Source organism: Coregonus clupeaformis, chromosome 28 (assembly GCF_020615455.1).
Source record: "Coregonus clupeaformis isolate EN_2021a chromosome 28, ASM2061545v1, whole genome shotgun sequence".
Classification (NCBI taxonomy): Eukaryota; Metazoa; Chordata; class Actinopteri; order Salmoniformes; family Salmonidae; genus Coregonus; species Coregonus clupeaformis.
The window spans coordinates 5,412,589-5,556,767 of NC_059219.1; the positions used below are offsets into that span (position 1 = coordinate 5,412,589).

At 44.4% G+C, this 144,179-nt stretch overlaps 3 protein-coding genes and 1 long non-coding RNA gene across 12 annotated transcripts in view; 2 read left to right on the forward strand and 2 right to left on the reverse strand.

The window, feature by feature from the left end:
• Window positions 1-6,710, forward strand: part of LOC121542324 (cholecystokinin-like) — a 7,926-nt gene extending 1,216 nt beyond the window's left edge. Inside the window, exons 2-3 of the mRNA XM_041851723.2 lie at window positions 1-229; window positions 6,417-6,710. The exon at window positions 1-229 is cut by the window's left edge and continues 32 nt beyond it. Coding sequence (XP_041707657.1) covers window positions 1-229; window positions 6,417-6,556 — 369 coding nt within the window. The 3' untranslated portion in view covers window positions 6,557-6,710. The remainder of the gene's footprint in view (window positions 230-6,416) is intronic.
• Window positions 6,711-10,905: 4,195 nt separating this feature from the next.
• On the reverse strand, window positions 10,906-63,555 carry LOC121542632 (trafficking kinesin-binding protein 1-like). 6 transcript variants are annotated; one of them, XM_041852081.2, is made up of 17 exons: window positions 52,867-54,257; window positions 51,294-51,488; window positions 35,182-35,258; window positions 34,825-34,941; window positions 34,384-34,484; window positions 32,722-32,830; window positions 32,101-32,179; window positions 31,624-31,754; window positions 31,270-31,344; window positions 30,625-30,762; window positions 28,037-28,113; window positions 27,670-27,903; window positions 24,488-24,795; window positions 18,477-18,929; window positions 16,566-16,668; window positions 16,003-16,093; window positions 13,333-13,420 (listed from the first exon to the last, which is right to left on the reverse strand). In XM_041852081.2, exons 1-16 carry the CDS (start codon window positions 52,880-52,882, stop codon window positions 16,042-16,044), a joined length of 2,265 nt encoding a protein of 754 aa, XP_041708015.2. In that variant the 5' UTR covers window positions 52,883-54,257; the 3' UTR covers window positions 13,333-13,420; window positions 16,003-16,041. The 6 variants fall into 6 exon arrangements, with proteins under 6 accessions (XP_041708014.2, XP_041708011.2, XP_041708010.2 ...); XM_041852080.2 differs by lacking the exons at window positions 16,003-16,093; window positions 52,867-54,257 and adding an exon at window positions 63,369-63,555 and having other exon boundaries at window positions 10,906-13,420; XM_041852077.2 differs by lacking the exons at window positions 16,003-16,093; window positions 52,867-54,257 and adding an exon at window positions 54,536-54,626 and having other exon boundaries at window positions 10,906-13,420.
• Window positions 63,556-78,928: 15,373 nt separating this feature from the next.
• LOC121542633 lies at window positions 78,929-81,830 on the reverse strand. Its single transcript, XR_005995954.2, has 3 exons — window positions 81,207-81,830; window positions 79,675-79,786; window positions 78,929-79,196 (listed from the first exon to the last, which is right to left on the reverse strand). It is a non-coding gene; the product is annotated as an uncharacterized LOC121542633 (long non-coding RNA).
• Window positions 81,831-84,176: 2,346 nt separating this feature from the next.
• Window positions 84,177-144,179, forward strand: part of LOC121542634 (serine/threonine-protein kinase ULK4) — a 153,997-nt gene continuing 93,994 nt past the window's right edge. Inside the window, exons 1-31 of one of the 4 annotated variants that reach the window (XM_041852085.2) lie at window positions 84,177-84,260; window positions 84,620-84,757; window positions 84,842-84,941; window positions 85,086-85,225; window positions 85,883-86,048; window positions 87,106-87,207; window positions 87,429-87,512; window positions 87,608-87,683; window positions 88,344-88,445; window positions 89,510-89,679; window positions 89,861-89,930; window positions 90,123-90,189; window positions 90,673-90,777; window positions 91,405-91,465; window positions 91,656-91,840; window positions 94,585-94,631; window positions 95,147-95,225; window positions 101,993-102,100; window positions 104,299-104,382; window positions 113,013-113,174; window positions 113,567-113,755; window positions 116,498-116,625; window positions 124,568-124,701; window positions 125,706-125,827; window positions 131,067-131,123; window positions 131,205-131,256; window positions 131,377-131,471; window positions 134,819-134,870; window positions 136,735-136,921; window positions 138,052-138,144; window positions 138,456-139,099. In XM_041852085.2, coding sequence (XP_041708019.1) covers window positions 84,620-84,757; window positions 84,842-84,941; window positions 85,086-85,225; window positions 85,883-86,048; window positions 87,106-87,207; window positions 87,429-87,512; window positions 87,608-87,683; window positions 88,344-88,445; window positions 89,510-89,679; window positions 89,861-89,930; window positions 90,123-90,189; window positions 90,673-90,777; window positions 91,405-91,465; window positions 91,656-91,840; window positions 94,585-94,631; window positions 95,147-95,225; window positions 101,993-102,100; window positions 104,299-104,382; window positions 113,013-113,174; window positions 113,567-113,755; window positions 116,498-116,625; window positions 124,568-124,701; window positions 125,706-125,827; window positions 131,067-131,123; window positions 131,205-131,256; window positions 131,377-131,471; window positions 134,819-134,870; window positions 136,735-136,921; window positions 138,052-138,144; window positions 138,456-138,507 — 3,207 coding nt within the window. In that variant the 5' untranslated portion in view covers window positions 84,177-84,260 and the 3' untranslated portion in view covers window positions 138,508-139,099. Of the gene's footprint in view, window positions 84,261-84,619; window positions 84,758-84,841; window positions 84,942-85,085; window positions 85,226-85,882; window positions 86,049-87,105; window positions 87,208-87,428; window positions 87,513-87,607; window positions 87,684-88,343; window positions 88,446-89,509; window positions 89,680-89,860; window positions 89,931-90,122; window positions 90,190-90,672; window positions 90,778-91,404; window positions 91,466-91,655; window positions 91,841-94,584; window positions 94,632-95,146; window positions 95,226-101,992; window positions 102,101-104,298; window positions 104,383-113,012; window positions 113,175-113,566; window positions 113,756-116,497; window positions 116,626-124,567; window positions 124,702-125,705; window positions 125,828-131,066; window positions 131,124-131,204; window positions 131,257-131,376; window positions 131,472-134,818; window positions 134,871-136,734; window positions 136,922-138,051; window positions 138,145-138,455; window positions 139,100-144,179 lie in introns of those variants that run through there. The other 3 variants (XM_041852086.2, XM_041852083.2, XM_041852084.2) reach the window with 3 other exon arrangements.

A 144,179-nucleotide genomic window follows, 5' to 3' on the forward strand; every position in this document is an offset into this window, starting at 1 on the left:
CTGTCTGCGCTCTCTGGCAGCAGTTTGGGGCGCCTGTCGCACTCGCAGGATGAGGGCAAGCCTGAGCCCCCCCAGCTCGACAGCGTTATGTCTCCCCAACACACACGCCACACCCGCTCAGTGCCCCCCAGTGGCCAGCTCACCCCCTTCTCCAAACCGGCAGAGGACGAGGCAGAGGACAGCCGCACCAATCTGCGTGAACTACTGGCAAGATTGGTATCCAGGAAAGGTAAGACGTAAGATCTGTTAAACGTTTCTTAATTAAAGTAAAATAGAACATTGTTAAAGGTGAATACATTTCATATTCTAGGGTTGTATGTTATCACAATCCCAGTATCCCTCACTCATGAACTAAGTCACCAATTATATTAAGTCATCTATTTAGGCACCTTATTCTCTATGTAGTGCACTATTTTGAACAGGGCACATAGGGCTCTGAACAAAAGTAGTGCACAGGACAGTGACATTGTATGGGTTTTGGATTGGCATCATCTCCACTCTGATAGCTTTCCCATCTCTATAGTTAAAGCACCTTTCCTCTGAGAGGGAAGAGAAGTCCCACAGTAGGAGACAGACAGCCAGGGAGGAGGTAGTTGATAGAGGGAATTATCCAGACTGAGAGGAGACCTCCAGTGGTTTTCATCATGTAACAGAGATGAAAAAACATGACATCCTTAGAGAAAGAAAGCCTCCCCCCATCCTTCCTCTCTCTCTGTGCTTCCTCCTCTGTCATCATCCATCTCTCTGGCTGTTGTCACAATCTACTGATGGTTTTGTCACGCTGCTGTTGTCCTGCCCTGCTCAAACTGGAGTTTTTGAGTTTTATAAAGAATCAAATGAATTGCTATATTTTGTCATTTTTAATGGACCTCCACAAAAGTTGAGTGTGGGTTAATGCGGTTTGTAGATGATATCATTAACTCGTCTGAAGAGTGCCAGAACATTTACACACATATAAGAATAAACATTTACACACAGAGAAGTAAATGCCAAAGCATGGAACAGTCAGTATCTCCAGTGGATTGCTAATGACTGACCGCCATCAGTCCCTGGGATGATGCTGAGCGGATGTTGCTGAATGGTTCCATTAGATAAGCTAGCTGATGCTGATTTAGTCAATTAACAAGTGTTAATTTGTTTAAATCCAATAGGTCTTCCCTGAACCCTGAAACAAAAAATGGTTAAGAAACACTGTCTTAGTCAGCCATACGTAACATTATATTATATTATTATGTACCATCAATACACTTTCCATGTTATGTTCTGATCCAACATATCAAGACGTTGTGTTATCATGATCCTGATCAGTCATAAGGACGGGATGCATTCCAGGAATAATTATATTATATTCTTTCATCTAATGATACATAATGATAATCATTTTAAACCAACAGAAAGACTCCAGTGCCCGATATAGTACAGATGATATGTGATGTCTGTCTCTGTTCCAGACATAGAGATATACATTATACCCGTATACAGTGGGGAAAAAAAGTATTTAGTCAGCCACCAATTGTGCAAGTTCTCCCACTTAAAAAGATGAGAGAGGCCTGTAATTTTCATCATAAGTACACGTCAACTATGACAGACAAAATGAGATTTTTTTTCTCCAGAAAATCACATTGTAGGATTTTTAATGAATTTATTTGCAAATGATGGTGGAAAATAAGTATTTGGTCAATAACAAAAGTTTCTCAATACTTTGTTATATACCCTTTGTTGGCAATGACACAGGTCAAAAGTTTTCTGTAAGTCTTCACAAGGTTTTCACACACTGTTGCTGGTATTTTGGCCCATTCCTCCATGCAGATCTCCTCTAGAGCAGTGATGTTTTGGGGCTGTCGCTGGGCAACACGGACTTTCAACTCCCTCCAAAGATTTTCTATGGGGTTGAGATCTGGAGACTGGCTAGGCCACTCCAGCACCTTGAAATGCTTCTTACGAAGCCACTCCTTCGTTGCCCGGGCGGTGTTTTTGGGATCATTGTCATGCTGAAAGACCCAGCCACGTTTCATCTTCAATGCCCTTGCTGATGGAAGGAGGTTTTCACTCAAAATCTCACGATACATTCATTCTTTCCTTTACACGGATCAGTCGTCCTGGTCCCTTTGCAGAAAAACAGCCCCAAAGCATGATGTTTCCACCCCCATGCTTCACAGTAGGTATGGTGTTCTTTGGATGCAACTCAGCATTCTTTGTCCTCCAAACACGACAAGTTTTTACCAAAAAGTTCTATTTTGGTTTCATCTGACCATATGACATTCTCCCAATCCTCTTCTGGATCATCCAAATGCACTCTAGCAAACTTCAGACGGGCCTGGACATGTACTGGCTTAAGCAGGGGGACATGTCTGGCACTGCAGGATTTGAGTCCCTGGCGGCGTAGTGTGTTACTGATGGTAGGCTTTGTTACTTTGGTCCCAGCTCTCTGCAGGTCATTCACTAGGTCCCCCCGTGTGGTTCTGGGATTTTTGCTCACCGTTCCCTTGTGATCATTTTGACCCCACGGGGTGAGATCTTGCGTGGAGCCCCAGATCGAGGGAGATTATCAGTGGTCTTCCATTTCCTAATAATTGCTCCCACAGTTGATTTCTTCAAACCAAGCTGCTTACCTATTGCAGATTCAGTCTTCCCAGCCTGGTGCAGGTCTACAATTTTGTTTCTGGTGTCCTTTGACAGCTCTTTGGTCTTGGCCATAGTGGAGTTTGGAGTGTGACTGTTTGAGGTTGTGGACAGGTGTCTTTATACTGATAACAAGTTCAAACAGGTGCCATTAATACAGGTAACGAGTGGAGGACAGAGGAGCCTCTTAAAGAAGAAGTTACAGGTCTGTGAGAGCCAGAAATCTTGCTTGTTTGTAGGTGACCAAATACTTATTTTCCACCATAATTTGCAAATAAATTCATAAAAAATCCTACAATGTGATTTTCTGGAGAAAAAATTCTCAATTTGTCTGTCATAGTTGACGTGTACCTATGATGAAAATTACAGGCCTCTCTCATCTTTTTAAGTGGGAGAACTTGCACAATTGGTGGCTGACTAAATACTTTTTTCCCCCACTGTACATAAGAATATATATACATTAGAATATATATACAGTTGAAGTCGGAGGTTTACATACACTTAGGTTGGATTCATTAAAACTCGTTTTTCAACCACTCCACAAATTTCTTGTTAACAAACTATAGTTTTGGCAAGTCGGTTAGGACATCTACTTTGTGCATGACACAAGTCATTTTTCCAACAATTGTTTACAGACAGATTATTTCACTTATAATTCACGGTATCACAATTCCAGTGGGTCAGAAGTTTACATACACTAAGTTGACTGTGCCTTTAAACAGCTTGGAAAATTCCAGAAAATGATGTCATGGCTTTAGAAGCTTCTGATAGCCTAGTTGACATCATTTGAGTCAACTGGAGACCTCCACAAGTCTGGTTCATCCTTGGGAGCAATTTCCAAATGCCTGAAGATACCACGTTCATCTGTACAAACAATAGTACGCAAGTATAAACACCATGGGACCACGCAGCCGTCATACCGCTCAGGAAGGAGACGCGTTCTGTGTCCTAGAGATGAACGTACTTTGGTGCGAAAAGTGCAAATAAATCCCAGAACAACAGCAAAGGACCTTGTGAAGATGCTGGAGGAAACAGGTACAAAAGTATCAATATCCACAGTAAAACGAGTCCTATATCGACATAACCTGAAAGGCCGCTCAGCAAGGAAGAAGCCACTGCTCCAAAACCGCCATAATAAAGCCAGACTACGGTTTGCAACTGCACATAGGGACAAATATCGTACTTTTTGGAGAAATGTCCTCTGGTCTGATGAAACAAAAATAGAACTGTTTGGCCATAATGACCATTGTTATGTTTGGAGGAAAAAGGGGGTCCTTGCAAGCCGAAGGACACCATCCCAACCGTGAAGCACGGGGGTGGCAGCATCATGCTGTTGGGGTGCTTTGCTGCAGGAGGGACTGGTCGTATGGTCGCAAATGGGTCTTCCAAATGGACAATGACGCCAAGCATGCTTCCATAGTTGTTGCAAAATGGCTTAAGGACAACAAAATCAAGGTATTGAAGTGGCCATCACAAAGCCCTGACCTCAATCCTATAGAAAATGTGTGGGCAGAACTGAACAAGTGTGTGTGAGCAAGGAGGCCTACAAACCTGATTCAGTTACACCAGCTCTGTCAGGAGGAATGGGCCAAAATTCAGCCAACTTATTGTGGGAAGCTTGTGGATGACTACCCGCAACGTTTGACCCAAGTTAAACAATTTAAAGGCAATGCTACCAACTACTAATTGAGTGTATGTAAACTTCTGACCCACTGGGAATGTGATGAAAGAAATAAAAGCTGAAATAAATCATTCTCACTACTATTATTCTGACATTTCACATTCTTAAAATAAAGTGGTGATCCTAACTGACCTAAGACAGGGATATTTTACTAGGATTAAATGTCAGGAATTGTGAAAAACTGACTTTTTAAATGTACAGTGGGGAAAAAAAGTATTTAGTCAGCCACCAATTGTGCAAGTTCTCCCACTTAAAATGATGAGAGAGGCCTGTAATTTTCATCATAGGTACACGTCAACTATGACAGACAATTTTTTTTTTTTTAAATCCAGAAAATCACATTGTAGGATTTTTTATGAATTTATTTGCAAATTATGGTGGAAAATAAGTATTTGGTCAATAACAAAAGTTTCTCAATACTTTGTTATATACCCTTTGTTGGCAATGACACAGGTCAAACGTTTTCTGTAAGTCTTCACAAGGTTTTCACACACTGTTGCTGGTATTTTGGCCCATTCCTCCATGCAGATCTCCTCTAGAGCAGTGATGTTTTGGGGCTGTCACTGGGTAACACGGACTTTCAACTCCCTCCAAAGATTTTCTATGGGGTTGAGATCTGGAGACTGGCTAGGTCACTCCAGGATCTTGAAATGCTTCTTACGAAGCCACTCCTTCGTTGCCCGGGCGGTGTGTTTGGGATCATTGTCATGCTGAAAGACCCAGCCACGTTTCATCTTCAATGCCCTTGCTGATGGAAGGAGGTTTTCACTCAAAATCTCACGATACATGGCCCCATTCATTCTTTCCTTTACACGGATCAGTCGTCCTGGTCCCTTTGCAGAAAAACAGCCCCAAAGCATGATGTTTCCACCCCATGCTTCACAGTAGGTATGGTGTTCTTTGGATGCAACTCAGCATTCTTTGTCCTCCAAACATGACGAGTTGAGTTTTTTACCAAAAAGTTCTATTTTGGTTTCATCTGACCATATGACATTCTCCCAATCCTCTTCTGGATCATCCAAATGCACTCTAGCAAACTTCAGACGGGCCTGGACATGTACTGGCTTAAGCAGGGGACACGTCTTGCACTGCAGGATTTGAGTCCCTGGCGGCGTAGTGTATTACTGATGGTAGGCTTTGTTACTTTGGTCCCAGCTCTCTGCAGGTCATTCACTAGGTCCCCCCGTGTGGTTCTGGGATTTTTGCTCACCGTTCTTGTGATCATTTTGACCCCACGGGGGTGAGATCTTGCGTGGAGCCCCAGATCGAGGGAGATTATCAGCGGTCTTGTATGTCTTCCATTTCCTAATAATTGCTCCCACAGTTGATTTCTTCAAACCAAGCTGCTTACCTATTGCAGATTCAGTCTTCCCAGCCTGGTGCAGGTCTACAATTTTGTTTCTGGTGTCCTTTGACAGCTCTTTGGTCTTGGCCATAGTGGAGTTTGGAGTGTGACTGTTTGAGGTTGTGGACAGGTGTCTTTTATACTGATAACAAGTTCAAACAGGTGCCATTAATACAGGTAACGAGTGGAGGACAGAGGAGCCTCTTAAAGAAGAAGTTACAGGTCTGTGAGAGCCAGAAATCTTGCTTGTTTGTAGGTGACCAAATACTTATTTTTCACCATAATTTGCAAATAAATTCATTAAAAATCCTACAATGTGATTTTCTGGAGAAAAAAAATCTAAATTTGTCTGTCATAGTTGACGTGTACCTATGATGAAAATTACAGGCCTCTCTCATCTTTTTAAGTGGGAGAACTTGCACAATTGGTGGCTGACTAAATACTTTTTTTCCCCACTGTATTTGGCTAAGGTGTATGTAAACTTCTGACTTCAACTGTACATTATAAATATATATATATATATATATATATATATATATACATACATACATATATACATATACACACACACACATAGAATAAAAAAATATATTATACCCATATACATTAGAATATATATATTATACACATATAAATTACATTAGAATATAATGTTCTGTATTTAAAGGGGCAATCTGGGATTCAAACAACGCAAAACCGCCACTTCTTTGGTAAACAGCTGAGGGATTGGGCTGGAGAAATGTAACCCCTCAAATTCTCTGGTTCCAGGATCATTCCAGAGGAGCTCGTCCCTGAGCAGCAGAGCCAGCGGTCCGGGTCCCAGCCACAAGATAAAGGACAGAGACTACCTGGGCTGGATGGACTTCGGACGCCGCAGTGCAGAGGAGTACGAGGAATACTCCTCATAGAAACAGACGCACCACTACTAAATTCATCTCAATTATCACAATGTCATCATTGGAAAACAAAAAATCATTGTCCCCAAAAGCTATATTTATTATGACGTATTTGATGTAAATGTGTTTGTAAAACTGATATGAAGCAATATATATATACACAGTACGTATACAGATTTTTGAAGAAAACAAACAAAAGTTTCATGCTTTTCTTACATGTACCCTACACAAAGACCGATGTCCTTAAAAACAGAGAGAGATCTAATCAGACAGATTTTGTAGTAGAATAAACCAAGCCTGAATAATACACACACATCCTTTTCCATAGTGTTTCCAAACACTATGGCCTTGGGTTCATTTTAGTCCTAAGTGCCATGCAGTCTAGTGCATTCAGTGGGCTCACGGCTTGCTCTATTTGTCACTTACAAATAATGTTACATAACATCTCATCTGACTCATATTTGCTCTCCTATTATGCTGGATCACAGTTGCCACACATTGTTTGCAGCTCTAGTCATCACTGAGCCACAGAGATGCAGCAACATACAGCAAGATCTTCCTCTTAATGCAGAAGGTACAGAGAGGTTAGACAGTGAGAGACTACAGTGGGTGTATTAGCAGCACTTAATGAAATGTAGGTCTGAAAGTTATACCTCCCTGAGCATCTTGTCTTCTTATAGACCCACTGTACCTACAGCAGCCGAGCACATCACTCTGACAGCATTAAAGAGCAAGAGCATTTTTCTTAACGAGCCGTCCTCCAAAATCTACTTTTTCAGACACACGGCCTTAGGGGGTGATTGTAGCGGCAATAACAGAGGCAATATCACATCTCAGTCACTAAATAGAAAAACCAGAACACAGAGGAGACAAATAAAGCTTGGGTTTTTACATCAGACAACGCACGCAGCTTAACAAATATTGGATGGAGTACCACTTGGGTGTACTGGAGAGACAATGGCATGGCTTGGATTGCACTGTTGTGAGCATAAAGCTTGGCTAGAGCTGCACTAATGCTAGCACAGGTGTCCCTCAATGAGCTGATTTAATTATCTGAGACAGGTGTTTGTTGTGGGATGGGAGGCAGGAGGGGAGGAGAAGGGGAGGCGGAGGATGAGGGGAGGAGAGGATGAGGGGATGAGGGGAGGAGGAGAGAAGGAGGATGAGGGGAGAAGGAGGGGATGAGGAGAGGATGACGGGATGAGGGGAGAAGGAGAGGAGGAGGATGAGGGGAGGAGGGGATGAGGAGAGGATGAGGGGATGAGGGAAGAAGGAGAGGAGGAGGATGAGGGGAGAAGGAGGGGATGAGGTGAGGATGAGGGGATGTGGAGGATGAGGGGAGAAGGAGGAGAGGAGGATAGGAGGAGAGGATGAGGGGAGGAGGGGAGGAGGAGGATGAGGGTAGAAGGAGGGGATGAGGAGAGGAGGAGAGGATGAGGATGAGGTGGGAGTAGGGAGGGATCTGTTGCACAATAAAGCATTGCAATAAAATACAGAAAAACATGAAATGTCTGCTGCTGCTGGGGCAATGACATGTATTGTTGCCCATTTACAACAGACCGTGGCTGACTGCTGGGTCCACATTAGGCTCAATGAGATGTTAGAAGGTTGAGCTGGTGATGGGGTGAGACCCCACAGGGAGACAGTGATTTGACAGATCTAGAGAGAGATGGCAGGTACGGGGGATTTAGGCTACTAAAGATTATGTAGGACCATTAAACATTTTTGAAAACTTGTGTAGAGCCCAAAAAGGATGAATAATTTCAGTAGGTATGTCAATCAAAAATGTTTTGGCATCAACATTGTCTTTTGAAAACTATGATAAATGTACAGTAACAGTCAAAAGATTGGACACACCTACTCATTCAATGGTTTTTCTTTATTTTTTACTATTTTCTACATTGTAGAATAATAGTGAAGACATCAAAACTACGAAATAACACATATGGAATCATGTAGTAACCAAAAAAGTGTTAAACAAATCAAAATATATTTTATATTTGAGATTCTTCAAATAGCCACACTTTGCCTTGATGACAGCTTTGCACACTCTTGGCATTCTCTCAACCAGCTTCACCTGGAATTCTTTTCCAACAGTCTTAAAGGAGTTCCCACATATGCTGAGCACTTGTTGGCTGCTTTTCCTTCACTCTGCCGTCCGACTCATCCCAAAACATCTCAATTGGATTGAGGTCAGGGGATTGTGGAGGCCAGGTCATCTGACCAATTTGTAAGTCGCTCTGGATAAGAGCGTCTGCTAAATGACTTAAATGTAAATGTAAATGATGCAGCACTCCATCACTCTCCTTCTTGGTAAAATAGCCCTTACATAGCCTGGAGGTGTGTTGGGTCATTGTCCTGTTGAAAAACAAATGATAGTTCCACTAAGCTCACACCAGATGGGATGGTGTATCGCTGCAGAATGCTGTGGTAGCTATGCTGGTTAAGTGTGCCTTGAATTCTAAATAAATCACATACAATGTCACGAGCAAAGCACCCCCACACCATAACACCTCCTCCTCCATGCTTTACAGTGGGAAATACACATGCAGAGATTATCCGTTCACCCACACCACGTCTCACAAAGACACTGCGGATGGAACCAAAAATCTCCAATTTGGACTCCAGACCAAAGGACAAATTTCCACCGGTCTAATGTCCATTGCTCATGTTTCTTGGCCCAAGCAGGTCTCTTCTTCTTATTGGTGTCCTTTAGTAGTGGTTTCTTTGCAGCAAATCAACCATGAAGGCCTGATTCACTGTCCCCTCTGAACAGTTGATGTTGAGATCTGTCTGTTACTTGAACTCTGTGAAGCATTTATTTGGGCTGCAATTTCTGAGGCTGGTAACTCTATTGAACTTATCCTCTGCAGCAGAGGTAACTCTGGGTCTTCCATTCTTGTGGCAGTCCTCATGAGAGCCAGTTTCATCATAGCGCTTGATGGTTTTTGCGAATGCATCATCTTAAAGTAATGATGGACTGTCGTTTCTCTTTGCTTATTTGAGCTGTTCTTGCCATAATATGGACTTGGTCTTTTACCAAATAGGGCTATCTTCTGTATACACCCCCCCACCCCCCCCACCTTGTCACAACACAACTAATTGGCTCAAATGCATTAAGAAGGAAAGAAATTCCACAAATTAACTTTTAAGAAGGCACACCTGTTAATTGAAATGCATTCCAGGTGACTACCTCATGAAGCTGGTTGAGAGAGTGCCAAGAGTGTGCAAAGCTGTCAAGACAAAAGGGTGGCTACTTTGAAGAATCTCAAATATAAAATATATTTGGATGTGTTTAACACTTTTTTGGTTACTACATGATTCCATATGTGTTATTTCATAGTTTTGATGTCTTCACTATTATTCTACAATGTAGAAAATAGTAAAAAATAATGAGTAGGTGTGTCCAAACTTTTGACTGGTACTGTAAGTCAAAGGTCAATTTGATCATCAGTCGGTTTGTAAGACACCAAAAATATAACAAAGAAAATGTGAACAGGTTGAACAGAATGACAGCTCCAGCATATTTAATTGAACGACCTTATAATAATGCAAATTTACATAAATAATTAATTAATTTGGGGGGGTGCTTGTATTTGTCCTTTTACACACAAGTGGGTAATGGAGATGTTTTTTTTGTTGCATATCCCAACTCCCCCTAAGACACCTGCAGGGAGTGGGATCCTGGCCAGGGTTGCCATTGTACAGCGCCCCTAGAGCAATTAGGGGTAAGTGCCTTGTTGAAGGGCACAGCGGCAGATAATTTCTCTCACCTTGTCGGCTCCGGTATTCGAACCAACAACATTTCGGTTACTGGCCCAACGCTTTAACCTCGAGGCTACCTGTTACGTTCTCTCATTTATGAATATCAAGTGGATTGTTTTTCCCCGTGGTGTGATCATGCCATATGTGCCCACTCATTACGAACAAAAGAGAGGACTTCCTTGAACATGGAGAAAAGGGCACTGAAAGAGCACTTAGGGGAACATTGCCAGCTGAATGAGTAGTGGGTTTATTTCTGCTGCTCGTCTGCCGTAATAGACCCTCAACACAATGCACTTTGTTCCAACAATGCTGAAATGCTCAAATAGTCATCTAATTGCATTAAACGGAGACCAAGATCTTTCACATGTGAACACGTGCTGTAGCTAGGTCCATATTGTCCTCATATGGCTGTGTGGGCACCAGTATGGTGAAACAGCATGTACGCTACTGTTGTCAAGTACATTTCTTAAAAAACGGTTCATTATCCTGACTTTTAATGATTAGTGCTCCAAGCATTATGTGTCATTACTTTGTCTTTAGTGAACTCCAACCAACAATAAATAGATGGATAAATAAAAGACATGAAGGCAAGCAGGTCATATCAATTGTTTTATTGATACGCCTTTTCTGCAAATAGGTGCTCTTGAAAATCCGGAACACAAAAACCCAGCTTGTTTTTAGACCAGTGTTCTGACCACTTCATTGCCTGAACAACATTTTTGTCCCTTATATATATATATATTCTAGTTTATTAAAAAATAGTTAACATGGCTAAATTCATTGCATACATACCATTTACAATGTACACGTACTATAATAATAGTTCCCTTTGTGGTTGAAATGCAGTAAAACCCATCATTTAAATCAACATAGACATATGGACATAATATTTTCTGCTGTTAATCAATACATTCAAAGGATATTCAGGTTACACACAATGTCAGCGCGGACAAATCTCTACTTTTGTCAGAAGTAAATGATAAATAACAGGTGTGTCTTCTTCATTTCAACACATACACTGCAGCTCTCTCAAAATACAGATATCCAAGATCTAACGATATCTCATCTTCTCTGCAGTTCAAGTTAAAATCCCTACGAGGAGGATATCCTCAAAACACATTTGTAGTTAAACTGCTCATAGCAGGGTGGAATCTATTAGAGGAAGGCAGACCACACAATGGACAGACAGGTCAGTCAGTCAAACAACAATGAAACTATGTAAAGGATGAGGCACTAGGACGTATCCCTCCGTCTCTGCGTTTCACAACTTCATTTACAGTACAGTGGCTTTAGTTTAAAGCTAACAGTTCAGTCACCAAAGCTTTTTATCACAGAGAAAAACAATTGAAACTTGTATAATTTTTCTCTCATACAAGTCAATGGCGTCCCTCCCAGAGAACTCTCGTACACTGGTTTTGTATTGGGAGACAGCAGTTAGTGGGCTCTGGTTGAAATGTCCTGTATATCTGATTATCACTTTAACCAAATGACTCAAGTCTTTCTTAGACTATCTAGGCCTATAGGTCAATCTTTCAACAACTTTATACACACAAGTTCACATACTCACACTGCACACAAATGTCTAGAAATAATGTTGGTCTGTTACAATAAAGTGATTTTGTTTTCAAGTTCAAACCATAGCCTATTCATTCACGGCAAACATCCATGCATTCCTCTTAGCTTCAAGTGTGGCTCCTTCCCAGTCTTTATTTGGATAAAACGTTGAGGTGAATAACATGATGTGTTGTTGCCCAGTATTGTGCTAGCTAGTAGTTTGCATACCGTACCTCCAACATTTCATGGATGCCACTGAAAACCCTTAAATACCACTTAAGGTGCGTTCGTTGGTACTGTTTGCCACTCATTGGCTAATTAACAGGAAGATAATGTTTTTTTGTCTACATGTATACATTTAGACCTGGGAATAAAAAAAATAGATTTTTTAAATGAGTTTACCTGGGCTTGGAACCGCTCCTTTTTCTAAACAGATAACAGGTGCTACAGTACATGTTCTTCAGCCTACCGATCTGCCTGGCCAATCAGAAACAGAAAGAATAATACATCATGGTACTATTTACTGAGAGTTGTAAGGAGAGAGACAAAGAGAGAGAAAGAGAAGCAGAAGAGAGAGAGAAAGAAAAAGAGAGAGATAACGGAAGACAAAATAATTATCATTGATACAAAATGCACTGTACAAAGAAAGGGCATCTCTTTCAGGCACAGAGTTGATTTGTCACGGAAACGGGGGCCTCATACAGCAGCTATATATACATTCAACTCAAGGAAACCTTCATTCACTCATCATTGAGACTAGTCTGTCTGGGGAGCTTGGAGGAAGAAGCAAGGAGCATGTCTGTGGGGCTGTGGGGCCCCGGGCCCTTCATTGCCATGCCGGCCCCTACCATGGCTGGGTAGCTGCGGTTGCGGCGGATGCCTGCGTTCAGAGCGGGGCCGAGGCCCCCTATTGGACTGGCCACCACAGAGGGGCCGAAGTGGGAAGGGCAGTGGAGGCCGCTGAGGGGCCCCAGCATGGTGGGCCCCGTGGCCCCTGATAAAGAGGGGCTGGCCCCAGCCACGCTGAAGCGCTTCAGCTTGTCCACCAGCTTCAGGTTGTGGACGCTGACGTCAATCTGACACTCGCTGTCCGCTGACTCACTGCTCTGGGCCTCCGCCCTCACCTCCTTCAGGATGGAGCTGGCCGGCTTCGACGCCAGGAAGTTGTCATAGGGCAGGGCACTGGGGCTGAGGTCGAAGGGGCCGCTGGGTTTGGAGCGGAGGGAGTGGTGGGTTGGGGAGTTGGGCGGCGTGGAGGGTAGAGTGTCGGGGGGCCGAGGCGGTAGGAGCAACGGTGCCCCCCCAGTGGGGATGGAGGTGCTACAGTCTGCCCGGTCCCAGCTCTGAGGGTTGTAGACTGCTGCAGAGATGCCTCGCTCCTGGAGGAGCCGCACAAGACCTCCACTAGTGCTCATGGTCTTGGTGGAGTCTCTCAGGTTGGTGAAGGACTCGGCCGCCAGGCTGAGGCGGCGCGGGGTGCAGGGGGTGGAGCAGGGGGTGGATCTGACGCTGCTGCTGCTGGTCACGACGCAGGAGGCAGAAGGGCCCGACATAAGGCTGAAAGAGGGAGATGGAGAAGCACACACAGACAGTCACACACACATACTGCTATACAGTCAGCTATACAGTCAGCTATACAGTTAGCTATACTGCTATACAGTTAGCCTCACAGTCAGCTATACTTCTATACAGTCAGCTATCTTGCTATACAGTCAGCTATACTGCTATACAGTAAGCTATACAGTCATCTATACAGCCAGCTATACTGCTACACAGTCAACTATACTGCTCTACAGTCGGCTATAAAGTCAGCTATACAGTCAGCTATACTGCTATACAGTCAGCAACACAGTCAGCTATACTTCTATACAGTCAGCTATACTGCTATACTGTGAGCTATACAGTCATCTATTCAGTCAGCTATACAGTCAGCTATACTGCTATACAGTCAGATATACAGTCAGCTATACTGCTATACAGTCAGCCATACAGTCAGCTATACTGCAACACAGTCAGCTATACTGCCAGCTATACAGTCAGATATACAGTCAGCTATGCTGCTCCAGTCAGCTATACTGCTACACAGTCAGCTATACAGTCAGCTATACAGTCAGCTATACAGTCAGCTATACAGTCAGCTATACAGTCAGCTATACAGCTACACAGTCAGATATACAGTCAGCTATACTGCTATACAGTCAGATATACAGTCAGCTATACTGCTATATGGTCATCTATACAGTCAGATATAAGGTCAGCTATACTGCTATACAGTCAGCTATACAGTCAGCTATACTGCTATATGGTCATCTATACAGCCAGATATAAGGTCAGCTATACTGCTATACAGTCAGCTATACTGTTATACAGTCAGATATACAGTCAGCTATACTGCTATACAGTCAGCTATACAGTCAGCTATACAGTCAGCTACACTGCTATACAGTCAGCTATACTGCTATACTGTGAGCTATACAGTCATCTATTCAGTCAGCTATACAGTCAGCTATACTGCTATACAGTCAGATATACAGTCAGCTATGCTGCTCCAGTCAGCTATACTGCTACACAGTCAGCTATACAGTCAGCTATACAGTCAGCTATACAGTCAGCTATACAGTCAGCTATACAGTCAGCTATACAGTCAGCTATACAGCTACACAGTCAGATATACAGTCAGCTATACTGCTATACAGTCAGATATACAGTCAGCTATACTGCTATATGGTCATCTATACAGTCAGATATACAGTCAGCTATACTGCTATACAGTCAGCTATACAGTCAGCTATACTGCTATATGGTCATCTATACAGCCAGATATAAGGTCAGCTATACTGCTATACAGTCAGCTATACTGTTATACAGTCAGATATACAGTCAGCTATACTGCTATACAGTCAGCTATACAGTCAGCTATACAGTCAGCTACACTGCTATACAGTCAGTTATACTGCTATACAGTCAGCTATACAGTTATACAGTCAGCTATACAGTCAGCTATACAGTCAGTTATACAGTCAGCTATACTGCTATACAGTTAACTATACAGTCAGCCATACTGCTATACAGTCAGCCATAAAGTCTGCCATACAGCAATACAGTCAGCTATACTGTCAGCTATACAATCAACTATACAGCTATACATTCAGCTACACTGCTATACAGTCAGCTATGCAACTATACAGTCAGCTGTACTGCTATACAGTCAGATATTACAGTCAGCTATACAGTCAGCTATACTCCTCAGCTATGACAGACACAGCCAGTCAAGCTATACTGATGATTCAAGCTTTAATATTACTTGCTATTGATAACATCCACATGACAATATTTTATAAGAGTCAACACAGATGGAGTTAAAAGACCCCTCATTAGCTCCTTCTAGAGCCTTGACCACACAATAGCTATACAATAGGTTGATTTTAGTATGATCATTACTGATCATCAATGTTAGTTTCATTTTTTAGTACACACACTGATGCAGACTAGTACAATAGAGAGGGACTTCCTGCTACAATGTACATGAACTAATCAATCACTGTCTATATCAATATCAGATCAAATACAAAATCTAATTTTATAATATTAATATTGAAATCTCACTGACCATTAAATTAATAAACAGACAAATCAATGAGACACTGACAAGGTTTTCTGAATGTTAACCCAAACACATGCAATTTCAACCCCAGATACCATTTCCTGGAAAACCACCAAAGGAAATTTGCTAATCAATTAGTATCAGAGACGCAGTGCTAACACACGTATACAAACCAGTGTCATGAACACTGTTCCAAACAAAGTTAAGTAAGCAATGAACACCCACAAGCTTAGCATCAATCATCAGACCACAATCAAGTTGTATTGTATGAATCAATGCCAGGGTCAGGACCAATCATTATATTATGCAAGACATTTTGATCTGATTGTCATTGATTAGAGTGTCTCAGCCCTTTGGTGAGGAGCTGTTCTAGATGTGTTTGACTGACAGTTGACAGGAGGGGGTTAGAGGGCTTAGAGATTGAAGGAAGCGGGATAGTTAGGAGACAGCGAGGCAGGAACACCCCCAAACTACTGAGTCAGACCCTGGACCCCCTACAACGAGGCCATGCTCCTAGTCATGTGACAGGTCTCACCCACGGGGCGGGAGGGGGCGTGGCTCAGTCAGCCCTAAGTCAGCCCTCAGAACAACATGATAGAGCGGCTTCCTCTTCCTCATCACATGACCTGGAGGGGAGGGGGGCAAGTCAACACAATTCAATCAACTTTAGTTATCCAAGAGGGGCAATAATAGCTGTCAGACAGCGGGTATGTGCTGAACACAGTATGGCTCAGCCAGGGCAAAGGAAAACGTACTTGTGAATGAAATCATGACTAACTTACTTTTTACATCAATATTAATTCATTTTTTAAATCGGAGTCAGTATTTCCTTCAGCAATATGGGCTGATTATTATCCTCTCTGTATTATCACCCTCAGCCTAACGCTGAAAGCCAAGGTTTCCATTGTCTGCAGTGATAGTGGTTCAGACAGACACTGCCACCTAGTGGCTACAGGGGTGCACTACAGTGTCAGGATGCATCCCAAATGGTACCCTATTCCCTATATACACTGTAGTGCACTTCTTTTGACCAGGGCCCATAGTGGATAGGGAAGCCATTTGGGACTCCACCAGTGTGGGGTAGAAGGGTTGTCTAACCTGGGGGTGACTCTGGTCAGCTCGTCTGATGGGTGCATGATCCGACAGGTGGTGAAGGTATAGGTGGAGCTGGTGTTGGACATACATTTACCAGGGTAGTGGGCTGTAGACAGGGAGAGAAGGGGAGAGAGGGAGAGAAGGGGAGAGAGGGAGAGAAGGGGAGAGAGGGAGAGAAGGGGAGAGAGGGAGAGAAGGGGAGAGAGGGAGAGAAGGGGAGAGAGGGAGAGAAGGGGAGAGAGGGAGAGAAGGGGAGAGAGGGAGAGAAGGGGAGAGAGGGAGAGAAGGGGAAAGAGGGAGAGGAGAAGGGGAGAGAGGGAGGGTTATTACTGGGAACAGAGGTACACATTTTTTTTAAACATAAAACTTCAAATCCAACACTCAAAGACACAGAGTGGATGGTTTAAAGCTGCTTCAATTGCAAAGATGAAACCGCTGTATTTTAGCCTGAAGATGCCGTTTTAAACCACTGAAAACATTTGATAGGCAGATAAAGGAATGACATATGACAGTTAATGAACAATGATTTCAGCAGATTCCTAACATCCCAGGCATGAATTAGTGTTCCACTCTACCATAGGGATTCTCCATAGGGAACACAATGCAGGGTTAAACTAAAAACACTGCAGATAAGTGGTGTGTTGACTGTTTGGAGCTGTGTGTGGACTCTGCAGTGTTGACTCAGAAGTGGTGTGTTGACTGGTTGTTTGGAGCTTTGTGTTGACTCTGCAGTGTTGACTGTTTGGAGATGTGTGGTGTGTGGACAGTGATGACTGTTTGGAGCTGTATGTGGACTCTGCAGTGTTGACTGTTTGGAGCTGTATGTGGACTCTGCAGTGTTGACTGTTTGGAGCTGTATGTGGACTCTGCAGTGTTGACTGTTTGGAGCTGTATGTGGACTCTGCAGTGTTGACTGTTTGGAGCTGTATGTGGACTCTGCAGCTCAATGTCAAAGGCAGGAGCTGAGGTGACATTCACACCACTTCACCCCATAATGATTCCTAGGAAACAGGGTCATGGACAGAACATTTGTCCCAAATGGCACCCTATTTGCTACGTAGTATACTACTTTTGACCAGAGCACTATGGGCCAAGGTCAAAAGTAGTGCACTATATAGGGAATAGGGTGCCATTTGGGACGCAATCCCAGAGCCCCTATCTTTGACGGCAGTAGTGTCATGTGAGTTTCTGGGCAGCTGTGAGCATGGTGTTGTTAATAGATCACGGTCATCTGATACCACCACACCCAAACCACAGTGACCTGGACACTGGCCATAGGTTGTACATACTCAATCTGGAGTGTGTGACATTCGTATATGTAGGTTTATACTACGTCACTACATTACTATGTAGGTTTACACTAACACAGGACATCTCTAATAATTGGCTTTTTGAGTGAACTTCATGCCTTTGAGATTAAGAATGCTGTGATGGAAGATATTAACAAAATCACGACTTTCTCAGGAGTGACAATGATGATGATTTGACACCAGATTGGACACAAATTACTTGAGTGGACGGAAGGGGTGATCAGAACTGGATTATTTAAATTAATCTGAATTCGTAAGGAAGGAAGGATCTTGAGATTTTAGGAAAAGTGTGAATGTGTGAGGTGGAGATTAAAGATGACACTGAAATAAATACAACTCAATATACTCAAAAGGGGCATGACAGTAGGACACCTCAGGATGAGGTGGGTGTGTCTGGACACGTCTGGATGAGGTGGGTGTGTCTGGACACGTCTGGATGAGGTGGGTGTGCCTGGAGATGTGTGCATGAGCATGGAGGGATCGGGGACCGACGGACAGGCAGGGAGGGGATGGCAATGGCCAATGAATGCCCCAACATCCTGTGGTAGAAGGGTGGGTTAGGGACGTCTGGTGCCTGTGTGACCCATTTAGAAGGCTCCCTCACCGGACAACCCATCAGCGGCTGCAGCCTGATCCTGGTTCTCCTGGTTCTCGCTGTCTGGAGGTGCGGGCGACAACAGTGGTGTGCTGCCTGGGCCCAATGTCTCGCCCTCTTCCCTGGCTTCTCCATCACCTCCAACCCCACCCTCTGGAAGGCTGTTGTTGATGGCTCTGCCGCTGCAGGTGGAGGAGCAGGAGGAGGAGCGGGTACGGAGGCCCTGCCGGCTGAGGATGGCGATGCCACTACAGCCTGAGGTAGAGAGGCTGTGGACAGACAGGTCGTCTGACTCCTCCACTACCTCAAAGTCCTCCTCCTCAAAGTCAGTGAACTGGTAGATGTGCTCCAGGTCTAGTTCCAGAGGACGGAAGCCCTTGGTGACCACACCAGGCCGCGTGTCCAGGATCCCACCCAGGTTGGGCTGGGCCAGCTGCTGCCACTGGTGCAGGGTGGCTGAGCCTGGGAGGGAGGGAGGGAAAATATCAAACGTTAAACACACATCTGCATTTGTTTTTGCTGCATTTCTATATAGGCTTCTATGTTAAATGGGTTTCTATGGTAATGGGTTTCTATGGTAATGCATCATAATATAGGCTTCTATGTTAAATGGGTTTCTATGGTAATGCGTCATAATATAGGCTTCTATGGTAATGGGTTTCTATGGTAATGCATCATAATATAGGCTTATATGGTAATGCATCATAATATAGGCTTCTATGTTAAATGGGTTTCTATGGTAATGCATCATAATATAGGTTTCTATGTTAAATGGGTTTCTATGGTAATGCATCATAATATAGGCTTCTATGTTAAATGGGTTTCTATGGTAATGCGTCATAATATAGGCTTCTATGTTAAATGGGTTTCTATGGTAATGCATCATAATATAGGCTTATATGGTAATGCATCATAATATAGGCTTCTATGTTAAATGGGTTTCTATGGTAATGCATCATAATATAGGCTTATATGGTAATGCATCATAATATAGGCTTCTATGTTAAATGGGTTTCTATGGTAATGCATCATAATATAGGCTTCTATGTTAAATGGGTTTCTATGGTAATGCGTCATAATATAGGTTTCTATGTTAAATGGGTTTCTATGGTAATGCATCATAATATAGGCTTCTATGTTAAATGGGTTTCTATGGTAATGCATCATAATATAGGCTTCTATGTTAAATGGGTTTCTATGGTAATGCATCATAATATAGGCTTATATGGTAATGCATCATAATATAGGCTTCTATGTTAAATGGGTTTCTATGGTAATGCATCATAATATAGGCTTATATGGTAATGCATCATAATATAGGCTTCTATGTTAAATGGGTTTCTATGGTAATGCATCATAATATAGGCTTCTATGTTAAATGGGTTTCTATGGTAATGCATCATAATATAGGTTTCTATGTTAAATGGGTTTCTATGGTAATGCATCATAATATAGGCTTCTATGTTAAATGGGTTTCTATGGTAATGCGTCATAATATAGGTTTCTATGTTAAATGGGTTTCTATGGTAATGCATCATAATATAGGCTTCTATGTTAAATGGGTTTCTATGGTAATGCGTCATAATATAGGCTTCTATGTTAAATGGGTTTCTATGGTAATGCATCATAATATAGGCTTATATGGTAATGCATCATAATATAGTCTTCTATGTTAAATGGGTTTCTATGGTAATGTATCATAATATAGGCTTCTATGTTAAATGGGTTTCTATGATAATGCATCATAATATAGGCTTCTATGTTAAATGGGTTTCTATGCTAATGCATCATAATATAGTATTCTATGTTAAATGGGTTTCTATGGTAATGCATCATAATATAGGCTTCTATGTTAAATGGGTTTCTATGGTAATGCGTCATAATATAGGTTTCTATGTTAAATGGGTTTCTATGGTAATGCATCATAATATAGGCTTCTATGTTAAATGGGTTTCTATGGTAATGCATCATAATATAGGCTTCTATGTTAAATGGGTTTCTATGATAATGCATCATAATATAGGCTTCTATGTTAAATGGGTTTCTATGCTAATGCATCATAATATAGTCTTCTATGTTAAATGGGTTTCTATGGTAATGCGTCATAATATAGGCTTGTATGTTAAATGGGTTTCTATGGTAATGCGTATAATATATCAGCTGCTATCATACATCATAAGATGGCTGGAGAAACGTAACAGAAATGGCCTTCCCTCTCTAGACCACTGATATAAATCTGGATGTGAACAGATACGGTAGAACATGAAGGGTGTTTAAGGGCATCTAAATATAGCCCCTTTACATTGCTCTCTACACATCCACATGCATACTCTATGAATCCAGGGAGGTCAGGGGTATCCATGTCCAACAACATGACTCTACTTTAGTAGTAGCGTTCCCTCCTTTCTAACAGACAGAGCTGCCTTTGTATGGCAGTTCATCCTGTAGGTCGTAAACCAAGTGACATCACCATTCAACTATTCCACATTGGGTTGAATTGAGCTAAATCTCAATGGGAAAGCCTGAGAAGAACAGTTAAGGGAAAGGTAGTGTAACTACACAGTAGGTCTGGTCTATGTGTGGAGAGGGGTGACGATTTGGACTTCAACATGCATTGATGGGAGTTGTGGAAGAGGTTGCCTTCACCCAGCTTTCACCCAATTCTAGGGTGTTTACACGAAGTTATATTATCTCACTTGCAAGTAAGATATCAGTGTGTATCGCCACTTCTAGCAGTGGTTTCTGAAATGTACCTTTATTTCAAGTCAAATCTGTGGTTCTCCCTGTCCCTTATCAATCAGATAGAGGAGTAAAGTCTTTCAAAAGGTTAGGTACAGGCAAATATGAACATAAAGAGAGAAAATTAGTAGATTTAATTGTAAGAGCTAATAATGTAATAAGATGCACTGTACCTACCGTCTCAAGTCCAAACAGACTGATAATGCCATGCAAATGAGTGACTGGCGTCAAAATAAAATTGGTCGATTTTATTGGAAGAGCTACAGTTGAAGTCGGAAGTTTACATACGCTTAGGTTAGAGTCATTAAAACTCGTTTTTTCAACCACTCCACAAATGTCTTGTTAACAAACTATAGTTTTGGCAAGTCAGTTAGGACATCTACTTTGTGCATGACACAAGTAATTTTTCCAACAATTGTCTACAGACAGATTATTTCATTGTATCACAATTCCAGTGGTTCAGAAGTTTACATACACTAAGTTGACTGTGCCTTTAAACAGCTTGGAAAATTCCAGAAAATGATGTCATGGCTTTAGAAGCTTCTGATAGGCTAATTGACATCATTTGAGTCAATTGGAGGTGTACCTGTGGATGTATTTCAAGGCCTATCTTCAAACTCAGTGCCTCTTTGCTTGACATCATGGGAAAATCAACAGAAATCAGCCAAGACCTCAGAAGAAAAAAAAATTGTAGACCTCCACAAGTCTGGTTCATCCTTGGGAGCAATTTCCAAACGCCTGAAGGTACCACGTTCATCTGTACAAACAATAGTACGCAAGTATAAACACCATGGGACCACGCAGTCGTCATACCGCTCAGGAAGGAGACATGTTCTGTCTCCTAGAGATTAACATACTTTGGTGCGAAAAGTGCAAATAAATCCCAGAACAACAGCAAAGGACCTTGTGAAGATGCTGGAGGAAACAGATACAAAAGTATCTATATCCACAGTAAAACGAGTCCTATATCAACATAACCTGAAAGGCCGCTCAGCAAGGAAGAAGCCACTGCTCCAAAACGGTCATAAAAAAGACAGACTACGGTTTGCAACTGCACATGGGGACAACGATCGTACTTTTTGGAGAAATGTCCTCTGGTCTGATGAAACAAAAATAGAACTGTTTGGCCATAATGACCATCGTTATGTTTGGAGGAAAAAGGGGGTACTTGCAAGCCGAAGAACCCCATCCCAACCGTGAGGCACGGGGGTGGCAGCATCATGCTGTGGGGGTGCTTTGCTGCAGGAGGGACTGGTGCACTTCACAAAAAAGATGGCATCATGAGGAAGGAAAATTATGTGGATATATTGAAGCAACATCTCAAGACATCAGTCAGGAAGTTAAAGCTTGGTCGCAAATTAGTCTTCCAAATGGACAATGACCCCAAGCATACTTCCAAAGTTGTGGCAAAATGGCTTAAGGACAACAAAGTCAAGGTATTGGAGTGGCCATCACAAAGCCCTGACCTCAATCCTATAGAAAATGTATGGGCAGAACTGAAAAAACGTGTGCGAGCAAGGAGGCCTACAAACCTGACTCAGTTACACCAGCTCTATCAGGACGAATGGGCCAAAATTCACCCAACCTATTGTGGGAAGCTTGTGGAAGGCTACCCGAAACGTTTGAGCCAAGTTAAACAATTTAAAGGCAATGCAACTACTATTATTCTGACATTTCACATTCTTAAAATAAAGTGGTGATCCTAACTGACCTAAGACAGGGAATTTTTACTAGGATTAAATGTCAGGAATTGTGAAAAACTGAGTTGAAATGTATTTGGCTAAGGTGTACGTAAACTTCCGACTTCAACTGTATATAAAACAAGCTGATAGAAGGTCAACAGAAACTGAAATTAATGAACACAGAATATACAAGACACCAACTGAAAGAGACATGCGTAAGAAAGAAAAGGGTTGAAATTAGATGCACTGTACCTAACGTCTCAAGTCCAAACAGATTGATAATGTAATAAGATGCACTGTACCTAACGTCTCAAGTCCAAACAGACTGATAATGTAATAAGATGCTCTGTACCTAACGTCTCAAGTCCAAACAGATTGATAATGTAATAAGATGCACTGTACCTAACGTCTCAAGTCCAAACAGATTGATAATGTAATAAGATGCACTGTACCTAACGTCTCAAGTCCAGATTGATAATGTAATAAGATGCACTGTACCTAACGTCTCAATTCCAAACAGACTGATAATGCCATGCAAATGACTGACTGGCGTCAAAAGATGCATAAAACATGTAGCAAAAAGAAGCAATAATTAGATTTGAACTAAATCTTAGTGTATATTATTATAGTGTAATGATAATGTAATAACAGTGTAATAATGTAATGAACAGGCAAGGTAAAGTGTTGATTCATTGTGCATGTTAATGGTGTTGTCACCAGGTGGCACTAGAGACCCAGATTAGATACTGTACTACTGTATAACCTGACCGTGGCCACGTCCCAAATGGCACCCTACATCCCTATATGGTGCACTACTTTTGACCAGGGCCCCTTGATCTCTGGTGATATTTCAATCAACCATTAAATCTGACTAAAAACATGTCAAAAACAACATTAGGAAAATAAATATATTTAGTATTTTAGCATAGGAAAATACTCTATGTAAGAAACATTTTGGTTAAACGTGTGCTTCATACCTGTAATATAACTGCGTCTATCAATTCAAACTAACACAGTTTCCAACTTGTATTTCAAACAGTTTCTTTCAGGTTCTTTCAGGAGATAACACAAATATGCAGCGAATCTCTTTTTAACTGCTTTTTGCGGATGCCTGATATGTTTGGAGATCATTTCACATGGACATTAGAGTAATGTGATCCCTCCTTGATAAAACATAGGATGAGTAGCACAGGGCCTCAATGTTGTTGTGGAAAAGACCAGCGACAGGTCTGGATTTGCTTTGCATGATGATAACATTGTAGGCTAAACTAATGTGTCAGGCAGGGCTAGTGGCAGTGGGCTGTTCTGACTCTAAGTCTGACTCTAAGGGCTCAGGCACACCAATACAGTTTGCTGGAACATGGCTCCTCTGAACGTAATTTGCGAACCGAGTGCGTACCGATTTTACATGTAGAATCACTTAAAGATTTTAGTCAGTCAGACGTCTACAGCGGGTGGTCCCTAAAACACAGCACGCTGAACGACCGGCATACGAAAGCTAGATCCACATTAGGTACGATGTATGTGAGCCTCAACTCTAACTGTAGATCTGGAACCAGCAGCAGGGTGAGAGGTCGCGGGGGTGGTGGGGGGAGTCACCTTCCAGTGGCTTGACGATCTGCAGCTTCTCCGGCAGGTAGGAGCGGGAGCTGAAGGAGTACCCAGACCAGACGGAAGAGGGGTGTGTTCCTCCCAGGGACATGATGCTCTCTGTGGGGGTCATACTGCCGCTGTACACCTCTCCCTTCTCCACCAGCCCCTGGAGCTTCCGATCCCTCTCCTCCTCGAAGAAGCGGCGCTCGCTCAGGCAGTTGTCCCGCCGCAGGGAGAGACGTCGGAGGGCTGCTTCCAGATCCTGAGAGCCCGGCGTTCCAGGGGTCCCTGGTTTCTTGTTGGAGTCATCCACACTGGTGGAGGGGGGTACATAGTATTTATTTATTAAATCTAGTCCTATTCAATGCTACAAGTCTAACAAAAGGTCCTATAACTGGTCTGCTGTATGACAGGCTCTGGTCATTTACATAACAAAGTGCATAGCAACAAGACATGCTGATGACATCAACAAAACAAAAAAACGAGTCAACCGTTGTTATATGCGGTTGGCATTCCTAATAACCAATGGTCACTTGACATCAACACAAGAAGTTTTCACTTTCCAAGCATTTTTTATGAAGTGCCACAACATAATCAGTTCAACTGCAGTTACATGAGAAAGTACTGTTTGGCTTTATTGTACCGTGGTTGCTTTTGGGAACTAGTAAAGGCACACTTCCTCCTCTCCCTCTTGGTTTACCTAGCAAAGCCATGGACATTGCTGGCAGTGTTGTTGTATAGCCTGCAAAGTGCTTAGTAACCCTAACCCTGATCTATTCAAATTCCAACGATAGCAGACATGCATTCAGGAAACCATGTGCGCCATCTTGGTTTACACTGTTTACGCTCTGATAGACTTTACTGGACAACTACATGGATGGGACGACCTCTGAGCTGTTGTTACAGCCAGAACCTTACTAGATCAAGAAGAGAGAGAATGCGGGATAGAGAGAAATAAAGAGAAAGAGACAGGAAGAGGAGAGAGAGAAGTACAGAGGGCAGGGAGAGAGAGACAGACAGGTAGGGAGAGAGAGAAGTACAGAGGGCAGGGAGAGAGAGACAGACAGGTAGGGAGAGAGAGAAGTACAGAGGGCAGGGAGAGAGAGACAGACAGGTAGGGAGAGAGAGAAGTACAGAGGGCAGGGAGAGAGAGAGACAGACAGGTAGGAGAGAGAGAGAAGTAGAGAGGGCAGGGAGAGAGAGAGACAGGTAGGGAGAGAGAGAAGTACAGAGGGCAGGGAGAGAGAGACAGACAGGTAGGGAGAGAGAGAAGTACAGAGGGCAGGGAGAGAGAGAGAGACAGGTAGGGAGAGAGAGAAGTACAGAGGGCAGGGAGAGAGAGACAGACGGGTAGGGAGAGAGAGAAGTACAGAGGGCAGGGAGAGAGAGAGAGACAGGTAGGGAGAGAGAGAAGTACAGAGGGCAGGGAGGAGAGAGACAGACAGGTAGGGAGAGAGAGAAGTACAGAGGGCAGGGAGAGAGAGACAGACGGGTAGGGAGAGAGAGAAGTACAGAGGGCAGGGAGAGAGAGACAGACAGGTAGGGAGAGAGAGAAGTACAGAGGGCAGGGAGAGAGAGACAGACAGGTAGGGAGAGAGAGAAGTACAGAGGGCAGGGAGAGAGAGACAGACAGGTAGGGAGAGAGAGAAGTACAGAGGGCAGGGAGAGAGAGAGACAGGTAGGGAGAGAGAGAAGTACAGAGGGCAGGGAGAGAGAGACAGACAGGTAGGGAGAGAGAGAAGTACAGAGGGCAGGGAGAGAGAGAGACAGGTAGGGAGAGAGAGAAGTACAGAGGGCAGGGAGAGAGAGACAGACGGGTAGGGGAGAGAGAGAAGTACAGAGGGCAGGGAGAGAGAGAGACAGGTAGGGAGAGAGAGAAGTACAGAGGGCAGGGAGAGAGAGACAGACAGGTAGGGAGAGAGAGAAGTACAGAGGGCAGGGAGAGAGAGACAGACGGGTAGGGAGAGAGAGAAGTACAGAGGGCAGGGAGAGAGAGACAGACAGGTAGGGAGAGAGAGAAGTACAGAGGGCAGGGAGAGAGAGACAGACAGGTGGGAGAGAGAGAAGTACAGAGGGCAGGGAGAGAGAGACAGACAGGTAGGGAGAGAGAGAAGTACAGAGGGCAGGGAGAGAGAGACAGACGGGTAGGGAGAGAGAGAAGTACAGAGGGCAGGGAGAGAGAGACAGACGGGTAGGGAGAGAGAGAAGTACAGAGGGCAGGGAGAGAGAGACAGACGGGTAGGGAGAGAGAGAAGTACAGAGGGCAGGGAGAGAGAGACAGACAGGTAGGGAGAGAGAGAAGTACAGAGGGCAGGGAGAGAGAGACAGACGGGTAGGGAGAGAGAGAAGTACAGAGGGCAGGGAGAGAGAGACAGACGGGTAGGGAGAGAGAGAAGTACAGAGGGCAGGGAGAGAGACAGACGGGTAGGGAGAGAGAGAAGTACAGAGGGCAGGGAGAGAGAGACAGACGGGTAGGGAGAGAGAGAAGTACAGAGGGCAGGGAGAGAGAGACAGACGGGGTAGGGAGAGAGAGAAGTACAGAGGGCAGGGAGAGAGAGACAGACGGGTAGGGAGAGAGAGAAGTACAGAGGGCAGGGAGAGAGAGACAGACAGGTAGGGAGAGAGAGAAGTACAGAGGGCAGGGAGAGAGAGACAGACAGGTAGGGAGAGAGAGAAGTACAGAGGGCAGGGAGAGAGAGACAGACGGGTAGGGAGAGAGAGAAGTACAGAGGGCAGGGAGAGAGAGACAGACGGGTAGGGAGAGAGAGAAGTACAGAGGGCAGGGAGAGAGAGACAGACAGGTAGGGAGAGAGAGAAGTACAGAGGGCAGGGAGAGAGAGACAGGCAGGGAGAGAGAGACAGGTAGGGAGAGAGAGAAGTACAGAGGGCAGGGAGAGAGAGAGAGACAGGAAGAGGAGAGAGAAATACTTCATGTTCAGCGAGAAAGAGAGAGTTCACATTCAGCGACAGTTCTCATTTAGAGAGTTCACATTCAGAGAGCTCACATTTAGAGAGAGAGAGTGAGTTAGTTCACATTCAACAAGAGAGTTCACATTCAACAAGAGAGTTCACATTCAACAAGAGAGTTCACATTCAACAAGAGAGTTCACATTCAACAAGAGAGAAAGAGAGATTTCAAAGTGAAAGAGAGCCAGACAGCCAGTAGAGTCATGGCTCAGTCCCAGCACCTGTGGTCAGGCGTCTCCAGTATGAAGCTGTTGGTGCGGTTGTCTATGAGGATGCTCCCCATATCTCCTCCGTACAGGCTGGAGCGGGGCGTGGACAGGCAGCTGGAGCGGCCCGAGTTCAGACAGGACGACCGGTTGGAGCCGGGGATGTTCATGGGAGACGGGGCCAGAGAGGAGCGCTGACGCATCAGGTTAACGTTTTTCACGGTCTCAAACACACGCTTGGGGTGCAACCTACACACACACACATACCATGGACACACACACGGACACAATATCAGCGTAGCTCTAAAATGGGGTTAGGGTTAGATGTACTACAGTAGATATCGGTATTGAATAGAGATATTAGTATTGGATGAGGGTCTACTTCTGCTCTTCCACTTCCGGGTCATCCATAGCCAGCTCCTTCCTCATGGTGCCCTCAATCTCAGCAGCTAGAGAGTCCTGGGAGGACAGACAGACAGACAGACAATAGTAATGAGTACTATGTGACTAGTCTCTGAAGCCCCAGACCTAGGGCAGCAACAGCACGAGGTTAGGTCTGCGATTAATGACGGATTCTCTTGGTAACTTCGAAAAGGGGGGAGTCCTCTTCAGACAGACCACTCTCCCAACAAATCACGAGGCAGACATGCCAGAATGTAACGATTGGAAACCAAAGTTTGCAGGCAAAACCTTTGCAGTGGTTTAAGTGAAGGTAGTTGATGCAAACTAACCACTTGCATATATTTTTTTTATTTAACCTTTATTTAACCAGGTAAGCCAGTTGAGAACAAGTTCTCATTTACAACTGCGACCTGGCCAAGATAAAGCAAAGCAGTGCGATAAAAACAACAACACAGAGTTACATATGCGGTAAAACAAAACATAAAGTCAAAAATACAACAGAAAATATATATACAGTGTGTGCAAATGTAGCAAGTTATGGAGGTAAGGCAATAAATAGACTATAGTGCAAAATAATTACAATTAGTATTAACACTGGAATGATAGATGTGCAAGAGATGATGTGCAAATAGAGGTACTGGGGTGCAAATTAGCAAAATAAATAACAATATAGGGATGAGGTAGTTGGGCGGGCTAATTTCAGATGGGCTGTGTACAGGTGCAGTGATCGGTAAGGTGCTCTGACAACTGATGCTTAAAGTTATTGAGGGAGATAAGAGTCTCCAGCTTCAGAGATTTTTGCAATTTGTTCCAGTCATTGGCAGCAGAGAACTGGAAGGAATGGCGGCCAAAGGAGGTGTTGGCTTTGGGGATGACCAGTGAGATATACCTGCTGGAGCGCATACTACGGGTGGGCGTAAATGCACTCATTAAAAATCACCATCTTTCTAGCTACTTATTTGTGTCCGGGGGATGTTTACGCTAGGACAACAAGCGGATGAGGCAGTGACGTAAGAAAGCTGGATGTCCCAACTCTGCCCTTCTCTCTATACCAAACTGACGTTGTATATGTCCAGCCGTGTTAAGCTGGAACATTGGTGCATTCTAGAGCAGGGCACTCCAACCCCATTCCTGGAGAGCTACCGCCCTGTAGGTTTTCACTCCAACCCTGTTCTTGGAGAGCTACCGTCCTGTAGGTTCTCTCCAACCCCGTTCCTGGAGAGCTACCGCCCTGTAGGTTTTCACTCCAACCCTGTTCCTGGAGAGCTACTGTCTTGTAGGTTTTCACTCCAACCCCGTTCCTGGAGAGCTACCGCCCTGTAGGTTTTCACTCCAACCCCGTTCCTGGAGAGCTACCGCCCTGTAGGTTTTCACTCCAACCCTAATCTATCACACCTGATTCTAATAATTATCTGGTTGATAAGCAGAACCAGGTTAGTTACAACTGGGGTTGGAGTGAAAACCTACAGGAGGGTATCTCTCCAGGAACAGGGTTGGAGTGAAAACCTACAGGAGGGTATCTCTCCAGGAACAGGGTAGGAGTGAAAACCTACAGGAGGGTATCTCTCCAGGAACAGGGTTTGTGTGAAAACCTACAGGAGGGTTTCTCTCCAGGAACAGGATTGGAGACCCATGTTCTAGAGAGACTATGTGACTGAATTGAATCTAGACACACATGGGTTAATTTGTTAGAGAATCTTCTGGGTCCCAAAACACAGCCGATTGATTCGGGACAAACAAAACAAGACAGGATCCATCACACAGACATAACAGGTTTACTATGGGAACCAACCCCAACCTGTTAATCCTACTGTAAACACCTCAAAACATGACTTCTCTCTACAGGGTCAATACCAGCCATCTCCTTCTCCCGACAGACCACGTTCACTACAGCTAGACGCTAACACAGATAAGGTGTCTACCGCTCTCTGTGACTGTCTTTATGTTACAGTTACGTCACAGTTCTGGGGCAGGGCACGGCAGTTACGACGTGGCAAAGGCTGGGCCTGAGGCCAGGACATTAGGGTTACCTCCCTGCTCCTCACTGGTGGTGAGTGGCAACACATCATGCAGTCAGAGATGCAATAGACAGGTTCTCCACTCACCCCGTCGGCATAAACCATGCTGTTAACATCTGAGGAACGGGGTTGAAAACAAAACCTGATGAAAGGAAATCTCTCTGTATGTATACTGTTCATTGTCTGAAGAAGTTTTGCACCTGTGAATTCAGTTCTCCTTGACCTTGTACCCAGAGCCCATCCTCTTAGCTTTAGTGTTTTCAACAAACAGAATCTCTCTCTCTCTCCTCACCATAGGGAACAGGAAGTGTTGAAGTGTACTGAGGGGCAGCGTTTTATTACTCTGACTCCCTGTGTGTGTGTGTCTCACCATAGGGAACAGGCCCAGGGAGTGGAAGCGTCGGGGTGTACTGAGGGGCAGCGTTTTATTACTCTGACTCCCTGTGTGTGTGTGTCTCACCATAGGGAACAGGCCCAGGGAGTGGAAGCGTCGGGGTGTACTGAGGGGCAGCGTTTTATTACTCTGACTCCCTGTGTGTGTGTGTCTCACCATAGGGAACAGGCCCAGGGAGTGGAAGCGTCGGGGTGTACTGAGAGGCAGTGATTTATTCCGGAGGTTCTTCAGCTCTTCCTGGGCCTCATGGAGCATCTCCATACACTCTGCATATTTATCCTCCAACTCCCTCAGCTAGAGGAGGGGAGAGAGGAGAGAGGAGAGAGAGCGAGAGAAGAGGAGCGAGAGAGATGAGGAAATGCTCAGAAAACGATATGGACTATATCACCATTCTACCATTCTAGATAATGTTAGTGACAGTGGTAATCATATGCTGTTGAAACAACCGGGGGACATCAAACACTATTCTATTTCAATTTGGTTAGCGATTGTATTGTATTGAATTATATAACCCAACTTCCACCAGCTGACGCAATAATGCACGTGTCAAACTCATTCCACGGAGGGCCGAATGTCTGCAGGTTTTCACTCCTCCCTTAAGGTCACTGATTAGTTAGGAACTCCCCTCACCTGGTTGTCTAGATTTAATGGAAAGGGAAAACAAATAGCAGCAGACACTAGCATGCATGGAATGACTTGACACCCCTGAAATAATGGAAAACATCACTAGCGTGGTAATTGGGTCTCGTTAGGCAGTGCTTATTGTCCTCTGGGTAATTGATTAATGAGGCCTTACTGTACCTCAGCAGTGAGCTGGCGCTGGGCATCTTTGGCAGCCCCTAGATGCTGGGTGAGCTCCTCATTTTCCACTGCATACTGCGGAACATAAATTACTTAGTCTCTTAGGGTTATAGGCTCACACACGTCATCATAGACACACAGATAACAGCTATAAGACTAGTTGTGTTCCAGGTCGTCTTCTTTGCAGCTGTGCATCTCTGAAGATGGCTATATTATGAATATGGTTCTACTTCTCCAGGCGTTGTGATATCAGAAGAATCTGCAGAGCTGGACAGTAAGAAAGGCGACCTGGAACATGTCCATTGGCTTGGACCGTAGCAGGCAGTCTGGGTTATTACTGGCCTGGCCACTCACAGACTTGGACTTCTTCTGCAGGTCTACGATCTGGGACAGGAGGTGTGTGATCTCCTCCTGCTGGCGAGATGCGTCATCCGTCTTCCTCGCCAGCTCCTCCGCCAGGGTGGACATCTGGTGGTTGGCATCTCCTAGTGGGCACACGGGGCGAAATAAATGACATGAGCATCCACCATGAATCAATGTTGTTGACCTCTCCTAGGCCTCCTCCGTGGCAACACTTAGCGGCTAAATTTAGCTCCACTGAGATACATGAGGTTAACTGCCTAGGTAGGTGTAAGTAATATCTCCACCTAGTTCCCTCCATATTGCTTTCACATATCCAGTCCTATCAGATGTGTGAAGGGGAGTGAACGAGGGCAGAGGGGAGGGAACATCCTTATTGGAATGAAACACAGCCCTGTTTTGCTTTCTCGCAGGGAGCCCAGGGGACGTGAGATGTGAACCGTGTGTGTGTGAACCGTGTGTGTTACTCACTCAGCTCTTTGACGACGTCGTTGACCAGCTGCTGTTCCTTCTCCTCGTACTCCTCTGTCTCAGTCTCCAGGTGACTGGCCTGGTGGGGGATGACAGGATGCAGCCACGCGTCATCATCAACATCATCATCATCATCACACAGCAGGAGAGCTTGGTGTAAAGTATTGGCAACAGTACTTATTCCAGTCCTATTACCACTGGTACCTCTGGTTTACTCTGAAAATACTCTACTGAATCTTTCTGGTAATGTCTGAAGTTATTCAATCAAATTCGCTAATTCTTGCTAACATCATGGTGTTTGTTATAATGAACTCCCATGTGACCAAGTCATAAGTATTTCATTATGCTGTTATGTAGTTTCTTTATTAGGTGACTATAAAATAAAGTGTTACCAAGTTTCCATCTCTTCACTGTCTTTAAGGTTTAGTCAATGTTTAGCAAGGTACAGTGTTGAGTGAATGGTATAAAATAAATCCCCCAGACTCTGTGATCTTAACCCCAGGGTTCAGAGCCATGATCGGTCCCCATAGCAGTGACATTAATATCTGATGAGCTCTCCTTCACAGTATGGTCAGTAGGACACAGAATGACACAGAGGGTTAGTTAGCTACATGACTTTACCTCTGATCTAAGAGAGATGTTCTCTGCCTCCAGGTCTTTGAGTTTCTTCTGCAGTGAGTCCAGGGGGAAGTAACTTGGCACCAACAGTGTGGAGTCATTGTGGCGGATGCTGTGTGGACGAGACACGGCGGCCGGTCGGTCAGTGACAAGAGACATAGTCTACGTCCCAAATGGTATCCTACTCCTTACGAATTGAACTACTTTTGACCACCAGGGCCCGTAGTTCAACATGTAGTGCACTACGTTTGACCAGAGCACTATTGGCCCTGGTCAAAAGTAGTGGATTACATAGGGAATAGGGTGCCATTTGGGACAAAGCCATCCATTTGTAAGAACAGGGCATCATATCGCCCAAGGAGAAATTACTGGGCAGAGCTGGCAGAGAGGTTTAACATGATATACAGACCAGACTGGGAACATCTGCATAATTTAGACAACAAGGATAGATGGAACAGTCAATCAATGTTTTACCACCAGCGTAAAAGGATGCCTGGTAGTGTCTGCCATTATGACACTAGTGGGAACGCCACTGTCTTGGTTTTCACCCGACTGCTCTGTATTTGAGGGGTAAGTGAAACAGGTCAGTTTGTGTATTTTCCTCCTGAGAGAACACAACAAACCAACCCCAGCCTACTGCCTCAGTCTGTCACACAGGGTCACAGTACCTCTGAAAAAATAGGGTTTTTTTCTGGACAAACGAATCAAAGGCTTTTATTCATCTTAAAGAAAACAGGCTTGAAGCCGTCCTTAAGCAGGAGACACAAAACATATCAAGTAGCTACCCTTTGGATGGACTTGTAGGACCAGTGAAATAAGAGCTTAAAGGCCCAGTGCAGTCAAAAACATGATCTTCTTGTGTTTTATATATATTTCCACACTAGGTTGGAATAATACTGTGAAATTGTGAAAATTATGATAATGCCCTTTTAGTGTAAGAGCTGTTTGAAAAGACCGCCTGAAATTTCAGCCTATTTTGGTGGGATGAAGTTTTACATTTGTTATTAGACCAATAAGAGAGTTCCAAACCTCTCTGCCCATAACAGATCGTTTTCAGTTTCTCCCTCCCCACTCAGACCACTCCCAGACAGTCCTAGCTAAATTCTTGCCTGAGAAATTTCTCTTTGCTAAGTAGCCATTTTTGTTTCTTTTGACCATTTTAATTGAAAACAAATCACAGTAAGGTACTTAACTGTTACCCAGAAATGATTTGATATCGAGATAGAAAACGGCTGCATTGGACCTTTAACTTGAATTGTTATACCAGTGTAAAAGGGGTGTAGCTACAATTGGGAGAAATAAGGGAAGCGAGACCTTACAGTCCTGTAGGGACTAACCCCACCAGGACCACATACAGCAGTCACCTCCTCTAGCTAAATGCTTTCTCCTGAGTAACCTGAGCAATAGAGCATAGTGGGGGTATACTGACAACGGCAAAATGAAGGAGTTTTGCTTTAAGAGGAAAAAGTGGATGAGATGAGTGGAGGGGAACAGGGCCAGTTCTAGCCTTTAGCATAACAACGACCATAGGAGTTGGCTATAAACCACAAACAGCTCTCGGAACCAGGCTAATCTCACAGGCTATACAGTCCAAACAGATCTGGGACCAGGCTATGACTGAAGTGGGAGAGGAAGAGTGTAGGCCGGGATGACAGATAGACTCACGGGGTAGAGGTGGACGAATCTCCTTCACTCTCCTCTGCTGCACTAGTGTAGAACTGGAGAAGCTCATCTTTCATTGACAGATCATGGCGCAGCTGAGAAACCTGCAGAGGGAGAGAGGGTGACAAGGGAGAGAGATGAGAGAGGGAGAGAGATGAGAGAGAGAGATGAGCGAGAGAGAGGGAGAGAGATGAGAGAGGGAAAGAGATGAGAGAGGGAGAGAAGGGGACAGAGGGAGAGAGATGAGAGAGGGAGAGAGATGAGAGAGGGAGAGAGATGGGAGATGGAGAGAGGGGGACAGAGAGGGAGAGAAATTAGAGATAGTGAGAGAGAGGAGAGAGATAAAACATATTCTCCTGGTCCTGAGAGAGAAAAGCACATGTGCACATACACAAGATACACACACACACACACACACACACACACACACACACACACACACACCTCCTCTCGAATGTGCTCCACTTGCTCCTCCAGGAATCCATTTCTCTCACTGAGGGTTTTGTTCTTCTTCAGCAGTGACTGGCCGATGCGGGCGGCGAGCTCCAAATCCCGTTCTTTCTGCAGGGGAGGCAGAGTAGGCTGGTTAGAGGGTCTGAGTATCATACATCATGATCTAGGAATCAGGTAAAAGGGAAACAGTTGCTACTGTATGACAATGTTTGACTTGTTCTATGACGTGGTTAACTTGGCATGGCAGAGAGATAGTCAAATCTGCTCTGACAATATTCAGACCTATCATCCAAACAGAGAGAGCATTGTAAATGAAAGTGCTCTAAGTGATAAGCCATGTTTTCTTACCTCTTCAAGCAGACGTGTAACAGCATCTATGTCATTGTACGTCTTAGTCATCTGGCCCACTCTTTCAGCACATAGAACTGTAGAGACAACAGAGAGGACAGAGAGAGTTAACAGCTGCAGAGAAAGAACAGAGAGGAGAGAGAGAGAGAGGAGAAACAGTTAGCTGTAGAGAGAACTGAGAGCTTTGGCAATGTTAACATACGTTTCCCATGCCAATAAAGCACTTAAATTGAATTGAAACTTAATTGAATTGAGAGGAGAAACACAGTAAACAGCTGGGCTTTATCTGAGTTCAGCCATGTACTGAACACTCTAAAAATTAGGGGTTCAACAAGGGTTCTTCTAAGATCCTCAAAGTTCTTTGAAGAACCTTAGGGTTCTTGGCACTGAAAATGTATCCCAAAAGGTTCTTCCAAGAACCCCATAGGAGGTGGGGTTCATCGAGGAACCTCATTAGTTGGTGGGGGTTCTTGCAGGAACCTAACTGCCCAGCTGAAACATTTGGATTTGAATTTGAAAGGACAGCAGGTGCAGGCACTTAAATGAAAAATGTAAAGATTGCCACAATTTAAGGTAAGGTTTGTCCCTTGTATGATCTAAATTGATATTGTTTTATGATGATACCATTTATCTTTTCATATTTGTGCAAATCTTTCTAAAACAGAAAATGGATACAATTCAATCGATATCAATCAACAAAGAGGTAAGAATATCTATGCTATAAGAATATGTTGACGGCTAGCTGTATTGGATGCAGATGACTGAACTGCTCACTTTTGTGTCTGTGTCAACAGGTTTACAGACGAGGAGGCATACAAAGGTATGTCAATTGGTATTGGTATGTTATGCAGATCACATGTACCATCCTCCTCCCTTACCTCTTCAAGGAAAATCCCATAGGTCTCTACATTATGGACAAGGTATGTGTATGAAAACCATTATCAAAATAGTTTTATTCATCCACATTTACCACAAAAGCCAAGGTATGAATACTGTCCTGTGCATGTTTTGTTAATCATCTGTATAATTACTATTTTGGGGATTCACAGACCCTCCCTACACCGCTGATGAATATAACAGGAAACCTGTTCGATCACCATGCACTGCAAAATCATTCTGGCTATGGATACGGAGAACATCAACACTAACCAGTATAAACATAAACCCTCTTAAAACTAACATCAACATGCCAGAGGATATACCCATTGGACTTGGGGCTCTGCTTGGGAGTTTACCTTATATTTGGATTTTTTTATTCTGCTTTGCCACTAAAATCCTAATAAACACTGACAACTAAAATATTGTGTTATTGTTGTTATTGTTAAGCGTATTACTACTACTACTACTACTACTACTACTACTACTACTTCTAATAATAATAATAATAAGAGGAGGGGGGAATAGTTAAAAAATTAACCCCAAAAGGTTCTTCAAAAGGTTATTTGAGGATCCATTGAAAGGGATTATTTGAAGAACCCTTTTAAAGAATTTTTCGAATAAGTTATAGGGGTTCCCCCACAGTTTCCAATTGAAGAACCCATAAAGGATCCTCCAGAAACCTTTACTTTTTAAGAGTATGTATGCCTGCCTGCTAAACAGCTGGGGCAGGGCAGACAGACGGATATTAGAAATAGCTGAGTTATCAGAGGGCCACCTACTGTACACATCACACAGCCCTGCCTGATGACATCAGACCTTTAGCAAGTTGTTCTTATTAGGAAGACTGACACACTGGCTCTGTCTCAATAGTGTTTCCTTGATTCCTCGTTTCCTTGTGTCCTCTCAACCCTTCCTCTCCTCGTCTCTTTCTCAAAACACCAGATGAAAGCCAGGAAAGGATTCAAGGAGAGGAAACGTGTTTGTAAGGTTCCTCAAAACCCTCTCCTCGTTTCCCTCTGAGGTTTTGAGAAATCGGAGAGACGACAGGAGAGGAGATGAGGAATCCAGGAAAGATGATTAAGACAGAGGAAGTGACAAGTGAGATGGTTCGGACTCTGACCTCACCTGAACCCCACCCCACCACAGCTGAGCTGATAACAGCACGTTGCCAGGGGGCAGTGTCATTCTCTGTTAATACAATGCTATGCTATTCCCAGCTGATCCACTGCAAAAACATGACTTAAAGTGTTTTCTGTATCCATATATAGCACTCAACCCTGAGCCTATTTCTAAGCAAACTGCTTATACAGTGGGGAAAAAAAGTATTTAGTCAGCCACCAATTGTGCAAGTTCTCCCACTTAAAAAGATGAGAGAGGCCTGTAATTTTCATCATAGGTACACGTCAACTATGACAGACAAAATGAGAAGAAAGAAATCCAGAAAATCACATTGTAGGATTTTTAATGAATTTATTTGCAAATTATGGTGGAAAATAAGTATTTGGTCAATAACAAAAGTTTCTCAATACTTTGTTATATACCCTTTGTTGGCAATGACACAGGTCAAACGTTTTCTGTAAGTCTTCACAAGGTTTTCACACACTGTTGCTGGTATTTTGGCCCATTCCTCCATGCAGATCTCCTCTAGAGCAGTGATGTTTTGGGGCTGTCGCTGGGCAACACAGACTTTCAACTCCCTCCAAAGATTTTCTATGGGGTTGAGATCTGGAGACTGGCTAGGCCACTCCAGGACCTTGAAATGCTTCTTACGAAGCCACTCCTTCGTTGCCCGGGTGGTGTGTTTGGGATCATTGTCATGCTGAAAGACCTAGCCACGTTTCATCTTCAATGCCCTTGCTGATGGAAGGAGGTTTTCACTCAAAATCTCACGATACATGGCCCCATTCATTCTTTCCTTTACACGGATCAGTCGTCCTGGTCCCTTTGCAGAAAAACAGCCCCAAAGCATGATGTTTCCACCCCCATGCTTCACAGTAGGTATGGTGTTCTTTGGATGCAACTCAGCATTCTTTGTCCTCCAAACACAACGAGTTGAGTTTTTACCAAAAAGTTATATTTTGGTTTCATCTGACCATATGACATTCTCCCAATCCTCTTCTGGATCATCCAAATGCACTCTAGCAAACTTCAGACGGGCCTGGACATGTACTGGCTTAAGCAGGGGGACACGTCTGGCACTGCAGGATTTGAGTCCCTGGCGGTGTAGTGTGTTACTGATGGTAGGCTTTGTTACTTTGGTCCCAGCTCTCTGCAGGTCATTCACTAGGTCCCCCCGTGTGGTTCTGGGATTTTTGCTCACCGTTCTTGACCCCACGGGGTGAGATCTTGCGTGGAGCCCCAGATCGAGGGAGATTATCAGTGGTCTTGTATGTCTTCCATTTCCTAATAATTGCTCCCACAGTTGATTTCTTCAAACCAAGCTGCTTACCTATTGCAGATTCAGTCTTCCCAGCCTGGTGCAGGTCTACAATTTTGTTTCTGGTGTCCTTTGACAGCTCTTTGGTCTTGGCCATAGTGGAGTTTGGAGTGTGACTGTTTGAGGTTGTGGACAGGTGTCTTTTATACTGATAACAAGTTCAAACAGGTGCCATTAATACAGGTAACGAGTGGAGGACAGAGGAGCCTCTTAAAGAAGAAGTTACAGGTCTGTGAGAGCCAGAAATATTGCTTGTTTGTAGGTGACCAAATACTTATTTTCCACCATAATTTGCAAATAAATTCATTAAAAATCCTACAATGTGATTTTCTGGGAAAAAAATTCTCAATTTGTCTGTCATAGTTGACGTGTACCTATGATGAAAATTACAGGCCTCTCTCATCTTTTTAAGTGGGAGAACTTGCACAATTGGTGGCTGACTAGATACTTTTTTTCCCCACTGTATTTCTACATATACAGTACCAGTCCAAAGTTTGGACACACCTACTCATTCAAGGGTTTTTCTTTATTTTTTACTATTTTCTACATTGTAGAATAATAGTGAAGACATCAAAACTATGAAATAACACATATGGAATCATGTAGTAACCAAAAAAGTGTTAAACAAATCCAAATATATTTTATATTTGAGATTCTTCAAATAGCCACCCTTTGCCTTGATGACAGCTTTGCACACTCTATAAAATATATTTGGATTTGTTTAACACTTTTTTGTTTACTACATGATTCCATATGTGTTATTTCATAGTTTTGATGTCTTCACTATTATTCTACAATGTAGAAAATAGTAAAAATAAAGAAAAACCCTTGAATGAGTAGGTGTGTCCAAACTTTGGACTGGTACTGTATGTACAGTGAGGGAAAAAAGTATTTGATCCCCTGCTGATTTGGTACGTTTGCCCACTGACAAAGAAATGATCAGTCTATAATTTTAAATGGTAGGTTTATTTGAACAGTGAGAGACAGAATAACAACAACAAAATCCAGAAAAACGCATGTCAAAAATGTTATAAATTGATTTGCATTTTAATGAGGGAAATAAGTATTTGACCCCCTCTCAATCAGAAAGATTTCTGGCTCCCTGGTGTTTTTTATACAGGTAACGAGCTGAGATTAGGAGCACACTCTTAAAGGGAGTGCTCCTAATCTCAGCTTGTTACCTATATAAAAGACACCTGTCCACAGAAGCAATCAATCAGATTCCAAACTCTCCACCATGGCCAAGACCAAAGAGCTCTCCAAGGATGTCAGGGACAAGATTGTAGACCTACACAAGGCTGGAATGGGCTACAAGACCATCGCCAAGCAGCTTGGTGAGAAGGTGACAACAGTTGGTGTGATTATTCGCAAATGGAACAAAAGACCTGTCAATCTCCCTCTGCCTGGGGCTCCATGCAAGATCTCACCTTGTGGAGTTGCAATGATCATGAGAACAGTGCGGAATCAGCCCAGAACTACACGGGAGGATCTTGTCAATGATCTCAAGGCAGCTGGGATCATAGTCACCAAGAAAACAATTGGTAACACACTACGTCGTGAAGGACGGCAGGTAGCTTAGTGGGTAAGAGCGTTGTGCCAGTAACCGAAAGGTCGCTGGTTCTAATCCCCGAGCCGACTAGGTGAAAAATCTGTCGATGTGCCCTTGAGCAAGGCACTTAACCCTAATTGCTCCTGTAAGTCGCTCTGGATAAGAGCGTCTGCTAAATGACCAAAAAAAAAAAAAAAAAAAAAGGACTGAAATCCTGCAGCGCCCGCAAGGTCCCCCTGCTCAAGAAAGCACATATACATGCCCGTCTGAAGTTTGCCAATTAACATCTGAATGATTCAGAGGAGAACTGGGTGAAAGTGTTGTGTTCAGATGAGACCAAAATTGAGCTCTTTGGCATCAACTCAACTCACCGTGTTTGGAGGAGGAGGAATGCTGCCTATGACCCCAAGAACACCATCCCCACCATCGAACATGGAGGTGGAAACATTATGCTTTGGGGGTGTTTTTCTGCTAAGGGGACAGGACAACGTCACCGCATCAAAGGGACGATGGACGGGGCCATGTACCGTCAAATCTTGGGAGAGAACCTCCTTCCCTCAGCCAGGGCATTGAAAATGGGTTGTGGATGGGTATTCCAGCATGACAATGACCCAAAACACACGGCCAAGGCAACAAAGGAGTGGCTCAAGAAGAAGCACATTAAGGTCCTGGAGTGGCCTAGCCAGTCTCCAGACCTTAATCCCATAGAAAAAATGTGGAGGGAGCTGAAGGTTCGAGTTGCCAAACGTCAGCCTCGAAACCTTAATGACTTGGAAAAGATATGCAAAGAGGAGTGGGACAAAATCCCTCCTGAGATGTGTGCAAACCTGGTGGCCAACTACAAGAAATGTCTGACCTCTGATTGCCAACAACGGTTTTGCCACCAAGTACTAAGTCATGTTTTGCAGAGGGGTCAAATACTTATTTCCCTCATTAAAATGCAAATCAATTTATAAAAATTTTGACATGCGTTTTTCTGGATTTTTTTGTTGTTATTCTGTCTCTAACTGTTCAAATAAACCTACCATTAAAATTATAGACTGATCATTTCTTTGTCAGTGGGCAAAGGTACAAAATCAGCAAGGGATCAAATACTTTTTTCCCTCACTGTATGTATGCATGCCATGAGGTCGAAGGAATTGTCTGTAGAGCTCCGAGACAGGATTGTGTCGAGGCACAGATCTGGGGAAGTGTACCAAAAAATTATCTGCAGCACTGAAGGTCCCCAATAACACACTGGCCTCCATAATTCTTAAATGGAAGAAGTTTGGAACCACCAAGCCTTCCTAGAGCTGGCCGCCCGGCCAAACTGAGCAATCGGGGGAGAAGGGCCTTGGTCAGGAAGGTGACCAAGAACCCGATGGTCACTCTGACAGAGCTCTAGAGTTCCTCTGTGGAGATGGGAGAACCTTCCAGAAGGACAACCATCTCTGCAGCACTCCACCAATCAGGCCTTTATGGTAGTGGCCAGACGGAAGCCACTCTTCAGTTAAAGGCACCTAAAGGACTCTCAGACCATGAGAAACAAGATTCTCTGGTCTGATGAAACCAAGATTGAACTCTTTGACCTGAATGCCAAGCTTCACGTCTGGAGGAAACCAGGCACCGCTCTTCACCTGGCCAATACCAACCCTACGGTGAAGCATGGTGGTGGCAGCATCATGCTGTGGGGATGTTTTTCAGCGGCAGGGACTGGGAGACTAGTCAGGATCGAGGGAAAGACAAATGGAGCAAAGTACAGAGAGATCCTTGATGAACATCTGCTTCAGAGCGCTCCAGACCTCAGACTGGGGCGAAGGTTCACCTTCCAACAGGACAACGACCCTAAGCACACAGCCAAGACAATGCAGCAGTGGCTTTGGGACAAGTCTCTGAATGTCCTTGAGTGCCTCAGCCAGAGGCCGGACTTGAACCCGATCTAACATCTCTGGAGAGACTTGAAAATAGCTATGCAGCGACGCTCCCCATCCAACCTGACAGAGCTTGAGAGGATCTGCAGAGAAGAATGGGAGAAACTCCCCAAATACAGGTGTGCCAAGCTTGTAGCGTCATACCCAAGAAGACTCAAGGCTGTAATCGCTGCCAAAGGTGCTTTAACAAAGTACTGAGTAAAGGGTCTGAATGCTTATGTGATTTCAGTTTTTTTATTTTGTATACATTTGCAAAAAATCTAAAAACCTGTTTTTGCTTTGTCATTATGGGGTATTGTGTGTAGATTGATCAGGGGAAAAAAACTATTTAATCCATTTTAGAACAAGGCTGTAACGTAACAAAAACAATTATAAAACAAAGAAGAACTACACTGTATATTCAAATGATTGTTGAACTTCAACTGTAATCTAAAGGCATATTCTAAGAAGAAGCCTTGAACTCACTCCTGCCCTTTTCACTTCTCACTCAATCTTTCCAGCCACAGTTTGTTATCTACTAATGAGCAAGTCATCTCAGGTTCCCAAGACGTCAACAGAGGCAACACAGAGCTAGGAACAACAGAGTCCAACTTTAATCTGTGGTTACTCCTAACTAACCTTGTGGATGTTGACAAAAGGAAGACTTGTTTCTTCAGACAACTCCTATGTGTTCTTTCTTTGGGGTTAAAGGGATACTTTGGGATTTTGGCAATGAGGCCCTTTATCTACTTTCCCAGAGTCAGATGAACTAGTGGATACCATTTTTATGTGTCTGCGTGCCGTTTGAAGGAAGACGCTAACTAGTTAGCAACTCCCTTTAAGGGAGAGTTGTTCTAATCTCAGATAGGTTTCTGTAGGGCAGCAAACACAGGTTTTGAACTCCAATGGTGGAAACTAATGTAAATGAGGAGTTAGATGCAGAGTACATATTTACATACATGTGCAGCCTGCAGCATCACAGTGTGAGGCATGATAGCGAATGGCCACTACAGTATAAAAGGGATATTGGCTGATAAAAAAACTTAATGTAGAGTAATTTAATCTGTGAACGGGGGTATTTAAACTGAAAGGTAGACATGTATACAAAGTCATGTTACATTACAAAACACATTCCATCCCCACCAATGAAAATTCAATATTCTAATGAGCATAACAAAAGAACAACAAATAACCAGGGTGTGGTGTCCACATTTTGAGGTGGACTGCAACCACGGAAACCAACCGACCAACCAGAGACTAATCAACAGCACACACATAGCATAGATCGGGATGTGATAGAATAGATATAGATCCAGTGGCGCGCCACACATCAGAGCTAACCCCGGCCCCATGTTACTGGGTAGGGTATAGGCAGACAGCTTCTCTCTGCTCCCACAGTGATACTGCTCATGTTAAATAACAGCAATTAACAGCAGTAGTAAACATCAGAAGCCTGATCTGACCTGCTGGCTGCCTTTCTGTTCTGTTGATGCTATCAGAAGCCTGATGACCTGCCGGCTGCCTGTTCTGTTGATGGTATCAGATGGGAGCATTCCATGTTTACTCTGAATACAAACAACGTACTAAATGTCCTCGCTGGTTCTCCTGGTATAATACAAATTTACATGACCTCCAGCCCTGAAAACCTTTCACATAAAGATCTAAAACCAATCAATGTCGTACAGACAGGGAGCAGGAGCAGCAGACAGCAGTCTAACAATGTGGTTCAAAACCACTACGTGAATGACAGGAGTAGCAAAGCTCCCATAATTCCAGTTAGTATACCTTCTTGCAGAGTACGCTGCTCTTCATCCTCCTCCTCCTCCTCCTCCTCCTCCTCCTCCTCTCCATCACAGTGGTCAGGTGAACAGACATACTCCAAGCTGTCCTCTGGGGTGCTGTGATAGGGCAGTGACATGCTAACACCAACACTAGGCTAGTGGCTAGTGGGGCCCAGCAGAGCCCAGCTGTCTCAAGTCCAAAGCCATGTCTCAGTGTGTGTGTGTGTGTGTGTCAGTCTCAGTCAGCGAGAGTGTGTGTGTCTCTAAATCAGTGTGTGTGTGTTTGTGTGAGGACAGCAAGGTGCGTCTGTCACCCAGTTACAGACAGCTCACCCAGTCAGACACTCCCTCCTCCTGCTCTCTGGCCCATGACTAGAGGACAGCTCACTGTGGAACCGGAGCAGGGGAGTGGCACTGAACTATTCTCAGACTGACAGGACTTTGAATGTTTAGATTAGAGCATGGCGTCAATTCAAAATGTCAGATATGTGACGAGGACTAATATAACCATATAGTAAGTTGAAGTTTTATCCCTATAATGCTGAAGTCTAAATGCGTCCATTTGCTCACCCCCCTTTTCAGGAGTTTAAATGGTATCTTCCACCGGACTTCCATGGAAGCAGTGCAAGGTGGAGCGCACCACAATATACATACACCTGTTGTAAGGGTGGGGCCCCAGCCTGCCTCACCACAGTCAACTCAATTTGCACACGCATACTTATTCAAAGCAGAAGCGACGTACTGAGAGTCAACTAATAGAATAGGACCCATCAGGAAATACAGAGCTTGATGAAATAGCGTATAGGAAGAACTGTATGTAGTAAAATGAGTACACTAACTAATGCTAGTTTAGCATATGAAAATAGAGGAGCAATCTAGTTTATGAACCAGTATGGGTTATTCCATCCTATAGAAAATAACATTTGACACTCAATGTTACACATTAGACCCCAAACAATACAGACCACAATTCTAATCAATCGACATGCACTGGCTTTAGCAAACTAGTCACATTGAGAGCAATGCAACAGTAAACAAATCATCAACATTCCAGTGACAAATGTTAACGGCTAGACAAACTATTATGGATGTGCAAGCCGGTTAGTCAGTTAACTGGTGACAAAAAAAAAGAATTGTTATGCCCATAACGGCTGATAAAAACAGTTGACAAAAAACAACTGTGATGCCCATACATAGAAACTAGAACAGTTACAGCAAATATTTCACATAACTCTCCAATTAAACATGTTTCCTTCAATTATCCCATGTCCAAATCATTTTCATTCATCTCATTTCACTTCTGGTAATATCCTGGGCAGTACTGTATGCTAGTGTGGGCATACTGAATGCACCCACACATTCCTATTGAAACAATACAGCATCCACAATAGCTTGTGAATAACCCCCCACCTCACAGCCTCAGAGGCCCTTTTTGTGTGCACTGGTAAAGTTCCCAGCTTGGGGAGACTGGAGGAGGACAGCCCCTCTCACCTCCCTCCAACCCCCCCTCCCAGGCCAACAGAACTGTAAGCCCTGGGCTTTGTGAGGAGGGCGGAGATGGAGGGGGAGAGATGGAGGGGGAGAGATGGAGGGGGTAGCAGAGAGGAAGGATGAGAGGGGTACTGTAGGAGGAGGAGAGGGAAGGATTGGCTGGCAGCCTTCCCTCCCCGCTCCAGTGGGGAGATGTACATGGTCCATGCCCTCCCCACTGCCGAAGTGATCAATATTCTGAGCATCACCCAGGGCTGTGTCCCTGCCAGACTCCCAGCCATGTGCTCATGGAGCTAGGCCCAACCAGCAGGCTCTGAGCATGGCCAGGCTGTCCATGGCTGCCCCTGGCCTTCTGGAGCCCTCTTCTGGCTCTCTGCAGTGCCAGGTTTAGGGAGCTGTAGCCCACTGATCCACCAGTCTCCACAGCACACCCTCCCCTCCAAACCTTCCCCTGCTTACATGTACTGTCTGCTTCATTATGAGCCTCCATCTCTGGCCTCGTCCCATACGTCCGGTTAGTGCTGTAGTCAGCTCTTCTATCGGTGGTTTTCATATGGCGTGATAATGAACGATAGGAAGGTTGGCTACAGCACAAAGAGTATGGGACCAGGCTAGTGGCTAGGCCATTTCTGGCTGGCTGTCCAATCTTGATGTGGGAGGAGATCTCTAGAGACGTGTGGATAGTTGTAAAGAGACATCCACACTACAGCACTGCAGCATGTTTATCAATGATCTGAATATAAAACCATCTCATTTAGACTTGTTGGAACTGTTAGAATAGACCGGCAGTAGGTGAGGTGTATATTAAATGTCAAGAGGCCCTCGCAATACAATCTACTGTAGTAACTGAGTCATCGAACATCATCTATAACAGCATTACATAACACCATTACCAAAGAGATCTTATCCAACAGAACAGGCCTCGTCTCATAATATATATGGTCATCTTATATGACCATCATCAATCAAAACATATCTTCAGCCAAGGGCATAGGCCTAGTCGGGGGTTACATATATAGAGCCACTGATCATCTTTGATGGCTATAGGAATGTTGTTCTGACTGTACAGGACTCAGATCTATAGGAATGTTGTTCTGACTGTACAGGACTCAGATCTATAGGAATGTTGTTCTGACTGTACAGGAATCAGATCTATAGGACTGTTACTCTGACTGTACAGGACTCAGATCTATAGGAATGTTGTTCTGACTGTACAGGACTCAGATCTATAGGACTGTTGTTCTGACTGTACAGGACTCAGATCTATAGGACTGTTATTGACTGTACAGGACTCAGATCTATAGGACTGTTACTCTGACTGTACAGGACTCAGATCTATAGGACTGTTATTCTGACTGTACAGGACTCAGATCTATAGGACTGTTATTGACTGTACAGGACTCAGATCTATAGGACTGTTACTCTGACTGTACAGGACTCAGATCTATAGGACTGTTATTGACTGTACAGGACTCAGATCTATAGGACTGTTATTCTGACTGTACAGGACTCAGATCTATAGGACTGTTACTCTGACTGTACAGGACTCAGATCTATAGGACTGTTACTCTGACTGTACAGGACTCAGATCTATAGGACTGTTACTCTGACTGTACAGGACTCAGATCTATAGGACTGTTACTGACTGTACAGGACTCAGATCTATAGGACTGTTACTGACTGTACAGGACTCAGATCTATAGGACTGTTATTGACTGTACAGGACTCAGATCTATAGGACTGTTACTCTGACTGTACAGGACTCAGATCTATAGGACTGTTATTCTGACTGTACAGGACTCAGATCTATAGGACTGTTACTGACTGTACAGGACTCAGATCTATAGGACTGTTACTGACTGTACAGGACTCAGATCTATAGGACTGTTACTGACTGTACAGGACTCAGATCTATAGGACTGTTACTCTGACTGTACAGGACTCAGATCTATAGGACTGTTATTGACTGTACAGGACTCAGATCTATAGGACTGTTATTGACTGTACAGGACTCAGATCTATAGGACTGTTACTCTGACTGTACAGGACTCAGATCTATAGGACTGTTATTGACTGTACAGGACTCAGATCTATAGGACTGTTACTCTGACTGTACAGGACTCAGATCTATAGGACTGTTACTGACTGTACAGGACTCAGATCTATAGGACTGTTACTCTGACTGTACAGGACTCAAATCTATAGGACTGTTATTCTGACTGTACAGGACTCAGATCTATAGGACTGTTACTCTGACTGTACAGGACTCAGATCTATAGGACTGTTATTCTGACTGTACAGGACTCAGATCTATAGGACTGTTATTGACTGTACAGGACTCAGATCTATAGGACTGTTATTGACTGTACAGGACTCAGATCTATAGGACTGTTATTGACTGTACAGGACTCAGATCTATAGGACTGTTACTCTGACTGTACAGGACTCAGATCTATAGGACTGTTACTGACTGTACAGGACTCAGATCTATAGGACTGTTACTCTGACTGTACAGGACTCAGATCTATAGGACTGTTGTTCTGACTGTACAGGACTCAGATCTATAGGACTGTTAATCTGACTGTACAGGACTCAGATCTATAGGACTGTTAATCTGACTGTACAGGACTCAGATCTATAGGACTGTTATTCTGACTGTACAGGACTCAGATCTATAGGACTGTTAATCTGACTGTACAGGACTCAGATCTATAGGACTGTTATTGACTGTACAGGACTCAGATCTATAGGACTGTTACTGACTGTACAGGACTCAGATCTATAGGACTGTTAATCTGACTGTACAGGACTCAGATCTATAGGACTGTTACTGACTGTACAGGACTCAGATCTATAGGACTGTTAATCTGACTGTACAGGACTCAGATCTATAGGACTGTTGTTCTGACTGTACAGGACTCAGATCTATAGGACTGTTACTGACTGCTATACATCCCTCTACTCCCATTCTCTCTTCACATACACACACAATGGCAGGTCTATTCTAAAGCTCCATGGGTAGTCAGTCCGCTCTATGAAAAACCACCTTGTCATTCCCCTTCATTGCTACATTTACATAGCAGCCTTGTTTTGTGGTGCCACGGTTTCTGTTGTTCCTAATTCACCCTGGTTACAATCAACAGAAGCTGATATCACATCCAACAGAACAAACTGATGGTAAGAGAAGAAACTATAGCCTCATCCTACAGCCATGGCCTCCTTGGCTGAGGTAAACTTTGTTAGATGCACCTGTTATCAGACAGACCAGAGCAGAGCAGAGTGAAGCAACACAGCAGCCCCTGGCTCAGTGGTTCCACCATCATGTGACTGACGCAATAGATACTGGAGCGAAGAGCGAGACCGGCAGATTTAGACAGTCAATGGCATATAACCACCCTACCAGCAAAATCATCCCCTCTTCCTCCCTCCCTGTCCCTCTCTCTCCCTCCCTCTCCCTCCCTGTCCCTCCCTGTCCCTCTCCCTCCCCCTCCCTGTCCCTCTCCCTCCCTGTCCCTCTCCCTCCCTGTCCCTCTCCCTGTCCCTCTCCCTCCCTCCCGGTCCCTCCCTCCCATTCCCCTGCCCACATACAGCCCCATTAACAGCAGAGTTAGATAACAGCTAGATAGATAACCATCCCCATCAGGCTTACCATCTGTGCATTCCTCATAGTACCAGTCTAGCTCATAGTAATCCGCCTCCACAAATTTCTGCATACTCAGTCCCCTTCAGTTGAGAGGAGCATCATCATCTTCTCCCATCCTGCTGTGGAGGTCACGAGAACACCTGCCCATCCTTTCATTACATACTCTGAGTTCTCTAGGAGTCTACCATGATAAGGAGACGACGTGGAACAGCACATTTTATCACTGGTACCAGAGCGGAAGGATGGGTGGGAGAGGAGTAGAGGAGAGGAGAGGAGGAGAGGAGAGAGAGAGAGAGAGATTTCCCAAAAAACAACGCAGCCCAAAACACAGTTATGCAGTAGGGATGTGTTGCTGTCTGGTGGTGAGTCAAGGTTGTATCACAGATGAGGGAGGGGCCTGGGGAGGGCCACGAGCGAATGAGGAAGGGCTATGTCAGAGGCATCCTCCTGGCTCTGAGCTGTTTCGTCAATAGCAACCTGCTTTCGCCCCTCCTCTCTCTCCTCGGCTCACCCTCCCTTTCTCCCAACAGTACGTCCTTCTGTGAGGTTGCCATGGAGACTGGCTCCCTACTCCAGCACTGAGTAGCATCTGAATGCAGGCTAGTGTTGCTACTGCTGCTGCCTCTGTATGCGACCAGCTCTCTGTTCATGTCTGCCTCGTCTGGTACGACACCTCTACTACAGGGCAGGGAGTTCACCTTGCTGAATGATATTAAGAAATCATTCAATAGGTTTATAGTGGGGAATATAGTTCTCTCCCCCACACTGATTTACAGCAGGATAATAACAGAGATGCTTCTACTTCTTTAACATCATATCCCCTTGACAAAATGCACAATGACTAATTCTAACACCACAAAAAAAGGACAGATGTCATTTTAGAGACTGCCATTAATTAAACAATGAGGATTATTATTCCAGCGATTATAGAAAAACACTTCATCAACCTGGCTACTGACTGATTCAACAGTGTATAACTCCATCAGTATTGCATCATATGGAGAGTAATGTGTGTGGTAGAAGATGCATCATCAGAGTAGGAGTGGCATATCAGGGATCAGCTGACTAGCCAGATGACCAATGAACCACCCTGCTGCCTATCCTCCTGGTGACATCACAATCACAGATGCAATCCTGGGTGACAAGACCGGAAATGACAAAACAAGATTGGTCATATAAATCACTATAGCCTAGTTCTGAATTTAAGCAAGGAGTAGAGTACAATATCTAAAACCCTCTATCATAAGAATATCAGTGTGAGAATAAAGTGGTCTTGTCTTGTGAGAACACTGTTGTCTATCCTTTGAGTCAGTATCAGTATGTATTTTGAACCAATGCGGCAGGACTGTGTCATTGCAGTCTACATCTGCCACAACGTAGTCAGAGAATTAAACAGCCACAGCATCTGTTATAACGGCATCCTACTGTGCCGTCTTACAGACAACAGTACAGATACTGTAACAATGCAACACAGAACAAATATCTGCTGATTGATGATGTCAACGTTCCTGAGCTCTACAGTATGACCTACATTCACAATAGACGGCTGCTGACAACCAGTTGACATAAAGGTCATACACAAGGACAGATTAGTATGTGATTAGATCAGACCAGGCTATGACGGGAGCCAGAGTCATCAAACACACACAGCCTCGCGTCTACTGTCCAGCCTCGCGTCTACTGTCCAGCCTCGCGTCTACTGTCCAGCCTCGCGTCTACTGTCCAGCCTCGCGTCTACTGTCCAGCCTCGCGTCTACTGTCCAGCCTCGCGTCTACTGTCCAGCCTCGCGTCTCATGTCTGGTTGAGACACAGACAGACGTTAGAACAGACGTCCACCACTGAGCTGATAGGACCAGCAGCAGAGCAGACTGGCAGAGGGCAGAGCGTGGCGCTTCAGCCTGCCTGGCACCCACGGCCCAGCGGGTACGTTTGCTGTGGCAACCAGGCCCAGCTGTCTGTCGTTGACCCATATGGGCGCAGGGCCATTTTAAAAGGCCTTGCTCTCTGTTGGTCTATCTTTCATTCTCCTTCGCCCTTTCTTTCTTTCTCTTAATCTCTTTCTGTCTCTCTGTGTTTGTATCACTGTCTTCCTCACACACTATCTCAGACACACTTCCTCAGTCTCTCTCCGTCTCACTACTACACCAAAATCTCAGCTGTTTGTCTTCCACCCCCATCACCCTCATTTTCTAAATAGTTGATCTCGGCTCTAACCTGCACCATTTCCTAAAAGGCACTGCAATATGAGCTCAATACAATTACTACTAATGTCAAGGTGAAAGAGATGAACCAGTTGAATATCTCATCTGTCCCAGCGTACAACAGACCACATAAAAGGCTGAACAGAAAGCAGAGTAGTGAACAGCAGAGGGAGGGTGGGAGCCCTCGCCCCCCTGCCTGCATCATCTTAACAAAACAACCAAATACAAACGCTGCGCTTACGGAAATACTTCAGAGTCTCCTCAATCTGCTCGACGGTGAGGTCCAGGTTGGTATCGGGGGAGAGGAGAGGGGTGTGGAGCCAGTCGTCGTGGTCATACCCGTAGATGGTGTCTGCTCTCAGCTTGTAGTGAGGTAGCTGCTCCTGCAGTAGACTGATGATCTCCACCTCTGGAAGATCAGTACTGTTACACACATCTGGAGAGGAGAGGGGAGAGGAGGAGGAGAGGGGAGGAAGAGGAGATGGGAAGGGAGAGAAGAGGAGGAGAGGGAGAGGGAGAGGGAGAGGAGGAGAGGGAGAGGAGAGGAGGAGAGGGGAGGAAGAGGAGATGGGAAGGGAGAGAGGAGGAGGAGAGGAGGAGAGGAAGAGGAGATGGGAAGGGAGAGAAGAGGAGGAGAGGGAGAGGAGGAGGAGAGGGGAGGAAGAGGAGATGGGAAGGGAGAGAAGAGGAGGAGAGGGAGAGGAGGAGGAGAGGAGGAGAGGAGGAGAGGAAGAGGAGATGGGAAGGGAGAGAAGAGGAGGAGAGGGAGAGGAGATGGGAAGGGAGAGAAGAGGAGGAGAGGGAGAGGAGATGGGAAGGGAGAGAAGAGGAGGAGAGGGAGAGGAGATGGGAAGGGAAGGGAGAGAAGAGGAGGAGAGGGAGAGGAGATGGGAAGGGAGAGAAGAGGAGGAGAGGGAGAGGAGGTTCGTTTTATCCCCGTACAGCAGCAGGAGGTTTTGTAACAGGTGCGTGGTTGAAAAACACCAGAACAATGGCTGTTTATGTTTAAACTTCATCATCTAGAGCAGGGTTCCTCAACTGGCGGCCCGCGGGCAACTCAATATTGGGAAGGTGTTCTTAATGTTTTGTACACAGTGTATGTGATCGAATACAAATGTAAGCAAGGTTTGAAATGATTATGTTTTAGTGAAATGTTATATCTGTTTTGTCTTCTTATGGTCAATTTGCAGTCTACAAATTATTTGTAATTATGTTCCGGCCCCCTGACCCAAGAAATTGTCCCTCGGCTGAATCTAGTTAATGATCCCTGATCTAGAGTGAGAACAACAACAACAGTCTTGCTCATCAAGATGTACACATACCTCTAGAAAAAGCATTTTTAGCTCCTCAGTAGGCTTTCCCTCTGAACAATCTGCTTTTCTAAACCATAAATCAAACAACAACCTCGGAACTATGGTCATAAGTGATGATATGTCATTGTAACTTGTTTACACATCAGAATCATCGTAGCAGTCTGTTTACATAAAGGGAGTGCAGCAAGAGCTACTGAAAGCAGTGTAGGAGGACCTCTTCTGGCAGATTGAGGAATTACAATCCTGCTGATGTCTATGTATCACAACAGTGCTACAGAACAACAAGATATGACAGTGATTTACAGAATAACTGATCCTGGAGCTGCTTTATGACAATGAAGAGAGGGCATACAGTACACTATATAAACAAGGGGAATCTGCATAACAAACCACAGACAGCGGAACATATTGGCATGGGAACTGGGAAGAAGTTCTCCATCGAGGAACTAGTTTGCGACAGTCAACTCTGTGCTTCACTGGAACATAGTGAAGTCATCTTACCAGCACTTCCTGCCATGGGATTTACTCCTTCCCTCAGCTGATCCAGATGTCCACCAAACTCCCATCCAAAGACTTATCACTGTAAAGCTCCTAAGAAAATCTCCAATAAAATGTCCAACAGTCACGACGATAACTTCACCAGAATCACACACACTAAGAAGTGACTGAGTTGTGAAAATGGAATGGAACATCTCAGTTTATGTGAGCAGGCGTGTTTCCAATCCATTTGTTCAACAGCTGCATACATAAGTCCTGCATATCTGAGGTAGTGAAGATGCTCCAGCAGACAATGGTGTCCCAGATGGCCTTAATCCAGACAGAATGGGTTGGCAGGCTGTGAAACAGGCTAAACTGACAGACACCATGGTACTGACTGTCACCAGCAAAACCTAGCAGCATTAGCAGACTACAGCAAGGAAGTCTGTCACAGACAGTCACACACAGACTACAACACGTGGGACACACACTACTGTTATGGTCCATTGCTATCAATTAAAAAGTAGTAAAAACATGCAAATTCATTGTTAACTCCTTAAATCTAATATTTTTGTTAAATAGAGCAGATTATAGACCTATTCTTCATATTCAGCTCAGATCTCCAAAGAGTAACTGGGACGACCAACTATACTCTGAGCTATAAAAAGCTCCTGAACAACACTCAACACCCAGGCCAATGCAAACCAAAATAACAACAATGTCTGGAAGTGTCAGATGAAGCGGATAAGGGCAGCCAGACATACTGTATCATCACAGGCATTAAACAGTCTCTACTATCCATCACAACAACATGAACTGATACAGTATGACAAAACCAACGTGTCATGCCTTCCTTATCACCATGCAACAGCTGGAACTAAGGGATGTTGTATGAAGATTGCATAAATGTTGTATGAAGGTTGCAGAGAGCCTCTGAGTGCTGATAGCTACTAGACCATTTGCTGTTGATTATTCCTGGACTGTATTATATTTATCTGTAAGGCCCTGGCGCTCTGCTCTGCGCCCGCTGGCCCACTGTCCTTCCTGTCCCCTCTACCTCTCTGGCATTCACTTCTAATCCCCAGGCCACAGTACCCTAATGTAGCTCAGAGTCAATACTGGCTGAACCTACATACAACTACACAGAAAGCTAGAACCCATGGTGACAAACAGACAGACAGACAGACAGACAGACAGACAGACAGAGACAGAGAGAGCGAGCGAGAGAGAGCGAGAGACAGACCGACATGGGGGCAGGACAACTACAAACTGTGTCTAACTCTAGTCTGGTTCACGTTCTAGTCTTCATATCCAACCCTATCATGTTTACTAAGAGATTACTAAAATAATGTGTGTACTTGAATAGGATCTATTTGGATAATCTATACCACTAAGATAATGTAAATCAGTTGGTGACCTCCTATTGTCCTAGTACTCCTCATTAAAAACAAGGCTACATAACCATCCCCTTCATAAAAACATGCTTAACAACAATTAAATAATTTCCATAGGAACAATTATTCTTACTATTCCATAAAATGTTAAGAAATCAGACATTAAGTACGAAACTAAATCATAAAAATAACTTTGCTGCCATGAACAAACAAAAAATAAAGTCCAATAAAGTGAGGAATCCCAGTAGTTTTAAACAACCCCATAGATCCAACCCAAAGTCACGGTGTCCAGTACTCACTCATGGCGCCTCTGCCCCTTGCTCTGTGTCCTCTCACCCAGACTTACATTTTCCGCTTCTCCAGGAAAAGGGCAGGGCGAAGAGGAGTGGGAGAGAAAAAGGGAGAGAGGGGAGGGAGGGAGGAAGAGAGAGTGGGAGGGGAATCAGAAGGAGAGAGAGGGAATAAGAGAGGTAGTCGTAGGAAAGAGACCACAGCTACTCTGCTTTACCATGCCTGGCATGCCACTGACGGTGGTCACATGGGGCCCCCAGCCCCCACAACCTCCCCATACTGTAGCCAGCCCCAGCCCCCCCCACACCAGCCAGCTACCTAAACATAGACGGTAACTGGATTACTGTTGGCCCAGAGAGTGCAGTGGACTGGACCACTCATTGTCCTCCATACTACAGGCTGGTCTCTTCCCACAGCTGCTGGATCTCCATGAGACTGACCAGTGAGACTAACAACAGGCAGGATATACTGTACTGCAGCTGGAAGCCAGCAGAGGAGAACATGGCCTCCTCAGACAGGATGACATCTAGCACAGACCACAGATCATAACAACAGCAAAGATCCACTGTAGGCACTCTGGGAACTTTTCCCTCTGCAATTAGGAATGAAACAAATGATTATTATGATGTATTTATAAGTAGAAATTCAGATCGTTAGCCAGAGCCCTATATTGTTCTATATTCAGAGCCCGGGCTGTATATTCAGAGCCCTGGCTGTATATTCAGAGCCCGGGCTGTATATTCAGAGCCCGGGCTGTATATTCAGAGCCCTGGCTGTATATTCAGAGCCCTGGCTGCATATTCAGAGCCCTGGCTGTATATTCAGAGCCCTGGCTGTATATTCAGAGCCCTGGCTGTATATTCAGAGCCCGGGCTGTATATTCAGAGCCCGGGCTGTATATTCAGAGCCCTGGCTGTATATTCAGAGCCCTGGCTGTATATTCAGAGCCCTGGCTGTATATTCAGAGCCCTGGCTGCATATTCAGAGCCCTGGCTGTATATTCAGAGCCCTGGCTGTATATTCAGAGCCCTGGCTGTATATTCAGAGCCCTGGCTGTATATTCAGAGCTCTGGCTGTATATTCAGAGCCCAGGCTGTATATTCAGAGCCCAGGCTGTATATTCAGAGCCCTTTCTGTATATTCAGAGCCCTGGCTGTATATTCAGAGCCCGGGCTGTATATTCAGAGCCCGGGCTGTATATTCAGAGCTCTGGCTGTATATTCAGAGCTCTGGCTGTATATTCAGAGCCCTGGCTGTATATTCAGAGCCCGGGCTGTATATTCAGAGCCCTGGCTGTATATTCTGAGCCCGGGCTGTATATTCTGAGCCCGGGCTGTATATTCAGAGCCCTGGCTGTATATTCAGAGCCCTGGCTGTATATTCAGAGCCCGGGCTGTATATCAAAAACATTCAAAACATCTTGAGCCAAGCCACTACTAGCTGACTACGTTTCTCCAGGCTGTTGAACTTGGGAGCTAGTGTTTAAAGCAGCCGCTGGACTACCGTAGTCATAATGTCAAGGTGGACAAATGTCCCATCCTCCAGCAGGCTGACATGAAATAAGAGTTGAGAGGAGGAATGGAACTGCCTGGCCCTGGCTCTGGCCCCGCTGCAGTGACAACAGCTGAGCTATGCTAGCTAGCCTCACACATACAGTACTTTCTCCATCTCCATTAGAGGAACACTACTGTACAATGTGCTACCCCAACACATCTCCATTAGAGGAACACTACTGTACACTGTGCTACCCCAACACATCTCCATTAGAGGAACACTACTGTACACTGTGCTACCCCAACACATCTCCATTAGAGGAACACTACTGTACACTGTGCTACCCCAACACATCTCCATTAGAGGAACACTACTGTACACTGTGCTACCCCAACACATCTCCATTAGAGGAACATTACTGTGCACTGTGCTACCTCAACACATCTCCATTAGAGGAACACTACTGTACACTGTGCTACCTCAACACATCTCCATTAGAGGAACACTACTGTACACTGTGCTACCCCAACACATCTCCATTAGAGGAACACTACTGTGCACTGTGCTACCTCAACACATCTCCATTAGAGGAACACTACTGTACACTGTGCTACCTCAACACATCTCCAGCGAGATCCAGCCAACACTCGCACCCACCCCCACCCCCACCCCCACACGGGCTAAAGCCAATTAACATTTGTGAGAACCCTAGAAATCTGAATTAAACCTGAATGAATAAAGCATATTAAAGTGTAAAACTCTTCTGTAGGACGTGGGCCACAGATGTAAACATGCTATTCCACATGTCAACAGTGCTGAGGGAGGGACAGAGGCAGAGAGCAGCATGTGATTCAGTGAGCAGGGTGGGCAGGGAGGGAGTCAGAAGGCTGCAGACACAACAGAGCAGAACAGCTGCTGAAATGAAATGTGACCGATAGTTCTTTCCCTCTTTCCTCTACATCAGGACAACCACTGTTCTCCATCTATCCATCCACCGCTGTGGTAGAGTAGCAACATGTCCACATGTATGATTAAAATGACAATTTTTCCACCTTTTTTCCCCAGTCGGGTTAAGAACGTCTGCCGCTGCACTTAAGCCCCCACATTACCCTGGCTATGGTTGTAATTCATGTGCTCTTGCCAAGAGGCTGGGTCTGTCACAGATCCACCACAGACGGATCACACTGCTCAACGGCTCCTGACGCCATGGCAACGGCCTGGGGCCAGAAACTGTGCTGTAGTGTGTGTTGGTCTGTCCCAAAGAAAAACAGAAACTCAGTGTGTGTGTTGATCCGTACCAGAGGAAAACCAGAACCTGGTGAATAGTGCAGGGCCAGGCTATGAGTCAGTCTCAGTCCGTTCTATTCAGCTGGCCTGACCACTGCTCACTGGACTAATGGAAAAGTAGCTCTGGCTGATTCCAACTGTTTTGTCCACCGACAAACTGTTCCCATGGATACATCATGCTGTGGGAATATCTGTGGTTTGGCTAAAACTGCATATCTGACAGAAAGAGAAGCCAAAAGAGAAGCCCATGACATCATGGGAAGACCTTAACAATATGTCCTGTTCAGTAACACCAGTCCAGAACAGTGATGTACAGAAATCTGTGCTGACTGAAACTAAAGGAGTGATGAAAAACACACTGTATGAGGTGATATCAAAACACAGCCTGTCCTACAAAACCCCTACGAACTCAAAATACAAAAATGCTGCATGATAATTCTGAAGCATTATAGCATATTATCAAAATACACCACAAGATGAACACAGTTCCCACAGCACAGATCTAGGTTCAATCTCACCTGTGAGCAGAGTGACTGTGGGGAGCAACAATCTCAGTTAACCCAGAACTAAAGTCTTGCGTAACTGGTCAGCTGCTATGTTTACGTAGTCTCCCCACGAGAGATTATAGCAACAATGGCACGTGGACACATTGACACTGACAGACGTAATGACAAACAAACAAATCCACCGAGCTAGTCATCAACACTCACACAGCCCCCTGACATTAACTTTGGGTTCAGTTCACATGACAAAAGGTTAATATCTAAAGTTTCTAAAGTCCAAAACTGAACTACGATATAGCATCCGTTATCAACAGCTAACAGTACCGCATTTATGTGTTAATGACTTCAACTTCCTGGATATCTTCTGGGCAGTAATATAGTAGCTGTATTTACATGATATTTTTACCTCAGTGTGTGTGTGTACCTCAATAAGCCATATCTGGATCAATAAAATAGCCTTCTAATGCCACTACTGGAGAAGATTAAAAATTGTATACACATGTTGAACAAAATTCATATTTACCCATATTTTGCCAGTGGGAAAAGGATGCACACTGGTGCAGAGTATCACCATGTTCTAGACCGAGTATCCTGCTCGTAATATAGACTAAAGTTAGCATGATATTGTTGAGGTGCTTCCAGACTATTTGATTAGCTAGATGAACACTAATGTTATTTTGAGAACAGCCCAAGAAGAGCCCTAAGCATTGAAAACATCCCATGACCTTTAGTAACATCATATCATGTGAATAGCCTTTTTTTCTATGGTCTTTGAAAGATGTCTCTGAGAGAAAAGAGCATGCTTAGCCACAAGATGGAGTTACAATACATATCTTCACACTACAACCTTACTGAACCCAACCTACCATAGCCTGGGTACCTACTATAGTTACAATACATCTCTTCACTACAACCTTACTGAACCCAACCTACCATAGCCTGGGTACCTACTATAGTTACAATACATCTCCTCTGTTCACTACAACCTTACTGAAGCCAACCTACTATAGCCTGGGTACCTACTATAGTTACAATACATCTCTTCACTACAACCTTACTGAACCCAACCTACCATAGCCTGGGTACCTACTATAGTTACAATACATCTCCTCTGTTCACTACAACCTTACTGAACCCAACCTACTATAGCCTGGGTACCTACTATAGTTACAATACATCTCTTCACACTACAACCTTACTGAACCCAACCTACCATAGCCTGGGTACCTACTATAGTTACAATACATCTCCTCTGTTTATTTTTATTTATTTTATTTATTTTTGGTCATTTAGCAGACGCTCTTATCCAGAGCGACTTACAGGAGCAATTAGGGTTAAGTGCCTTGCTCAAGGGCACATCGACAGATTTTTCACCTAGTCGGCTCGGGGATTAGAACCAGCGACCTTTCGGTTACTGGCACAACGCTCTTACCCACTAAGCTACCTGCCGCCCTGTTCACTACAACCTTACTGAACCCAACCTACCATAGCCTGGGTACCTACTATAGTTACAATACATCTCTTCACACTACAACCTTACTGGACCCAACCTACCATAGCCTGGGTGTGTACTACATTGCCCATCAGCATTATTTCAGACAGCCTAGTTAGTCTCAGATACCCTGGCTTCACTCACGAGGTGAAAGCCTGAGACAGAGGCTACAAACAGCCTAATGAATGATAATGAACCCAGTGTGTGGTTTGATGTTACTTAATACTCTACGTCACCACATTCAGAAGCATTGCAAATCCACGGCTCCTATGGCAACCACTGGGACACATGGGGAGCAGGGAAACCCACTGAGGTCTTTTGTACTCATTGATCCTCTGAGTGTAGCCAATCAGCAGAGAGGCACGCCCTACACAATGACATCATGGATGAGTCACAGTACAGGAAGAGGAAGTGGCTTATGAAGGTTGTGGAGGCTTCAGAATGGACTGAGGCTGTATCCCAAATTACACCCATTTGGGACACACAATGGGAGAGAACAAAGGAGGGCTTGGTTCAGTAGCATCCACTGGTGTATGTTGCTATTACAACTGGAAGAATACAGCACTGTACCAATAAATGAAATCAGCATGGTATGAAACTAAGTAAAAGAGACAGAATTATAGGACATATGATTCTGATTGGATAAGCCTTACTACAATAAAAGGCAAAACAATCAGCTAATCCAGCCATGGAATATAATCTACCATATTGTGAATCCCTGCCTAGAAAACAAACATGAGGAAAGTATTTCATCTCCTCAGACAATCAACTGGCCTGGTGGTGAGACTGTCTGATGAGGAACAGAACAACAGAAGGGAAAATTACCCCTAGATGCTGATCTTGGGTCAGTTTAGCATTTTCCCAAATAATGGTTAAGGTTAGGATTGGGGGAGGGGAAGTTAATCCTAGATCTGTACCTAGGGGAAACTTCACCCTACACCTAACAGAACAATGCCAGGGACCTAACCCCACCAGGGGGCAGCACTGTACCACAGCAGCACAGCTCGCAGTCCTTCAATGCCATTGAGCTGCTTCCTGTACTCATAGCAAGAGTCCAACTCCAGAGACTACAGGTTGAAATCTATTCATCAGAATAGCGGTAAAGGGTACAACAAACGTTTCCGTGTGGGTAACTCTTAGAGCTGCTTCCAACAGTTTGGTTGCAGTCAGTGTCACTGCCATACACTGCAGTCAGTCTCTGTATGCATTTCAGCTTGGCTGTCTTCAGCTGAAATACGGTTTGTGTGCTCATTGAACAAGTTTGGATACAGCATAGCACCTCCCTGTTTCACTCAGTTTCAAAACGTTTCTTCTCTACTGAACAGGACCTAGCAGAATGATGAGAAATGCAGTCGCACTGCCCCCCTGGGAGTTTGCTGAGTGTCCCAAATTACACCCTATTCCCTATTTAATGCACTTCTTTTCACTAAGGCCCATACGGCTCTAGTCAAACGTAGTGCACTATATAGGGAACAGGGTGGCATTTGGGATGTGCAGCCTGAGCCAGCAGCATAGTCTGGTCCCCTGACTGGCCTCATGACAGGAAGTGACAGTCAGAGGCACAATCAAGTTTGGTTTCTCCCCCACTACGGCCCGCTAAGCCCTCCCTCCCCCCCAGCACCCTGCATTTCCTGGGTTACATCCCCAAATGACATCCTACTCTCTATATAGAGCACTACGTTTGATGCTATGGGCCCTGGTAAAAAGTAGTGCACTATAAAGGGAACAGGGTGCCATTTATGACGAGACCCTCTGTAACTCCCTCCTGAGATTTTAATGTACTCCGCAGAAGCCACAATAATGCAGACGTTAGTTAGATGAAACTGTCATCACAGTGAATTGGAATATTTATTTCCCCATGGGCTCTTTTTGTCAGGTTGCCAATCCCGGTACTTACTGTTCAACAGAAATGCTGTTGAAACACCACCCAGAGCATATGATTTAACCCACGATGATCTTATAATTCACTGGTTCTATATGTAATTCTATGATTTTAGCCTTACAAAGCTAGGCCATAAAAAAGTGAGATGGGTACAGGCAAATAATAGAGCACAGGAGCATGGTCTGGTTGTGGTGAACAAGCGGATCTCTCCAGTGACTCCGACACTCCCCTGATACCCACACAAAGGGACTGCTGGGTTTGTTCCCCTGATACCCACACAAAGGGACTGCTGGGTTTGCTCCCCTGATACCCACACAAAGGGACTGCTGGGTTTGTTCCCCTGATACCCACACAAAGGGACTGCTGGGTTTGTTCCCCTGATACCCACACAAAGGGACTGCTGGGTTTGTTCCCCTGATACCCACACAAAGGGACTGCTGGGTTTGTTCCCCTGATACCCACACAAAGGGACTGCTGGTGCTGTGGGATTATTTAAAGATACTCTTCGAAGAGGTAGGGTTTCAGATGTTTTTGGAAGATGGGCAGGGACTCTGCTGTCCTAGCTTCAGGGGGAAGCTGGTTCCACCATTGGGGTGCCAGGACAGAGAACAGCTTGGACTGGGCTGCCCTCCCGTAGGGGTGGGAGGGCCAAGAAACCTGAGGTGGCAGAAAGGACTGCTCGGGTTGGGGTGTAGGGTTTGAGCATAGCCTGAAGGTAGGGAGGGGCAGTTCCTCTTGCTGTTCCGTAGGCATGTACCATGCTGTCTGCTGGCTCTGCCCAGTGAAGTGCTGTGCTCTGTCTGCTGGGCTCTATCCCTGCCAGTCCCCTGTGACTGAAACACTGACGCCACAACTTTATTCTTACATCTTGAGAAGCCACTTTTATTTAGAACTCTAGCCCAGCTCTCTGGCCCAGCCTGGGAAAAACTTATCAAGACGGTCCAGCCGGTCCAGCCAATTCAAACACAACTAAAAACATTTGGGCAGTAATGCATGAACTTTTATCCAAACATCCATAGAATGTATTTTCACAGTTCACCATTTTATATTCACAGACGGAAGCATTGAGACGGTTTACATTAACGTGTTGTTTGCCTTGCAGCTGCATTATAACTGTCAATACCAGGCTTCAGTTTAATGGATACCGCCCTCTCTCGCTCTCTCATCCTGTAGTGTAGTTTATACAGACCATACAGAGAAGGGTTGTGTCCCAAATGGCACCCTATTCCCTATATAGTGCACTAATGTTGACCAGGGCCCTTTGCCATTAGGGAGTAGTGCACTAGAAAGGGAATAGGGTGTCATTTAGGACGCAGACAGTCATCCTGGGTGTTTGAATAATGGTTTGATTGATGCACCGCAGAGAGCCTGACCTAGAAATACTGCAACAATTCTCTACCTGAACAGTGATGAGTACACGGTCTATCTATGTTCATCTTCTAGAGAGAAACAAGGAGGGTAAGAAGAGGGGGAGCGAGAGAGAGAGAGGGAAGAGAGAGAGCGAGAGAGCGAGGGAAGAGAGAGCAAGAGAAGAGAGAGCGAGGGAAGAGAGAGAGAGCGGGAAAGAGAGTGGGAAAGAGAGAGAGCGGGAAAGAGAGTGGGAAAGAGAGAGAGCGGGAAAGAGAGTGGGAAAGAGAGAGAGCGGGAAGAGAGTGGGAAAGAGAGAGAGCGGGAAGAGAGTGGGGAAAGAGAGAGAGCGGGAAGAGAGTGGGAAAGAGAGAGAGCGGGAAGAGAGTGGGAAAGAGAGAGAGCGGGAAGAGAGAGAGAGTGAAGAGAGAGCAAAGAGAGAGAGAGGAGAGAGCGAGAGAGAAGAGAGACCATATTCACTGTGCTGCGGAGAACCATTCTGATGATGAATAATACAAATTATTGGCAGATGTTCCTCTACTATAGCTTGTTTTTAAGTGCTTCTGTTGTACATCCCATCTCAATAACATACCCACTGACCACACAAATGAAATAACCAATTTGTGGTTTGTGTTCCATCAAAATTTCAATTACAGAAGTAGCAACACTCTCAGGACATAAAGGTGTTCTGGAATAAGACTACAACTGCTCTTTGGAAGGTAGGTACAGCAAGCTATTTCACAAACTGTTAGAAACTGGATCCAGTTCAGAGGGAATAGGGAGTGCTGCTTTGCTTCAGTAAGATACATTTTCTGTCAGGGATGTATGGTACGTACCAGTGATGGTCCCGGCATCTCTGTAGACGGTGGTGACATCATCGGGGGGCGCGACCTCACTCACATACTGCTCTTCGCGGGGGGCGCTGGGGTGGTCTGGCTGCGGATTGGAGGGTTCCCTGGGGGGAGGCGAGGAGGTGGAGGCAGAGGCCGACGTGTTGTGGTGCGAAGCTGTGGTGTCCAGCTTGCTGGATGAGTTTCACAGGAGAGCAGTATGTGCCATGGGCAGGGCCAGCCGCGGGCGGAGGGAGAGAAGCAGCAGCAGCTCCACACCCTGGACCACACCACACCACCAGACCAGATCACTTCCTGTAGAGGGAACCTGGGAGAAGAGAGACAATTCAAAAGTTAGGGCCTAGGGCTTGTTTCTGGAACGGGCCCATGTAAGACAGGTAGCAGCCAGCAGAATGTACTATGGGAGGGGTGAAGGAGGGTAAGGTACTGTTTTGCACTCAGAATATGAATGTTGGGTGGGCCTCAACTTTCTCTTTCACTGCCTGGTGCTTGCAGAAGTCTGTTAGAGTATTTATAGCCCTATCAAACCACCAGACTGGTAAGACATTTCAACAACAGTAAAAGTGTTGATGTCCTTTTCACACTTCAGGAGAAGTTACAACAAGACTTATATTAAGCTGTGAGAATAAGCATTTCTATTCATCTTAGGATGCAGTGATGCAGAGAAGAGTTTGAACCTCCCTGTCCCAGTTTTTCTAGTACTGAGAAACAGAACATCAACAGTGTGAAATTAGAAAATGCTTAATAAAATGTGGGTAATTATTAGAAACTTTGTGAAGAAGGTAACACGTCTGTTGGTCTTAAGGTGTCAGCATGCTTCAGTTCGGCTGGCGACTAGCCGAAGTCGGCTAGGCGAAATGAACAAGTGTGCTCGCATACTCCCTTAAAAGAACTTCGCTTGAAAAACAATAAAAAAGTGGCAATAGTACTGTTTGGCCATTTTTAGATGCCGTAGCCAGTAGACACTTCCTCAAAATAGTCAGAATTAATCGGAGACAACTCAAGAAAAATCGGTCATTCATTTTGCCGTTTTTGACGAGGAGATCTTAGTCGCACAAGTTTGGTGCAGTATTTCTCAATTACATTTTTTGCATGAAAACTAGTCGTCTATCGTTGAATGACAAAAAATACTTTATTGAAGAATCCCTACAATTGACCAATCAAGGACGAAGTGGCGTACACGTCGGCTCCCGAAGATCGCCTGGGCACGAGTAAAATATTTTTTGTGCCCAAACAGCCGGAAAAAAAACCTTAACGAAGTACAAAACTAACATAAACATCACAAAATGTCATAATATATGCAGAAAGTCTTCTGAACTGTTTCAGCTGGGAAGCCTTTAGATAGACCACGACACAACAGGAAATCAAGTAAAAAGTGCAGAATCAGGTAGAATGGGTTTTTGGGCACATAGAGCACCTTGTATTGTTTGGTTTGGAATGAGGCCTATGCATGTAATTAGAGAATATATTGCTGATACTAGCTAGTAGTCTAAGGTATATCTTTTAAAAGGGTGTTTACCCAGGTTGGTGTCTGCTTTAGACAAGTCATTATGAGAATAGTGTATTATGGTTTTGTGCCAGTTTATATCTTTTTTCCTGTATAAATCAGATTTGTTCTCCTATATTCATTGTGGGCTACATAGGCTGTCTAAACGTAGCCATAGGTATGCTCCAAGGTGACGTGACCATGGAGCAGGTCCTATATTTACCCATGTAAGGACTGTAACTTTAGCCAGTGTTGGTAATGCTCATGGAGAGGCTGGACAGAGCCTTGTAGACCCCACCTGAGCCAAGTGAGTTGTATTGGCAGGAATGCCTGCTTAGGCCTAATCCTATTTCAATTATGCCTAGTCCGGTGTTGGTCCTTTTTAGATTTTGTACCCTTTCAGTGTTTTGCTTGTTTTGTCAGTCTTTTTTTGTCAACTTTAAAGTCGTATTACCTGTGCCCGCTAAATACTGGCACGTGTTTGCGCGCGCACTAGAACACACAGCTGATCACGGGACCGGCCGGTGGAAGCACAGTAAAACAAACAAGCAAACACACATGAAAATGAAAAGCGATGAAATGAAATAAAGAAAACCTCGTAAGTCTTTGACAATGAGCTCTTAAACATCGCAAAGGATCAAATAGCTTATCAATTAATGTAAAATGTATTTTAACAGGGAGTCATGCTGACACCAAGGTCTCTCCAGTACACATCAACACGTTCATATTACACACAATATCTAGCGCCATACAGTAAGAGGTTACTGGCTAGCTAGGGGACATTAATATTACACACCATATCCCAGACTGAACTCAAGACCAGTGACGTTGAAAGGCTTGCTAGAAATAACAGACCACTTTGCTTTTTACTTCCCTCTTTCTTTCCTTTTGTCTGTACTGAAAGCAGAGGTCAGGTTAAAGCAGGAGGCGTCGTCTGTCTCTACTCCTGCTGGGTATCAAGACTACATTGAGAGACCAGCATTTCTATTCACTTGAACTGCTGTGATGATTCGACCAAATACGTAGCTTGCTTTTTTTGGGGGGGGGGTAAGTTTATAAAAGTCAAGACTCGACCAATAAATATAATGGATTACGATGTTTGTTTTCTTAACCCAACCCCACACAAGAGTGGCGTTAGTTTTCCATTCTATGCTGCAGTGCTGTTCATTTCCTTACGGACTTCATTACAGCTTGCATTTGCCCACACTGCAATAGTGATGCACAGCGATAGGTCAGCCTCTCCCAGGTACTCATGTTCACCATGACCTGCTGGGCTTTGTGAGCTCTGCCAGAGAAAACAAGCATAGACACAGGAGCTTACTTGAGAAATGTAAGTTATTTCAATGTTAACACTAAGATGTGTTAAATATTACATTTACATTTTAGGTAATATAGTATGTATCCAGCCTACATCTTGCTATAGTTGTACTGTTTGAGGACAGCCCTGGTTTATACAGCACACAAGGCTGTGTGCCGTTCATTGTCACTCTTTTTTGCTGTAAATTGACATTTTTTACAGCTGCTACACCTGAACAAAGGGTCAACTGAGGTCATCATCCAGGCGTGTATGTGAAAGCAGATCTCTCTCTCTCTCTCTCACACACACACACACACACACACTAAAAGAAAACAGAAAGCACTTAAAACTACCCCTAAAGGGCTCTTGCCATTGTAACGTGACCTCTAGAAAGCATGCAATATTATTCTACATCTCACGTCACGTGATATGACGCAACATCACCAAAAACCTACTACAATAGGTTGAAGTGCCTGAGGGTTAGGAATGGACACACCAGTCATAATACATTACACTTCTAACATACTGGACAACACATGGCAGTTGGAGGGCCTTTTTTCAATATAATTCACATTAAAATCCTACTGTATGTTTATTACCTCTTTAAGACCATTTGGTTATAGAGCCATTAACCTAACAAAGTGACCAATAAAAGCACAGCTCTGATTGGTCTTTGATGTAGATATCTGGCATCCAGGGTGATGGGTGGGTCATATTGGCGCTGTGCTTATTCACAGTGTTCCCATAGCAGATGTCTGAGAAGCTGACCTGGAACTGAGAGAACTGTGGAGTCAGCGTGGTGGCTTAGGTTACTGACCTGAGAGAACTGTGGAGTCAGCGTGGTGGCTTAGGTTACAGACCTGAGAGAACTGTGGAGTCAGCGTGGTGGCTTAGGTTACTGACCTGAGAGAACTGTGGAGTCAGCGTGGTGGCTTAGGTTACAGACCTGAGAGAACTGTGGAGTCAGCGTGGTGGCTTAGGTTACTGACCTGAGAGAACTGTGGAGTCAGCGTGGTGGCTTAGGTTACTGACCTGAGAGAACTGTGGAGTCAGCGTGGCGGCTTAGGTTACTGCCCTGATCGAACTGTGGAGTCAGCGTGGCGGCTTAGGTTACTGACCTGAGAGAACTGTGGAGTCAGCGTGGTGGCTTAGGTTACTGACCTGAGAGAACTGTGGAGTCAGCGTGGTGGCTTAGGTTACTGACCTGAGAGAACTGTGGAGTCAGCGTGGTGGCTTAGGTTACTGACCTGAGAGAACTGTGGAGTCAGCGTGGTGGCTTAGGTTACTGACCTGAGAGAACTGTGGAGTCAGCGTGGTGGCTTAGGTTACTGACCTGAGAGAACTGTGGAGTCAGCGTGGTGGCTTAGGTTACTGACCTAGTACCTGACAAGAGTACAACCTAAGAAACCTCTGGATAGATCCCCAAGAGACCACCAATAACAGGAGAGATGATCTGCCCCTGTTTGCACTTCACACACATCAAGTCTATTTGTCATTTGCACAGGATAAACATGGTACACAGTACAATGAAATGCTTACTTGCAGGTTCACTCTTGACAATGCTGCATAATAAGAATAACAAATAATGAAATAAAAATCAGTAAATTTTCCAGAAATATAAATACAGGGAGGCACTCAAACTCATTTACAGGAGGATATTTACACGTGACGGGGAGGGGGAATGGACACACACACACACACCCCATACACCACACCACACCATACCCCACACACACACACACACCATACCACACACCGTACCACACACCATACCATACCACACCACACCATACCACACACACACACACACCATACCACACACCGTACCACACACACCATACCATACCATACCACACACACCTTGGTTGGAGGGCGATGTAATGTAGCAACTATCCCCAATAGCACTCTATTCCCCATGTAGTACATAGTAGTGCATGTAGGGTCCATAGGGCTCTGGTCAAAAGTAGTGTACTACATAGTGAATAGGGTGCTATCTGGGATGCACACCCTGTTCCCCTCCCCTCGTCATCAGCCACACTGAGCCCAGGCTCCACGTGGGGGAAGCCAAGCCAAGCGCACACTGATCACATCACCATGGCATCATCAGCCTGTAGGCTAGGGGGCCGTGAGCTCAGAGGGCTGGTGCTGCTGTGCCAGGTGTTCCTGCTGCTGCTATAGCTGTACACACACACTGTATACACACACACACACACACACACACACAGTATACACACACACACACACACACACACACTGTATACACACACACACACACACACACACACACACTGTATACACACACACACACACACTGTATACACACACACACACTGTATACACACACACACACTGTATACACACACACACACTGTATACACACACACTGTATACACACACACTGTATACACACACACACACACTGTATACACACACACACTGTATACACACACACACACACTGTATACACACACACACACACACACACACACACACACACTGTATACACACACACACTGTATACACACACACACTGTATACACACACACACTGTATACACACACACACACTGTATACACACACACACTGTATACACACACACACACTGTATACACACACACACACACTGTATACACACACTGTATACACACACACACATACACACACTGTATACACACACACTGTATACACACACACACACTGTATACACACACACACACACACACACACACACACACACACACACTGTATACACACACACACACACACACACACACACACACACACACACACACACACACACACAGTATACACACACACACACTGTATACACACACACACACACACTGTATACACACACTGTACACAAACACTCACACACACACACACGTGAGAGCGTTTGTGCACAGCAAAATGATCTTGCAGCTGCCTCTTTAGAGTAGATGTCATCAACAAAACACAGTGGTACACACACAAAACACACAGGGGGAAAGGTCTGCTCTGCTCAATGAATCAATATTCAACTCAATGCCCTGTTTTCACGTGGTGGTGCCAGTGCCCCATCTACTCCCCTCTAAACACATTGTCACATTCTCCCAGCCCATTACCTTTTATGACAACCCCAGGGACATTACAAAGTTGGATGGCCAAGCCTGGCACTTTAAAGAGACCTCTCTGTCAGTTACTGTGACTGACTGACTCTCAGGACATGGGTCAGGCAGCTCAGATCACAGACTCAAGGTCAGGATTGTTATCAAGAGTGCAGAGAGAGAGAGATCAGTACAGGAATTCTCTCAGAAGAAGTGTGTTCCACACCGTGCTGTTTCTTTAGTGAGAGGATTTGTTCCAGTCTGATGATTCTGGAACATCAGCACCCACCAACAGGACACATGGCCCATAAAGTACACTGACTTCACTTCTCTGTGTTACAGAAACTAAGTGCTCCACATTAGCATTCCATTGACCAGCCCGGCACCACTTAGCAATAGCTGAAAAGCACATTGAGAGTTGCAAGGCCGTACTTTTTTGACTGTTACCTCAGAGCACACTTAGTAACATAAGAGACACAGATATGCATTAAGAACACCCTGATGACCCCTAGTGAGAGTGGTGACATGTAGCGCTGCTGGGGAGGAAACTAGGGCTGTGTCACAAATGGCACCCTATTCCCTATATAGTGCACTGGTCAAAAGTAGTGCACCACATAGGGAACAGGGTGCCATTTGGGACATAACCAGTGTCAGTAACCTGTTCCCTATGCTGAACTCTAGCCTGAGGTTTTTGAGATATCAGTGGTAGAACTGAAACCCAAGAAGAGACAGGCCTCAGTCACCCATATTCCCCACTGACTCTGGAACATTCCCCTCACCTGAGATAACCGATTAGGTTCAGGGGCCATGTCATGTGTCAGGCCATAATGACCCCTGGGCATACTCCAAGGCAGCATCACTTTCTAATAGCTATAGCTGCTGCTGCTGACAGCTGCACTTACTGCATTAAGCCCAGCGAACACCTGACAGGTAAAGGTTTCAGTATATGGAGGAAGAATGGCACAAGAGATATTCTTACTTGTTTTCTGACACAGGCACACCATTCCTATGTGTTGTTTGGAGAACAAGAGAGGTCAAAACTGAGTGGGAAGAGATGATTTTCATCATCCATTCATTGTCTTATAATCCACAATGTTTCATCTTCTTATCTTATGAAACAACCCACAGCACGCAGACTCCAGAGTGACTCAGTCTTCTCTTCATGTTGAGATTGTTTATATATGTGGCCTCAGCTGCTAAAAATAGACATTCATCTGTAAAGTAAATGTCATCCACAGGTCATTATTATTATTATAGTGTATGCATTCCAATGGAAGACACGCAAGCATCTTTCAAGTGTTTTCATTTAATTGTTACTACTATGTAACACTAATTAGGCTGATAATATATGTTTTGTAAAGTAGACATAATCATGGGCCATTTTTGCCAGTTCAGTTCCACCCTGGTACTTTTCATATGGCTAAATAAAGAGCTTACTAATGATGGCAGACACGTCCCCTGAGGCCATTGCTCAGGATCCACACCACTGTGTGTCTAAATAATGAAAACAGAAGGGTCCAATATCTTTAGATTACAGAGTGAATAAAAAACAGATTATCTGGCCCAGTCCATTCTAATCCCCACTGGCACATGTGTGCGTCCCAAATGTCACCTTGACCAGGGCATTGTACCATTTGGGACGTAAACCCAAGCCCAGTCTTTGACATCACCGTTTAGCCCTAAAGTTAAGACCTGGGTTCTGCCTGGAGTGCCACGAGGGCGGGGTTTGCAGTTTTGGGACTTTTTCTGTTGGTTCATTAAGCCAGGAAAGCTCTAATAGACACAGATAAAGTATTTGCAACCCAGGTCTTCACACCACACCACACCACGCCAACCCAGGTCTTCACACCACACCACGCCAACCCAGGTCTTCACACCACACCACGCCAACCCAGGTCTTCACACCACACCACGCCAACCCAGGTCTTCACACCACACCACGCCAACCCAGGTCTTCACACCATGCCCAGCTAACCCTTTCATCTGGTGCAAAAGACAGTAAATCATGTCTGAAAAGAGATGGGTCTCTCACACCAACTAGATACAGTGGCGGAACAATCATGCTCTTTTTAGCTCAACCAGTACAATGACGGTGATTCAACTAGAACACAGAAGTGTGTCTAAAACCCCTCCCATACGTTTCCTTATTCTATGACCCCATGACAGAATGCTGCTCACACCATGACACACCAACATGACTGGAGGAGGATATATATTCTGAGTAGTAGACAGTTGGCTACTACTTTTATTGCCCTGGCCACATCTGCAGTCCTCGTGCCTAATTGCAGTATGCCTAAGGCACGTTCACGCAGATGAGCAGGGACCCTGGGTATCTTTCTTTTGGTGTTTTTCAGAGTCAGTAGAAAGGCCTCTTTAGTGTCCTAAGTTTTCATAACTGTGACCTTAATTACCTACCGTCTGTAAGCTGTTAGTGTCTTAACGACCGTTCCACAGGTGCATGTTCATTAATTGTTTATGGTTCATTGAACAAGCATGGGAAACAGTGTTTAAACCCTTTACAATGAAGATCTGTGAAGTTATTTGGAATTTTACGAATTATCTTTGAAAGAAAGGGTCCTGAAAAGGGGAGTTTATTTCTATGGCTGTGCCCATACCTGGATTGATCTAGTCCAGACAGATGGTTTATGTAGACACAGCAAACATCCCTGAGATAAATCTAGAAGGTGACATTAAGTAGGGTGGTACTACGATACCAGATTTTCTATGGCAAAAAATAAAACAGGAATTAGACTAAACTCTATGGTCCTATAAAACCCTACTTTATGTAAATCGTGGGTGCTATAGCTTGCAAAATAAACAAATGTGACTATAGGTGTCACGATCGTCGTAAAGGAGAGTAGACCAAGGCGCAGCGTGTGAAACGAACATGACTTTATTTAATTAAAGTACTAAATACAAACAAAACACGACTCGTGAAGTCCACGGTTACACTGACCGAATAAGGAACAAGAAACCACAACACAAAGTGAAAAGACCGATAGTTAAATATGGCTCCCAATCAGAGACAACCAGCTGACACTCGTTGCCTCTGATTGGGAGTCACTCAGGCCAACATAGATATACAAAACATAGACTTACACACCCTGGCTCAACATAACATAGTCCCCAGAGCCAGGGCGTGACAGTACCCCCCCCCAAAGGCGCGGACTCCGGCCGCGCCAAACAACCACAACAGGGGAGGGACCGGGTGGGCACTCCGCCTCGGCGGCGGATCCGGCTCCGGACATGACCCAGGCACGGGTTGTGCTGGACTGACGACGCCCACCCCTGGCTTGATGCATGGAGGAGGAACGGGCCGGACCGGGCTGACGAAGCGCACCCCTGACTTGGTGCGGGGAGCAGGAATGAGCCGGACCGGGCTGACGACGCGCACCACTGACCTGGTGCGGGGAGCTTGGATGGGCCGGACTGGGCTGGCGACGCGCACCACAGACTTGGTGCGGAGAGCAGGAACGGGCCGGACAGGGCTGACGAAACGCACCATAGACTTGGTGCGGAGAGCAGGCACGGGCCGTGCCGGACTGACGACGCACACCACTGGCTTGGTGCGGGAAGCTTGGATGGGCCGGACTGGGCTGGCGACGCGCACCACAGACTTGGTGCGGAGAGCAGGAACGGGCCGTGCCGGACTGACGACGCACACCACTGGCTTGGTGCGGGAAGCTTGGATGGGCCGGACTGGGCTGGCGACGCGCACCACAGACTTGGTGCAGAGAGCAGGAATGGGCCGGACCGGGCTGGCGACGCGCACCACCGACTTGGTACGGAGAGCAGGAACGGGCCGGACAGGGCTGACGACGCGCACCACAGGCTCGGTGCGAGAGGCAGGAACAGGCCGAACCGTACTGGGGACACACGCCACTGGCCCTATGCAGGGATCAGGAACGGGCCGGACCGGACTGGTAATACACCCCAGTACCTCTCGCCGTGCCTCTACACTTTCCCTCTCCTCTGTGACCAGTGGCCCCCTTAACCTGGCGGCCTCCTCTTCACACCCGCTGGACCGCTCCATCGCGGCCTCCTGCTGCCCCGTCGTCCACGTCGTGAGCCCCCTAAAAATTTTCTGGGGTTCTCTCCTCCCCCGTGGACCAGGCCTCCCTAGCTCTCGCCAGACTCTCGATCCATTGCTTCATAGACCAGCCTCTCTCCTCTTCACTTAGCGTGGCCCAGCCGAAACTCCTACTCCCCTGATCCAAGGTCCTTCCTCTCTCCTCTTCACGCTGCTTGGTCCTGTCTTGGTGGTTTCTTCTGTCACGTTCGCTTAAGGAGGAGGACCAAGGCGCAGCGTGTGAAACGAACATGACTTTATTTAATTAAAGTACTAAATACAAACAAAACACGACTCGTGAAGTCCACGGTTACACTGACCGAATAAGGAACAAGAAACCACAACACAAAGTGAAAAGACCGATAGTTAAATATGGCTCCCAATCAGAGACAACCAGCTGACACTCGTTGCCTCTGATTGGGAGTCACTCAGGCCAACATAGATATACAAAACATAGACTTACACACCCTGGCTCAACATAACATAGTCCCCAGAGCCAGGGCGTGACAATAGGTGACAACATCATGCTCTTTGTTTCTAACATTAGGACTGTTTTCTCAAGAAATTAAATACGCTTCATGCTTTGTTTCCTTGCCACAATACTTCTGAGTATCGCGATACTGGTATCTTGACAACACTAAAATGAAGGTCCGGGAGACAAAGGCTTCCTCCCCACCAGGGGTTGTATTGTGTTTTATGACCTTAATGGGTCATATGTCATATGATAGCCAATGACCATCTCCCATCTGGTGCTGAGTGGTTACACCCTGCCCCCATGCCACAGACACTCCCTAGACATAAAATCAATACAAATCCATAGACAGAGCTTCTCAGAAAGGTATCGTGATCTCAAAAGATATTTCCCTTCAACCCTCTCGTTAATTGCACTGTGGACCAGGGTTGGGGTCAATTCGAATTGAAGGCAGTCATTTCAGTGATTTGAGTTTAAAACCCAAAATTGAAAAACATTTGACATAAATAGCTTCTCCTTTTCAACTTACTGAGGTCATTAAAATTAGATGCCCCTTTTTCAATCATTGAATTGGAATTTCAGTTTACTTCCTGAATTGACTTCCTTCAATTCAAATTGAGCTCAACCCTGCTGTGGACTCAAAGACACAGCAGGCTATTTCATGGAGGAATTACACTCATAGAAACCACACCCCCTGAAGACACGGTCAGCTGTTGCTTTAAGTCATGCTGCAAAGTCTCCTAGTGATTCTGAATGAATCTGATTGTGTCAGTTCTAGAGAGATACAGGATCAGGATCAAGACATCAGCACTGCCTGTCAGGGAACTGATTTTGGACTATGTACCTGACATGGCATGGTTTCCTTTTATCCAAATGTTGAATAGATATGCACACAAATTAATTTCATGCAGGGAAGGGAACAATAACCTACTGCTCTGGAGTCGTAAAAAAAATGAAATAAATGGATGTTATTTGGCGGGTCATGGATCAGCTCTCGGAACAATTCTATTCATGTGGGTCGTGTTGCGGAGACAAATCTGTCCTAATGTCGGATATCGGGTGGGGCTAGGAATCGACGTGGCTGGCGTAGGGCGGGTGCGGCTCCAAACAACTGACCCGTGCAGGACACTACCTGGCAGCCAACCAGGTCCTGAGTGCACTGTGGGGGAAACTCTCCAAAGCGTCACAAGGGCATTGTGTTTATCTAAACAAGGGTCACGACACACTAGAGAACAGCTGAACACAGTCACAACCACTGTGATTATTATTTGACCCTGCTGGTCATCTATGAACGTTTGAACATCTTGAAGAACGATCTGGCCTTAATGGCCACGTACACTTATAATCTCCACCCGGCACAGCCAGAAAAGAACTGGCCACCCCTTAGAGTCTCCCGAGTGGCGCAGTGGTCTAAGGCACTGCATCGCAGTGCTAGCTGTGCCACTAGAGATCCTGGTTCGAATCCAGGCTCTGTCATAGCCGGCCGCGACCGGGAGACCCATGGGACGGCGCACAATTGGCCCAGGGTAGGGGAGGGAATGGCCGGCAGGGATGTAGCTCAGTTGGTAGAGCATGGCGTTTGCAACGCCAGGGTTGTGGGTTCGATTCCCACGGGGGGGCCAGTATGAAAAAAAAATAATCATAATAAATGCACTCACTAACTGTAAGTCGCTCTGGATAAGAGTGTCTGCTAAATGACTCAAATGTAAATGTTAGAGCCTGGTTCCTGCCTTTCTAGGGAGTTTTTCCTAGCAACCTTGCTTGTACATCTGCATTGCTTGCTGTTTGTGGTTTTAGGCTGGGTTTCTATATAAACAATAATATTATATGTAAAAATTGATTTATAAATACATTTGATTTGAAAACACTCACAACACATTGTGACAACATTATTGACCTCTTCTGATACCACTTGTGTTCGTCTTTCAGGACTAAATGTGCCTACCAGTCCTCAAATTAGACAGATACTGGCAACTAGAAGGATATAACATAATGAGTTCCTAAAATGATAATCTCAAAGTTTTCAATTGACTCCGAGACTAGCATTGTCCCATATATGATGGAACAATAGTCAGTGAAGTTGGCTGAATAGAAAAGCACATACAGAATAAAGCTACCCTGAGACCATTCCACTAACAAACACAAGTTATCTTGATTAACAGACATTCACTTAATAAATTATATACATACAGTTGAAGTCGGAAGTTTACATACACCTTAGCCAAATACATTTAAACTCAGTTTTTCACAATTCCTGACCTTTAATCCTAGTAAAAATTCCCTGTCTTAGGTCAGTTAGGATCCCCACTTTATTTTAAGAATGTGAAATGTCAGAATAATAGTAGAGAGAATTATTTATTTCAGCTTTTATTTCTTTCATCACATTCCCAGTGGGTCAGAAGTTTACATACACTCAATTAGTATTTGGTAGCATTGCCTTTAAATTGTTTAACTTGGGTCAAACGTTGCGGGTAGTCTTCCACAAGCTTCCCACAATAGGTTGGGTGAATTCTGGCCCATTCCTCCTGACAGAGCTGGTGTAACTGAGTCAGGTTTGTAGGCCTCCTTGCTCGCACATGCTTTTTCAGTTCTGCCCACAAATGTTCTATAGGATTGAGGTCAGGGCTTTGTGATGGCCACTCCAATACCTTGACTTTGTTGTCCTTAAGCCATTTTGCCACCACTTTGGAAGTATGCTTGGGGTCATTGTCCATTTGGAAGACCCATTTGCGACCAAGCTTTAACTTCCTGACTGATGTCTTGAGATGTTGCTTCAATATATCCACATAATTTTCCTTTCTCATGATGCCATCTATTTTGTGAAGTGAACCAGCCCCTCCTGCAGTAAAGCACCCCCACAGCATGATGCTGTAACCCCTGTGCTTCACGGTTGGGATGGTGTTCGTCGGCTTGCAAGCTCCCCCTTTTTCCTCCAGACATAACGATGGTCATTATTGCCAAACAGTTCTATTTTTGTTTCATCAGACCAGAGGACATTTCTCCAGAAAGTACAATCTTTGTCCCCATGTGCAGTTGCAAACCATAGTCTGGCTTTTTTATGGCGGTTTTGGAGCAGTGGCTTCTTCCTTGCTGAGCAGCCTTTCAGGTTATGTCGATATAGGACCTGTTTTACTGTGGATATAGATACTTTTGAACCTGTTTCCTCCAGCATCTTCACAAGGTCCTTTGCTGTTGTTCTGGGATTGATTTGCACTTTTCGCACCAAAGTACGTTCATCTCTAGGAGACAGACTGCGTCTCCTTCCTGAGCGGTAAGACAGCTGCGTGGTCCCATGGTGTTTATACTTGCATACTATTGTTTGTACAGATGAACGTGGTACCTTCAGGCGTTTGGAAATTGCTCCCAAGGATGAACCAGACTTGTGGAGGTCTACACATTTTTTTCCTGAGGTCTTGGCTGATTTCTGTTGATTTTCCCATGATGTCAAGCAAAGAGGCACTGAGTTTGAAGGTAGGCCTTGAAATACATCCACAGGTACACCTCCAATTGACTCAAATGATGTCAATTAGCCTATCAGAAGCTTCTAAAGCCATGACATCATTTTCTGGAATTTTCCAAGTTGTTTAAAGGGCACAGTCAACTTAGTGTATGTAAACTTCTGACCCACTGGAATTGTGATACAGTGAATTATAAGTGAAATAATCTCTCTGTAAGCAATTGTTGGAAACATTACTTGTGTCATGCACAAAGTAGATGTCCTAACAGACTTGCCAAAACTATAGTTTGTTAACAAGAAATTTGTGGAGTGGTTGAAAAATGAGTTTTAATGACTCCAACCTAAGTGTATGTAAACTTCCGACTTCAACTTTACATTCCAGGTCTCTGTCTGAACCTGACTATGCACCTAAAAGCATTTCAGTATAATTACCTTACGAGTAAAGTGGACTCCCTCTAGCAACACTACAGGACCACCTGAGGTCAGCACAATCTATTCAATTTACTGTCACGTCTACAGTAGGCCTAAATCCAATAATGTCTTCCACTGACCCTCACTGGAAACAAACAAACACATACTGACCCATAGTCAGACACTTACAATCAATTGCTTTTCCTACTAGCACCTGTGTTGCATTCCAAATGCCACCCTATTCCCTATATAGTGCACTACTTTAGACCAGAGCACTATGGGCCCTATAGGGAAAAGGGTGCCATTTGGGACACAGCCCTGATATGAGGAAAAACAACCTCAACAGGGACACCGGTCTGACCTGATGACCAAGTAGCCTAGAGCTACTTATATCACCAGAAAAACAATGCATTGAGCTAGACACCATTACCCTACCTGACTATTAATAGCTAGCTGAACTCAAAATGGCCATACGTAGTTTTTCAATGTTTTTCTTTCCTCCGCCAGCTCATTCCGAGGTCTCACACTTTCCACAGGAACTCTGGTCTGCTGTCTCTCCCATTATATTTCAGGGCACGTCTCCAACGTAATGCAACTCTTTGTTAAAAGTCCCCTTAAACTTACTGAACAAAGGAGAGCACAGTGGAGAGGAGGCATTATGGGATCACCTCAGAGCCCTGCTTCTGTTGACTGCCTCAGTCACACACAAACACTTTCTGAGGAATGGTAGTGGGATGGGATGGGGCACACCTTTATCTGTGGCTGTGTAGAGTCTTACAGTGAACAAACTGCTCATTTTGCTATGATTAATAATCACTTTGTGTCCCCCACTTGTCCCCCTACCTTGTTTGGCATGGAATAAATGTTGTGATGAATCTGTCTTACACAAGTGGGGGAAGAGGTCAACTAGAAATTATACCTGCTAATTCTAATTGGGCCCTCGGACAGTGTTATGCTGCCAGCAGCCAACTACTACGACACTGGGCCTACATTTCCCAACAACTAGAGGAAAAAGGTTGTCCCTCCTGTTCAAGCAGTCAGCTGTGTGTTGAGCAATATTTGAAGCTGCTGTCTGTAGCTGTGATTGGGTAGAAAGACGGAAAGTGGGATGTCCATTGCCCCAACAAAACAAAAGCTTTATTTACAAAGGAGAGGCCAAAGAATGGAGCGGAGCTCAGAGCCCCTGCATGCCTCATTCCAACAGGAGACTCAGACACACTGTTGTGAGGCAGGCAGTTAATCAGGAGTTACTGAAAGGAGGAGTCTCCATGTCTTTCTGCCATGGCTAATGCTAGCTAGTGTTCCTCAGGATATCAACTATCAACATTAGAAAAGCATGCATTTATATTTCCCACGTGAATGCTTGTCAGATTAGACAGAAAATGTGATATCATTTGAACAAAAAACACTACAACTGTAGAAAACATTTATACTAGGGATGAGTGAATTGTTAAAGAAATATGTGGTCATCTGGGGGGGTTGCTTTGCTTCACTTCTTTGAATGACGAAACTGCCCCTTTATGCATGTTGCACAACTGGTGAAAAAAGAGGATCAGGATATTGATGTTATTAGGCAGAATGAAGCGGATGTAGTGCTTGATTGACAGCAGAAATAGATATGAACTGTAAAGCCACAGTAAGTGTAGGTTACGTAGGTAGTAGGCGTTCAACTAGTAAAACATGCTTCATAATTACTGTATGTAAGATTAGAGAGAAGTGACTGCAAGAGCGAGAGTGGATCCTCTTTTTTTCATCAGTCCATTAACCATGTCTATGCCTCAGCTGTAGGCAGGTTAGAATAGGATAGGCCAAACAAATCTAGCCCAACACATTTGCATTAGCAGGATTGGACTGGACATACAGACAACATCAACCACCTAATTATAGTGAGTGATACTGGTTGCCATAAATAGGAGTAGAGAGAGAGAGAGAGAGAGAGAGAGAGAGAGAGAGAGAGAGAGAGAGAGAGAGAGAGAGAGAGATCTTACAACGCCTGGATAGTCATCAGCTTACCATATCTGTTATAGCAATCTGGTGCCCAACAGCACAGTTGATGATGTGGCACACAACTATTGGTTGATGCATGCAATGTCTGAGCAGGGGAACACGACCAAGCTCTCCAGGCCTTCAGACCAAAACACACAGAAGAGCAGAAGAAATCACTCATGCATCAACAGGATGAGAAAATGCAAGAAACCGTAATAAGGCCCGTCACTTTTCCATAGAGATTGTAAAATTAGTAGGAAAGCAATGGACCCATGTGTCCCTCAAAAGCCTCTCCAGTGAAAAATAAATAAAACACATCACAGTGGGGTCAACAAACTATTTCTAAGAACAATCTATAACCCCATCCTAATGCTCAGCTGTATGGTTGGTTATACAACCCAACATCTCTCTCTCTCTGCTGCAGGGAATGGGACGGCACAATTATTGAGCTGCTCGGATGCAATCTGTTAAAACACAGGGATTACAAATCACGCATGGATGGCATGGCCCCGGCTGATCCTGAGTAGACACACACACACAGTCACTAGAGTATCGGCTGCTTTCACTTTCAGACACCAGGATGTTTAGTAAGGGCACCTACGTTGTGTTTCACACAGCTGGCCTGAGTCACACTCAGCAGCACAAAGGGCAATAGAGCATGATTAGGATTATGACACACATGATTATGTTTGAACTTAATGTAGCCTTGAATATTAGATCTCAAAGTGCCAGCGTATCAGATGGAAACACAGCCACAGACCCAAGTGCATAGTCACTTTACCCCTACCTATATGTACAAATGACCTCGACTAACCTGTACCCCCCCCCACATTGACTCGGTACCGGTACCCCCTTATTGTATTACTTTTATTTTATTTTTTTACTTTAGTTTATTTAGTAAATATTTTCTTAACTCTTTCTTGAACTGCATTGTTGGTTAAGGGCTTGTAAGTATGCATTTCACAGTAAGGTCTACACGGTTGTATTCGGCGCATGTGACAAATACAATTTGATTTGATTTGAAGTGTGTGTGTGATAAAGGAAGGTGTCATTGTGATACAAAACACAATGTTCCAAATGTTTAAAAACACCTTAGGAATGAAATAGCCTAATAGGGAATTTGTGATGGCCTATGTTAACAGGCAGATCATGTGCCTTCTCAATTACTTCATTTATAGTCCATTACTTCATTTATAGTCCATCGTGGCCCTCAAGAAGAGGACTCCCAGTCCACCAGCCACTGCGTGAGAAACTGACCAAATATTCCTTAGGCAATAGGCCTAAGTGTTTGGTTCAGTTAAACGTTAAGAAAGCTTTAATGTAATTGAACCACATTAATCTGCTTGGTATAAGAAAGCTTATTAAACCCTGTCTCTAAATACACGGCTTTGATTTTGCATCTGGATTTAAGGAGGGAGAGAGATGGGAATAAATTTCACATCATCACGTTCTACTGATCAAGAAGATGGGGCACTCTCGTGCAGGTAAAGTAACCTGTCAGAATGTCGGTCAGTGAGCGAGGGGTGTAACATAAGGTGTGCATATGCGATGACACTTACCACGTGAATAGCGATAAAGAATCCTAATTCATTCAGGTCGTTGTGCAGAATTAATTGTTTCCTTTCAGTCGTATGGCCTCAATTCATTCAGTCGCCAATTGTATTCCGTCGTGGAGACCACCCGCTTTTCTAAAATATTGTCAATGGAACTGTTGGTCTATTTTGTAGGAAAAATACTAAATAGCACAAAAAATGTAAGTGCATGAACAACCAAAGACAAAAAAACTGTCGCCGTCGTTTACATTTGGGGAGAAAACTTCTGAAGCAAATGTAGCCTATGGATGAAAGAAAAGTAGCGCACGCAGCATGCTACGTTTCCTCTTCTTGGTTCGTTCAGCATCCGCGTTTAGCCTACACTGTCTCAGAGAAGCCTCCAAGTTACGCCGAAAAATCTGAAGAGTGCAGTACGATAACACAGAATCGGATTCGAGTAGATTGAATCAAGTTGGAAATGTTGTACAGAAAGCCGGGTGTGAGTGTGTCCAAAATCCACGCTGCTCGCTACGGTGTCACACTCCACTTGAACGCATCGAACATGATGACATCACTTTTCTTACAGCTGGAGGGTGCTATAGCTCTCGAAACCCCTTCTTATTATCTGTAGGCCTTTCAGCAGTTAGCTTCGCACATGGTTGGCTGTGTTTGAACTACAATTCCGACACTGTGTTTTAACGTTTAGAAGCATCACTAATCATTGCTTGCAAAACGATTTTCAAAATATATGCTGATATGCCCCTTATCTTTTATATCAGCGAGAAATAATATTTCAAATAAAAAAAGATACTTAGCCTACTGCACAGATCCATAAGCTGTGTGTGCCAGTTGACGAACTACACTTCCTCCACAGTTACACTTACACACAGGTGTTCTGAGTACGCTAATTAGCACAGGTGGCCGCCTATGTCTTCTGTCTGTCTTCTGTAAACAAGCGATGTAGCATGGAGATATGGTCATGTGGGAACACTAAACATAACCCTATAAAGTATGGGGGATTTATTATTTTTATAATTGATGGGATGACTAACTTAGAAAGAATGCATTATTGACTGGGCTAATGTAGGTTGTGTCACCTGGCAAGCTGTGATTGATGTGAAGAGCTGTTTTAGGGGGTAAAATGAGATAAGGATTTATGTCTCCAAATACTAGACAATACTGGTTCTTTGTGATCTGTGAACCTTCCTTGGACGTAGGAATGGTGTCTAGGGGAGCTGGCTCTTCTCACTATGACAGGTTGTTATGATAAACGTATGCCTGGTAACAGAAGAGGCGGGGAACAGCCGGTGCGCCAACGGATAGGCTGAGTAAGTCTAAACCACGCTCAAGCGTCTACTCTGATTGGCCAGCAGAGAGGTGGGAAACTCTCTCTCTGTCAGAGTATTTGAGGAAGAACCTGGAACAATGGATTTAGTTATCTGAAGTGCCCTGCGAGGTATTTCAAGGAGCCCGTATATACGAAACATCATATTTACCATTGAAGGTTTTTTCATTAATTAAAATAACTAGTATATCTTAGAAGTCGTGTTGACCTCTTTTGTTCCTAATGCCAGATTTGAATTGACGCAACTTTGACAAAAGGTGTGTAGTAATTTAACCTTTATTATTATTATTATTTTTCGCTGATATGAAAGATACGTTTATGTCCTAACGAGCGTCGAGGATCTTAACAAAACTTCCCCGACCAGAAGATACTATCGTCAATAGGCGCTAAAGCAGCTAGCATCTATGAATGGTTAGGTGCTGGAGTGAAGGGAGGCGGCTACAGACTAGTTCTCTGGCAAATGGCAGGGTGGTAGGCCTATCAAATTCAACTTCTACATTCCATCTGTATAGTATGGGACCAGGCTAGACCTTGAAGACAGAGTAGAATAGAATAGGTCATAACTTCTTATATCTCATACTCACATTCTCACACACACGGGTCAACCATAGAGCAGCGTAGGCCCTACCTGGAGCATTTTAGCTACTGTCATGTCTTGTTGGCAGTGGCACCTGACATTCACCTGACATTAGACTATATGCATGTGCATGCTTGCGCTCTCTCGCTCTCTCTCTCACACACAATCACAGAAAAAGAGGAGATAGGGTATGCCTATGTGTATTGTCTGAAAACACAAGAGAATAAAAGGCCCTTTGACCACTCAAAATAAAATCTGCACTTTATCTGCTTGCTCTGCCCTGCAACGAGCTTCACTTAATGTCTTCACACCAGTTCAGATTGAAGTGCACTGCCCTGTGCATTTAACCATGCTTGCCCCTCTACAGTTTTCCCTCAATAGCTATCAAAGCCACGTTTTGGAGTTTTCTGGGAACAAGGAAGGGGGCAGAGAGTGGGTGGGGACAGGCAGACAAACAAACAGAGCGCTAGAGAAAGAAAGGGAGACGGAGAGTTAGCTACTATATACAATCTATCATATTCCATGGATTTATTTTACACAATATATAATATAACAGAATATAATAAAATAAAATATACAATTAATATAGAATAGAATAGCATGTTTTAGGCTACGGGTTTAACCCAGGTTGGAGGGATAGATCCAATAATTATCACCATATGTGCTAATGCTAGCTAGACCTATATCCACAGTTTGAGTAGGCAGTCAACATTATGTGGGCCTGCTCTGTCCAAAGATGTTTTAGTATGAAAACTTTGTCCGTCTCTGTGCACAAGAAGACGCTTTCCCTTGCACTGAGTGTGTGTGTGCGTGCGTGCGTGCGTGCGTGCGTGTGTGTGTGTGTGTGTGTGCCATTGCCGCGTCCTTACTTGTATCCTAGTAACCAAGGAATAGCTCACAGTCAGAGGTATTCAAGCAAAATAATGAAAAACAATAAGACACATGTACGTGCTTGTTATGGATCCCTTTCATACAACCTTTAGTTTAATATTTTTGTATATATGTATAAATTGGAATAACATAAATAAATAAAATATTACCTTTTTTTTTTTTTAAAGCATGTATTTCTACCCCCCTACAGTCGGAATGAAATGATCCAAATGTGATATCCGGTAACAAACTTCGCGCTTTGAGTTTGAGTTCGAGGGGTGATTAGAAGGTAAAAACAGCGATTTTTAATAATATATATTTTTATTATGAAGTAATTTCACTAATTCTTGATATGGTTACAGGTAGTTTGTGGATTCTTGCATGTATTAACCTGTTTATCTGTTTATATGGGAATTGGCTGTTAGGTTTTGTGATTGAACGTGCATGGACAGGACAGTTGTTGGTCTGCACAGCTTGCTTCTGTCAGTAAAACAGTTAGCTAGCAAATTAGCTAGCAGTTAGCGACCTAGTTTAACTAATTACATGCAAATGCCATTTACTCGTTTCTAGTTTCAACCTATATAAATGTGCTATTCACCCCCAGCAAGTGACCAACCACTGTCCCTAACTTGAGAACCTTCTGTGCAGATGGAAAACTTCATCCTGTATGAGGAAATTGGAACAGGACGCAAGTCAGTGGTTTATAAGGGCAGGAGGAAAGGGAGCATACATTTTGTTGCAATTATTTGCAGTGACAAGTCAAAAAGACCTGAAATTACAAACCACGTAAGTATCCAGCATCACTTCCTAGTATTACACACATCCCTTTCAACTGATTTGACTGAGTAACACTGACTGGGGAATCCGCAGGTACGGCTAACTCACGACATAAAACATGAGAATGTGGTAACCTTCTATGAGTGGTATGAAACCAGCAACCATCTTTGGCTTGTAGTGGAACTGTGCACAGGTGAGATGCTTATTTGGTACTATAAGAATACAATTGTTACCGTATGTCAACCTTTTACCTTTACGTTTCACAAAGTAGGAATGTGATTTGATAGTGTATAATGGTAGGATAATAATAATCATTAATCATTTCTCTATATTTTAGGGGGTTCACTGGAGTCAGTCATCACCCAGGATGAGTGCCTGTCAGAAGATGTAGTGAGGGAATTTGCCATTGATCTGGTCAAAGGCTTGAGATACATCCATGATGCTGGTATCGTGTTCTCCGACCTCACTCCCTCCAAGGTGCGGTACAGTATAGATGTCCTGACTCTATAATTTAGTGCGTACGGCCCAGTACATCACTAGGGCCAAGCTTCCTGCCATCCAGGACCTATATACTAGGCGTGTCAGAGGAAAGCCCAAAAAATGGTCAAAGTCTCCAGTCACCCTAGTCATAGACTGTTCTCTCTGCTACCGCACGGCAAGCGGTACCGGAGCGCCAAGTCTAGGACCAAAAGGCTCCTTAACAGCTTCTACCCCTAAGCCATATGACTGCTGAACAATTAATCAAATGGCCACCCGGACTATTTACATTGACTATTTATTGTTATTTTTTATTTGATTAAGTAAATATTTTCTTAACTCGTTCTTGAATTCATTGTTGGTTAAGTGCTTGTAAGTAAGCATTTCACTGTAAGGTCTACAGTTGTATTCGGCGCATGTGACACATAAAGTTTGATTTAATTTAATTTAAAAAATCAACAAACTCTATATATCGAGGCACATCTGACATTTAACACACTCTATAGATCAAACCAACCTAACACTTTACATCCAATGAGCTCCTTTTATCAACTAAGCAATGCTGATTATTTCTAGCCAACATTTATTCTCTGTCTCAGTTTTGATTTCATGAAATCAATGTCATTTGATTATGACTTTGTTTTTTTCCCCCTATAGATCTTGCTGGATGGCCCTGGCACATTGAAGTACTCTAACTTCTGCCTGTCTAAAGCTGAGGGGGAGAATCTGGAGGAGTTTTTCACTTTAGTCACAGCAGAGGAAACAGGTGGAGGGGATGGCAAAGAAAACACATCAAGAACAAGTATCAAGAACAGAATCCAAGGTGATCCTTTACAGATAATATCGCTATACCATGGCATTATTGAATACTCGTATCTGATTTGCTTGAAGGGCATTTTAGAGCGTGCCTAATTTGCCTATAACGCACGGTATATCCACACGGTACAATTCAATGGCTATAGTTTATTCTTACATGTTCTATGTTGGAGCTGCTTTTGAAAGCAAAAGTCAAATTGAAAACATTATTGGCATTGTTGAATTCGATTTTCATAATAGCAAGCTAGGACTGATGGGTTGGTTAGCTAAACTAGAAAGTCTGTTTGTTTGGTTTCCAAGGCAACTACTGTAGCTATCTAGTAAACCTGCTAGCTACTTCAGTGGATGTTGAACACATTTCTACTGGCAAATGAACACATTTCTACTGGCAAATATGTTAAAATATAGCCATGGTATAAAAGGGATAATCAACTTGGGGCTCTATGCGTTCTCTGGAAAATAATGCAACTCCGTGGAAGGTCAGTTCCACGTTGTTCATTATTTTCTATAGAATGCATAGCCCCTCGTTGATTATCCCTTACTTATTGGATGTTTACCAGAAAGTTATATCACATATCCTATTGTAACGACCCTGTGTAGCGACATTGTTCGCAGACCACCGCGGACAAACTCACTCTCCCTGCCTGTTTCATTACACTGGTGTCAGACGAGAAGTGATGTCCAACTTCTGACACCAGTGTAAATGGAACAGGCAGGGAGAGTGAGCTTGTCCTCAGTGGTCGATGAACCCTCAACCTTCTGGCCCAAAGCCACAAAAGCATGCTCAAGTGGCAGAGTCGATATCCGCGCATAAACACAGGGTCGCTATATATGTATTTACCCCCCCAAAACAAATATATGGGGGATTGGCAATGATGCAGACAATTACATTGATGGAAACTACAATCAATCTGCAATATTAAAGCTGATTTACCCCCCAAAAGAAACACACACAAAAAACAGGGTCGCTACATTATCACATTATGTTATATATCATATCATGTTATATCATATCATGGTTTTCAATATATTGCAGTAATGGAGATGTCTTTGTCTTTCTTCAGGGTCTCCAGTATACTGTGCACCAGAGGTGGTCAAAGGAGGAGACCCCAGTACCAGTAGTGATCTGTGGGCCCTGGGCTGTATATTCTATGAGATGTTTTCAGGTACTCATCAAATCACTTGGGCTGTGGACCAGATCTGTTTGTCCTCTTGCCAACTCCTTTGCTCATTGCCATTTTCAATTAGTGACAAGTAGTTGGCACTGTAGCACAAACAGACTGGCACTCAGGCTATCAAACCACTTGATTTATTGACATTGATTACAGAATAACAGTACTCATCTCATACATAAATACTTCTGTCTTGTTTTGCGGTCATTTCTCAGGAAAACCACCATTCTTCTCCGAGACCTTCTCTGAGTTGATTGAGCTGATATTACTTGAAGATCCTCCATCTCCAAGGCAAAGTGGTAAAACAATCATTTCTATTGCTTAAAATAACAAAATGTGTTTTATTGCCATAAAAGCATCTTAATTATAGTCCATATTGTCTTTGTTGTTAAAGGGACTTCTTCCTGCAAGCCTACACAAGAGTTCCAAAGCCTGCTTAAAGGTTTGCTTCAGAAAGACCCTCAGAAGAGGTACGTCCGTACTCCCTGCACCAAATCAGGTTCTTGGTTTGAAGTTTCCATGACGGATAATTAATATTATCCCTTTGACATATAACCTTTGGAAAGGGGGATACCTAGTCAGTTGCACAACTGAATGCCTTCAACCAAATTGTGTTTTCCACATTTTTTTATTTTTTATTTATTTAACCTTTATTTAACTAGGCAAGTCAGTTAAGAACAAATTCTTATTTACAATGACGGCCTACACCGGCCAAACCCGGACGCCGCCCTATGGGACTCCCAATCACGGCCCGTTGTGGTACAGCCTGGAATCAAACCAGGGGGTCTGTAGTGACGCCTCAAGCACTGAGATGCAGTGCCTTAGACCGCTGTGTCACTTGGGAGCCCATTTAACCCAACCCCTTTAAATTAGAGAGGTGTAGGGGGCTGCCTTAATCGACGTCATCAGAGCCCGAGGAGCAGTTGTTGTTGGGGTTTAATTGCCTTGCTCAAGAGCAGAACGGCAGATTTTTCCACCTTGCTGGCTCGGGCATTCGAACCATCGACCTTTCGGTGACCGGCCCAACGCTCATAGCCGCTAGGCTACCTGTGTAGGACAAGTAGGCCGACATAAGTTTGGTCAGAAAGAGAGTGCTTTATTAGACTTCAGCATTGAACTGTTCTCCTCAGGATAAACTGGACTCAGTTACTGGCCCACCCATTCTGGAGAGGAGTGTTCTCTGAGGTCCACACCAGCAAGGAGGAAGAAGAAGATATCTCATCCAGCTCCAGGTAATGTTTATGTTTCATATTACAATCAGGGCCTTTATTCACAAAGCGTATCAGAGAAGGAGTTCTGATATAGGATCTGTTTAGCCTTTTTAAATCACAATGAATAAGATTACGTGGACAGCAGGGACCTGGTCCTAGATCAGTACACTTATTCTGAGATGCTTTGTGAATATTTGAGCTTTTTATTGATGCTCTTAAAGGGATACTTTAGGAATTTGGCAATGAACTTGTGAATACCATTTTTATATCTCTGCGTGCAGTTTGAAGGAAGTTACTAGCTAGCGCTAGCGCAATTGTTAACTAGCGTTAGCGCAATGACTGGAAGTCTATGGTATCTGCTAGCATGCTTGTTAGCATTGGTTCGTGAAACTACCTCTAACTTCCTTCATACTGGACGCCGAGACATAAAAATGGTATCCACGAGTTCATCTGACTCTGGGAAAGTAGATAAAGGGCCTCATTGCCAAAATCCCAAAGTATCCCTTTAAAGTCTTAACCTTTGTTCTGCAGTTGTAGGAAGTGGACAAATGTTTGTCTGCCAATGTTAGTTTAATGTACATAGACGGTCATTTATAAACTGTTTGAGAAGCTCTGTCTCACCTGTTTCAATGCCAAACACTGTTTTGGAATTGCATATCTACCTCCCCGGCCTTTTCTCATGACATAACTTCTTGAGAATGCATGTTGGTCTGATGTTATCATAAACCATGCCTGTGTGTTCAGGATGGAGCCTGGGACCTGTCCAATCAGATGGGTTGTACTGTTTTGTGTTAGTGGGAGGAAGACAAGGCCTTCACAGAGCTGATGTTGAATATGATTTACTAACTGCAATATGAGAATAAGATAAAAGTCCTTGTTTCACTTGTGTAATAACCTATACGTCTAAACTCTATAACTATTTAATAAGACAACAGTTTCTATGTAACTACAGTGTTGCTACTACAGGTGTCATATTACTGTGTAGTTACATAGGTAGGTCATGTTTCCTTTCTGTTTGTAGTCTGGTGATGTTTTAATTTAGTTGTTGCGTACTAACTAATATCTGACCTGTCTTTTGGCTGCAGTGTGGGGAGGAGTGGTGTCTGTTCCTCTAGCCAGTCATCAGCAGTGACACCTGTCTCAGTGACCTCCCAGGGACCAGGAGGGGGACACAGAATCGTACAGGGAGAGGCAGCAGGGGCCGCCGGGGCAGAGGAGCCCGTCTACATGCACCCCAACAAATCATTCCGATTAGGTAATGCTTTCTGGGAAGGTGGAAGCAGACATGTTGATGACAGTTGATGACAGTGTAGGTGCTGTGTCTGAACATAGTCTTCTTCTTCTTCTTCTTCTTCTTCTTCTTCTTCTTCTTCTTCTTCTTCTTCTTCTTCTTCTTCTTCTTCTTCTTCTTCTTCTTCTTCTTCTTCTTCTATTAGACAACGTGACAGAGCTTAGACCAAAGAGTGCGCTGGACAAAGATACCAGGGAGTCCATATTCCTCCTCAGGTACGATCAGTGTTCAACTCCAGTTGTTCTGATCATTTACTAAACATTGTGTTGGATCAACAGCTTGAGTAAGTCAAACTGGAAAATACTAATTTCATATATATATATATATATATATATATTTTTTTTTTTCCTGAATTTTTTTAAATCTCAAAATGAAGCATGTTTTATGTGATATTTTTCATCAATCAGCTCTCGTCCAACTCCAAGAATGAGTTGCACTGCAAGAGATACACCCAACAGGACACCATTACCTCAAGTGAGTTCTTCTGTTATCAAAGAGCCAAAGGAGAGCACTCCCATACCTCTGCAACTTTCTCCACAATTACATTTTAAGTGTAATCTTTCTGTGAGCTGTCTTTACTCAGAAACATAGACTATTACCATGGCGTGCCTGTAGACTGCAGAAACTGGTAGTTGAGAATTCATTGTTTTCACAGGTTGTTCTCGGTTACAGTTGTTTGTTAACCTTTGGCGCCCTCTACAACATTCTCAGTGAAGTGCCACTTTTCGCTTATAATTTTTTTCCAGATGAATTGACTGTATACATAAGGACATTGGACATTCTTATGTATTATAAACTTCACTTTCATTCAGCCGCTTTAGCCACTTTCATTTATGAGATCTTTGGAAGTCTGGTGTTTGAATGATGTTCGATTATTGGGCTGTAGTAATAATTATCACATACTATAATTGTGCTCATTTGTAATGATGACATCACTCTGGTTGTTGTCATCTTCAGGACAGTGTGGTGGTCAGTGGTCTGAATGACATCAGTTGCTGTATAAAGGACCTAGTGTACATTGACTCTGACCTGGCAGTCACACCTATTATGGACAACCCAAAGGTACCACAAACTACATCATGTACTGCTCTTATTTCTCCTGTTTGTTTTCTAGTTTTCTTTCTAGAAATACATTGTTATTAATTATTGCATTGTTGGGTTTTGAGTTTGCAAGAAAGGCATTTCACTGTACTTGTTCATGTGACATTAAAACTTGAAACTTGCTCTGTATTTAAGCAATATGTGAAAAAAAATGTAACATGCTTTGTCTGATGCCGAATAGGCTGACATTTTCAATAGTTCCACAGCCCACTTCTACCCATGTTTGTGTCAAGTGCTTATCAGAGTCCAAAATGTGTTACACGTCCTCACAGCAGTGTTCTAGAATATTGGATCGTTGGCTTTCATACTTTTCGAATTCCCAGCAATTTCTTCAACCGTCACCCAATTTCAAATGAATAGGAGCCGCGTACGCGGAGCCGTGCTGATTGGGAATTTTGGGGAAGTGTGCGGTCACGCTGTGCGTCCTCCATGGACGGTGGTCTCGGAGCCAGATAAATATGTCACAATGGGACGCTGGACTATCACGGGTCCTCGGCTTTGGACTCTGAATTGCGCTTAAGAACAGAGGTTGGCAATCCGCAACTCTTGTGCATTCTAGTAACAAAGATATATACTTATTTTTTTCAGATTCTGAAGACTGCTCCAGTGCGATATGACTCAAAGACTTTGTGTGTCCGAGCATACTCAGGTAATAAAGAAGAACAAACAGGAAAGCTCTCGACTGCTGTGCTGCTGCTGAGTAACACTTGTACACACTCTGTAATTGACAAGTGTGTAGCAGGTGTTAATCCACACACACACACACACACAGGTTAGACAGACAGCTAAAGCTGGGTCTGCTGTGTGATTATTGAGCACCTCTGCCCCCCCCTCTATAGTGGAGAAGCTGTCATGTCTGAGCCCTGAGGACTGGAGGGTGTTTCTACAGCAGCTGTGCTCTTCTCTGGAGACCCAGGCTGATAAGACCACGGCGGCGGCCCGCTCCAAACTCAACCTCCTCTGCTATCTGTGTACCATAGCTGCCCACAAGGACACAGCTACCAGGCTCATCAACTCTCAGCTGGTAAGGGAAGGGTCACTGCCTGACGGTCTGACCACATGCCCAGCATGCCTGCCATTCCTCCCAGGGCTGCTGGTGGCCAGAGTTCTAACAAGACATGGGCCCCTCTAGGCTAATTTAAGTGTTCAGAGGAAAATTCTTAAAATCACTACACAACCTCTGGCCTTGCTGAGGTTTCTCAAGTGTTAGAAAGATAAAAGGCTGTGGCACTGTGAAGCCATCAAAGGCTTCCTATATTTACCATGTGACCCCGAGCTCCTCAGCATGGCTACTATACGTGTCGGCCTCTGTTGATCAGCGGGAAGCTGAAACAGTAGTCAGCTATGTGGGACCAGGAAGTTAACACTGTTAATTCCTCAAGATAATAAGAAAATGAACTTCCTATTTCCTGTACTTTTTGTTACTGAGATCCGCTCAGCTTAACATGTTCAATGACCCTAGTTATGTATGAGAGCACAAAGACCAGGAGGACGTCCCAAATGACACCCTATTCCCTACATAGTGCACTTTTGAATTGGGCCCGGTCAAAAGTAGTGCACTATGTAGGGAATAGGGTGCCATTTGGGACACACAGAACTCTGTTGCCAATATCATAAAGTTGCTTCCTCGTTACAGTGACGAGGTATTAAGTTGTGACATATGGGACATTAATCTGGTCAAATTTAAAGATCAAATCTCTTCATTCGTTTTTAATGAAATGTCCAGACTGAGGATTGATTCAGGCGTAGTAATTCCATCTGACGGAGAGTCTCTTATAGCTATTAACCACTAGATGGCATTCCAGTTACATCACTCACTCAGATTGAACTGAAAATGACATCGCCACAATCATTAGACCTCATTGTATCTTTTAGTATATCATTGTTTTGGGACTTATTCGGACACTATGGCCAGCCCTGACTGAGTTTATAACAATGATGTATTGGTAACATGACTAATTCAATGCTGTACTACTGAAAGACGACTGAACTGACTGACATACGTTGAAGTCAGAAATTTACATACACCTTCGCCAAATACATTTAAACTCAGTTTTTCACAATTCCTGACATTTAATCCTAGTAAAAATTCCCTGTTTTAGGTCAGTTAGGATCACCACTTTATTTTAAGAATGTGAAATGTCAGAATAATAGTAGAGAGAATGATTTATTTCAGCTTTTATTTATTTAATCACATTCCCAGTGGGTCAGAAGTTTACATACACTCAATTAGTATTTGGTAGCATTGCCTTTAAATTGTTTAACTTGGGTCAAACGTTTCGGGTAGCCTTCCACAAGCTTCCCACATTAAGTTGGGTGAATTTTGGCCCATTCCTCCTGACAGAGCTGGTGTAACTGAGTCAGGTTTGTAGGCCTCCTTGCTCACACATGCTTTTTCAGTTCTGCCCACAAATGTTCTATAGGATTGAGGTCAGGGCTTTGTGATGGCCACTCCAATACCTTGACTTTGTTGTCCTTAAGCCATTTTGCCACAACTTTGGAAGTATGCTTGGGGTCATTGTCCATTTGGAAGACCCATTTGCGACCAAGCTTTAACTTCCTGACTGATGTCTTGAGATGTTGCTTCAATATATCCACATACTTTTCCTTCCTCATGATGCCATCTATTTTGTGAAGTGCACCAGTCCCTCCTGCAGCAAAGCACCCCCACAGCATAATGCTGCCACCCCCGTGCTTCACGGTTGGGATGTTGTTCTTCAGCTTGCAAGCAACCCCCTTTTTCCTCCAAACATAACGATGGTCATTATGGCCGAACAGTTCTATTTTTGTTTCATCAGACCAGAGGACATTTCTCCAAAAAGTATGATCTTTGTCCCCATGTGCAGTTGCAAACCGTAGTCTGGCTTTTTTATGGCGATTTTGGAGCAGTGGCTTCTTCCTTGCTGAGTGGCCTTTCAGGTTATGTCGATAGATACAATACAAATGCACCTCCGTACCTTCAGGCTCTGATCAGTCCCTACACCCAAACGAGCTAAATGACGGCTAAATGACATAAATGTAATATAGGACTCGTTTTACTGTGGATATAGATACTTTTGTACCTGTTTCCTCCAGCATATTCACAAGGTCCTTTGCTGTTGTTCTGGGATTGATTTGCACTTTTCGCACTAAAGTACGTTAATCTCTAGGAGACAGAACGCGTCTCCTTCCTGAGCGGTATGGCGGCTGCGTGGTCCCATGATGTTTATACTTGCGTACTATTGTTTGTACAGATGAACGTGGTACCTTCAGGCGTTTGGTAATTGCTCCCAAGGATGAACCAGACTTGTGGAGGTCTACAATTTTTTTTCTGAGGTCTTGGCTGATTTATTTAGATTTTCCCATGATGTCAAGCAAAGAGGCACTGAGTTTGAAGGTAGGCCTTGAAATACATCCACAGGTACACCTCCAATTGACTCAAATGATGTCAATTAGCCTATCAGAAGCTTCTAAAGCCATGACATCATTTTCTGGAATTTTCCAAGCTGTTTAAAGGCACAGTCAACTTCTGACCCACTGGAATTGTGATACAGTGAATTATAAGTGAAATAATCTGTCTGTAAACAATTGTTGGAAAAATTACTTGTGTAATGCACAAAGTAGATGTCCTAACCGACTTGCCAAAACAATAGGTTGTTAACAAGAAATTTGTGGAGTGGTTGAAAAACGAGTTTTAATGACTCCAACCTAAGTGTATGTAAACTTCCGACTTCAACTGTATATTACAGCGTTAACCAACTGCTGTTCTGTCCTCTCCCTTTGTAACAGTTCCCTGTGTTGACCCAGCAGCTGCGACTAGCACCCAACTGGGATGTGTGAGTTCCTTTAGCTTCCACCTGTCCGACCCCATACATACATCCAATCACTCTCTGCATTCTCCATGCGCCAATGCATGGAAATAATGTCTAGCATGTACTGTAGCCTACTGCACTAGCGTTTACAATGATCTGGTGCCTGGTCTGGATGTTCTGTAAATCACTGTTAGAGTTATATCCATCATCAGGATCATTTAACGAGTTTTGACTTGAGGATTCTATTTTGTTTTTCAATGATTAAATGAATTAAGAACGGATGTTGTACGGATTAAATAAATATAATTACAGCAGCACTTCTTACTAAATGGTGATAAAATGATGTAGAAAATAGTAGTATTATTTCTGTGGATGATTTCCATGTATTTAGACCAGTGTCCTGTGTGTCTATTCCAGGAAGTCTATAGCATTAGTGGCCTATTTCTATGGATGTTTTTGTATTTCAGGTTAAAACAGTGTCATGTATTTATGGTTAGACCTGTGTCCTGTGTGTGTGTGTGTGTGTGTGTGTATTCCAGGAAGTCTAAGGTGATGCGGGTTCTGGGGCTGCTGGCATCCCATTGCACTGAGCTCAGAGAGGAGACCCCTGTCACTGAGGTTAGTGGAACTGTCTGTCACACTGCTGACGCTGGCATAATCCAGCTGCACTGCACTGGGCCCCTTCACCCTATTGTCACAGCACCTGTGCTTGTCCTCTGTGTATCAATGGTGGATGTGTTCCAAATGCATAGGGCTCTGGCACTATGTAGGGAATAGGGTGCCATTTGCGATTTGGTCGGGTGTGTCACATATAACTATCAAAGCCATGAGCTCCTGAATAGTTGAACAGACCTTTAACTGTTAGAACCAAAGCAGACCGTGTCATAGTCGCAATACAAACGCCTCTCAATCTTTTACACATGCACACAATTCTAACTATGTGAAAGACCCCTACAACATCAACAACAACAGTCAAATCTGTTGAATTAAAATCCCCTAAATCTGTTACTAATCGCAGCAGAGCCATAGAAGTCTAGTCTCTATGCGGCTTTATGATCATCCAATGGGAGCGGTAGTGAGAGGAAGTACCAGGGTGAATCACCAGATGCCACTGTAACCCAGCGGTAGGTAGAGCTCTAAACAAGCGCTACCAACCGACCTGCCCAAACATGCTTATAGAGCCGTTAACAAACCGTCAAAGGCATTGCGGTTAATCATTTTAAAAAACAGGATTCTATTTGATGTGAAATCTGGCGCCTCCACCCTTGATCCGCGTCTTACATGGGGTTTTCCATGATTTTCTGTGGTGGTTTATAGGTTTAAAGCTCATAGAGGTAGAGAGATAGAGGAGGGGTATACGAGCGATATACAAAATGGCCGCCGTTAGTCGGCACACCAGAGAATGGCGCAGCAACTTTTTATTTTCTCCACAGTCTTCTTTTCTAAAGATGGCTGAGGATTTGATTTGTCGCCCCGCCCCCCACCACCCATCTGGGCACAGCTTGCTCAGATTCCCAGAGTGACAGATCCCAGAGACTTTTATCATTGTGCTCTCTACAGGGGTTCTGTGTCTGATGGTCAGCCGCAGTCATGGCGATTTCTGCGTCAGGGCAGGGCTATTGTTCCCGCCACCACCATATGTCTGCCACACTGTGGATCTCAGTGGTCGTCCGTGATCCCAGTTAAAGTTTCCACTGTGAGACGAGATGGGTTTTCTCTCTCTTGGTCAGGGCTTCTGTTGCTCCAATTGTCTTTTGAAAGGAGTTCTCACAATGAGAATCACAAGTTACAATGCCGCATAGTTCAATGTTTATTGTCAGCGTTGAATTTGGTGCCTCGGTACGCTCTATAGGCTACATAACAGAATCAGATGTCAATTTGGCCCTACATTATCATTACAAACCTACATTTCTCACAGTCCTTTAAAACAGTGAGTGGCAATGACTGCAGGTGCTATTTTTCAGGCATACTGTAGGCTTAGTTAGGACAGGAAGAGAGGAATTAGTTCAGTATTATCCTCTTTCCTCTGCCTGTCTCTATGGATACTCCAACATCATTCTAATGAAGTGTTATCTTCCCTGGCAGAGGCAGTACTTTCCTGTGCCACAAACCACCAAACCTCAATTCAGACATTTTCTCTCTCTCATGGCAGCGCGTCAATAGTGTTGTCTGCTGTTTCCACCCAGCGTCCCTTAGAAACTGGCCTAGTGTGCCGTGCCGGCCGTCCCTGCAGACTGCCTCCTGCCTCCCTCCCTCCTCTCATTGTGGGAGAATTAGCCCGTTCCACTTCCTCAGACGGGGCTTGGAGGCTAGTTCTCACTCCTCACTACTGGAAAAGGAACAGAGTGCTGGGGCCAATGAACACTGCTGTTGATTCGATTCAGTTTGGTTTCTTGTGTCTTTTGCCAAACTGTGATTGTGTAAAGATTGTTATTTTAGGGAATTTTAGGTTTGTTAAATTTAGTTTGTTTATCCATTACTCCAAAAACATTTGAATCATTTGGTATCCATGTATTCATCATCAAAAACACATCCATAATGGCTTGAGTCAATTATTGCTCGCTGGCCAAGCAATCAGTCTCAAGTCCTGATAACTATAGGCAGAGGCCATTGGTAATCTATGGGACTGACCATAGGCTCATGAAACGCCTGAGGTCAGGTCTGTCGCAGCCCGTCAGCCCTACATCAAACGCATGTCTTCTTCTGGACAACCGCGGGATATTGATCGACCACACTATAGCACAGCAGGTCACCTTTAGTCAATCACTGTTTGTTATTAGCTAGCTCCCTCCATCAATAAGACATCAGGACATGTCTGTCTGTCTGTTTGTCTGTCCTACCTGCCTCCCTGTTTGTAATCGGTGAATTAATAGGCTCAAGCCACTACATGCCACAATATATTCATTAGGCTAAATCACATACCAGGGACATTTAATTGATTCAATTGATCAGTTGCATTAATGTGATGTTTAAATCAAATGTTAAAATCTAAACTAACAAAGCAGTAGCATTGTTATTTGTCAATCATTAAAAAATGTAGTATTTTCATGTGACTTTGGCCCATTGCTCTTGGTGTGATTGTTTGTCTTCATGCCTGCTGAGTTGCTTTTGTATGTGGATCTCTGTCTCCAGTACGAGTCCAGTCTCATGTGTTGTTCTGAACCACGGATCTCTGTCTCCAGTCGAGTCCAGTCTCATGTGTTGTTCTGAACCACGGATCTCTGTCTCCAGTACGAGTCCAGTCTCATGTGTTGTTCTGAACCACGGATCTCTGTCTCCAGTACGAGTCCAGTCTCATGTGTTGTTCTGAATCACGGATCTCTGTCTCCAGTACGAGTCCAGTCTCATGTGTTGTTCTGAACCACGGATCTCTGTCTCCAGTACGAGTCCAGTCTCATGTGTTGTTCTGAACCACGGATCTCTGTCTCCAGTACGAGTCCAGTCTCATGTGTTGTTCTGAACCACGGATCTCTGTCTCCAGTACGAGTCCAGTCTCATGTGTTGTTCTGAACCACGGATCTCTGTCTCCAGTACGAGTCCAGTCTCATGTGTTGTTCTGAACCACGGATCTCTGTCTCAGTCACTGAGTCCAGTCTCATGTGTTGTTCTGAACCACGGATCTCTGTCTCCAGTACGAGTCCAGTCTCATGTGTTGTTCTGAATCACGGATCTCTGTCTCAGTACGAGTCCAGTCTCATGTGTTGTTCTGAACCACGGATCTCTGTCTCCAGTACGAGTCCAGTCTCATGTGTTGTTCTGAACCACGGATCTCTGTCTCCAGTACGAGTCCAGTCTCATGTGTTGTTCTGAACCACGGATCTCTGTCTCCAGTTCGAGTCCAGTCTCATGTGCTGTTCTGAACCACGGATCTCTGTCTCCAGTACGAGTCCAGTCTCATGTGTTGTTCTGAACCACAGATCTCTGTCTCCAGTACGAGTCCAGTCTCATGTGTTGTTCTGAACCACGGATCTCTGTCTCCAGTACGAGTCCAGTCTCATGTGTTGTTCTGAACCACGGATCTCTGTCTCCAGTACGAGTCCAGTCTCATGTGTTGTTCTGAACCACGGATCTCTGTCTCCAGTACGAGTCCAGTCTCATGTGTTGTTCTGAACCACGGATCTCTGTCTCAGTACGAGTCCAGTCTCGTGTTGTTCTGAACCACGGATCTCTGTCTCCAGTACGAGTCCAGTCTCATGTGTTGTTCTGAATCACGGATCTCTGTCTCCAGTACGAGTCCAGTCTCATGTGTTGTTCTGAACCACGGATCTCTGTCTCCAGTATCGAGTCCAGTCTCATGTGTTGTTCTGAACCACGGATCTCTGTCTCCAGTACGAGTCCAGTCTCATGTGTTGTTCTGAACCACGGATCTCTGTCTCCAGTACGAGTCCAGTCTCATGTGTTGTTCTGAACCACGGCTGAGACGTGATGATAGTGATGATGAGTAACAAAACTGTCTCTCACTCTGTCTCTCACTCTGTCTCGCTCACTCCCCAAGCCTCGCAGGGATGCTTAATGTTGCGTGGCCTTAAACCGCCTGCAGCCTCAGTAGTTTAAAGCTCTGCCTTATGGGTTGGAGTGATGGAGGAGGGGGGTAGTTGCGGATTGTACAGGAGCGATAATGATGCGTTTGGAGGAAGTAGCCGTGTGTTGCGGCTCCAACTTAGCCTGTTTGTTTTCTTGAACAGTGAATCGTCAGTCAGTTGCAGGACATCTCTCCTGCCAAAGCCGCGTTTTTCTCTCGCATCAAACGTGAGCCAAACATCTGTTCCCTGCAAAGTCACCATTTATGTCCTTTACCAGCCAGCACCAGGCAGCCTCGCACTGAGTGTGCTGCCTATTTGCATAGCACCCTGCTGGGAGCGCTGCCGCAGTAAGCCCATCACATCCTCCCCACTTCTGAAGAGGACGAGACTAGGAAAATGCTAATTCCACGAAGTTAGGGTGTGGGTTTGCATATATGTGAATTTTTGTGTGTGTCTTTGTTAGGGAAGGGTTATTATGTGGATCCTTCCAATAACACCATAATGACATGTTTTATATGGAGTCTCATCAGCCTTCCTCCTCCCTCCCACCTCAGTCCTCTATCCAGTTCATTCTAGCTCCATACCCTTTATAGTGTTATAATGTAGCTCCATACCCTTTATAGTGTTATAATGTAGCTCCATACCCTTTATAGTGTTATAATGTAGCTCCATACCCTTTATAGTGTTATAATGTAGCTCCATACCCTTTATAGTGTTATAATGTAGCTCCATACCCTTTATAGTGTTATAATGTAGCTCCATACCCTTAATAGTGTTATAATGTAGCTCCATACCCTTAATAGTGTTATAATGTAGCTCCATACCCTTTATAGTGTTATAATGTAGCTCCATACCCTTAATAGTGTTATAATGTAGCTCCATACCCTTAATAGTGTTATAATGTAGCTCCATACCCTTAATAGTGTTATAATGTAGCTCCATACCCTTTATAGTGTTATAATGTAGCTCCATACCCTTTATAGTGTTATAATGTAGCTCAATACCATTTATAGTGTTATAATGTAGCTCCATACTCTTCAACCGAACGCTGCTTGCACCCGCCCACCCGCCTAGAATCACTACTTTCGGCGGGTCTGACCTAGAGTATGTGGACAACTACAAATACCTAGGTGTCTGGTTAGACTGTGAACTCTCCTTCCAGACTCACATTAAGCATCTCCAATCAAAAGTTAGATCTAGAATCGGCTTCCTATTTCGCAACAAAGCCTCCTTCACACATGCTGCCAAACATGCCCTCGTAAAACTGACTATCCTACCGATCCTTGACTTCGGCGATGTCATTTACAAAATAGCCTCCAACACTCTACTCAGCAAATTGGATGTAGTCTATCACAGTGCCATCCGTTTTGTCACCAAAGCCCCATATACTACCCACCATTGTGACCTGTACGCTCTTGTTGGCTGGCCCTCACTACATATTCGTCGCCAAACCCACTGGCTCCAGGTCATCTATAAATCACTGCTAGGCAAATCCCCGTCTTATCTTAGCTCACTGGTCACCATAGCAACACCCACCCGAGGTATATCTCACTGGTCATCCCCAAAGCCAACACCTCCTTTGGCCGCCATTCCTTCCAGTTCTCTGCTGCCAATGACTGGAACAAACTGCAAAAATCTCTGAAGCTGGAGACTCTTATGTCCCTCACTAACGTTAAGCATCAGTTGTCAGAGCACCTTACCGATCACTGCACCTGTACACAGCCATTCTGAAATTAGCCCACCCAACTACCTCATCCCCATATTGTTATTTATTTTGCTAATTTGCACCCCAGTATCTCTATTTGCACATCATCTTTTGCACATCTATCATTCCAGTGTTAATACGAAATTGTAACTATTTTGCACTATGGCCTATTTATTGCCTTACCTCCATAACTTACAACATTCGCACACACTGTATATATATTTTCTGTTGTATTTTTGACTTTATGTTTTGTTTACCCCATATGTAACTCTGTTGTTGTTTTTATCGCACTGCTTTGCTTTATCTTGGCCAGGTCGCAGTTGTAAATGAGAACTTGTTTTCAACTGGCTTACCTGGTTAAATAAAGTTTAAATAAATAGAAAATAAAATAAAAATAATGTTATAATGTAGCTCTATACCCTTTATAGTGTTATAATGTAGCTCCATACCCTTTATAGTGTTATAATGTAGCTCCATACCCTTTATAGTGTTATAATGTAGCTCCATACCCTTAATAGTGTTATAATGTAGCTCCATACCCTTTATAGTGTTATAATGTAGCTCCATACCCTTTATAGTGTTATAATGTAGCTCCATACCCTTTATAGTGTTATAATGTAGCTCCATACCCTTTATAGTGTTATAATGTAGCTCCATACCCTTTATAGTGTTATAATGTAGCTCCATACCCTTTATAGTGTTATAATGTAGCTCCATACCCTTTATAGTGTTATAATGTAGCTCCATACCCTTTATAGTGTTATAATGTAGCTCCATACCCTTTATAGTGTTATAATGTAGCTCCATACCCTTTATAGTGTTATAATGTAGCTCCATACCCTTTATAGTGTTATAATGTTGGCTTCATGGGCTTTAAATCTGTCAGGTCTACAGGCCTCATAGTTTATTAATGTACACCGTTTGATGCAGTCTGGTGGTCACTCATTAACAATATAGGCCTTAGTGCTGAAGTAGAAAAATAACAGGATGTAATGGGGAAAAATAAAACTTCTGCTATAGCACAGTATTCTACTCTGTGTCTGTACACTGTTGCTTATCCAGTCTTGATAGGGTACATTATTCAATATAAAGCGTTGTGAAGGGTAGGAGTGCTGTCACAACTGTGAGTGACTGACTGATACTAGTGCATTCTCCAGGCTGTTGTCATGTTCACGGAGCTGATCAGGGAGAACTTCAGGAACAGCAAACTGAAGCAGTGCCTGCTGCCACCACTGGGGGAGCTGCTCTACCTCATCGCAACACAGGTGATGATATACTCCAAATCAGTGCTCTTTCAACCCTATGCATACTACTGTCTTAATGAAATGAGTGTGTGAAATGAATGCCAATTTTGGGTACAATGAATGAGACCTAATAACTTCTATTCAATCAATCAATCAAATGTATTTTATAAAGCCCTTTTTATATTAGCAGTTGTCACAAAGTGACTAATAAGTCTGTTGGCGTACATTTACATTTACGTCATTTAGCAGACGCTCTTATCCAGAGCGACTTACAGTTAGTGAATACATATTTTTTTATACTGGCCCCCCGTGGGAATCGAACCCACAACCCTGGCGTTGCAAACGCCATGTTCTATCAACTGAGCTACATCCCTGCCAGCCATTCCCTCCCCTACCCTGGACGACGAGTCGTAGGCCTTTATGATGATATTCTGATACTGTCGATAATCTACCACAAAGATACCTGCTTAAACAACTACTGTATTTAAGCACTCTCAGTAATATCAGCACTTAAAGATGTTTGTCTGTCTGTATTTGGTTTTTGTGTTTGATGTTTGTGCAAGGGTTTGAAAACACTAAATGACCTATCGCTCTACATCAAATTAAATTGTATTTGTCACATGCGCCGAATACAGCAGGTGTAGACCTTACAGTGAAATGCTTACTTACAAGCCCTTAACCAACAAATCAGTTTTAAGAAAAATAAGTGTTAAGTAAAAAATAGATCAGTAATGGTTTGCCACTAGTTTATTGTTCCATTGAAAAGCTATGCAAAAGAGCTGTTTTAACTTTCACCCTGTCCTTTTGACTGTAAGCTGTCTTGATCTCCCGCTGCACCTGAAAGCCATGTAGACACACATGAAGGTTCCTGCTGGTGTGATATTATCTTTAGTTTCAGGATAATTCCTCTCTGAGCTGTCCAGTTTGTCAGGGTCACTCAGTGCAGCACACACACAATGGCTATTGACTTTATTGGCTGATTAACCAATAGAGGTAAGGGGTTTCAAAGTGCCCTTTATTCACTATTGGCTATTTGATTTTCTCCACAAAGTGTTTTACTGTATGGGAATGTGCTTTCAAGGCTTAATTCGGGTAGGTTAGTTCTAGTTTAATAAAAATACCTGTGAAGAGTAATTGCGTGTTATGGATCCACACCATATTGGTACACCCGACAATTATCCTTCTCCTATTTTATGTTGAGAATCTTATGAATTCGTACACCATATCCACAGAATAATAGAGATGCCTCTAAATCATTTCAGTATTCTGAGAAGCGAGTGACATTTCGAGGCCCTTTCAGATTATTATTACTGCATGATGGACAAAATGGGGAAAAAATCTGTATGAGGATTGATGTACTGTAGGTATACTTTATTACATAGCAAAATAGAAAGCAAAAACACAGAAAAATGAATAGATGGCATAAAAGCAGACCTTAGGTTAAAGCAAGCCTTGTGGTTAATGGGCTCTCTGAACACTACAGATGTAGGATCTTAATTTGAGACAGTTTGCTACAGCAGGAAAATAATCCTGCAGCAACAACATTTTTGTAGGGGTTGATAAATTTTTCGTTAGGGCAAATCAAGTCTGAAATTTCAAAGTGGAAATTACAAACTTTTGAAGCCTTTTTAAAATTAGAATACACTACAAGTTTGCATAGAAAATTCTCAGCAACAAAAGAGTGATCAAATTAAGATCCTACATCTGCATGCAGGGCAGTGTATGATCAAAGGCCTCATTAACAGGGATGTAGTGATGAAAGTGTGAGCACCAGTGGAGATGTCGGGAGGAGAATAGCGTAAATGATAGCTAACGCAAAACAAATTCACATGTAGTGTAATAGGTGCATAAAGATTATTCTGAAAATATAACAGGTGTGTAAACAGTGTTTCCATTTGGTTTTGGTCCACTACATCACTCATCATAAACACACTGTTTACTGTCAATATGTTCACATATCCCCAGTTTACAATGACATTATAACACACATTCCCTCACCAGTACCAAAGGAATTTCCAAAGTTCCAAATTTGGTAGCTAGCTAGAGCATTTGTGAACGTTGTTTGGGGCTTATTTATTTAGCCTAATTACGCTAGCTGCTGCTTTGTTTTGCCCTAATTGTTCCCCCAATGAGCCACTACAGGAGTCCTCTCTGTCTCCACTACAGACCTTCCCTTCTCTTCCCTTCTCTTCCCTTCTCTTCCCTCTCTCTCCCCGCAGGAGGAGAAGAAAGAGTACCCAGGAGAGCTGTGGGTCGTTCCTGCTGCCGCCTACACGGTGTTAATGAGGTGCCTTCGGGAAGGGGTAAGTCTGCTGCACCTGCCTCAGCAGGGGGGAGGGAAGGGGTGGGGGGAGATCCATGCAGTAATGATCCTCCTACAAGGCCCTACAGGCATTGTTTGCCAACTGCAAGTCAAGGGCATGCAGCAGACTCAGTCGTCAGCCCCTGTCATGCAAACTGCATCAAAACAGCCCCGGATGGATGAGTCCTTGTCATGTCCTCGCCGGCAATTAATGACCGGTGGATACGCCAGCACACGCACACACACGCACACACACACACACACACACACACACACACTGCATGTGTAGTAGTGTGTCAGTCAGCCAGATAGTCAGTCTGGCCAGAGGACCGTTGTTCCTCAGCTACTGCATCTGTTCTTCTTAATTACAAAACTGAGTTTGTTTCAAAAGACGATGGCTCTTCTCCCAGAAGGGAGCGTTGATATTACGTGTTCATTATAAGTTCATTAGCAAAGCTTTTAGACTGGCCAGCTTATATACCAATGTGGAGCAAACTTTTTCCCAAGATTTGTGAGTTGGGGGGTCCTCAACTGGCAGCTTCATTAAATAGTACCCTCAAAACACCAGTCTCAACGTCAACAGTGAAGAGGCGACTCCGTGAAGCTGCCAGTTGAGGACCTGTGAGGCGTCTGTTTCTCAAACAAGACACTCTAATGTATTTGTCCTCTTGCTCAGTTGTGCACCGGGGCCTCCCACTCCTCTTTCATTCTGGTTAGAGCCAGTTTGCGCTGTTCTGTGAAGGGAGTATTTTCACAGCGTTGTATGAGATCTTCAGTTTCTTGGCAATTTCTCACATGGAATAGCCTTCATTTCTCAGAACAATAATAGACTGACGAGTTTCATAAGAAAGTTATTTGTTTCTAGCCATTTTGAGCCTGTAATCTAACCCACAACTGCTGATGCTCCAGATACTCAACTAGTCTCAAGAAGGCCAGTTTTATTGCTTCTTTAATCAGCACAACAGTTTTCAGCTGTGCTAACATAATTGCAAAAGGGTTTTCTAATGATCAATTAGCCTTTTTAAATGATCAACTTGGATTAGCAAACACAACTTGCCATTGGAACACAGGACTGATGGTTGCTGATAATGGGCCTCTGTACACCTATGTAGATATTCCATTACAAATCAGCCGTTTCCAGCTACAATAGCCATTTACAACATTACCAATGTCTACACTGTATTTCTGATCAATTTGATGTTATTTTAATGGACAAAAAAATGCTTTTCTTTCGAAAACAAGGACATTTAGAAGTGACCCCAAACTTTTGAGCGGTAGTGTACCTCTAAAATTGTATATCTGTTGAATTGTTGGTCAGTAGTTTTGAGGACTGTTTCACTCATAGGGACCTCACAGCATCAGAGGGAAAGTTAGAGCTTCTTACAATGTTGACAACGTTGACTGTCTGGGATAGTTCTGGAGAGAGTTCTGTCTGAGTGACTGTCTGGGATAGTTCTGGAGAGAGTTCTGTCTGAGTGACTGTCTGGGATAGCTCTGGAGAGAGTTCTGTCTGAGTGACTGTCTGGGATAGTTCTGGAGAGAGTTCTGTCTGAGTGACTGTCTGGGATAGTTCTGGAGAGAGTTCTGTCTGAGTGACTGTCTGGGATAGCTCTGGAGAGAGTTCTGTCTGAGTGACTGTCTGGGATAGCTCTGGAGAGAGTTCTGTATGAGTGACTGTCTGGGATAGTTCTGGAGAGAGTTCTGTCTGAGTGACTGTCTGGGATAGCTCTGGAGAGAGTTCTGTCTGAGTGACTGTCTGGGATAGTTCTGGAGAGAGTTCTGTCTGAGTGACTGTCTGGGATAGCTCTGGAGAGAGTTCTGTATGAGTCCCGTACGAACTGCAGGCACAGGGGACTCTGGTTGATTAATTAAAGGATTTGTTCAATACAGACTGTCTGAGCTGTAATGAGAATAATACTAGCAGGGAAGTAAAGAGGTGTTGAGAGTCAGTCTGTCTCTCCACCAGCCGCCTTGACTAATAATAACTGTCTGGGTGCTCCTCTCTCAGAGGGCCGGGAGGGGGATATGACTGAGGAAGGGAAGCACAGCATGCACACACACTCACACCACGTCGGTCGTTAAGACGCTGCCTACTGGGTGCCTTTTCTTATTTATTTCTATTGAGCGATGATGAGTGCTGACTGACACTTGCCTACTTCTCCAGGGAGAACCTCCCCAGCTAAACACAGATTGAAGTAGAACTTTTAGAATCGGGTGGGAGTTTTGATTGGATGGATCCCGGCTGTGGCAAGCATGCATGATTCAGCGGCTTCATATCTTTGTAAACAAGAACATATGGCAATTAGACTAGATGGCATAGCCTATATACACTGGCCAGTTTATTAGGTACACCACCCGTTCATGAAAATGGATCGCTCCTACAGACAGTGAGTCAGGTGGCCGTGGCTTGCTATATAAAGCAGGCAGACAGGCATCGAGGCATTCAGTTACTGTTCGATTGAACATTAGAATGGGAAAAACAAGTGACCTAAGCGACTTTGAGCGTGGTATGATCGTCAGTGCCAGGCACGGCGGATCCAGAATCTCAGAAACGGACACCCCCCTGGGCTTTTCACGCACGACAGTGTCTAGGGTTTCCCGAGAATGGTGCGATAAACAAAAATCATCCAGTCAGCGGCAGTCCTGTGGGCGAAACAGCTTGTTGATGAGAGAGGTCGAAGGAAAATGGCAAGAATCGTGCAAGCTAACAGGCGGGCTACAAACAGACAAATAATGGCGCAGTACAACAGGGTGAGCAGAAGGGATCTCGGAACATGCAACTCGTTGATTCTTGTCATGTATGGGCTATTGCATCAGACGACCACATTGGGTTCCACTCCTATCAGCTAAAAACAAGAAGGCTCCAGTGGACACACGATCACCAACACTGGACAATTGAGGAGTGGAAAAACATTGCCTGCTCCGACAAATCCCGATTCCTGTTGCATCATGCTGATGGCAGAGTCAGGATTTGGCGTAAGCAGCATGAGTCCATGGACCCATCCTGCCTGGTGTCTACGGTATAGGCTGGTGGCAGCGGTGTACCACTGTCCAATCTGCAGAAACTGTGTGATGCCATCGCGTCAGCATGGACCAACATCCCTGTGGAACATTTCCGACTTGTGGAATCCATGCCCGAAGAATTCCGATTGTTCTGGAGGCAAAGGGGGGTCCGACCCAGTACTAGATGTACCTAATAAACTGGCCAGTGAGTGTATGTTTTCATATGTTATTTTCATATGTTATTTATGGACGACTCTATTCCCACACTTCATTTGCAACACTGGTAGCACTAATTTGATGCAGTATTTCCATTGCATGGTTAAAACATTTCAAATTGAATTGATATGTGAAATGCTTACACCACTTTAAATGGACGTAACTGCATTCTAGCTGTGTTTGCGTGTCAGAGAGCTGATTCTGAAAGCCCAAACAAACTGTGAGAATAAGATGTCAAGAAGAGAGTTGCTTGTTCTCTTGTTATGGGCAACAACCCACATACTGTAACATCGCAGCGAGTGGAGCAGTATCAGCAAATGCTTTAGGAGGGAGAGGAAAATGGAGGGGAATGTCTGAGCGTGAGAGAGCGGGGGAGACGGGCAGGAAAAGGCGAGGGAAAGAGGACAGAGAGAGAGACAGGGAGGAGAAGGCAAGGCAGAGAGAGAGGTGGAGACGGGTAGGAAAAGGTGAGGGAAAGAGGACAGAGAGAGAGACCGGGAGGAGAAGGCAAGGGAGAGGGGGAGACGGGCAGGAAAAGGCGAGGGAAAGAGGACAGCGAGAGAGACCGGGAGGAGAAGGCAGAGCCAGAGAGAGAAAGCGACTTGAGCTGCCTGCAGGAAATATTTATGAGCGTGAAGATGATGTTCCCAGTGCCAATGATGAAAGGTGTGTTTGGGAACAGAGGCAGTGGAGGTGGTGTATCTCTACCAGGGAGGGGGAGCCAAGGGCTTCAACCCTCCTACTCTTATCTCCTACTCCTGGCCACCGCACCGCTCCACACCACACAGCTTTCCACTCACATTAAACATGTAGCAGTCCAACACAGGAACTACTGTAATGCTCTCCTCCTAATCAGCTGCAGCCCAATCTCTCTCTGTAGCACAGCCCTATTCCCTATATAGTGTACTACTTTGGGCCACGGTCAAAAGTAATGCACTATATAGGGAGTAGGGTGCTATTTCAAATCAAACCAAATCAAATTTTATTTGACACATGCACCTTACTGTGAAACTTATAAGCCCTTAACCAACAATGCAGTTTTAAGAAAATAGAGTTAAGAAAATATTTACTAAATAAACTCAAGTAAAACAATTTAAAAGTAAAACAATAAAATAACATTTTTTACGTTTTTTGTTATTTTTTATGGGGGGAGAAGGATTACTTTTATACTATTCCAGGTATTCCTTAAAGAGGTAGTGAGGCTATATACAGGGGGTACCGGTACCGAATCAATGTGCGGGGGTACAGGTTAGTCGAGGTAATTTGTAGGTAGGGGTAAAGTGACTATGCATAGATAATAAACAGCGGGTAGCAGCAGTGTAAAAACAAAGGGGGGGGGGGTCAATGCAAATTTGCAAATTTGGGACGCACGTTCAGTGACCTCTGGATGACTCGTAATAATAACCAGCTACATCACACACTGCTACGTTTCTACATATGGACTTCTGACATGCAATTCAATGTACTGCAATAATCACGACAGGTACGCTCTCCGTTTGTGTGGAAGTACATTTAATGCTGCAATAAAAAATGTTTTGCTCCAGAAGGAAGCATCATTCTTTAGGGTGTTGACCTGGTCCATATTGCAAAGATCAATGACATTTTCATTTTTTGTGAGCTAGAGAACCCACTGGGCACAGACGACAATTCAACATTGGTTCAACGTAATTTAATTGAAATGACGTGGAAACAAAGTTGATTCAGCCAGTGTGTGCCCACTGGGAAGTGTCTCTTTTAAAAGAACATTCTTCAAGGGAGATTGTATCTTAAAGTAATGTAGTACTCAATGGTAATAATTAGAGAGATCCTTTCTACACTGCCTTGTGTGTGTTTTGCTGTCTGACTAAATACAAGCTAGCTCCATCTTTGCGTTCTTCTGTAATCTTCTAAATACGTATTTCACAAAGTTAAAACCCATTTTGATATTTTTTTGGTTTTAATATCACTCTTATTCATTAAACATGCCAATTAAACAGAGACGATTTAGTTCTAAGAGGAGAGATGAAAAACAAGCAGGATCATGAAAGGCTTAGCTGGCGGTTGTGAATTTACATAGAGCGTTCTTCTGGTCCAGGTGCTGCGCTGCTGCTTCAAAAGGGACATAATTACACTCAGGCACTTGTTGCAGGCTGGGGAAACCACAAGAGAGACTGCAGGGCTCCTCTCAGTCTGACACGGCTAACACTCTGGGAGAACATATAGCACAGGCTCAAACTAGAGGAGACACCGAGGCTAAGCTTAGTAAAGAGCTGTAGCTAGCGCTATGATAAGAGTCTTCTTCTCATGTAGAATTGTTTACTGGGGCTTTTTCGATCCCCGTGTAGTGGAGATACTAAGCTTGGTAAAGAACTACATTTAACTCTCATAGTTTTGTGTTTTGTGTTCAATCCCCATGTAGGCCCTACAGTATTAGCCCTAGGTTATGGTTTTCAGGCCTACAGTCTAGACATGATTTCATCCCTTTTCATGGTGAATCAGTCTTCAATTAGACTCCTGTTTTGAATTATGTTCAGGTTAATCCAGGGTAATCTACAGTATATCTGCAAAACAAATTAAGGAATTGAAATGTTTCTGGTAGAACAGTTGGACTAGGAAATAAAATGGTGTTTAAAGTAGCGCTCACACCCAAGCATTTTATGAGAACTTCTTGGATGATGTTCGTTTTTTTGCGTTCTATGTACATTTTCCCCTGCATGTTAGATGTTAGTATTAATGCAGTAGAGAATAAACTATACTCCACTCCACAGGTGTGCCTGATGTCCTGTTTAATGTCTGTCCAAATGACACCATATTCCCTATTTAGTGCACTACTTTTGACCAGGACTCTGGTAAATCTACCAGGACCAATTCCCTTTGTTAATTGAGTTGGATCAGGGATCTCCAACCTTTTCTCTCATGAGAGCTACTTCATACAAAACATTTTTTATCCTGAGCAACTTGTATACAAGCAACATATTTTGGTATTGGTAGGCCCGGCCTATTTAGCTGAATTGATTAATAGAAACGTAGGAGAGAGAGATCTATTCTAATGCCTCCACCTGCCACTATTCTTTACATTACATTTTCAATGCTGTTTTCAGACTTCACTTTCTGAAAGGTTGGAATGAGTAGTGACGCATCGCATGACTCCAAGGTTTTCTCTCTTGTGTGTTTTGTTAACGCTGTTTTAGTATAGTTGTCTTTGTAACATCAGGTTAAAACATGCTCCGAGTTACAGCACACCTTATGCACAGTAGCCTCCAGGGTGCCTGACCTCTGTGAAAAGGGAGTCTGTGTACAGTATGTCCACACCGGTATAAAAGATAGTTAGTTGTAGAAACGGGCGTGTTTAAAAAAACGGCCTCGTCTTTTCTTCACAGTGATTTTTGTATCGTTATTGTGTGGAGAGAGAAGAGAACTTGAGGCTGCTGTTCCGTGTGGATTAGCTTGACTTGAGTTGGACTAGTTTTTGGTTGAGTTTTTCTACTGATACAGCAAGGTGTTTCTGAGTGGAATGTTCCCCCTCACAATGTTCACTCTTCGCTTCTGTCCCAAATGGCACCCTATTCCCTATATAGTGCACTACATTGACTCTGGTCAAAAGTAGTGCACTATGTAGGGAATAGGGTGCCGTGCCATTTGGGACGCAACCTTCCTTAACTCCTCACTCGCCCTCCAGCAGTTTGTCAATCAGTGCTGGTGTCCTCCTACTCAGCACTTCAACTATATCAGAACCTAGGGCCCTCTGTCTCTCTGTCTCTCTGTCTCTCTGTCTCTCTCTCTCTCTCTCTCTCTCTCTCTCTGTCTCTCTCTCTCTCTCTCTCTCTCTCTCTGTCTCTCTCTCTCTCTCTCTCTCTCTCTCTCTCTGTCTCTCTCTCTCTCTCTCTCTCTCTGTCTCTCTCTCTCTCTCTCTCTCTCTCTCTCTCTCTCTCTCTCTCTGTCTCTCTCTCGCTCTCTCTGTGTCTCTCTCTCTGTCTCTCTCTCTCTCTGAGGTAGGAGCTATGCAGAGAACATCTTTGTCTTGGAGATAGATAGCAGGGTAGGATGGAGCTGAGCTGAAGCAGCGTTTTGGGGCGTTATTTAAAGTGCAAGCTGTGTTTGTGAGACGTGTTGTCAGACGTGTTGTGAGACTACACTCACATTATACTGTGTAGTTTCAGTAATGAGTACTCCTCCAAAATAGACGAAGGCTGCGTCCCAAATGGCACCCTATTTCCTTTATGGTGCACTACTACTTTTGACCAAGGCCTCTAGTGCTCTGGTCAAAAGTAGTGCAATATGTAGGGAATAGGATGCTATTTGGGATGCATTCTCTCCCTCTCTCCCTCCCCTCCTGGAGGACCTGAGCCCTAGGACCATGCCTCAGGACTACCTGGCCTGATGACTCCTTACTGTCCCCAGTCCACCTGGTCGTGCTGCTGCTCCAGTTTCCACTCTTCTGCCTGCAGCTATGGAACCCTGACCTGTTCACCGGACGTGCTACCTTGTCCCAGACCTGCTGTTTTCAACTCTCTCGCTCTACCGCACCTGCTATTTCAACATCTAAATGCCCGGCTATGAAAAGCCAAGTGACATTTACTCCTGATGTACTGACCTGTTGCAACCTCTACAACCACTGTGATTATTATTTGACCCTGCTGGTGATCTATGAACGTTTGAACAGCTTGGAGAAAAATCTGGCCTTAATGGCCATGTACTGTTATAATCTCCACCTGGCACCCCTCAGAGCCTGGTTCCTCTCTAGGTTTCTTCCTTTCTAGGGAGTTTTGCATTGCTTGCTGTTTGGGGTTTTAGGCTGGGTTTCTGTATAGCACTTTGTGACATCTGCTGATGTAAAAAGGGCTTTATAAATACATTTGATTGATTGATGTGGCTGTTGTGTGTTACGGTGTGTGGCTGTAGTATAATTCAGAAATGTGCTGTGGTAGAATACTGGTTTTAACTAGTGAAATATTTTTTCATTAGGTTGTGTTAGTAGTGACCCACATTTCCAAGTTTTCATGGAATAATACGCCTATGATGTAACCCACTGTAACCATGATAACAAGGTGACAACATTCATTTGTGGTATATAATGGATGCATTGAGTATATAATGGATGCATTGAAAAACCCATTCTGACCATGTTCTCGTTATTTTATTACTGTACCCCTATTTCACTGAAATAGTGTTTCTCTCAAAATAAAGAATTCCTCGTTCATAGCCCATAGTGTGGGTAATGAACCACTTCACATTTCAGCCATTGTAATGATTTGTGTAAATCAAATTGTTACTCAGCAGTTGTTTGCTTCTCTTTGAGATGTGACCTTCAGGTTCTTGGAGGATTCATAATGGTGTTTTATTTAGCCTAGCTAACTGATCTTGGGCATTCCATTGTATGGGACTGTGTGTGCTTGTCCGTCCGTCCGTCCGTCTGTGTGTGTATGTCTTTAGGAGGATCTGGTGGTGAACCACATGGCGTGTAAGACCGTGGAGAACGTGTGTACCATGGTGTCCCACTACGCCCAGGGCTTCATCACCGGGGAGATGGGCCCCATGCTCTGGTACCTGTTCACACACTCCACCGTCGACTCACTACGCGTCAGCGCCATCTCAGTGAGTACAAACACCACACACAATACACTAACCAGGGGAACATGAACTCACTCACTCACTCACTCACTCAGCCACTCACTCACTCAGCCACTCACTCACTCAAATATTTTACTTTCATTTGTGATTGAAGTAGACATATTGTATGTACTGATGAAATACTACTGGATGGATTACATTCATTTATATAACCTGCGTTGGGACTAATATCTTGATACCAGACCTAGGTTCCTATTTAAAATGTTTCTTGATTGAGCTTGTCTGGCCCAAAGAAACCAATGGAATAGTCCCAAATGTGCAAACCCCGCCTATCCGCCACTTCAGGCACTATTAGATGTGTTGGAAAGTGAACTTGATAGTGATTGAGGCCTTCCTGTTTTATTAACTTCATACAGGCCCTGTGCAGAATCACCCGCCTCTCAGCTAGTGCCTTCCAGAGTGTGATTGACAAGGTGGGGCTGCCGGCCATCTTAGCCAGCCTGGTGTCGGGGATCAGCCGTGTCCAGCAGCACATACTCACCATGTTCGCTGCCATGCTGGCGTCCGGGGCCCACGCGCAGCTACACAGGCTAGTCCAGGAGCGGGTATGTAACCTACTGGAGTTTAGCATCTTGTTAAACACCAACACTCCTAAATGATACCATGTTCCCTACATAGTGCACTACATAGTGCACTACTTTTGACCCTATGGTCCCTGGTCAAAAGTAGTGTACTATGTAGGGAGAAGGGTGCCATTTGGGACGCAGGAATGACAGCACAATGAAAGCACAACATGGGGATAACGCCATGACACGAGCTGCTCTCTAGCCCCTCCTTGATTGGAACTGTCACTGTGAGGCTAGACGTGTGGCCCATGCCATAGCAGTATGGGTTTGGTGTTGTCTCTGTGTGGACGTGTTTCAGCCCTGTGCCATCTTCTTCAGCACTAAACATCCCATCCGTCTCGGCACCGCCGCCCTCTCCCTAACCTCTGACAGATAATTGGCCATTAGCGTCTTGTGCTGCTAGTTCCAGCCAACACAGGAGATGAATCCCCTCTCCTCTCCTCTCCCCTCCCCTCTCCTCTCCTCTCCTCTCCTCTCCTCTCCTCTCCTCTCTCCCTCTATCTTTAATCGTCTGGCCCAGTTAGGGTTAGTTTTAAGTATGAACAAATCATGGAATATAAATCCTCTCCCAACTGAGTGCGTGCAGCCAAAGCCAGATAAGAAAGAGAAAGGTTTGTCTGCGTGATGTCTAGTCTGTCTCAGGGCCTCAACAACTGGGATGGTAGAGAATCATTTTCTTCAAAGAGAGGAGGTCTGGCGCTGTTCTCTTCTTTCCTTAGGTTGACATGACTCCCAGTCAGTGAGACTTGAACAAACATGCCTTATTCTTACTGATGATTATCTTTAAATATTCATCTTGCTTTCAGGATTCTCCACGGAGAGGGGCAGTACTGTTTCATAATAGCAGTAGGTTTGCTAATGCACAAACAAGGCCCTCCCTCCTGTAAAGTTCCTATAGACAGAAATGAATTGAAGGAGAACCAATTTGGCTGAAATTAAACATGATCCTTTAATAATGCTGCGCATCCTGCATTATCTGAAGTGGTAATCAATTGGAATATGAGCCGGTGTAAGTGATTTAAGAAGGTACTGTACATCGCTGCCTTCAAGGTTCTGTGAGAGTACCATTGGTCATTTAGTTTGACCTGAATTAATCTACATGTACATTTCCAATTTCACTTGGGAAAAAACAAGTCTTTGAGTGCATAAAACTTACTGCATCACCTTTGCACCAATTATAAAATGCTATACATTTTCCTCATTAATTCCCTTGACAAATAGAAGTCCGGAAAGCCTTGTGTTTATTCATGAATTTTAATTTCAATGAATCTCTAAGCAACTCCACTAATTGGGGAAGGAGCTGCAACAATCTTCTAGTGCAGCTTGGAATACTGTTGATGTAATTACAATTTATGCAGCAGAGTAGACCACAGGCTTTTGAAATTAATTAACTCAACTGCTCACAAACACAACAACAGCCAGTATTTAATCACAGTGTTTAGGATTGTTCTTGTCTGTCTTACTCCTGACGTCATTTTCCATTTTCCTCCTGATTGTGTAAGTTAATCAGTTCTGCCTAATTTGCTGCCCAGTCAATACAGTTGAGCCAATTAGTTCTATTAACCTCTGATTTTATGATAAGTGTATTGTTTTGGAGAGGCTGTTGTTTCCCCTGCAGCACCTTCCAGATAGTGTAAGTGATAACACCTGTACCAGCCCACAGGGAGCCTTCCATCTCAGTGTAGCTCAGTGTCAGGTCAACACTATAGCTGTCTCTCCTGGTCAGCTAAGACTCAGTGTCAGGTCAACACTATAGCTGTCTCTCCTGGTCAGCTAAGACTCAGTGTCAGGTCAACACTATAGCTGTCTCTCCTGGTCAGCTAAGACTCAGTGTAGCTCAGTGTCAGGTCAACACTATAGCTGTCTCTACTGGTCAGCTAAGACTCAGTGTCAGGTCAACACTATAGCTGTCTCTCCTGGTCAGCTAAGACTCAGTGTAGCTCAGTGTCAGGTCAACACTATAGCTGGCTCTACTGGTCAGCTAAGACTCAGTGTAGCTCAGTGTCAGGTCAACACTATAGCTGTCTCTACTGGTCAGCTAAGACTCAGTGTAGCTCAGTGTCAGGTCAACACTATAGCTGTCTCTACTGGTCAGCTAAGACTCCGTGTAGCTCAGTGTCAGGTCAACACTATATCTGGCTCTACTGGTCAGCTAAGACTCAGTGTAGCTCAGTGTCAGGTCAACACTATATCTGGCTCTACTGGTCAGCTAAGACGCAGTGTAGCTCAGTGTCAGGTCAACACTATAGCTGGCTCTACTGGTCAGCTAAGACTCAGTGTCAGGTCAACACTATAGCTGACTCTCCTGGTCAGCTAAGACTCAGTGTAGCTCAGTGTCAGGTCAACACTATAGCTGGCTCTACTGGTCAGCTAAGACTCAGTGTCAGGTCAACACTATAGCTGACTCTCCTGGTCAGCTAAGACTCAGTGTAGCTCAGTGTCAGGTCAACACTATAGCTGACTCTCCTGGTCAGCTAAGACTCAGCTAACCCCACTTGACTCCATTACAGTTGAACATGTCTTAAAGGGATAGTTCTGACTTACCCTAGGGTGTTGTTGTTTTATCAAAACCAATTTTAAATGTGGCTGGTTTTTATGGAGAGTCCATAATCTCCAGGCTAGCATTTTTTGGCGAAGGTAGCAATGATAGTCAAATAGATTGTATCATAACACCAAAACAGTGAACTATCCCATTAATCGAGTGGCTGTCTGTCATAACAGGACTTTGTGGTGAAGATAATGCGTTCCCTGGAGAGCCCGTCCTCTGTCATCAGAGCCAAGGCCTTCCTGGTTCTCCTTCAGGTCCTCTGCAGCAACAGGGACATGCTGCTACTCTGCTGCAACTCCAGGTACAGACAGGTTTACTACACATTCTCACACACACATGGATGCACGCACATGCTAGCATAGGTAATGAAATGTGTCCAACAGCACTATTTTGGCTTTGTAGAGGAAGACTGGAATGGAATAGATGCCTTAAAGTCCTCAGCCTAGAACCAATATCAAAGTGCAACATGGTGTAAAAAACACTGTTAAATGAGTTCTAGCAAATGGCACAGCAACCGGAGAAATGGTTTTCTCTAATAAATTCCACTGGTTGCTCAAGCAAAATATCATTCTAAACCAATTTATGCCGGGAAAACACTTTTAAGCCCCAGGATTTGAGATAAAGTATTTTGAGTGGGGGAAAAGGGGTGGAATCCTGAATCAAAGGGAAGAAGAGATGGTTATTTGATAAGGGTTGAATGTTGTTGTCTGTGACTCGGATCTCTACTATAATTATGAAGAGGAAGTAGGACAGCTCTTTGTATCAAGCTGATAGTAGGTTATACTAGGTCTGATAGTAGGTTATACTAGGTCTGATAGTAGGTTATACTAGATCTGATAGTAGGTTATACTAGGTCTGATAGTAGGTTATACTAGATCTGATAGTAGGTTATACTAGATCTGATAGTAGGTTATACTAGATCTGATAGTAGGTTATACTAGGTCTGATAGTAGGTTATACTAGGTCTGATAGTAGGTTATACTAGGTCTGATAGTAGGTTATACTAGGTCTGATAGTAGGTTATACTAGATCTGATAGTAGGTTATACTAGGTCTGATAGTAGGTTATACTAGGTCTGATAGTAGGTTATACTAGATCTGATAGTAGGTTATACTAGGTCTGATAGTAGGTTATACTAGATCTGATAGTAGGTTATACTAGATCTGATAGTAGGTTATACTAGATCTGATAGTAGGTTATACTAGATCTGATAGTAGGTTATACTAGGTCTGATAGTAGGTTATACTAGGTCTGATAGTAGGTTATACTAGATCTGATAGTAGGTTATACTAGATCTGATAGTAGGTTATACTAGGTCTGATAGTAGGTTATACTAGATCTGATAGTAGATTATACTAGATATGATAGTAGGTTATACTAGATCTGATAGTAGGTTATACTAGGTCTGATAGTAGGTTATACTAGATCTGATAGTAGGTTATACTAGATCTGATAGTAGGTTATACTAGGTCTGATAGTAGGTTATACTAGGTCTGATAGTAGGTTATACTAGATCTGATAGTAGGTTATACTAGATCTGATAGTAGGTTATACTTGGTCTGATAGTAGGTTATACTAGATCTGATAGTAGGTTATACTAGATATGATAGTAGGTTATACTAGGTCTGATAGTAGGTTATACTAGGTCTGATAGTAGGTTATACTAGATCTGATAGTAGGTTATACTAGATCTGATAGTAGGTTATACTTGGTCTGATAGTAGGTTATACTAGATCTGATAGTAGGTTATACTAGGTCTGATAGTAGGTTATACTAGGTCTGATAGTAGGTTATACTAGGTCTGATAGTAGGTTATACTAGATCTGATAGTAGGTTATACTAGATCTGATAGTAGGTTATACTAGGTCTGATAGTAGGTTATACTAGGTCTGATAGTAGGTTATACTAGGTCTGATAGTAGGTTATACTAGATCTGATAGTAGGTTATACTAGGTCTGATAGTAGGTTATACTAGATCTGATAGTAGGTTATACTAGATCTGATAGTAGGTTATACTAGGTCTGATAGTAGGTTATACTAGGTCTGATAGTAGGTTATACTAGGTCTGATAGTAGGTTATACTAGATCTGATAGTAGGTTATACTAGGTCTGATAGTAGGTTATACTAGATCTGATAGTAGGTTATACTAGATCTGATAGTAGGTTATACTAGATCTGATAGTAGGTTATACTACATTTACATTTACGTCATTTAGCAGACGCTCTTATCCAGAGCGACTTACAAATTGGTGCATTCACCCTATAGCCAGTGGGATAACCACTTTACAAATGTTTTATTTTATTTTTTATTTAATTTTTTAGGGGGGGTGGGCGGGGGGGTAGAAGGATTAGTTTATCCTATCCCAGGTATTCCTTAAAGAGGTGGGGTTTCAAATGTCTCCGGAAGGTGGTGAGTGACTCCGCTGTCCTGGCGTCGTGAGGGAGCTTGTTCCACCATTGGGGTGCCAGAGCAGCGAACAGTTTTGACTGGGCTGAGCGGGAACTATGCTTCCGCAGAGGAAGGGGAGCCAGCAGGCCAGAGGTGGATGAACGCAATGCCCTCGTTTGGGTGTAGGGACTGATCAGAGCCTGAAGGTACAGAGGTGCCGTTCCCCTCACAGCTCCATAGGCAAGCACCATGGTCTTGTAACAGATGCGAGCTTCAACTGGAAGCCAGTGGAGTGTGCGGAGGAGCGGGGTGACGTGAGAGAACTTGGGAAGGTTGAACACCAGGCGGGCTGCGGCATTCTGGATGAGTTGTAGGGGTTTAATGGCACAGGCAGGGAGCCCAGCCAACAGCGAGTTGCAGTAATCCAGACGGGAGATGACAAGTGCCTGGATTAGGACCTGTGCCGCTTCCTGTGTAAGGCAGGGTCGTACTCTCCGAATGTTGTAGAGCATGAACCTGCAGGATCGGGTCACCGCCTTGATGTTAGCGGAGAACGACAGGGTGTTGTCCAGGGTCACGCCAAGGCTCTTCGCACTCTGGGAGGAGGACACAACGGAGTTGTCAACCGTGATGGCGAGATCATGGAACGGGCAGTCCTTCCCCGGGAGGAAGAGCAGCTCCGTCTTGCCAAGGTTCAGCTTGAGGTGGTGATCCGTCATCCATACTGATATGTCTGCCAGACATGCAGAGATGCGATTCGCCACCTGGTTATCAGAAGGGGGAAAGGAGAAGATTAGTTGAGTATCGTCAGCGTAGCAATGATAGGAGAGGCCATGTGAGGATATGACAGAGCCAAGTGACTTGGTATATAGGGAGAATAGGAGAGGGCCTAGAACTGAGCCCTGGGGGACACCAGTGGTGAGAGCACGTGGTGCGGAGACAGCTTCTCGCCACGCCACTTGGTAGGAGCGACCGGTCAGGTAGGACGCAATCCAGGAGTGAGCCGTGCCGGAGATGCCCAGCTCGGAGAGGGTGGAGAGGAGGATCTGATGGTTCACAGTATACTATACACAGTATACAGTATACACAGTATACTAGATCTGATAGTAGATTATACTAGATCTGATAGTAGGTTATACTAGATCTGATAGTAGGTTATACTAGGTCTGATAGTAGGTTATACTAGATCTGATAGTAGGTTATACTAGGTCTGATAGTAGGTTATAGTAGGTTGTATGTTGGACAGAGTTTCTGTAGTCAGTCTCTTGTTCTTACTTTACATAATTGGTGCAGAGTTATTGATTATTTCTGAGTATTTTAGTAGCACCTTGCTAAAATACTAAATTGTGAAGAAATCAAATAACATATTTAAATGCAAAGTTTCATAACAAATGTAGTTAGTTATGAAAGTTTCAGTGCTAACTTTTGTAAAAAAAAAAAAAAGTATATCTTGATAGGCATTTCTGCTTTTGTGTGTGAGCCCAACATCATATTTAGAAATGGAAATGAATTGGCCTAGTTGCAGTTTAAACAGGCTAGACTAGCCATCCCTGTCTGTAGACGTCCACCCCCCCCTCTCTCTTTCCCTCTCCTCTCTCTCTCTCTCTCTCTCTCTCTCTACTCTCGCTCTCTCTCTCTCCCTCTCTCTCTCCCTCTCCCTCTCCTCTCTAGCCATGTGATGCTGTTGGCTTCTATTTGCTCCCAGACTTTAACAAGTGTTCCCAGGGCGGTCCCTGTCAGCACTAACCCCCCCACTCTATCTCCTAACGTGAGAATCGTCTGCAGCGAGCGGCGGCACTCACCCAAACACTTCTCTAATTAGCTCCACTGTGGCGCGCAGAGCGCACGGCCCACCACACGCTCCTCATCGTCACGCCTTCTGATAAACCAGCCTAGCACCCTGTTGTGGAAATGTCAAGTTTGTTGCTTTGCGTGAAGTGTTTTCAATGGTCGGAGAAGACATGGAGAGACACTTGTAGGCCAAGCCAGGCGATGCACGGTGACAGCGTTGCAGGGTGAAATATGCTCTGAAGAAAAGTTGTCTACATGTCTTTTTATAGCTCAACTGGAAATGTGGAGAAATTGGTTAGAAGTTTAGTACAACTGGTAAAAGGTCTGAGGGATTGAGGCCTTTATTTGATAATGCATATAACCAATGGATGACATGTTAATAGCCACGATAGTTTCATTGGAATTATTTATTTAATGATGTAGCCTGTGATATGCATCATAAATCAAAAACATAGGTTGGACAACATGACCTGTGGTGTGTACCAGTGGCGGCTGCTGAGGGGAGGACGGCTCACAATAATGGCTGGAATGGAGCAAATAGATTGGCATCAAACATGGAAACCATTATTTTGTTGATACCTTTCCACCAATTCTGCTCCAGCCATTACCACGTGCCCATCCTCCCCATTTAAGGTGCCACTAACCTCCTGTGGTGTGAACATAATTATATATATACAGTGCATTCACTTCATCTTTCCCTCGATCCTGACTAGTCTCCCAGTCCCTGCCACTGAAAAACATCCCCACAGCATGATGCTGCCACCACCATGCTTCACGATAGGGATGGTACCAGGTTTCCTCCAGATGTGACACTTGGCATTCAGGCCAAAGAGTTCAATCTTGGTTTCATCAGACCAGAGAATCTTGTTTCTCATGGTCTGAGAGCCTTTAGGTGCCTTTTGGCAACTCCAAGCGGGCTCTCATGTGCCTTTTACTGAGGAGTGGCTTCCGTCTGGCCACTCTACCATAAAGGCCTGATTGGTGGAGTGCTGCAGAGATGGTTGTCCTTCTGGAAGGTTCTCCCATCTCCACAGAGGAACTCTGGAGCTCTGTCAGAGTGACCATCGGGTTCTTGGTCACCTCCCTGACCAAGGCCCTTCTCCTCCGATTGCTCAGTTTGGCTGGGCGGACAGCTCTAGGAAGAGTCTTGGTGGTTCTAAACTTCTTCCATTGAAGAATGATGGAGGCCACTGTGTTCTTGGGGACCTTGAATGCTGCAGAAATATTTTGGTACCCTTCCCCAGATCTGTGCCTCAACACAATCACGTCTCGGAGCTATACGAACAATTCCTTCGACCTCATGGCTTGGTTTTTGCTCTGATATGCACTGTCAACTGTAGGACCTTATATAGACAGGTGTGTGCCTTTCCAAATGATGTCCAATCAATTGAATTTACCACAGGTGGACTCCAATCAAGTTGTAGAAACGTCTCAAGGATGATCAATGGACACAGGATGCACCTGAGCTCAATTTTGAGTCTCATAGCAATACTTATGCAAATAATTGTCTTGCTTTGTGAGCATTGAGCATTAAGCAGGGTTGAGGCTGAGGGAAAAGACTGGTTAATTCCATTCTGACTCTTGTTAATCGGGCCGTGCCGCTGTGGACAGAGAGAGAGAGAGAGAGAGAGAGAGAGAGAGATGTGGACTAATTTGATTTGCAGTTAAATGAACACTGGGGCCTGATTGTGTGGAGCTGAGTGGGCAGATTCTCTCATCAGCAGCAGAACAAATGAACGAACACTGCTGAAATTATATTCCCACTGGCCCCCCAGGACTATAACAGGAAGTGGGAAGCCCAGATGTCAGGCTGCCACGCCTATCAATCCCCGTCACTCTGGTACCAGCTCCCCTTTCGCCCCCGTTCCTCCCAGGATTCCAATTATAGAGCGATGCGTGTAGGCTGTCGGCAGCTAACGTCCTGCCCACGACTAAATGTAATTTATAGTGAAAGTCACACTTCTCTCTCTCTGCTGTTCATCTCTTCTTCCTCAGGGAATGTAAGGGCCCACCTACTGACGTAGGACTAGTAGAAGGCTGGTTGATCCCTACATGCTGTAATAAATATATTTATTTAAGTCATCTGAATGGCCCTGGATTTTGTATTTCCCCCTCTTGCCTTGGCTTCACCTGGCTGTCTGCTGTCTGCTGCCTGCCTGCCACAGCAGGCTCCTATGTATGTCCCTACAGAGAAATTATCAAACGGTAGAATGAGGTGAATTTATTGGTGCAAATGGAATGTGTTTGTGTGGAAGGTCTTTATAGGTCAGAAGTGTATGGGTTAATATCACAGCTGTCTTCCTGTCACACTGGGGAAGGTATTTTCTTTCCAAGGACCAAGAATATACTGTATCACAACTAAATAGAGGCCTGTTGCTGCCCCAAGTTGCTTTGCTATACTGAAATATGTTTTTCTCATCTATTCATTTGGTTGTGATTTAATATCATATTGTCTGGTGTTTGAAGTGTGAAGACGGCATGTTTCCTTTTGCTTTTAAAACAGCTTTATGACAGTCATATCATGCCAGTGCCAGTTACTTGCTTAGGCTTCTTTCTCACTCAAGTGTTTCTCTCAATTTTCTCAGTGTTTTTCATCACTGTCTAATTTGGAAGCCAGGTGTTTTTGGGGAGGGGAGTAGATGGCTGCTGGGTAAACGTCTGTGGATGGAGTATGTCATGCAGACGTGTGTTCTGTTGGTGACAAGCATGTTAATAAGCAAGCGCCCAGGGGCTGTACGTGCATGTGTGTGTGTCTCTGTCTCTGTGTGTGTGTGTGTCTGTCTGTCTCTGTGTGTGTGTCTCTGTCTCTGTGTGTGTGTGTGTGTGTCTGTCTCTGTGTGTGTGTGTGTGTGTGTCTGTCTCTGTGTATGTGTGTGTCTGTCTCTCTGTGTGTGTGTGTCTGTCTCTGTGTGTGTGTCTGTCTCTGTGTGTGTGTCTGTCTCTGTGTGTGTTTCTGTGTGTGTGTGTGTGTGTCTGTCTCTGTGTATGTGTGTGTCTGTCTCTCTGTGTGTGTGTGTCTGTCTCTGTGTGTGTGTCTGTCTCTGTGTGTGTTTCGTGTGTGTGTGTGTGTGTGTGTGTCTGTCTCTGTGTGTTTGCTTTGCAGCTGTGTCTGCTAACTGACATGCATACCATCTCTGTCCAGTGCTGTACTGACCAGGAGACATCACATCTTGTAGGCTTTGTGTTTGAGTTCTGGAGTCTTGTTTCAACTTGTAGGCTGTGTGTTTGAGTTCAGGAGTCTCGTTTCAACTTGTAGGCTGTGTGTGTGAGTTCAGGAGTCATGTTTCAAATTGTAGGCTGTGTGTTTGAGTTCAGGAGTCTCGTTTCAACTTGTAGGCTGTGTGTGTGAGTTCAGGAGTCTTGTTTCAACTTGTAGGCTGTGTGTTTGAGTTCAGGAGTCTCGTTTCAACTTGTAGGCTGTGTGTGTGAGTTCAGGAGTCTTGTTTCAACTTGTAGGCTGTGTGTTTGAGTTCAGGAGTCTTGTTTCAGCTTGTAGGCTGTGTGTTTGAGTTCAAGAGTCTTGTTTCAGCTTGTAGGCTGTGTGTTTGAGTTCAGGAGTCTTGTTGCAGCTTGTAGGCTGTGTGTTTGAGTTCAAGAGTCTTGTTTCAGCTTGTAGGCTGTGTGTTTGAGTTCAGGAGTCTTGTTGCAGCTTGTAGGCTGTGTGTTTGAGTTCAGGAGTCTTGTTTCAGCTTGTAGGCTGTGTGTTTGAGTTCAGGAGTCTTGTTGCAGCTTGTAGGCTGTGTGTGTGAGTTCAGGAGTCATGTTTCAAATTGTAGGCTGTGTGTTTGAGTTCAGGAGTCTTGTTTCAACTTGTAGGCTGTGTGTTTGAGTTAAAGAGTCTTGTTGCAGCTTGAGGGCTGTTTTGATGCTCCTCATTGATCTCTCAATCTATGACCCTTTATTTTAACCCTAATTGTTGTCATGAATATCATTTATTTGCTATAATACGTCTTACTAATTCTGTTTTCAATGGCTTGCCTTGTATTGATCCCGGCTCCGTCCGGCTTCAGGGTAGATTGGAGGCTGTAGGTGAATAATAATGTTTTCTTGGCTCGTTTTGCAGAATGGTGATGTACATTGAAAGAGACATCAGAAAGGCCACGCCAGGGAAGGAGCTACAAAGCAGCAATGAATACCTGTCAAAATGCCTCGATCTGCTCATCCGTCACGTCGTGCTGGAGCTGCCAGCCATTCTGGGTAAATCAATCACAATAACACAAAACCACAGAACTAAGGGGAGTAGAGGAGAGGTAGGGGAGAGGAAAGGAGAGGAGAGGAGAGGAGAGGAGAGGAGAGGAGAGGAGAGGAGAGGAGGTGAAGTGAAGTGAAGTGGGGTAGAGAGGAACTTGCATCAATGGCTGGATGGAGCAAGCCAATTTGATTCCCCCTCTTTTTAATTACCTTTCTGATTGAATTTTAAATCACTCAGCCAGGTATTGACCTTTTCCTGCTGTTTCATTTGTAAATCAGTGCTGCTAACATGGCACGTCTCCCATCAGGGCCGGAAGCCAGACCCAACCGGTTCAAACCGGTCCGGGCTCATTCTCCTCTAACATCACGGGGAGGAGAGGAGAGGGGATGGGATGGGAGGGGGACGGGTGGGGAGAGGAGATGGGAGGAGAGGAGAGGGGATGGGATGGGAGGGGGACGGGTGGGGAGAGGAGATGGGAGGAGAGAGGAGGAGAGGGGAGGGGGATGGGAGGAGAGGGCAACGGAGAGAGAGAAACCCCTCTGTCCTCTGTAGATGACATGCTGTCTGTCTGTCTCTCACCCCTCTGTCCTCTGTAGATGACATGCTGTCTGTCTGTCTGTCTGTCTGTCTGTCTGTCTCTCACCCCTCTGTCCTCTGTAGATGACCTGCTGTCTGTCTGTCTGTCTCTCACCCCTCTCTCCTCTGTCCTCTGTAGATGACATGCTGTCTGTCTGTCTGTCTCTCACCCCTCTGTCCTCTGTAGATGACATGTTGTCTGTCTGTCTCTCTCCTCTGTCCTCTTTAGATGACATGCTGTCTGTCTGTCTGTCTCTCACCCCTCTGTCCTCTGTAGATGACATGCTGTCTGTCTGTCTGTCTCTCTCCTCTATCCTCTGTAGATTACATGCTGTCTGTCTGTCTGTCTCTCACCCCTCTGTCCTCTGTAGATTATATGCTGTCTGTCTGTCTGTCTCTCACCCCTCTCTCCTCTGTCCTCTCTCCTCTATAGATGACATGCTGTCCGTGCTGGGCAGTATAGTGGGCAGGAAGCATCCCTCCACTGTTCAGGCCAAGCAGCTGAAGCAGAGTGTACCCATGATGACCGTGGTGCTCCACCTCCTCACCTCTCAGGTGACCCCGCATACTGTACTACTGTATGTCACAAACACTGTCTGTTAGGGCTGGGCGCTATACCGTGTTTTACCATATACCGGTATTGATGCACGGACCGGTTTGGGTTTTTACTTTACCTTCTATAACGGTATTTGAGCGGTATCTCCATGCTGCTTTCCACACAGACCTAGCCCCGCCCCCTGTCACTCAAGGAGTGCATTTGTTGTTCCTCGACCAGGAGACACTTGCTTCATAATATAAATCCACTAGCGTTCTATAATTTCACTATTAGTTTGTGTTTCTTACATCTGCAAACAGCTAGTTTGTCTTTTCTTAGCAAGTTGGGCCTAAATCGTGTTAGCCGCTAATGCTAATCGCTAATTAGTAACAAATGTACTGAGTCAGAGCAAACGTAATTAGCTATACTGCCTGATAATACCAGTGAGGGTGTAGACCTAAATTAGCATGTTGTTTGTGCAACATAATCTTCTAAATCAAAGAGGATTACGCAAAGCATGAATATGTTAGCTACATGAAGTAGCTGAGAGAAAACATTCAATGTAGCCAAAGATTATAGGGTCCCTTAGGAAACACTTATCAATACTTTGGTTCCTACCGTGTCACAATAACGCCTCCCCGGCATTTTCATTCGTTGTCATGTCAAACAACACTGTATTCAAAGTGCCCACTATTATATTTTAACTATATAATTAGAATAATCATTCTATTTCCATGATTCCAAAAGTTCACCGAAGGGTTTTGCTCTAAATTGCAAGCCAAATCGCAAATTTGGTTAAAAATAAGGTGTAGATTGTTTGCCCATATCGTGCAGCCCTACGTGTGGAAATGATCTCAAAGGAGTGCAGGAAATGCAGAAATGGATGAACATGCTGAAAATTATTTTTGGTTGAATTGAACAGTATAAAACAATCAGAATGGAGAAAGACCCATTTGAAATCACTTAGAATGTATGTGTTGCAACCCTAGGGTCACGCACTACTCACCGCTCTTCGTACTTGGCGACTTCAACCTCCCAACGTCTGCCTTCGATTCATTTCTTTCCAACTCTCTCTTTCCCCTCCTTGCCTCTTTTGACATCACATTTTCCCAATCCCTTCCAACTCACAAGGCAGGCAATACGCCTTACCTCATCTTTACTAGAGGCTGCTCGCCTACTAATCTCACTGAAACCCCCCCTCCAGGTCTCTGATCACTACTTTGTTTCCTTTTCTGTCTCCCTTTCCTCCAAACCTAACCACTCAGCCCCTACCCAGATGGTCATACGCTGTCGCAATCTTCACTCTCTCTATCTCCCACTACTCTCTCCTCTTCTATCCTATCATCTCTCCCTACTGCTAAATCCTTCTCCCTCCTGTCTCCTGATTATGCCTCTTCGACCCTACTCTCCTCCCTTTCCGCATCCTATGACTCGCACTGTCCCCTTTCCTCCCGGGCGGCTCAGCCCTCCCCTCCTGCTGCATGGCTGAGTGACTCATTGCGAGCTTACAGAACAGGAATGCGGGCAGCTGATCAAAAATTGAGGAAAACTAAACTTCCAGAGGACCTATCATTCTTTCACTGCCTGCTCTCTACCTTCTCTTCCTCTGTATCCGCTGCTAAAGCCACTTTCTACCACTCTAAATGTCAAGCTTCTGCCTCTAACCCTAGGAACTATTTTCCACCTTCTCCTCCCTCCTTAATCCTCCACCCCTTCCCACTCCCTCCTCCCTCTCTGCGGACGACTTTGTCAACCACTTTGAAAAGAAGGTTGACGACATCCGCTACTCATTCACTCAGCCTATTGAGTCCACTGGTCTCACTCACACAGAACTACCCTACGCCGTGACCTCTTTCTCCCCTCTCTCTCCAGATGACATCGAGCGACTAGTGAGGTCTGGTTGCCTAACAACCTGCCCGCTTGATCCCATCTCCTCCTCCTTTCTCCAGACAATCTCTGGAGACCTTCTCCCATTCCTCACTTCCCTCATCAACTCATCCCTGACCACTGGCTGCGTCCCCTCTGACTTCCAAATGGCCCAAGTTGCTCCCCTCCTCAAGAAATCAACACTTGACTCATCTGACGTCAAAAACTATAGTCCTGTATCCCTTCTTTCTTTTCTTTCCAAAACACTTGAGCGTGCCGTCTCTGACCAACTCTCTCGTTATCCCTCTCAGAACAATCTTCTTGACCCTAACCAGTCAGGCTTCAAGACGGGTCACTCAACCGAGACTGCTCTCCTCTGTGTCACTGAGGCTCTCCTCTCTGCCAAAGCTGACTCTCTTTCCTTTGTTCTCCTCCTCCTAGATCACTGTGAACCATCAGATCCTCCTCTCCACCCTCTCAGGGCTAGGCGTCTCAGGCTCTGCACACTCTTGGATTGCATCCTACCTGGCAGGCCGCTCCTGCCAGGTGACGTGGAGAGGATCTGTGTCTGCACCACATACTCTCAGTTCTGGTGTCCCCCAGGGTTCGGTTCTAGGCCCTCTCCTCTTCTATACACCAAGTCACTCTGCTCCGTCATATCCTCACATGGTCTCTCCTATCATTGCTATGCGGATGACACTCAACTACTTTTCTGCTTCCCCCTTCTGACACCCAGGTAGCGACACGCATCTCTGCTTGCCTGGCAGATATCTCAACTTGGATGTCGGCCCACCACCTCAAGCTCAACCTCGACATGACGGAGCTGCTTTTTCTCCCGGGGAAGGCCTGCCCGCTCAAAATCCTCTCCATTACGGTTGACAACTCCACAGTGTCGCCCTTCCAGAGTGCAAATAATCTTGGCGTGACCCTGGACAACACCCTGTCATTCTCTGCAAACATCAAAGCAGTGACTTGCTCCTGCAGGCTTCATGCTCTACACCACCTGTAGAGTAAGACCCTACCTCACACAAGAAGCAGCGCAGGTCCTAATCCAGGCACTTGTCCTCTTCCGTCTTTACTACTGCAACTCGCTGTTAGCTGGGCTCCCCGCTTGTGCCATCAAACCCCTGCAACTTATCCAGAACGCTGCAGCCCGCCTGGTTTTCAACCTTCCCAAGTTCTCTCATGTCACCCCGCTCCTCCGCACACTCCACTGGCTTCCAGTTGAAGCTCTCTTCCACTACAAGACCATGGTGGTTACCTACGGAACAGCAAGAGGAACTGCCCCACTCTACCTTCAGGCTATGGAAAAATGTACTTTCTATGCCTGTGATATGTGGTTGTCCCACCTAGCTATCTTAAGATACATGCACTAACTGTAAGTCGCTCTGGATAAGAGCGTCTGCTAAATGACTAAAATATAAAAATAAAGCAAATGAGAAGTTTTATTTTATTATTCAAGAAAACATAAAATACCGTATTTCCATCCAATGACCGTGATATGATATTTTGCACATATCGCCCAGCCATACTGTTTGTGTGTGTGAGCGTGCGTATGTGCATGCAGATCAAGTGTACAGTGTGTGTATGTGCGTGCATGTGCGTGATTGCAAAATGAGATTACTTGTTTAATAAGATGGGACCTCAGTCAGTTATAATTGATTCACAAGCTAATGGGTCAGGATTGGTCTGGATCTCTGACACTATTGGAATAACTCCCAATTGGCTGTTTGAACATCTTATAGGAGTCTTATAGCATCTCTCCATCGTAAAACATACAGCACACTGCCTAGAGGCTTCAACTGATGCTTATTGATAACTTAGCAGAAGGGTTTCAGAAATGTGTGTCCACTCCTACCACCTAGAGCCAATGAATCAGGGGGTTAGCTTTACGAGCTGTGAGTCTCTCTCTCCTCATCTAAACCAACATAGATCTTAATCAGCTTTATCAGAGGCAGAATAGAGCAGAGAACAGTGCCAGAGACCACGGCTCATCTGAGCACTGCCACAACTAATTGTATTAGAATGCTGCAGTCGAACAGTAACACACACGCCCACACACGCGTCAAGTACTGTGTGCAGTGAGTGTTAATAACCTTGATACGTAATTGAGGTTGCTTCGTTTTATGCTGACATACAGTATCTGAGCTCTTAGGAGTGGTAAAACTAATGTGGTTGTTTACCCAATATGGTTATGGTTCACTTGGATAACTGTAGACTGGCCAACACTGAGAGGGTGTCAAATAAAAGTACCAGGTTAACAAGGAGAAGTTGAAATATTCACACCCCACTGTATATCTGATGTCAAAGTGTGTTTGCTATGTCACTGTGGCAAAACAGATTTAGATATCAAAGTCATAGCTGATGCACTATTTAAGTTTACATTTAGGCTAAACTTTGAATCCTCTTTTCCAAAACCATAATTACAAATACATAATATACCCAGAGTTGTCATATTAAACGTCTTGAAAATTGCATGAAAGGTTGTTATTTTCATCCCACTCTGCCTCACAGTGAGATTATTGCCAGTTGCCAAAAGAAATGGTGGGGAAATTGGATTTTGTGGTGACAGTCTCAATTATGCAGAGATTATTAATATGACTAAATCCTAGCGAGAGAGATGCTTGTCAACAAGCAGCCTGGTCGATGAAACCATGCACTGATTAAATATAGCACTTCCATTTCCCCTGCCATTCTTCATGGAGACTAGACAGCATCACCACAGTGGTTGAGCCATCTCATTTGAAAAAGTAATAACTTGTCACTCTGATAGATCCCCCACTGCCATTACCTCATTTTATAAGGTAACGCATTTAATAGTCTGTTAAATGGGATTACTGTGTTATTTAGCTGTGTTGTGACAGATGGCTGTCCCTAATAGCGGTGGTCCTTGCCATGCGTGGGTAATGACATGATGATATTAAAGCTAACTGTAGCTGGGGCTCTGATGTGAGCCTGGACTGATGCTCTAGTTTACATCAATGTGTCTATCACTTTACTACAGGCCACGTCTGCCCTGGAGCTCTTAATCAATCAGTGAATGGAGCAGTCCTTTCAAGATGCGTGTGTGGTGGGAGGGGGTAGGTAGGTGGGGAATAGACTTGATGGAGCACAGTACATTCATGTTGTTTTAGTGGATGGACTCTCTTGCCTGTGTGTCGTGTGTGTCGTGTGTGTCGTGTGTGTGTGTTTCCACCGCTGGACCTGGTGAGAAAGGGAAAACGATGCTCTACTGTGGGCTGACATCTCAGTGGGGCTTTACGAAGCCTCTGCTTACAGGAGCAGAGAAGGTTGGCAAGGAATTAAGAGTTAGAGAGGAGGACAGGTTGGCTAAGGTCAGAGTGTAATATCTCTCTCTCTCTCTCTCTCTCGCTCTCTCGCTCTGTTTTGTAGATATTCAGGCCACAGGTAGTGACTGAGGAGTTTCTCTTCAAATTTGGAGCACTGCTGGTAAGTCATTGAGACAGTGGTGTATTGTGGTATAGTCCCGTGGCCTTCTGCACCCCTCATTCCTGATGTTGTGTCTTCCAGAATCACATAACATCTATTGATGCCAGTGAGACCAGTTTGGGCAGTGCAATAGGTGAGTGAATATCAGCTTGCTTTATCACTGTTTTTTAGTACTGTAGGCTTCATCTGCATCTGAACAACTGGCCCATAGAGTCCATACTGTAGGTGTAACCTTGTGCTGTTTGATTCCCAGGACAAGCAGGTTCAGAGGAGCTGATCAGGAACACTCTGTCAGCTGTGGAGGCCATCTCCCAGCACCCAGCCCTGCTGACGCCCCATCACTGTACTGTGAGTAGGGTCCTAGCCCCTAACCCTCTAGCCCCTAGTCCCTAACCCCCTAGTCCCTAACCTCTTAGCCCCTAACCCCCTAGTCCCTAACCCCCTAGTCCCTAACCTCTTAGCCCCTAACCCCCTAGCCCCTAGCCTTTTAGCCCCTATCCCCTAACCCCCTAGCCCCTTAGCTCCTTAGCCCCAACTCCTTAGACCCTAACCCCTTAGCCCCTAGTCCCTATCCCCTTAGTCCCTAACCTCTTAGCCCCTAACCCCCTAGCCCCTAGCCTTTTAGCCCCTATCCCCTAACCCCCTAGTCCCTAACCCCCTAGCCCCTAGCCTTTTAGCCCCTAGTCCCTAACCCCCTAGTCCCTAACCTCTTAGCCCCTAGCCTTTTAGCCCCTAGTCCCTAACCCCCTAGTCCCTAACCTCTTAGCCCCTAACCCCCTAGCCCCTAGCCTTTTAGCCCCTAGTCCCTAACCCCTAGTCCCTAACCCCTAGCCCCTAGCCTTTTAGCCCCTATCCCCTAACCCCCTATCCCCTAACCCCCTAGCCCCTAACCTCTTAGCCCCTAGCCTTTTAGCCCCTAGTCCCTAACCCCCTAGTCCCTAACCTCTTAGCCCCTAGCCTTTTAGCCCCTAGTCCCTAACCCCCTAGTCCCTAACCTCTTAGCCCCTAACCCCCTAGCCTTTAGCCTTTTAGCCCCTAGTCCCTAACCCCCTAGTCCCTAACCCCCTAGCCTTTTAGCCCCTAGTCCCTAACCCCTAGCCCCTAGCCTTTTAGCCCCTAGTCCCTAACCCCCTAGTCCCTAACCCCCTAGCCCCTAGCCTTTTAGCCCCTAGTCCCTAACCCCCTAGTCCCTAACCCCCTAGTCCCTAACCTCTTAGCCCCTAACCCCCTAGCCCCTAGCCTTTTAGCCCCTAGTCCCTAACCCCCTAGTCCCTAACCCCCTAGCCTTTTAGCCCCTAGTCCCTAACCCCCTAGTCCCTAACCCCCTAGTCCCTAACCTCTTAGCCCCTAACCTCTTAGCCCCTAGTCCCTAACCCCCTAGTCCCTAACCTCTTAGCCCCTAACCTTTTAGCCCCTAGTCCCTAACCCCCTAGTCCCTAACCCCCTAGTCCCTAACCTCTTAGCCCCTAGCCTTTTAGCCCCTAGTCCCTAACCCCCTAGTCCCTAACCTCTTAGCCCCTAACCCCTAGCCCCTAGCCTTTTAGCCCCTAGTCCCTAACCCCCTAGTCCCTAACCCCCTAGCCTTTTAGCCCCTAGTCCCTAACCCCCTAGCCCCTAGCCTTTTAGCCCCTAGTCCCTAACCCCCTAGTCCCTAACCTCTTAGCCCCTAGCCTTTTAGCCCCTAGTCCCTAACCCCCTAGTCCCTAACCCCCTAGTCCCTAACCTCTTAGCCCCTAACCCCCTAGCCTTTTAGCCCCTAGTCCCTAACCCCCTAGTCCCTAACCTCTTAGCCCCTAACCCCCTAGCCCCTAGCCTTTTAGCCCCTATGCCTCTAGGCTCTATTGACGCCCCATCACTGTACTGTGAGTCTGGCCCTGTGGTCTGCAAGGAGCCTGCAGCAACACTGGCCCCGTCCAGAAACAACCCTTGACCCCTAACCCATAGGCACTGGTCCACTCAGATGTCCACTCATAAGTGCGGAGGGGCTAAGGACTAGAGGTTAGGGATTGTCTACCAGCCCAGTACTTCCTTCCCAACACAGGGCCCTGGCATTTGGGGTTGACTTGGAGTAATAATGTATGGTGTTGGAGTGAGACCATCAGACCATCAGACTATCAGTTGTGCTGCCTCAGCTGGGCCTTGATCTGGTCTGAGGAGGCTGTGTAATGAATATTGACCTACAGGAAGGAGCTGGACCAGGCACGGGCTGAGTCCTAAATGGAGCGCTATTATCTATATACTATGGGCCACGGTCAAAAGTAGTACACTATAAAGGGAATAGGGTGCCATTTGGGACGCACACAGGAAGTAATGAGTTGAAGGGGCTTGTGTTCCTGTGAAGAAGAAGAAGAAGAAGAAGAAGAAGAAGAAGAAGAAGAAGAAGAAGAAGAAGAAGAAGAAGAAGAAGAAGCACAGCTCCTCTGAGAAGAAGAAGAAGAAGAAGGAGAAGAAGAAGAAGCACAGCTACTGAGTAATATGAGAAGGCACTTTAATTACATGTCTGACACTAGTCATTAGACACCACTGAGCGTTGTCTGTCAGCGGTGGAGTTTTGAGAAGGGAGCAGCACAAACACATGCATGAGTAACACACACACACACACACACACACACACACACACACACAGTTTGATTGTTTCCTTTTGTTGGAACAAGCTCTCTGCAGAGGTGAACCACAGCAATATCAGATCTAGTCATCTGTTTTTAGTTCTATCTATTTATACTCTTGACTGGCTGTTGCTTTATAGAAATGCTTCTTCTGAGTCAGACAGACACATTAAAAGCAGTTTGCATGATGGAGGGAGAATATGTGCTCAACTAAATATAATGGGAAATAGGCGACAGCGACACAAAATGCTCCGCAAAGCACAACAGTCTCTTTTGATGGATATATTCTAATAAAAAACAAAGGTGCTCAATGGATCCGTCTCAAATGGCACCCTAATCCCCTTACAGAGTAGTGCACTGCTTTTGTCCAGGGCGCATAGGGCTCTGGTCCAGGGTAGTGCACTATATAGGGAATAGGGTGCCATTTGGGACGCATCCATCGAGACACAGTACATCCTTTGTACCCACCTCAGGCTTCATATTCTAATGATGTCTCCCGTTTAGATGACGTCCTGGTTGAGACTAGAACAGAACAGAACAGAGCGTTTACTGTTGTTTCTATGGAAATAGTCCTCATCATAATAGGGATGGATCCAATTGTTATTATAAAAAGCGCTCACATCAGGTGTTATTTTCTAATGGTGTATATGATCAGAGGACAGGGGCAACATCATATTTACATAGAAATTGGGAGTGCTCACACAAGTGCTTGATTTCATTGCTCCTAGCTTTTATAGACGACATGTTGTAAAGAAAAGACATGATTATACATTTGCATGTGATGAATAAATGACTTGTAGGCAATTTAATAATAGGAGTCAAATGTAAATAGTGTCTTGTTTTATGTTTATTTGTTTATTTTGTGTATTTTTTTTTAATGTTTATTTGTTGTTTAGTTTGTTTATTTTATGTTTATGTGTTGTTTATTTAATGTTTTTTTTTTTTATTTTATGTTTTTATTTTTTAATGTTTATTTTTTTATTTTTTATTATTTAATGTTTATTTGTTGTTTATGTGTTGTTTATTTGTTGTTTATGTTTATTTATTGTTTATTTGTTGTTTATGTGTTGTTGTTTTTATCTCTTCAAGGTTGTTGATTGCATTCTTCCTCCACTGACTTCTCTTGCCTTCAGTAAAAACGGTAAGGAAACGGCTGGGTCATGTGATCTCCATAGGACATACAGTGCATTCAGAAAGTATTCAGACCCCTTGACTTTTTCCACATTTTGTTACGTTACAGCCTTATTTAAAATGAATTAAATTGTGTTTTTTTCTCATCAATCTACACACAATACCCATAATGACAAAGCAAAAACAGGCTTTTTTTCCTAAAATAAAATAAATGAAATTTCACATTTACATAAGTATTCAAACCCTTTACTCAGTACTTTGTTGAAGCACCTTTGGCAGCGATTACAGCCTTGAGTCTTCTTTGGTATGCTTGGCACATTTGTATTTGGGGAGTTTCTGTTTCTCCCATTCTTCTCTGCTGATCCTCTCAAGCTCTGTCAGGTTGGATGGGGAGCGTCGCTGCACAGCTATTTTCTCTCCAGAGTTGTTAGATCGGGTTCAGGTCCGGGCTCTGGCTGGGCCACTCAAGGACATTCAGAGACTTGTCCCGAAGCCTCTCCTGCGTTGTCTTGGATGTGTGCTTAGGGTCGTTGTCCTGTTGGAAGGTGAACCTTCGCCCCAGTCTGAGGTCCTGAGCGCTCTGGAGCAGGTTTTCATCAAGGAACGCTCTATACTTTGCTCCGTTCATCTTTCCCTCGATCCTGACTAGTCTCCCAGTCCCTGCCGCTGAAAAACATCCCCACAGCATGATGCTGCCACCACCATGCTTCACCGTAGGGATGGTGCCAGGTTTCCTCCAGATGTGACGCTTGGCATTCAGGCCAAAGAGTTCAATCTTGGTTTCATCAGACCAGAGAATCTTGTTTCTCATGGTCTGAGAGTCCTTTAGGTGCCTTTTGGCAAACTCCAAGCGGGCTGTCATGTGCCTTTTACTGAGGAGTGGCTTCTGTCTGGCCTGATTGGTGGAGTGCTGCAGAGATGGTTGTCCTTCTGGAAGGTTCTCCCATCTCCACAGAGGAACTCTGGAGCTCTGTCAGAGTGACTATTGGGTTCTTGGTCACCTCCCTGACCAAGGCCCTTCTCCCCCGATTGCTCAGTTTGGCCGGGCGGCCAGCTCTAGGAAGAGTCTTGGTGGTTCCAAACTTCTTCCATTTAAGAATGATGGAGGCCGCTGTGTTCTTGGGGACCTTCAATGCTGCAGAGATTTTTTGGTACCATTCCCCAGATCTATGCCTCGACCCAATCCTGTCTCGGAGCTATACGGACAATTCCTTTGACCTCATGGTTTGGTTTTTGCTCTGACATGCACTGTCAACTGTGAGACCTTATATAGACAGGTGTGTGCCTTTCCAAATCATGTCCAATCAATTTCATTTACCACAGGTGGACTCCAATCAAGTTGTAGAAACATCTCAAGGATGATCAATGGAAACAGGATGCACCTGAGCTCAATTTTGAGTCTCATAGCAAAGGGTCTGAATACTTATGTAAATAAGGTATTTTTTTTATTTATTTTTTTATACATTATCAAACATTTCTAAAAACCTGTTTTCACTTTGTCATTATGGGGTATTATGTGTAGATTGATGAGATTATTTTTGTTGTAAATACATTTTAGAATAAGGCTGTAACGTAACAAAATGTGGAGGGGTCTGAATACTTTCCGAATGCACTGTAGATAGACATTCTGTCAATGTGCCTATTCTGCAATGTTCCATATCTAGCATGGCACACAGCGAGGCCCTTGGTCTAAAGTTTAACACAAGGAACCATGTCTTTAACTCAACTAGATGTACTTGGTATTGTAGCAAATGTTTTGATTTGTATAAAAGGCAACTATCAGCTGTCTCACTGCAGAGGGTCTCCATGGATCACTAATGCTGTGTGTGTGTGTGTGTTACATGTTCATCTCTGTGCTCTGTTTTGTGTTGTAGTGGAGTGGCGTATCGTCAGCTTGCGGGTTCTGTCAGAGATCACACTGCTGCTTCTGAGCCAAGAGGCCGTGGAGGAGGGAGAGAGGAAGGAGGAGGAGAGGAGAGAGGGAGGGAGGAGGAGAGAGAGAGAGTGCAACTCTTCAACTGGCAGACTACTGACTCTCATTACAGAAGCCCTTCTTCCACAGTGAGTGTGCTCTCTCCTGCATCTCTCTCTCTCTCTATCCTCTCTCTATCCCTCTGCTCTTCTCTACATTTTCCCTCTCTCTCCTCCCCCCTCTTATCTCCCCTACCCTCTCTCTCCGCTCTCTCTCTCTCTGCTCTCCTTTACCCTCTCTCTCTCTCTCTTTGCTCTTCTCTCCCCTCTCTCTCTCTGCTCTCCTTTACCCTCTCTCTCTCTCTCTTTGCTCTTCTCTCCCCTCTCTCTCTCTGCTCTCCTTTACCCTCTCTCTCTCTCTCTTTGCTCTTCTCTCCCTCTCTCTCTCTGCTCTCCTTTACCCTCTCTCTCTCTCTCTTTGCTCTTCTCTCCCCTCTCTCTCTCTGCTCTCCTTTACCCTCTCTCTCTCTCTCTTTGCTCTTCTCTCCCCTCTCTCTCTCTGCTCTCCTTTACCCTCTCTCTCTCTCTCTTTGCTCTTCTCTCCCCTCTCTCTCTCTGCTCTCCTTTACCCTCTCTCTCTCTCTCTTTGCTCTTCTCTCCTCTCTCTCTCTGCTCTCCTTTACCCTCTCTCTCTCTCTCTTTGCTCTTCTCTCCCCTCTCTCTCTGCTCTCCTTTACCCTCTCTCTCTCTCTCTTTGCTCTTCTCTCCCCTCTCTCTCTCTGCTCTCCTTTACCCTCTCTCTCTCTCTCTTTGCTCTTCTCTCCCCTCTCCCTCTGCGCCTCCCTGTCTTCAATTGCTTATTCAGACTTCTCAGCTTTAGCTCATTTAAAAGGTCTGATGACATGGATTCATTAATGAACAGAAACTGATAGCCAGCCCAGCTCCACTGTTAATCTGGGCCTGGGCGTGTTGACTGCAGTCAAAGTAGTGAACCTTCTTGTTTTGGCAACTTTATTTGGCCAATTCCTTAGTGGAGAAATAAACGTTTTAGATGTATTGAAACGTTTTTTCATTAGTAATTTAGATTTATTGAATTCAATATTTAAGCCAGCCCCCATATGTGTTGGCCAGTTCTCTGCAGAGGATTTCTAGATGGCTGTAAAGATGTTCTACTAACTATCAACAAGCTGTTGAACTAACTATACCCTAAACCTCCATAGGGGACTATCCAAATAGCTATCCATATAAAGTGTGACTGATGTCTCTCCTGTGTTGTACAGGTATGAATCTCTCCTGTTGGAGCCAGACCCAATTCCAGTCTACGCTCTCAAGCTGCTGGTGGCCCTCACAGAACACAGCACCCCCGTCAACAGGTAAAGCCTTCTAGCCCAGGGATCATCAACTAGATTCAGCCGTGGGACGTTTTTTTTCTTCAGCGGATGGTTGGGGGGCCGGAACATAATTACAAATAATTTGTAGACTGCAAATTGACCTAAGAAGCCCAAACAGATATAATATTTGACTAAAACATAATAATTTCAAACCTTGCTTACATTTGAATACGATCACGTGTCTCTCTATTATGTGTGGGTATACTTGTGAACAACTCGGATCTGATTTCCTGGTGTTTTTACAGTATTCTATGTCCAACCATGGATTTATTTTATTTATTTTTTGTGCTCAGAAAATTTGAGGTGCCAAATAAAACCACCGCCAGTTGGGGAACCCTGTTATAAACCATCTCCAGATAGACAGACTAAGACTCTAACCAACACAATGTCATCTTGATGAAAACCAAAGACTCTAACCAACACAATGTCATCTTGATGAAAACCAAAGACTCTAACCAACACAATGTAATCTTGATGAAAACCAAAGACTAACCAATACAATGTCATCTTGATGAAAACCAAAGACTAACCAACACAATGTCATCTTGATTAAAACCGAAGAGTCTAACCAACACAATGTAATCTTGATGAAAACCAAAGACTCTAACCATATTGTAATCATTATAAAAAACAAAGACTAACCAACACAATGTCAAAATGATTCAATGATTGAGAAGCTGCTTTGTTCCACATCTGTTATTGTCAACCCAAAGTTTATGGAGGTGAGTTGCGATGGGGTTGCTATGGGTGTCTCAGTGGCATCTGTTGTATACAACACAACCTGAAGAGACAACACAGCATATTGATTAACACCTGCAGTTTTTTTCTGGTGTTGAATATTAAATTACAAGCTTAGTGACAAGCTCTGTTAATTGCGAGGATTTCTCTGGGGTTTAAGAAATTATCAAATTAAAAAGTCCATTGCTCACTCTCTTTCTCTCCCCCTCTCTCTCCCCCCCTCTCTCTCTCCCCCCCTCTCTCTCAATTTCAATTCAATTCAATTTAAGGGCTTTATCTCTCTCTGTGTCTCTCTCTCACTCTCTCTCTTTTCTGTCTGTCTCTCGCTCTCTCTCTCTCTTCAATTCAATTCAATTTAAGGGCTTTATTGGCATGGGAAACGTATGTTAACATTGCCAAAGCAAGTGAAGTAGATAGTAAACAAAAGTGAAATAAACAATAAATATTAACAGTAAACATTACACTCAGAAGTTCCAAAAGAATAAAGACATTTAAAATGTCATATTATGTATATATACAGTGTTGTAACAATGTGCAAATAGTTAAAGTACAAATGGGAAAATAAATAAACATAAATATGGGTTGTATTTACAATGGTGTTTGTTCTTCACTGGTTGCCCTTTTCTTGTGGCAACAGGTCACAACTCTTGCTGCAGTGATGGCGCACTGTGGTATTTCACCCAGTAGATAAGGGAGTTTATCAAAATTGGCTTTGTTTTCGAATTATCTCTCTCTCTCTCTCTCCCTCGCTCTCAATTCAATTTCAATTTAAGGGCTTTATTGGCATGGGAAACGTATGTTAACATTGCCAAAGCAAGTGAAGTAGATAGTAAACAAAAGTGAAATAAACAATAAATATTAACAGTAAACATCTCTCTCTCTCTGTTTCTTTCGCTCTCTCTCTCTCTCTCTTCCTCCCTCTCTCCCTCTCTCCCTTGTAGCTGTAAACCATAAGCTGTCTTTAGACACATAAGATCATTCATTTATTGTGTTACTATTTATTTTATTTGTTATTTTATTTATTTAATATTTTCTTAACTCTATTTCTTGAACTGCATTGTTGTTTAAGGGCTTGTAAGTAAGCATTTCACGGTAAGGCCTACACCTGTTGTATTCGGCGCATGTGACAAATACAATTTGATTTAGATTTGAATTGATGTTATTACTACAGACAAAACTAAATCAAAAAGTGAATAATTGTATTATTTATTAGTAGCCTAATACATAGTTTCATATGTCTGACTTATTAAAATAAATAAATATGCCATTTAGCAGACGCTTTTATCCAAAGCGACTTACAGTCATGCGTGCATACATTTTTGTGTATGGGTGGTCCCGGGGATTGAACCCACTACCTTGGCGTTACAAGCGCCGTGCTCTACCAGCTGAGCTACAGAGGACTTCTCTGCAGCATCAGCATGTTGAGGGGTGTTCCAGAGTTCTGGCCTCATGTAGGGGGCAGCGTGGAGCTCAGGCCCGACACTGTGCACTGTTTACTTAATAACACACTGTAGATCCCCGTCCTCCCTCTGTAGCTGCCTGCCTGCGGGGCACCAACTCACAGTGCATGGCTCATTTAGAATTCAGCTCACACCACGTTTCCTTGGCTTGCCAGGGCCGTTTCCCCCCTCCTCCGTTCAGTCATCTGAATCAGTGGGGAAAGTAGATGGTGAGCAGAAATAAGTGTAAACTTAAACTCATTTTAGAGAAATACTCAAATAGAGACATTATTTAATTGCAGTAGCTGATGCTTAAGCAAAAAAGAGGCATTGTCTTGTCCTTATTGAAAGAAAGCTACACTGGTAATTTTATGTTAAAGAGATTCTCATAGGTAGGACTCCCCTGATATGCTGCAGCAGTAACACACTCAGACACGCAAACACGGACGCACGCAAGGTCACACGCATGCGCACACACACACACACTGGGCTGAAGGAGGGGGAAACCGTTCCCTGGGAAAGGAAAGCCATTGATTGATTGATGATTGGGTGTGTCCAACTAGGACCAGCCTACAAGAGAGGTGTGATGTCACCGCCATGTTGCTGCTGTTCAGGGGAGAACAGTGGAGCTGATAGAGAGAGACCAGGAGAACAGAACAGGGGGTTAACAGCTCCCTGGGGAGTTTAAAGGAGTCTTTCACCAGCTGATGGCAACACACACCTCCGCAGTCAGTCTGTCATCCTGCTCAATGGCTTTCAGATCACACTGAACCTGAAGCACCAAGAGGAAGACGTAATGTCACTTCTCAAAGGGAAATCTGAGAATGCACTGTTCTTAAACAACCCACCCACTCACACCTTCTTAGAAGACTTTGTCTGCTTCTCAAATGGAACTCTATTCCTTATATAGGGCACTACTTTAGAACAGGGCCCATAGGGCTCTGGTCAAAAGTAGTGCGATATGTAGGGAATAGGGTGCCATTTGGGATGCACCCTATGTTGTAGGTTGCTATAGCTAGCTAGCTGCTGCAGTTGTATGACTTTCCTGCATAGTGTTTACTGTTTACCATAGATGTTCCAGTGTTCATCAGAGACCCACACTGTCCTCTAACGTAATGAAATGCAGCAGACAGGCCCTTTGTGTGGTTGGGATTTGTAAGGAATATTGATCCGTTACTTAGGGAAGGTCAGACTAAGCGTAAGTTAGGGACTGTGCTGCTTAGCAGAGGTTGGAACATTATGTTACTGAAAGATGCAGAAGAAGTCGTTAGGATGAATATGATTTCACTCTGCTGCATAATAAACGAACCATGAACACCACTGCACCATATACCATACACCACTGCTTTATACCGGTTTACCAATGAATAAACCCATGTAGTATGTTGAAATTCTTCAACAGCAATAGATTTTAGACTGCTCAGGTACTGGTAGGATACACCCTGTTCCCTACATAGTGCACTACTTTTGACCAGGGCCATTTGGGACGCACTGTCTATGATGAATTGAGAGCTTGTTTCTCTGTGTTTCTGTGCTGCCTGCCTGGTCGTTGAGAAGGTGATGATGGACACCAGCTGGGTGCGCTTACATAGTTTTATCTCTGATCTCCAACACGTCCCAGACTGACTGCCATTTCTCTCAAGGCTCTGAACACAACTCAACCCCCACACCTACCTCCTCCGTCTATCTATCTGGCACTGAGAGAGCGAACTGAACTATTCAAATTGATGTCAGCAATCTGCTACACACTCCTGTTGGTGGTATTTCCCTTGTCTGAGACGAGCTATTACATTTACAATGAGAAATTAAATTGCATTTACCACTGCTTGATAAAGTCCTAAAAAAGTGCAGAGCTCTCTCCTTGATGGGTTCTTGCCTAAATTAGATTGCAAATTGGGATATTAACGGGGCTACATACAAGTATGTCTTTTCCCCCTCATTATCAGGTTTGATACAGAGTTCAAACTTTCCAATTATCTGAACCTTTGGCCGTTGTTGCCTTTGTGTGGGCTCAGTCAGTCTGCCTAGCCGTGCCCGCTTTAGCGAGTAAAGCAAAACCAGTGCTATCTGCGTGAACGCTTTTACACCCTGATTAGCAGGAATTTGAAAAATGCTTTTATCCCAGCGGAAGCCAGTCTCACGGCTACAGCTACAGGAAACCGGCATGCTAACGCTAATAAAAACAAGATATGTTCTAATAAGCAGGTTAACGGAGGTTACAGACTGACTAGATCAAGGCAACCCTTGTCCTGTTATTTTTATTTGATTTGACTAGAGTTTGATATCGTGCTATTGGTCAACGCGGTACCATTGAAGAGACGGAGATATCGTGGACGTAGGTCGGGGTGCCTTGTAAGGATCCGACGGCGAGCGAGTAAACTGCCTCTCCCATCAATACTATTAGCCAACGTTCAATCTTTTGAGAATAAAATTGACGATTTAAGATTACGGTTATCCTACCAACGGGACATTAAAAACTGTAATATCTTATGTTTCACGGAGTCGTGGCTGAACGACAACAATGATACCATTCAGCTAGCAGGCTACACGCTACATCGGCAGGACAGAACGGCTGGCTCCGGTAAGACAAAGGGTGGCGGTCTCTGTATATTTGTAAACAACAGCTGGTGTACAAAATCAAATACTAAGGAAGTCTCGAGGTTTTGCTCGCCTGAGGTAGAGTATCTTATGATAAGCTGTAGACCACACTATTTACCAAGAGAGTTTTCAGCTATATTTTTCATAGCTGTCTATTTACCACCACAAACCAATGCTGGCATTAAGATTGCACTGAATGAGTTGTACAAGGCCATTAATCAACAGGAAAACGCTCATCCAGATGCAGCGCTCCTAGTGGCCGGGGACTTTAATGCAGGGAAACTTAAATCCGTTCTACCTAATTTCTACCAGCATGTCAAATGTGCAACCAGAGGGAAAAAAAACTCTAGACCACCTTTACTCCACACACAGAGACGCATACAAAGCTCTCCCTCGCCCTCCATTTGGCAAATCTGACCATAACTCTATCCTCCTGATTCCTGCTTATAAGCAAAAACTGAAGCAGGAAGCACCAGTGATTCGGTTAATAAAAAGTGGTCAGATGACGCAGATGCCAAGCTACAGGACTGTTTTGCTAGCACAGACTGGAACATGTTCCGGGATTCTTCAGACAGCATTGAGGAGTACACCACATCAGTCACTGGCTTCATCAATAAGTGCATCGATGATGTCGTCCCCACAGTGACCGTACGTACATACCCCCAACCAGAAGCCATGGATTACAGGCAACATCCGCACTGAGCTAAAGGGTAGAGCTGCCGCTTTCAAGGAACGGGACTCTAACCCGGAAGCTTATAAGAAATCCCGCTATGACCTCCGACGAACCATCAAACAGGCAAAGAGTCAATACAGGTCTAAGATTGAATCATACTACACTGGCTCTGACGCTCGCGGATGTGGCAGGGCTTGAAAACTATTACAGACTACAAAGAGAAGCACAGCCGCGAGCTGCCCAGTGACACAAGCCTACCAGACGAGCTAAACCACTTCTATGCTCGGCCGAGGCAAGCAACACTGAAGCATGCATGAGAGCACCAGCTGTTCCGGACGACTATGTGATCACGCTCTCCGTAGCCGATGTGAGTAAGACTTTTAAGCAAGTCAACATTCACAAGGCCGCTGGGCCAGACGGATTACCAGGGCGTGTACTCCGAGCATGTGCTGACCAACTGGCAAGTGTCTTCACTGACATTTTCAACATGTCCCTGACCGAGTCTGTAATACCAACATGTTTCAAGCAGACCACCATAGTCCCCGTGCCCAAGAACTCTAAGATAACCT

What these genes read in the sequence shown, in the direction of transcription:
- LOC121542632 (XM_041852076.2), bottom strand. An exon ending in CCGGAAGTGGAAGAGCAGAA is followed by an intron (nt 27,904 to 28,036) that starts GTAGACCCTCAT and finishes GTGTGTGTGTAG; the next exon opens with GTTGCACCCCAAGCGTGTGT. An exon ending in AGCCGCTGATGGGTTGTCCG is followed by an intron (nt 16,669 to 18,476) that starts GTGAGGGAGCCT and finishes CCCTGTCTACAG; the next exon opens with CCCACTACCCTGGTAAATGT.